This window comes from Gallinula chloropus, assembly GCF_964237585.1.
Source record: "Gallinula chloropus genome assembly, chromosome: 6".
NCBI lineage: Eukaryota > Metazoa > Chordata > Aves > Gruiformes > Rallidae > Gallinula > Gallinula chloropus.
Window position 1 is genome coordinate 4,887,116 of NC_140091.1, and position 143,310 is coordinate 5,030,425.

The 143,310-nt window shown below is 46.7% G+C and overlaps 1 protein-coding gene across 2 annotated transcripts; it reads left to right on the forward strand.

Moving 5' to 3' along the window:
* The first annotated feature begins 26,688 nt into the window (after positions 1–26,688).
* On the forward strand, positions 26,689–79,863 carry PLPP3 (phospholipid phosphatase 3). Of its 2 annotated transcripts, none has more exons than XM_084266478.1 (7): positions 26,689–26,802; positions 33,203–33,944; positions 58,091–58,248; positions 62,932–63,215; positions 63,975–64,032; positions 71,747–71,923; positions 77,949–79,863. In XM_084266478.1, exons 2-7 carry the CDS (start codon positions 33,806–33,808, stop codon positions 78,072–78,074), a joined length of 942 nt encoding a protein of 313 aa, XP_084122604.1. In that variant the 5' UTR covers positions 26,689–26,802; positions 33,203–33,805; the 3' UTR covers positions 78,075–79,863. The 2 variants fall into 2 exon arrangements, with proteins under 2 accessions (XP_084122604.1, XP_084122605.1); XM_084266479.1 differs by having other exon boundaries at positions 26,796–26,802; positions 33,619–33,944.
* Positions 79,864–143,310: the final 63,447 nt, after the last annotated feature.

The following is a 143,310-nucleotide window of genomic DNA, read 5'->3' on the forward strand; positions in this document are numbered from 1 at the left end:
CACTCAAGTCAATAAACCAGAGTGAGTTACAGGAGGCCATACCCAAAGCTAATTTGCAAGGATTTATAGCATGTAAAAGCTAGATCAATCAGAAACAGATATATTTAAATGGTAGAGAATCTCCCCTGTAACGCACGGGTTGAGTAAATCTCCAATAAACCCAGTCTTAAAACCAGACCGTCACACTTCTTTTTAAAAATGATACAGGGATTTTCCCTGCCTAAAATAGGACCGAGGGATTTGCATTACTAAAATGAATTTCTATTTATACTTTCTCAACCATGCCTCTTGGTTGATGACAAGCTGCAGGAACAGTGCTGTACTGCGAGGGCAAATTCTGGTTTTACAAAAGAGACAGATTTCAGTACTGGGGTTTATAACACGCCTTTGGTACGTTGAGATGCTGATTCTTATCTCCTGGGTATAAGGACAAACAATATCCACAAGCTGGGAGTAGCACCTCTGTCACAAATGGGATTGCACTGACAACAACAACACATGATGAATTCAGCATTTAATCCATTTGTTATCAATAAACAGACTAGAAAAGGGAAAAGGGGAAAAAAAAGCTCCTTGGAAAGAAGATTTACACTGAAGTTAAAAGCAGAAACTACTTGAAAACTGTCTGGTGGGTGTTTCTATCTAACAGGGTTGTCCAGCCATGAGCTACCCCTTCTCAGCATTTGCTAAAGTGATATGAAAAATGGTGACACAAGGGTGGTTTTCCACCGACTGCAGAGAAAACCTGCTTACAGTAAATATTTGTGCTCTCTAATTAGGCAAGTTACCCTTCCAGTAATAACACAGAGTGCAAGGAGTTAATAATTATGAGCAAACCTTGTTATTACATTATTAAGACTCTGTAATTTTGAAGGCTTTAATGAGCTGATCAGAAGCAAACGGTGTAAGCAGACAGCATGAGCAGGGCAGGGCGGCAGCGCCGGCACCACTCAGGGCACGCGAGGTCACTATTATTAGCCACCAGATAAGACCTGCCAGAGATTCTTTCCTCAATAAGAACATCCTAAAAATAAAACACTTTACTGCCCTTGGAAATTAAAGCACCGCTTTGCATGTCCATTTTATTCCTCGCAATACTTAAAACTACTACATGCAATGAAAATAAACCGGGCTTTGCAGTATAGATGCAATTTAGGGATTAGCTGAGGGCTGGAGGAGGCAGATAAATCCTCGTGTGCAGCACAAGGAGAGTGCTGTAAATAGTCCAAGAAAGCATTTTCCCTGGTGTGTCCTTGGGGACAGGAGAGCAGGGCAGCATCAGGCATGTCCTGCTCTGGGGAGGCTTTGCTGGAGCAAGGCTGCAAGGCAGCACGCGCGAAAGGGGTGCAGAAGTGGGGTTTGGGCTTTGCTGGGCTTGCAGGGAGGTTGGGGTACAGCCTCTTTGGCCACTGCAAGAAATCCTCCCCAAGGAGGACTATCTCATTTTATTGCCCATAGTTGTCTCATAAAGAGCACCGATCTCCCTTTGCCAAGGTGGTCATGGCAGACACGTGGCTTACTTCACACAGAGGAGGCTGGGGAAGGCACGACAGACAGGTGGGAACACACGTCAGCCAATGTCTTTGAGATCGAGTGTTTTTACCAGCAGCTCTAGGTTGGGTTGCCTATAGAACTAAAATACCTCTGTTCCCTCATTCCCTGCCCCTGTGAGCAAAAGAAGCTGCACGTTGACAGGTGCCCCTGATTCATTCAGGGCCATTAAAGAACTGTAACATGAAGGCATTAGGTGGGAAACTGAGGAACAGCAAAGCAAAGCAGTTTATCACTGAACTAGGAAGAAAAGCCCAATTTCTGTCATCCTTTGTTTCAAGACAACCCCTCCAGGCCTTTTCCCAGTGTATGCTTTGAAAAATCTTTATAACACACTTGGAAAAAACAAATGGCCATGGCTGGAATGAAATATTATTGGTTTGAATACTGCTGCTGAATAGTTCATTTCCTTTCCATCCATGACAAAAAAAAAAACCCCAAGAACACTGAGAAGGTTTGCTAGCTCAAACACATTAATAATTAAAAATAAACAGCCTATTTTGTAATCCATCTTTTGCTTACAGTAAGCATTAGACACAGAGACATTATTGTTTCAGTCCCTGATGGCTTGTTAAGCCTACTCAAACACCTTGAGAGATGGAGACAGAGAACATCATTTGCTATGTAGTAGGAGACTTTTAAGTCTTTCAGGTCTCTCTAGCTGCAGCCTGTAGACACAGGGCAGTAAGGACAACCCTCCCTCTGCTCACAAAGGTGCCATCTCTGACTCCATGGCCTGGAGAATGTAGGTGGAATGATCTAGGATGAGTAGTGGTGTAGATGCCATGCCTCCAGCAAGCATGGGAGGGGATGCTCATGCAGATTGTCTCTATTAGAGCTGCCCTCTCTCACCCCAAGGATGGGCAGTGATGGGTTTGGGTGGGGGTGAGGAAGCCTTCTCCTTCCCTCTTGCTACCTCCATGGATTAAAAGCCAAAGGGGAGGAGGAAAGGCTGAGTGGCAGCATTAGAAAGGAGATTTGAGCATATGTCTTGCCTTTTACTGACAGGCACTTAGGTAAGTTCCACCGCAGCTTAAACCCAGCATCCAGGGCTCTGCTGGGGCAAGCAGAGGCGTTGGATTCAGCACTGGGATGAGAGAGCACTGCACACTCTGCTGCTAAAGATCACGAGCCCTAAGGGTTAGGCAGCAGTGCTGAGGCCAAACTCCAAAACGTGGCAGCAAATGGGACACAGTGTGAGCATCCTTAGGTACTGTGCCAACTGCTTGCATGTGTGACTGCCTGGGCACAAGAATGCTTCAGCAGGAGATGCTACTAAGGAAAGAAGGGGAGATGTAATAGAAGGGTCCTCGTACAGAAACTAATTCTAATTTAGATATTTTTTCTATGAGAAAAAAGAAAAAAAGAGGAGAATAGCACTACAGAGATAGTTACAACCCCTGACAGCAGAGTTTTCACAGCAGGTACCAATGAAGCACCTCTGGGTGCGTGTCCAATGCCGTTCAAGGAGCACAAGCAGTTAAGGCTTTTGAAAATGCTTCAGGGGAGTGTAAATGTTTAGGGAGGAGTCACAAACCTCCTTTCCTATTGGCTGCAGTAGCCCTTATCATAGCACAAAGTTAAAAATGAAATCAATCCAAAACATATATTTAGAAACACCGCATTAATTCTGCCCCAGTGCCACTTGCTTGTATGTTATATCACCCTTCCTCTCCCTTTCCTTCACCTGTCCCATCCCCTTCAGTTTATCTTGCCTCCAATGCAAGGTTTGTCCTTCAGCAGCAACACCACAGTGCCTGGGAAAATGAGACCTGACCCTGACTTGAGCCCTGTGAGGAGGTGACACGAACATGACCCAAGCACTGCTGGTCCTCGAGGGACCACAAATTGATCACTTTGGTGGCCAAGTAGTGTGGGTAAGAAACCACCAAGTGGCCACTGGGGACTTTGTGCATGGCACCACATGGAAAAATATTTGCCTTACTCCGCTGGGTTTTGATGGAAGCTCTCATGTCAGGGCTGTGGTCACAGGAGAGCTCGTCAGGACCTCCATGGTGGGACATGCCCAGGAAAAACACAGCAGCAATGTGTCTAATCTGTTCTTACTGACCATCAGCAGAGGAGATGCCACCTCCTTCCTTCATTGCTTCACTAAAAACCCGAGATAATTTCCTTATAGCCACCTCAATTCTATTTTCTGCAAATTAATCTTGTCGTTGGCCTGGAAGAGAGGGAAAACATCACCGTCCCTCCCTGTACTTGGCAAATCCTGTGTAGCAACACTGACCCTTGGCATGAGACCTCCTATCCATCCCTCTACATTCACATCCATCACATTAACTTCTGCCACCTTATGTCTCCTGTTAAAAAAAGAAATGCTGCATTTTAATCACCACTTCCAGCTAGAAGTTCAGTATTATCACCAAAATCCTGCTCTCAGCTGCCAACCTATTTGCTCCTCATCGTGCCTTATACAGTCTTCCTGTAAACAAGGTCAAGGAACCAAACTGGCTTAAAACTACCCACCTCTTGCAGCATTTAGCTAGTTTTTAAGTCAGCCAGTTCACCAATGACCCAGGCAATGCTGAGCCAGAACAAACATCCCAACGGGGTGGTATCTCTGTGTTTCTGATGGCTCAAAGTGACTGTTCAGCTCCAGCCACAAATCCAAGCTCTAGTTAGTTCCCCATCATCATTAAATCCTTTCCTTTCATTGTCCTTTTTTTTTATATCCTTAATAATTTTAATCCTTAAAAATTATAATTTATTATTTCTTTGAGGAGTAAGGCAGGAAAATGTGCACCTTGCATAGCCTTGTGCAGGAAGAGTTTGAAGAAAACACATCAGCAACAAGAAGTGTCACTGGTGGCACCAACCTTCTTAATGGAAAACTAATTATTATACACAATATATACAAAGCTTGAGCCAAACAGGCAAAAACATCTTTGCTTTTCTCATGTTTCTTGCTGAACAGGGTGAATACAGGGTTTTTTTTTTTTCTAAAGCTCATTTGATTAAAACGTTACAATTCTTTAAAAATAGGAGATCTCATTTCTTCATCTCAGTTTCCAATCTCAAGTCCAAATTTCACTTGTCAACTACAGTCAAAATACTGAGGAGGAAAAAAAAAAAATATATATATAGGGTATTACTTACACATAAAGGATTTTGAGGTAGGAAATCTCTTTTATGTTATTTCAAATAACTCTTTGGAAACTGTCAGGTTTTACGAAAGTGGGGTCACATGGGGGATGGGGGTGTTTGGGCTAGCTACTCCTGAAAGGTACTTAAAGCAAAAAAGGCTATTGTTGGCAGACTTAATTCGGTCTGCAAGGAAAAAAAAGAAAAAAGAAATGGTCTTTGGAGTACTTTTTGAGGTCTGCTGGTATATGTGAGTGATTTAAATGGTCCTTACTGTTAGAAGTATTTATTCTGATAATTCAGTCAGTAAATTTGTGGTTTGGGATTAAACACAGCAATATATTTTTAGGGGGCTGATTAATGGCCACAGGTGGATTTAGCTCCAGTGGTTGTGGTGGCTTTTTTTTTTTTAACTTCTTCCCTTGCTCTCAGTTTTGGTTTATTTTAAAACTCCAGGCACTGAGCATGGGCACATCACCCCTTCGACCAGCCACAGCACTGGGGGTAACCTCCTGTGCGGGCAGGGGGACACCGAGCGGGGCAGCTGCTCCGCTGGCTTGGAGCTAAAGCCATTTCCAACCAGGAATCACAGCTATCCACTCTGCTTAGACAACAAATTTTGTTGGTCTGTGGTTGGGGTTGGGGTTTTTTTTAGCATCTTGACCCAAAGACAAAATTTGCAGGTAACAGCAGAATCCACAGGAAGAAGAAACACAAACATTTAGAAACCTTACACCCAAGTAAAGCAAAACCGGTCTCTTGAAAACACGAATTGACCACTCTGCCATGAAGGGCAGAGGAATCCATCCCTGTGAACAGCCCAAGCCTGACCCGACCCCTCCATCCCTGCCTGCTGCAGGTCTCTGCCCCGCGGGAGCCGCTTCCCAGGAGGCCAGGAAGGCTGCTCTGCTCCCAGGGTGATGCACACAGGGGCAGCACCTGAAACACCTTTTGCTCCCGGTTCCTCCCGCTCCGAAGCGCTTTGCCATCCCTTTGGAAAGGAAGAGGCAGCAGGGACCACAGCCTCGGCGCTGAGCGGGGAGGATGCCCGGCGGCCTTGCGGTCCAACCTTCCCATCACCTCCCGCCTAGTTCGGGACCAAAGTTTTGGTGGGTCCTGCTCGGAGCACCGGGGGCTGCGGCAGGTAACGGCAGCACGCCGCCCCGCTACCGAAGGGCGAGGTCTACATCTTCCACCGGCTGCCCGCGATCCCACTCATCCCTTCCCCCCTCTACCCCCCGCCCCAACCCGAGAAAGGGGCGTCTCCCACCCCCTGCCCACCGGGAAGGCGCCGGCGGAACAGCACCGGACTCCGCCAGCCGAGCACCGCCCGACCCCGCGGCCCCCCGCCGCCCCCCGGGGATGCTGCGCGGCCGTGCCGCGGCGGGAGAGCCGCCGAGGGGAGGCGATGCCCGGCGCGGAGGCCCGCGTTAGCGGGGAGGAGGCTGCGGAGAAGGGGGGGGATAGAGAGGTGGCGGAGGCGCAGCCCAGCGAACCCGGCCCCACCCGCGGCCGCGGTACTCAGCTCTTGACTTTGCCGAAGGTGCCGACCCCCAGCGTGTCTCCCAGCACGTAGTGGCCGATCTTCACCCGCCCGTCGTGCTTCTGCTTCTCGGCCATGTTCGCCCCCCGCCGACGGACCACAATGCACAGGGCCGGCCCGGCTCGGCTCGGCTCGGCGGGCGGGAGCGGCGGCGGGGCGTGCGCGGCGGGGAGCGGCGGGCCGGGCCGGGAGCGCGGGAGGCGGCTGCCGCGGGGGCGGGGAGGGACGCGCCCGCTCGCGGATGCCGGGTGGGGAGGGTGTCGAGGGGAAACCTCCTCAGGGTGCACCTGTCTGGGAGTGACGCTTCTTTAGGCGGCATCTGGCCGGGGGTGACACCCTCCCCGGGGCGTGCCCTTCTGCTGGTGCGCCCTGGGGAAGGAGGAGGGGGTGCGGGGGTGTTTGAACGCTCCTTGGGGTGCACCCGGCTTTGGTGACGCAGTGCTCGGGGTACACCCTCCCTGCAGTGACACCCTCCTTGGGGTGACACCACCCTTAGGGTACGCTCTCTTTGGACAGCACCATCTGATGGAGGTGCTGGGGTGCATCCTCCTTATGGCGTACCTGGCTTGGGGTGGCACCTGTCAGAGAGCACATCTGTCAGCTAGTGGCACCCCCTTTGGAGTAACAATTGTGGGAGGGGTGGGAATCAGCCTAAGAATGACATTCTGACACTCAGGATGCGACCTGCTTGGGTTGAAGCCCCCTCATAGCACACCCTCCTTGGCATCCACTGCTTGGAGGTGGTACCCTCCTTGGAAAGCATGTGCCTGAGAGTAACACCCTCCTCAGAATGACATCCACCTGAGGGTGACACTGTTCTTGGGGTGGACCTTCTTTATGGGAAGGCACTCTGGGATGTGCCTAGCAGGGGCAGGGATCAAACCTGCCTAAAGGCTGACCCATCAGAGTGTGACACTGTGCTTTTGATGCACCTCCCTTGGGTTGGTCCATTCTTTTGGTGATGCTTCGCTTGAGGTAGCACCACCAGTTGCATTAGGTCCATAGAACACATCTCCACAGGTGGGATGCACCCTGTGAGGCCCAGCTGTACCTTGGGCTTGGAGATGAGGTGGGTGGGTAGAAAGGGTTGTTGGTAATTAAGTAATGAGTGGGTGGGGAGTAGTGTTAGAGTGGTTGGGTGAGTGATGTGTCTTAGGGTTTGTCTCCTGTGTGTTGAGGAAGGGAGGTGGTACTCATGGGTGTCACCTTGCTATTCTTCACCCTGAGTTGGAGGCTGGGAGAAGTGGAGACCTGCTGCATCAGTGAGTTCATGTGTGTGGCTGGGAAGGTCTGAATTTGGGATGATGGTAGTGCTACACACTGCTAGCAGCTGCTGGGTGGTGGCATGTTGGAGTGGGATGGTGGGTGAGCAGCTCTCCTTGGCACAGCAGCTACAGGAGCCTTCTTGAGGGTCAGTAGCTGTGTTAATATAAAGGAGCAAAGCAGATGTATGTGGAAGGAAATGTTGCTATGTCAGCAATCAGTGCAGCTAGTCAAGACCATCCCCATATCTTGGCAGTGCTGCCAGCTGCTATTAGTCATAAGCTAACACCTCATCCTAGTGCTCGCTTTATCCATGCCTTAGCAGTTCAGCTTTGGAGCAGCCTGTAGTCTGGTATGGTGATGTTGTATATTAAATAATAACATAGCTGCCTTTAGCTGTCTACTTCTTGCTAGAACTTCTCCTTAGAAAGGTACTTTGGGGGGAGGAAAGCCCTCTCCTGAAGGAAGCACTCATTTAGAGATTCCCACCTGTTTTCTGTGATAAAAATTTCCCTTTTTATTCATTAAGAAAACTAGACCACCACCATCCCCACACACACCCCAAAAAAGAAGCAAGCCCTTGCTGTGCTACACAGTAACCAATGCTGCAAGCAACTGATGTATCTTTACTCTAAGGTGAAGGGCTCCCGGCATTGTGGTCCTGTGGCCTCAGCTGCCTCTTGCCTGGGTGATGGGACCCCTGTGAATGCTGCCCTGGGACCTCTGCATCTGTGTCATGGAGCTCAGTCAAAGCAGGACCTGCTCTTCAGATCAGAGAGCTGTGCTGGGGAAGGGGCTTGTTGTTTGTGTGGAGGCTCAGACCTGTTTCTCTTCCAAGCAGACATCCTGATGGACAATTCAGCTGAAAGCCTAAAAAATTTCTTAGGGAAAGCAGGGTGTTCTTTCCCCATCCCCTAAACAGAATGTGAACTTTGGACCACATTAACAGTTCACATTAAAGCATGCATGCTCATCCCAAGTAAAGTGGTGTGGTTGAACACTGAAGTTGGTCAAACGTATTTGAAGAGTAGCTCTGCAGTGCTCCAGTAGTGTTAATTCTGACCTCTCTGTTTCTCATTCAGCCCCAGGAAGTAGCAGGAGGTGTTCATGAATGCAGTCAATGCTCTAAAGTGGTAAAAAGCTATTTGGGAAGCTGGAAGAGGAGGGTGTGTAAATAAAAGGTACCTGATTAAAATAATGGCCAGACTATGCAACTGGACTCTCATAAATAAAAAAAAAAGAATTTTAAAAAGACAATTCAACAAATACAATAATATAAAAATAACAAGCTTGGGGTACGAACAGCAAGGTTGCTGTAGGACAAAAGCATACGTGGTATAATGAAGCTGTACCTGTTCAATCAGAACAGTACATGTACATGAAGGTGTAAGAGAAATGGTATTTACAAATAATGACGTTGTTATCTTAAGTTTACTATCTCCTGGAAAGCCTGAGAACTTGGTCTTCTTCAGGCAGCTGCAAAAGCATCAGTCCATGCAAGTCTTTACCTTGGCAAGCTCTCGGCAGCTCTCCTGTCTCTGCACACAAGAGCACGTGGGGTTTGTTTGATCTCTGCTTCCAGTCTTGGCAAGCTCTGAATCTGCCTGAATGAAGCACCACAACAAATAGGTGAGATCTCAAATGGGATTATGTTTTTTTAATGGTTAAACAAAGGGGTTTAGCAAGAGCTGCTGTACGTAGATGTGCCGCCTTGCTTGTTCCTAAAAGTTGGTATCTAAATCTCAGAGCAAACTGATGCGTCAGGAGAGTTTCTGCAGCCTGTTGTACACAAAGAAGCTGTTTACTAGAAATACTGAATCAATACAAATTGGGTTTCTAATTCACAGGCTATATTTGGGGGGCTTAAGGCTTACAGGGGACTCACAGAAAGCCCCCTTACCAGCATGTCTCCAGGTGGGTAAGCACCTTCCACCTGCACCAGTGAGAACTCTGCAGAGCCTGGAGTGCTCCTGGGAAGCGATGCTGGGGCTCAGGCTTGTGGGAATTCACTGTGCTTTCTCTCTGGCTTTTAAATAAACACATGTATGTGTGCATGCTTGTCTACATGTGTATCTATACATCTCGTTTGGGTGCACTGGGGAAGGGAGCTGTGCTCGTTGGCAGGAGCTGGATGCCTTGAGTAAGCTGGGGTGGGCAGGTGTTGCTAGGAGATGGAGACTCCCGTGCCTGGCAAAGTGGCATTTTTATTTTTGGTGTAGATCACATGAAATAGTATTTGACTGCAAAGCAGGGTAGAAATCTCTTCCTTCTGCTTACATTCATTTCTGAATGATCTGTCTGCCCCTAGCTGTGCTGCAGCTTATTTAAAACAGACATCAAATGTAGACTGGGTGCTGTTCACTCCTGCTGAGTGGTTTGCAATCCCCAGGCTTTTTCTTTGCCTTCCCCCCCACCCCCTACTCATTGAGAAATCCCTTGTTTGAGCAGCAGGATCTATGTCTCTGTTTAGGGGCAGGCATCCTTGCGTGCCTTTGGTTCCTTTGTGGCCAGTTGTGGGGATTTTTTTTCCCAAACACTTTGTGTTAGCAGTTGTTTTTACTGGGTTTGGGCTTATTAAATATGTGCTGCTGGGGCTTGTTCTCTCTTGCTTCACTGCTTGTGCCCCTTGTTGCACCCAGCTGCGGAATCGGCCTCCCCCATCCAAGCTGGCTGCAACTTTGCCACAGCCAGGCACTATGCGACGGCGCAGGGAAAGCTGCCATGGGGTGCCTGTCCCTTTTGCTTGGGGCTGGATTTATAATAGAAACTATATCTGAATGCTACACTGAGGGTTTTTGTATCCCATATGGGGTTCCAGAGTCCTGGGCAGAACCACGGGATCCCTCGGAGCTCTCATGGAGGCTCACACCATGCACTTGCATCTTGCTGAGGCCCATCTTGGGCACCAAGCTCCCTTTGCTCACAATGCGAAGGGTGTTTTTGGTAACATGGGGCTAAACAGAAGGATGCTGAGAGGACAGGGGGAACCTGGGCAAACCTGAGTGTTGCCTGTGCAGTGTTGACTTCAGTCCCTACTGCAAACCTGCAGAAAGGCTCGTAGCTGAACATCTCCAGCTGTGTCTGACCTGTCAGAAGACTTCAGCTCAGCACCCTGAACCTCTTGGCCTGTTTGGGAAGAGGCTAGGATGCTGTATTTATTTCAGTTCAATGTGACCAGAATGACCAGGAATAGTCTGAATCTGTTTATAAAGAAGCTCAGGCTCTGGAGCATGCCATCCAACCTTTGTAAGTGCCCTAAATCTGTGGATTTTCAGTAGGATTTTCTTTCCTGGTCTGTTTTTGGAGAGGAGTTCATTAATGAGATAATGCAGCAGTGGGTAAACTGTGAAATGGGTTGGGTTTTTTTCTTAATGTTAGAGAAAATACATGCATCAGAGTTTTATGCACATTAGATTTGAAACCAAGTTATTCCCACTTATATTATGTAACTGATGCCATTTATCAAACCCCATGTACTGCCCAAGAGCAGATGTTGAACTGTCATGCTACAACATTGGAAATTAACTTGGGGGGGGGGGTGTTATTTAAAAAGCAATCTTGTGATTAACTCCATATAATGTAACAACAAGGAATATGGAAGTATTATTCCAAAAAATGTAGTGTGTGTAGGTCCAAAGTCTATTATGTTCTCTTTATGGGAGTAAGTGAAAATCTGGGTTGTATGGCAAGGTATGATGCTCAGGTGGGAACGTGTGCTGAAAACCCTCCCTGAGTCGGAGCAGGGAAGGAATGTGATATTTCTTACATTGAGGATAAAGCATTTTAAGCATGCAGCATGATAAACATTCACTTACTGAAGAAGCTGCCCAAAAAGAGACTGGTTGTATACGCAAGCACCCTGTGTGTACGTACTCTAACCAGCAGTTAGAGAAGGGCACATTATCCGAGTGGTTTATTCCTTCTCCATAAGTGAGACTTCTGGATAAGGTGGTGATTTGAGGTGAGCTATATGGGAAGGTGGGGGGCATTTTTTGTTTCCATGCAGCCTTACCATCCTTTTATTTACAAGTTGTGGGCAATCCCAATTCCTACAGAAAACTTGTAGCCTGGAGCTCAGCAGCAAATCCTGAAAGATAACTCCTACCAACTCGTGGAGGGAAAAGCAGTGACCGTGTGAGCTGCTTACAGCATTTTTTTTTCAGAGGTTTGCCAAGTATGTTTTCTTTTAGGCATAATCTACAAGAGCTGGCAGACTTTCCCTTGGTTTTCCCTAATTAACTCCGCTGGGAAAGCGCTTGCTGCTGAGGAGTTTGAAGTGTATCCTCACCCTTCGATTTGGACACATGAACATCCAGTCCAGGGACGGACCAAGGAAGAATTTGGGATTTGGGCTTCTACCTGTACAGCAGATATAGCAATCCAGTCTTCTTTGACCTTGATATGGAATGGCATTTAAAGAACCATGACCTTGCAGAATTGGTTTGCTCTTTCCTTACCTCATCTGTATTGCTGCTCTGATACAGAGCATGGCTGCAGTCAGGGTGGAACAGCATGTTCTTCATGTCCACTATGACCATGACAAGAATAGGGCTAAAATTAAACCACACAGATGGTAGGAAATGAAGAAATACTTAGTGAGGGTTGTTGAAGCATCAGAATCTGTTATTTGGAAGGGACTGCAGAGTGCTGATGTTCCTGCCTGGGGCAGAGGGATGCTGTGAGGGCACGTCGAGTGCCTGGTTCATGTCCACACCAGGACCTCAGGATTTGGGTTCAGCCTCTGTGGGATGCTGGGCAAGCTGTCAAGGACTATGCACAGTGATGTGTTGAAGTGCCCAAAGTGGGAGAGGTGGAGCTGAGCTGAAGTTTAACAATCCCCATCCAAAACTTCTGCTTGGCATCTGCCAAGCCCCAATGTTTAGGTGGCTTTTTATTTTATTTTCTCTTAAAGTGCCCCACCTGGGAATCTGCCAAGAGTCAGACCTCTCTTATCAACCCAAACTGCTCCATTCTTAACAGTGCTGTGAAATCACTATGCCCAACACAACCCAAGGTACAGGTACCCCTGTGCCTTAGCAGCTACATCTTAGGAGTACCACATACTATATGCAGTTCAGGGTAAAGCTTGCCTTGGGGGGAATCACAGGTTCTAGTTCCTTTTTGCTGTTGTGTCTATGTATCATCTTCAAACCCCAATTTAAAAGTAAATCTGGATTTGATTTGATTTAGCCCTCAGTCTTTCTATATATAGTTCCTTATCCTTGTAGCTCACTCCTCCTCCCTGGCTGTGTCCAGGTGGGCATTTTAGATTGGAAACACTCAGCCCTGTCCTGAAAAACGTGTGTTATTTATGGCAGGACATGACACTTTGTCCCTGCTGTTGTCAGTACTGGGTCTGTATGTCCCTCAGCCAGGCTGTAACACATAGTCCTGTTTGTGTGTGTGTTTTTAATAAGCCTGTTGTTTCAACTGCAATGCCTCTCCCTAGGGCCGGTGCTCCCCAAGAATCACTCTCACCCCCTCTCACCTCGGTGGCAAACTGAGAAAGGTTTCCTTTAGTCAGCTGGAGGAGAGGGGGGGAGGATTTATGAATTGGAGAAATGCATTCCTGATGTGGAATAGGCACATTCCACTTTTTTTTTTTATTTTCTCCCCTCCCCCTCAATAAAAGCACCAGTTGCATGGCAAATAGCCAAGGGGTTTATGAATACAGCTCTTACTTTCTCCAGCTGCTAGAAACCTTTCTCAAATATGAATTAAAATAAAAAGCCTTGCTAGACACTTCTAGCACTCATAATTCTGCTATTTTTGGTCTGTGGTGTGGAGTTCTTGCATCAGAAATCTTGGTTTGAGAGGCTTGAGTGGCTTCTTTCAAACATTATTAAAAAAATCTGAAAGCTGGATGATTTTAAGTAATCTCCTGCTCTATAAGGATCATCTGGAGGTCGATGTGCTAACGTCCCTAGATTTGATGCTTCCCTGGTTGTTGTGGCTGTAAAATCCTCTCTCTGATATCTTTATAGGTCTTCCTTTGAAAACCATCAGGGTGTGTTCTTGAGGAATGGGCACACTTGGGATTAGGTATTTTTAATATATCAGCTACTGGAGAGGAAAAGATCGTGACTGGCAACCCATGCATAGGAATCTCTTACAGGTTTTAAGGAAAAGCATTTTTGGTTACATCATGGGAATGAGCTTCAGTGAGAGACCTGGGAAACCATGGTAACGTTAGGAAGATGCTTGAACTGTGAGTTTGCAGTTTGCATAGCAGAGTGTGTGTGTGAGAGAGAGCAGGGATTTGTCAGGAAGGTGGGAGAGGGCAGGGAGATGCCCTCACTTGGGGTATCACAGAAGGATGGGAGTGGGTTTTTTCCCAGGGGGGATGAATTTGGACAGTTTGCAGTTGTTGGTGATTTTCTGTATCAGTCCTCTATTACCTGTGTGTTTCTGTGGGGTTTTGGATGCTTCTCCATTCAGCAGGAGTCATGCCTTGTTCTGAGTCCCTGGGGAGGAGGGGGGATCCCGAGTAGGGAGCAAAGGGTGGTACCACTGCAGCAACAGCTCCTGTAGGGAATGGAGCGTCTTTTCCCTGTGGTGTTTGTAATCCAGCTGTTCCCATAACAAATCCAATCTACCTTTGTGAAAGGCAGTTGGGAAAACAGGGAGCTTGGAAGCAAGCAGGCTGCTTGACTTGTTCCAGGTACCTAGATGGAGTGCTTAAAAGAAAAATAAAATATCCAGCTCTCACAGAGCATGAATTTATGCTTCTGGATTGGGGTTGTTGGTTTTGTTCTGGGTTTTTTTAGGTGTTATGAGTTTTCTCTTTCCCCTGCAATTGCAGACATCATTTTGAGAGAGCAGCTGGAATCCTTTTGGATATTCAGAGTCCGCTGTGGATTGCTCTGTGGGATGAAGGGGCTCATTTGGTGCTGTGTGGCCATGGGTACATCAGGACCCTCACACCCATATCATGCATTTGTATTTGAGTGATGTAACAGCCAGCAGTGAGAGGGAAAGGTCAGGACAAATGTAAAATTTCACCTGTTCAGATTACCTTGAAGGCAAATCAAGAAAATGTGTCTAGAGGGGAGAAAAAAAAATTATCTAGTTTATATCTAGGCTGTGGAGCCATTAAGATGGAATGGAGGTGACAGCCATTCCTTGAGTTATCTCTCAGATCTTCCTAGACTGACACACAGCAAGGAGAGGTGAAATTGAGAGCGAATCTCACCTTCTAAATTTGCATGGCACAGCAACAGGATGGTTCGATTTATTTGCAAAAGCAGTAGAGCTTTTTCACATCTGTTGTGTTAGCCTGAATCCCACCCAGATCAGGGAGAAATAAGAGTCTCCTAGAAATGGAAAACTAGCCCAAGGGCTGCCAATGCCTTTGCATCTGGATCTACACTCAGAAATTCACATTTATGCTGGCTGGTAGAAAAAAGTGTTTCCCCCGTGGTGCACATCAGTCCCATTTGGATCATCTTTGAGAATGAAAAGTTCAGTGTCTGTAATGGTTGTGTTAAAGCTGCCACAAAACGGATGCTCAGGGATAATTACACGATTGGCATTTTCGTGTGTCTGTGAGATGAAGGCTTGTCTGAGGCTGCCTCAGCAGCCTTCATGTAGGTCACCAAGCTGAACAAGGCAGCAGTGGGAAACATGCGTGAACTGTTGCACTCGTTTGGAGAGAGGATTTAATTATCTAAGGGCTTTGATGAGAAATAATTGCTAAAGGGTTTAATACAAGTTGCTGTTGTCAAAGAAGTTGTTGTCCCTCGGCTGCTCTGCAGGAATGTCACGTGCCCAGGTTCACCGTGGTGTCTATGGAGCGAGCTGCCTGGAGTTACCTTGCTTCCTAAGACATCTTAGGTGGGCATCAGCCAAAGTGGGGTAATGCTTCACGGTGCAGTCACCTGGTTGTGTGTCAAAGCCCTTAAACCCCCCGTGTAAACTCTGGCTTGCAGTGCTTGTATGTTGTATTCAGGCTGAGAATTCAGGTATGTTGTATTTAGGCTGAAAGAGTTGGGCTTCTTCAGCTTGGAGAAGATAAGGCTCAAGGGGGACCTTATAGCCACCTTCCAGTCCCTGAAAGGTGGCTATGAGAAAGCTGGGGAAGAACTGTTCCTGAGGGCATGGAGCAACAGGACAAGGGGTGATGGTTTAAAACTAGAAAAGGGGAGATTTAGGTTGGATATTAGGAAAAAGTTCTTCAGTATGAAGGTGGTAGATCACTGGAGCAGGTTGCCCAGAGTGGAGGCCCCATCCATGGAGATATTCAAGGACAGGCTTGATGGGGCTGTGAGTGATCTGATCTGCTGAAGATATCTCTGCTCACTGCAGGGGGGTTGGACTAGATGGCCCTTAAAGACCCCTTCCAACCTTACACATTCTATGATTCCTCCCCAACCTGCGTGTCTCACTGCCACGCAAAAGATCTTAATGACTCAGGGCCTCACCAGAGGGATGGTACTCATATTTTCCTGATCAGGAGATAAACCACGAATCACACATAATAGAGAGTGTTTTCCCAGATTCACAGGCTTCACACAATGCTTTCTGTAACAACTCAGCAGCGTATTGCAAGCATAAACCCAAATTTGACAATCCACGTCCAAAACCAACCTCAAAGCTTTGTCATAACAATCTTCTGCCTCTATTTTGTGTACCTGAGTGGCTGCCCCATAACGTGCTAATCTTGCCCATTAGAGGTTTGCAGCAGCATTACTAGATAGCTAGGAAATACCATGTTTTTTTCTTAGGCTGTATTGACTTTTAGTGCATCGATTTCACTTTACAGCCTGCTTGATATGACTGCTTTTATAAGCAGGGATATCATTTTACTTGTTTCTGACTGCAAGCTTGCACATTAGTATAATTTTCCATATTTTTTTCCCAACACATACTGAAAGCAGTTGGCTTTTTCCCTTGGATTTCAGCACACTTCTTATCAGGGATTTACTGATTAATTTGAGAAACGATATATTGCAATACCCCTGTGAATGTTTTCTGGTCGGCTCGTGACACAGGACATGGTTCTGCAGTAGCGATTTTGGCCCGTCCTTGTGTGTTGTGTAAATGAAAGGGATTTTTCACAGCTGGTCTTCCCATCAGTTCTGCTTGCTGCCCAGAGATTAGATCCTCCTAATCTGGTTTTATCATTTCTGTGAATCAGCTGTACTGATTTAAATCACTCTGCTTTACTAAGGCCGTGGAGCGCTTCCATCCTGAGGGTGCCCTCTCAGATGTGAGCCTTGGGGCTGGCCTGACCGTGGGAGCTGCGCTCTGCATCCTCTGCAGAAGTCTTTGGAGACCCGCTCTCAATGAGAACATGAAGTTTTTCACAGCCTGCTTAAGTTGAAATCAGAATGTTTTTGCCAAGATTGCTGGGCCGGGAGGAAAAATCTGGAATACACTGATGTAGGTGGAATCTCATGAGCTTCCCTGGAGAGCTCTACGCCAGCATGTATCGCTGCCCGACCCAGGGATTGCAGTGGCAAAGCTTAATCGGCAGCAAAGTGAGTCCTTGATAAGTCTGCTGTTGGCTGTGGCTGGGCTGGGTGCTCTGACACGTAGGGAACAACAAATGGCTTTGGATCTGGTAAGTCAGTGTGTGGAAACGAAACCCTGCTGCGTTTCACAACCATCTGAGTCACATATGTTCAGCGAAGGTGCTTGTGATTTGGCTGTTATCTCTGTGTGGGGGGAAAAGTTAGGAGATAAATCTGAAAGTTTCTCCAGACAAAAGGAACTTACGGAGTAATACTGAAAACAGACAGTGCAGAGCCAAGCTTGGATTTGGCCATTATTTTGAGTCAAGTAGAAAGAAACTGTGGCCAAGGACCGGCTGGAAAACCATTTAACCCTCTGAGATTGAACAGCAGCTCTGCTGAGAGAGTCTAATGTGGAATACAAGCATGAGAAAAAATAAGTAATGGTTTATACAGTGATTGACAGCATGTCACACCGGGCAACCTGCACACTCACCTCCTGAAGGTCATACCATGTATGATCATGTACTCTGATGAGGTGGAGCTATAAAATATGAGAGGTTATAGAGGGGAAAATGCTGCTTCTGATCCTTTTCATCTTCTCTGATGTGCCTTTCCCCTACCCTGCATGTGTCTTAAATTCATCTCAGACACCAACTCCGTTAGGGTAAGTGAAAGTAGAGGGATTAGCTCAACAAATTCAAGCATCCTAATATTAAGAGCCTTTTTTTAATTTGTTCAACTCCTTGTTTGTTGCATCTTGGTTCTGTGACCTCCAGTTCATGTTCTGTTCGTTTCCCCATTGCTCCCTTGCTTTTGCTTTCCTCTTCCCCCTTCCCTTCTTCTGGAGAGCAGAAAGGGATTTGAGGGTGCTGGTCGACAGCAGCTCAGTGACAGTCAACAGTGTGCCCTGAGAGACAAGAAGGTAAACCCCATCCTAGGGTGCATCAAACACAACATCACCACCTGGTCAAAAGAGATGATTACCCTGATGTACTCAGCACTGATGCCTCACCTACAGTGCTGTGTGCAGTTCTGGGACATGTAATTGAAAAAAGGATGTGAAGGTCCTTAAATGCATCAAGGGGAGGGCAACAAAGCTGGTGATGGCACTGGAAAGAGCGTCTTCTGAGTGGTTAAGGACTTTGGGGTGAAGGGCAACCTTGTTGTTATCTACAGCTTCCTGAGGAGGGGAAGTGGGGAGGGAGGTGCTGATATCTTCTTACTGGTATCCAGGGATAGGACACATGAGAATGGCTCAAAGCTGTATCAGGGCAGGAAACCCAAGTCCTTGCTGCTCCTTGTTCATTTGAAGGCCAATGCTAGTTTTCCTATTTTTATGAAGGATGAGGCTGGTGCCTGTAGCTTTGCTACAGGGTTGTTATGGTACTCCTGTGAAAAGTCACACAAGAACCAACCTTAAATCCTGTTCTACTCCAGCTACAAAGCATAGGTTCTTGGGCTGCCCTATTTGACATAAACTCTGAGCTGTGTCTATTCAGACAGCTATCCAAAATAAAAACCCTACCAAAACAAGGAACAGGCTCTTTCCAGCAGCAAGCTCATCACTTAACGCATAATTGGAAGGCATTTCAGTATTCAAGATATGCAAACCTGTGGGACATGTACTTATAATTGCTTGATACTTCCCAGTTATTTTTAACTGATGCATCATCTGATGCACATCTCTTTATAAAATGCAGCAGAGCTCCAAGAATAGAGCTCCTCACGTCTTGATTCTGGCAGCATCTTATCAACCTTTGGAATTCAGTAGGAACAAAGGAGAAAGTTGAAGATCTGTTAAAAAGAAACTGGAGATGCAAGCATCTCTTGGGTTGTGTTTGCATCCTATAGGGAGTTTGCATATTTGTTATAGCAGCTCTTGTCTTTGCATAGCATCTAATGGAGAGGGGGTTTGAGCCATTGCTCGGAAGCTCTCAGCACTACTGTGCAGCAATTAGTTAATATGGAGATATTATTTCCTGTTATTTATTACTATTATTTCAGATACTTTGTTAAAGTTCTTTAATCTCTCCTCCCTCTGCATTCTTAATTATCAACGTTTGAAACTCAGAAATTATGAAAGATCAGGTAAGGAGCATCCAGCATGGAGAAGGTCTTTGCTCCAAGGGGCTTTGCAGGGGGCTGCTGTATTGATTTGTTAAACCAGTGCCAGTGTTTTGTCAGCAGCACGTACATCAAACGACTCTGTGCACACCAAGTGTTCTCACAGCTGTAAATGGGAAAGGAGACCCCGTTCAGCGAGGTGCTTCTGCCAGACGTGAAAACACAAAGAGTCTTTTTTTTCCTCCTTTTTCTTTTTTTTTTTTAAGGGAAATGATGGAGTAGGTCTGTGAGGAAAAGCTTCAACTCATTTCAAACTCAAGGGAAGCCGGTTTGCTCCTGATTTGCAGTGATTCATGAGCTGTCACACGTCAGAGATGGATCCAGCCCAGCTCTGACAAAGCTCACGACCTGAGCAGTCTTCCAACACAGCAGTGCCACGAGGCAGGGTGATGCAGGAGGTACCAGGTAAGGACAGCCTGTTGCATCACAGTGTGGCAGCACAGTGTTTGCCTCAAAACTCAAGTGAACAAACAGCTGAGGCCTTTGGCATGGGCGTTATTCCATGCTTGATCCAGTGTGGCCTCAACCCACACCCAAGGGACATGGGGCATCACCTGGAGCTCTGCAGGATGCTCCCATGTTCAAAGGGGAGCATCTGGGGAGAGCTAAGGCTGGAGAGTGCTAGAGCAACCTTAAGCTATTCTCCAGTGCCTTCAGGCTGAGGATTTCATCCATGCCCTAAAGAAGCCACGTTTACATCCAGGTGTAACTGGTGAGACTGGCTCTGCCATTGCCCTTCTGCTTTCCTGGCCAGCATGGTTGTGTAGACCCACTGCTCCAAGTACAAAGGACAGCAACCTGTGAAGTTTCTTTCTGACAGGTTTTGCTTCATGTTGTTATAAAACATCACCTAATCAATTTGAGCCAAGCTTTACTATGACAGGTCTAAACCTAAATAAAGTCTCCCTGCCCTTCTGTACAGGTTCACCTTATGCTAAACTTCAGCAGTTGTCCCAAGTGCAGGCTCTCTTCTTCCTGACATGTTGAGTGATGTTGGGCAACATGTACCAGCATCTCCAGCTGGGCAGGACCTCTCTTCTCCCTCAGGCCTATGTCTAGCCATGCATTTTGAGCCCATAACATTTAACTTCTTTCTGTCCTGTGGAATAGCAGTGTTGAATGGGGGAGGAAGGGGTATGTGTGGGACTACTTGTAGTGTGTTGAAGAAACCAGGTAGACTGTAAATAGAATCTTTGATCAACTTTTGAGCTGAGTTTGTTCAGGAAACCCAAGACAAACACCTTGGGTGAAAGAATGCCTCAGCCCCCTACCTTGCATCCCACTGGCTGTTCGTCCGTGCAGTCATGCAGCATGTTCTCTAGCTACTCTTTCTCATCTCAGGCCAGGGGTAATTGCAGTTATTTCACAGGCAGTACCATCCCATGGGTTTTCTTAAATACATGGCAGGGATGGGCCTGATCTGACTACGATCAGTTGAGCAGGTATGTTCTTCCCACATTAAAGCCAATTAAGTTTGGATGGGTATGAGCGAGAGCAAAATTTACCCCAGTTTGTCTTCTCTGTGCATCGGATCGTGTTGGCTGAGATGAGTCTCACGTCTTTCCTTGAGGCTCCTGTACACATGAAGGCCAGGACTTCTATGCAGCCATTAGAGCAGGGGAAGGGCTTTGATCTCAAAATTGCACCATTTGAAATTGCAGATGAAAAAAAAAAACAGCTAAATTAAAACAACAGCAAACCTGCAAGAAAATCATTTTAACTTCTCCTAGAGCATGCTTGGTCCCAGTGTCTTGAAATGGGAGTGTGACTCTGGCAGGAGCCTTGTGTGATCCCAGGGGTACTGAGAGGCAATGCTCCCCATGGTCTTGTTGCAGCAAGAGCAAGGATGCGCCACTTTTAGGAGGGAGAGATGCCAGCAGAGGCAAGAAGGATTAGCTGTGGATGGGAGTGCAGCATGGCTCTCTGAGAGCAGTGACGATGAGGAGCTGAAAGCCAGAGCAGGAGGCTTTGGAGGAGCAGGTCTGCCCAGCCTCCTACACCTTTGCCCCGAGCTGGATGTGTGCTGTAGAGCCATTTCAGTGTGGCGTGGTGCCCAGGCAAATTCGGCTCGCTTTGCACCGTAACGCCGCTCTGCAGCTTCCAAACCAGACCTGACTTGCACCCTGCCAGCTCCCAGCAGGAGCAGAGCAGCCTGAGCCTGGTGAATAGACGTGCCCTGAGGATATGTCTACATTGCAGTGCAGAGGTGAGAACTGGGCTTGGCCAGCCAGACCCGAGCTAGCTCATGGGAGCCGTGGGGCTGCAATGCACTGGGGCACAGGGTGTGTCCCCCTGGGCTCTGAGGGAGGGATGGAGGAGGGAGGTTTCTCATCTCTGTGAACCTCATGATGCTTTTGGAGATGGAGGATGGGTGATGGAAAGACCTTATGACTGCCATGTGCTGTGCTCACTGGTGGCATGGCCATCTAGAGATCACACAGGGAAATCATGGCCAGCAGCACTGGGAAGTGGATAAAATGTTAGTTCTGGAGCTTGGGTAAAATACATTGTCCTGCTCCTTATGATCCGTGAACCTTGGGGTTTGACTGAGCATCCTCAGCCTTGTACCCTGGCACTGGGACAAGACCTCCAACCCTTCAGTCAAGTGGTTTACCTCCTGGAGAGCAAAAAACTCTGCAGGGTGTGAGAGGAGACAAGAGGCGCAGCACTGACTGGGCATCCAGCTGTGGGATGGGCATGCATGGACATGTGTGATGGGCCAATTTATCCACCTGTGGACATATAGCAAGAAAAGACTAAAAATAGTAGAAACAAGTTAAACTAGCTTCTGTTGAGAAGAATAGAGAGACCTTGATTGAAACAAGTTTTAATGCATATGAAATTTTAGGATTATTTTTTCTTCTGCATTCCTTATATTCTGGTTGTAAGTCATATTTCTGTATTTTCCAGGTTATCTTCTACCTGTTTTCCCTCTTCCTGCCTTGTACCTCGTGTAATCCATGAAGAAAGTTCTTACGTTTGAGTTTTCACTGGGTTGGCTCATGAAAATCTACCCAAGCTTTCCCTCAAAAGCAGGAGTACAAATCTGCATGAGATCCATGCTGCCCTCTGAAGATGTGGCTGTATCCATATGAGCCATTTGATTCAATTTACAGTCAGATGAAGAGAAACAGGCACTTCCCACCCTATGGCAGTCCCCTCTTATAAATCTGGTAGACAGCAAGGAAACAGTGTCTTTCTGCTGACTGGAAAAAGTTTTTTAGATGGTTCCAGCAGATGTCACTTTCTGAAGGAGTCCCACCTCCCGAGTGAGTCTGCACTGCTGTCTGGCTGCTTATTTCTGAAATTATACAGTATTACAAAGAGAAGAAGGTAGAAAAGAGAAGAATGCAGAAAAGGAAATGGTTTGAAGAAGCTTGATCAACCCAAATGACAGGAGATTATCAGCAAGATCTTGGGAAATAAGGTCTGGCGTGAGCAAGCAGCTTAAAGCCAGAAGGGTGGTTGCAGGCCCTGGAAGAGGAGAAATCTTCCCAGCTCCTGAAAGGTTCCTCCACTCTCAGCACTGAGCACTAGATGGCATCCAAGGGGGAAACTTGGGCTTCCAAGTCCTGGGGTCTGGAATGATAACTGCAGCTGGATCTACAAATGGGGACCCCAAGTGGATGGGGAAAACCGAAAGAGCTGAGGAGGTGGACTTTTTCCAGCTACTTCTGCCATCCCTTTGGGGTGCAGCTCACTCCAAAGTCTGCTCAGGGATCTCAGCTGAGTGCTGGGAAACTCTGCAAGGGGATGAGTGGCAAAGGTGTTGCTCAGTCAAGGTACATTAAGCCTGTGTGGCTGCATTTGCCCACATCCTCTTTATCCTCGGCGTGCTGCCAGCCTCCTGGGTCCTCAAATGCACAGCACGCTGCACACGTTGCTGTCTGCTTGGGTGCTGTCCCTCAGTGTGCTGCCTGGGGACAACTGCAGGTGACTGGAAATGCAGCTGCTCTGAGCTGGAGAACACTTCCTAATGAGGGAATTACCTTTGCTTCATCCACCTTGTTTTCTAAATAAGCCAAGTTGTCCCTAGGCCACTAATGGGCTTTGGGAGAAAGCAGAAGTACCACAAGAGATGGCTCCTGGCCAGGTGATTTATTTTTTTTTTTTCCCCTCCTCTTTACCTTGGGGGAATCTTTCTGCTGGCATGGGATGGGGACATTCAGCATCTCTCCCTGACCCATGTCTCTGTTCCCTCCTGGGAGGGAGCGTTGAACTTCACTCCAGGCAGGATTAGACCTCCAGTGAGGGTATCAAAATATTTGCTTTTATCATCTCTCAAATGAGCAGCAGCTGTGAACAAGCTCCTTGGGAGAAGCAGCCATACTTGGCCCCGTGGCTCAGCCCTGGTTTGGTACGTGGGGCCCAGAGCCAGCACCCATGCTGGGGCTCGAAGGTGCTGATGTGTGTGGTACAGAGGTGCAAGCGAAGGTGAGAGGAGCGAGATGATGCTGAAATGAGTAAGTGGCTGTGGGTGGCTGCCTGGGGGCACAGGAGCCCTGGGAGGGACAGACACTCCCTCCCTACCTTGTTTTTGTGCTGCAGGTGACCTTGAGTTTAACAACTTAATGAGCACTGTGCAATTACCAGCATCATTTGCATCTCTCTCTCAGTCCCTGGTTAGGGAGATAAGGAGTTATATGCATGCATGGAGGTGAGTCGCCCAATACTTTTCCCTCTCTCTCTAGATGACCAAAGGGGTCTCAGGGCTTCAGAATCCCACCCAGCACTGTGTGGGCTGTCTGCAGAGCCCCCCTGCCCTGCCTGCTCAGGCAGCAGCCAGGCAAACCGCAGCAGGCAAGAGCTGCCCTGACCTTATCAGAGAGCAAGTATCAGCAGTCTGTAGCACCCCGCCTCATCACCCTCACAGCCTTGCAAGGGGGGAAAAGAAGGGGACAGGCACTCAATTTCCCCACTCACTTAATCACAGGCGTTCGCTTCTGGGTGTAAATTTGTCTTTGCAATTCTCCTGACAGGCAGGGAAGGAGATGTTGGGGTTCGACAGTTGCTCCACGGCCTGTAGGTCCAGCACCCAAAAGGGGCTATGTCTCATCACCACCCAGAACCTGTTTTCCCTCTGAAACACCTTTGTGATCATGCTTTTTTTTTCTTCCCCCTTTTTTTTCCCCCCTTCCCTTTCTTTTCCCCCCCTTCCCTTGTGCTTTTCTGGTGTGGATAGCGCTCTGGGCAGGGATGCAGAAGGGCTTTATCGAGGTTGGTTTGGAAGCTGAAATAGTTTTCTTCCCAAAAGTATATGTACCTACGAGAAATAGCTTCAACCCAAGCCCTGCGTAGCCCAGAGTTACTACAGACTACTGCTTGTGTGCCCATTTCTTCTACCTGCAATTATGGGGAAATTGCCATCGTGTAAGCAGTGGGCTGTATGAATAGCTTTATTATTTGTTATTATTAGCCCGACATGTGTGTTTTTCTTGAGATCATATCTGCACAAGAAGGCTCAGTAATAATAGCCCTTTGGACCGGCCAGGTTTAATTTCTATGGGCTGTGAAACTTTTGAAGCAGGGTGCTGTTTATTCCTTTCTCTTAAAATCGATGCTATTAAGCAGATAGTCACAGCAGAGAGACCTCAGTGTTGTCCAGGATGAGTTCTTGTGAGGGCAGGCAGTCATGTTGTGCTCGCTCTCCTTGGCTGGCATCGGCAATAAAGGTCTCTTGTTACAGCCTGCTGCCAAGCTATTTTAGGAAGCAAGATTCCCCTTTTATGGAATTATTTTTCATGTGAGCTTAAGTAATGTGCTCATTTGCACTTCTGTCTCTCTTTTTTTTGGGTCTGTTCTACCACTCGCCTTCAGGTAGGGTGTGTAATACAGAAAGCAACAGCTTCTCAGCTTCCAATGGCAAGGTGCTATCTGAGCATGGGAAACATGACCAAGAACAAGTCAAGAAATAGGAAAAGATTTTTTCTCTTCAAGGATCACTATCAGGAGCTTTTCATCAGAGTCTGTGAGCAAAGAGTAAAATCAGGACTGGGTTCTTTTATGTCAATCGGCCACCAGAATTTTTCAGGCTGATTATGAGGTGTTTGTGCCCATGTGGGTGTGGAGCCGCCCCAGGTTGGCACCTCTGAAAAGATGAAAACCAAGCTGAATTTGCTGAAATGGGCTGCCCAGAGAGGTGGGGGATGCCCCGTCCCTGGGGGTGTTCAAGGCCAGGTTGGATGGGGCCCTGGGCAACCTTGTGTAGATCCAGGCCTGGAGGTTGGTGGCCCTGCCTGTGGCAGGGGGGTTGGAACTCTGTGATCCTTGGAGTCCCTTCCAAGCCAGACTATTCTGTGATTCTTTGATTCTATGAATTGAAATGGCGCCTTGTCAGACCTGTGTAATTTGTGCTCTTGGCATTGGGTTTGTTACCTCAAAAGTCAACCTGTGGTCAGTATTCTGGGGGTAGGAATCTTCGCTAAGAGCAGAAGGGCTGTAAACATGAGCACATGGCTGGAGAAAGGTGGGCAGCTGAGGACAGTTAAAATGAGGACTACAAACGTATCTTTCTGCAGGGTCGTTTTCTTTCATTCTTGACTCTTGGTATTTCAAAACAACCTCGGGGTTTTGAAACAGAAGGGTTTGATATTTACTGTTTGGGATTGGCAGTACTGGATAAAGGAGATAAAGGGGCTCGTGACGGAGCACACGAACTGTTTGTGAGCTATTGTGCAACGAGTGTCAGTGAACCTGTGTCTTTGTGTGTTTAAAGTGTATTTCCTGACATTTATTGGCAATTTTAAAGGGATTTATTCCTTGCTGTTCCATAATCCCTGGTTCAGAGCAAATTTGCAGATTCTGAAGATCAGAAAGGACCATTAATGCCATAGTCTGAGTCTCTGGATAGCTTGAGCCACCTAACTTCATCCTCTCCTGTACTGAGCCCAATACTTTGTGTTCAGCTACAGCATGTCTTCGACAAAGATAGAATATGATACGAAGGTGGAAAGATCAACCACTAACCCAACATTTTGTTCCAAGATCCGATCATTATCACTATTTAAAACAAAATGGGTAATATACTTCTCATTTTTCTTTGTTTGCCTTTGGCTACAAGAATAATTTATGCCCAAACTTTTATATCGAAGTAATTATTTTTTTAGCCCTTTCAAAATAAAGTAAAAGATATTGCAGTGAATCTCCATGGCTTTACAGAGAAAAATAGCATCCTTCTAGTGGTTTGATGCTGTGGTCTGCAAAGCAGCTCAAATGCATTTTTAAGGTCAGTTGAACTGTATTAAGGTCAATATCCTAACCTGATCATTATTTTTAGTGGCTTTTCTTCTTTAGAGACATTTCTTCAGCCTTTTGAAATCCTGTGTCCCAAGGAAAATTAAACTGGTGCAGAAAACTGAAGTGGGAAAGGAGGGTTGTGTACTTAAGGGGGGGGGGAAGGCATTGAACTGGAAATGTGTGTAGCAAATGGGAATGGGCCTGGCTTGGCCCCTTTGGGCTATTGCAAGATAATTTGGGAAAATATTGCAGCTAGAATGAGGATCTGAACCAAATGGTTTGTACTAAGTAACTTGAGTGTTGTGGGTTTTTAACGTGCTACTAACCCAAACAGTGGATCCTACCTCTATTGAGGCTCTGGGCCTGGCTCTTATCGCAGTATCAAACATTCAGAACACAAACCAGGGAGAAAATCCTTTTCAGAGCTATAAAACCATCTTCTGTTGTAAGGAGCTTGATGGGTTTTGGCAAGACTTTCAAAGAAAACTGTTGAGATCGTCTCGATGAATAGGAACATTAATATATCAGGTATGTATTATGTAAATCCGAACTTCGGCGGTGTGCTAGATAAGATAAATGGGAGCAAAGAGCAGGCTTTGAAGGGTGTTGGTGAGACTTTTGTGTGTGTGCTTGTGCACCTTGAACGCTCAGCACAGGACTCGGGAGCCCATGGGGAGCCATTGAGGTCCCGCAGTCCCCTGTGCTGCTTGTGGGGAGGCTGCAGTGTGATCATCCACATTTTGTCAGCCTTTGGCACAACCTCACTGGGGCCACAGCACTGCGGTGTTATCCTTGAAACCCCTTTTTTTTTTTCCTTTCTTTTCCTCCCTGTTTTGTTCTGAGGGGTTTGTTCCCGGTTTCAGTGCAGGTGGAGGAAGGCTGCTTCATGGCAGGACCAGGCTGTGCAACCCCTTTACACACCCCGGGACGCCTGAGCCATGGATGGGCAGGGTTACAGCAAACCCAATCTGTGTGCTGAAGCAAATATTTGGGGAGGGTCCGGCTTGGCCCCTGCAAACACATTCAACTACTTGAGGACCACTGACAATGAATTATCGAGATAGAGACTTGAGAGCAGATAAGCCCAGGGCACTTGTGCATTGTATACAAATGGACGGCCTGACCCTCGCATCTCACGTGAGGTGGCAACAAGAGGGATGCTGGAGCTATTTCCTGGCACACCTCTGGTTTCGTGCTCCGTAGTTGAGCAAGAGAGGACTGATACGGGGACCCCCACACAGAGAGACCACGTGCTTCACCTTTTCTTGCCTTGCTTCATCTCTCGACGCGCCCCACCGTTACTCCATAGGTATTTTGCTTAACATGTCTTTCAAAAGCCTCTCCCTGCTTCGCCAGTTCCACACACTGACTTCTCCAGTACCAGCCCAGCAGAGCAGTGTCTTGGCTGGTGCTCACAAGATGCAAGCCCATGCATGCCACCTTCACGCCTGCTCCTCTGTTTAGCATCACCTTTCCTGCTGCCCCACGGTGCCGGTAGCCAGCCAAGCACCTGCCCCATCAGCACCCGTGTTCATCATCAAGGGCTCAACCCTTTGAACATGATGCCAAAAGCTATCAGGTGGCCCATAAAACAATTTAGTCTAGACGTGGAAAAAAGGCTAATTTTATATATTTTTTTCTTTCGCTTTCCATTTGGATGTGGGGCATTTTCGAGCCAGGTTATTGAGACAGTTTGTGACCAGAAATCAATCCAGGCTGAAAAAAATGTAGGTGTACCTGTTTACATTATAAACCACAAAATGTTTGTATCCTGCAACAAACATCTGGGAAGTTGTCCAGACTAGACATTACAAATGTGTTAACTACCCTGAGTTAACCGGTAATCAATTCGGGCCTAAAAACTCGAGCGTAGGCCTTTCCTCTGAGACTCTTGTTTATAACGGGGCTTTCATTTAGAACCTGACCTAGAAACCGTAATTAAACTGTGGCACATTCTTGACTTTCAAACAAACTTCTGGGAGCTTGCCAGCACAGAGTGCAGACCTGGGTTTTACCAGGCTTGCATCGAGCGGTGATGTACCACCTCCTTCACTGACTGCTCTCGATGGCGGAAATGCCTGCCTGGTAGAAATCGTGGATCATACCAGCAGCCCTTTGAGGCTCTGCTAATAAACACATGAAGGGATTTGAGGGAACTGTATGAAAATACTGGTCTTTTTAATGCCACCGGTTGGGGAGAAGGTGTATTATCCAGGGTAGGAATTTCTACTAATTAATGTGCATCTTTTGGGTTTAAACGCTGCTTTCAGGTTTTGCAGTCCAGGTTGGCTCCGGTTTCTCCATCAATACTAGGCAGTATCACCAGGCAGTGGAAAACCATAGCCATGAACTGCTGGAGTAGCTTTGATGGAACGAAGGGTTTGGCTTCTCCAAGCAAATGCTAAGGAAGGGCAGTAGATGGTGCTGTTATTCTCTTTTTTGAAGACAGGGATGGCCGGCTGAAGGCAGAGGCACAACTAGGAAGATTCACAAGGTGTTCCTAGTCCCCAAATCGTAAATCGGGCTACTTCAAATCGTGGGATCTGTCCTTCAGAGGATCTTCAGATTAAATTAAAAGGGGTCCTTTTCTACAGATAGAGCATTTTGATCTTTCAGATGAGATTCGGAGGTCACATTTTCAGACTTTTTTGTCGTAAATTTGAAATTTATCATCTTTATTTTTCCCTCTTTAATAATGTGAAGTGGAATCTTCTCACCATTTTAGTACCCAGCATGATTTAGGGGAACTAAATTAAATTAACGAGAAACCCCAGGATTGTGAAACTTGGCAGTAGTAGAAGCAGCTGGTTTCAAAACACACTGAACTTCAGGCTGTTGGCAAATCAAACGCATCTGACCCCATGCGAACTGGGATGCCAGGAACGGGTCTGCGACCACAGGGCCTCCTACCCCATGGGTCATCAAAGCACGTGCTGGAGGGATGACCTTCCTGGCCTGCATCAATTTGGACACAGCAGTTTCCTGAACAGCAGCAAACTCTGTATCAGGATGACATTTATCAGTTGGTGGGGTTTTTTATTTCTTAACCTAAAGATTTATGAGGTTTGATTCTTCACAGCGACATTGGAGAGGGCAGAATTGGGGGCCCCTTTGGATTTCACTTTTATTTGCCTTTCTCTGCAAGGACAGGACAAAGTCCAGGCTTGGCAAACACACCGTGACAGGGCAGCAGTGATCGGTGCAGGTCAGACAGACCATTGCCTGCGGCCAGCATGTGAAAGCAGGCAGGGGAACGTGGCAGCTCTCCTGCCCTTAACCTTCTCCTGCAATACCCCAGCTGCCCCCCCACCCCGGCCCCGACTCGCAGCCCCTCTTGTGATGTTTTCTCCAGCAGCAGCTGTTGGTGCTAAAAATAGTCTTGAACAGGGTAGTGGTGCTTCAGCTTTGGACTTTCCAGAAGTTTACTGGTGTTCTGGTCTCGTGACTCCAGTTCAGGCCACCTGATGTGCAGCACTTAACTTTGCTCCAATTTCCCGGTTCAGTGGGGAAGGATCTCAACTAAGGCACGGATAACAATCAGCCACCCAGCACAGCTCACTTTCTTATTTTAGGTTTCCTAGAGCCATGGCCATTAGTAGCTCCAAGAAATACAATAGGCAGGGCCTTGTCCTTCCCTGCTGCATGTCCCCTCTCCAGAAGAGCTGCTGCCAAATCTTCCCCGTGATGGAAAAGCAGAGTTGTTCCTTTATAAAACCCCCACTATAGATTTGAGGTTCTCCACACTTGCAAGCAGAGCAGCCTGGAGCACCGGGGTGCATCTGGCATGGTGGAGGAGCATCACTGGGAACTCAGGGTCCCTGCTGCGTGATGGGCTATTGCTGCAGTAACACTGGGCTTATGAGATATGTCGTAGGGGCTAATTAAAGTTGTGGTGGGCCAAGGAGAATGGGATGGGGTAAGCAGTGTAAGCACAGGCTACAGATCCACTCATGTCTCAAAAAAATAATTGTTTTGCATTAAGTAATGCATGGGATAAACGATTTCTATGAGCCTGGGAGCAGAAAACAGAGCTACTTCCCTTCCCTTGTCTCTCCCAAACCCACCCTATGTACTAGGGGGAAATGTGACCTCTCCACAGCCTTCTCTTTCCCCAGTCCTGACCTCTGTCTCCCCTCAGACACGGTCTTCTATGAACAACAGAGAAAAGAGGAACTTTTAATTTTTTTCTTTTTGCCCTTTTACCCGCATTGTGATGAGTGGTCACTCATGTGGTGGCTGAATGAGGAAGAGCTTCTCTCCATTTTAAATTATTGCCACGTAATTAGCAGGTTTCCACATAGTCATGTCCAATAGATACAAAGGTGTGATGGGCAGCATCCAGCTCCTGCCCCTTTTCCTGTTACAGGAGTAGTTTTAAAGACCATATTCTCCTACACCAACGCGGCTCAATGAACAACACACATTTTCCCTTTAAATACTTAATTGAGTTTTGAGTATTTTTTGAGTTAATGTTTAAATCTGGGCAAGAACAAGTGTGAATATTTTATCTTCCCATAGATTATCAGTGCTCCATCCTTTGTCCACCAAGTGTCCAGTCCAACTTAGATGGGAAGATGGTAAAAACATTGCGAGATCAGTTGGTGTCCAAAAATGCAGGGCAAAAATTCACTGACACCCTGAATGTAATTGGGTCCATTAATTTATATGAGGAAAAAAACCACCCTTCAGTCTAGAGTGGGAATTTAGAGCCTGACTAAAAGAAAAAGCTGAGCCCCAAAAGGATAGCTGTTGCGTGGCATATTCAATAATTGCATTTATGAATAAACAATTAATTATTGCCAATTAATCTTGTGCATATTTCTGACAAAGGCACAGAAGCTGCATTTTGGCGCTGCTTTGTCAAGCGTGAGCTGAGCAATTGTAGTGGCTTCTCCCTCAAGAAACTGTCCAAGATTCAGACTGTTTGTGTGCCCATGCTTGCATCAATTAACAGTACAATCTTTTTTGTTATGAAAATGCAAACATTAGTTGCCTGAGGGGTCTTATAAATGCAAATATAAAACTGTACTTTCAATTCCCCTCTAAGTACAAAAAAGGCTCTTTTTTTTGTTTGTTTGCTGTTACAGTGACAAGTCTCTCTAATATTATTATTTTTTGAATTTCCTCGCTTTAAAAGCAAAATTGAATTTAACCCAGGGAATTTTAGCAGGGATCATTTTCAGTCAGCAGATCTGGGGATGCAGGGAGGCTGAAGCCAGCTGCCGAAAGCCGTGGGCTCCTCTCCCAAGGGCCAGGCTCTGAAGGGTGCAGGGATGGCAGGGGTGAACACTTGGCCCCACAGCAGAGGTGGTGAGTGGGGCTGGGCAGCGTGCCCACAGCTGGCGTGGGGCTGGCCCCCTCGGTGGGGGAGAATTCCCACGTGAGGATTCTTTCCACTTGCTGCAGGCATCTGAGGAGCCTAAATTAGGCACCCGCACCTCTGCTACGGTCAGGAGAAAGAGAGAGAGACCTTGAGATGTGTCCTCCAAAGGCTGGAGAGGAGGGGTGGTGGTTTGACTGTCGCCACAGGGCACGACTTTGGGCCAAAGCTGATGTGTTTGTGCTCGGTGCCGTGGGGCGACACCGACAAGAGAGAGGTGTCTCCTCAAAAGTAAGGTGGGAGATGGCACCTGAGCACGTCACTGAGGTGTAATGAAAGAACTGGAGGAAAGCCCAAGGTCTGTTTTCCCCTTTCTGTTTTACACCGCACATATAAAAGTAAAATATGAAAACAACCACTTTCCTTTCTTCCTCCCAGGCTGGCCCTGATATGCCCGGGTATGTGCCTAAACAAATTCCTGGAAAACCTGCCCTTGCCAAGGCACAATCTCTAGCGCTCGGGTTATAGTCTACAGCACCACAAAAAGCAGCAGGGAAGCGTGTCCTTGCTGGGGTGAGGGGTCCCACCTGCCCTCCCTGCCTGCCTCACCAGGGACGCAGCAGGATATGTGTCTCGGCACAGGATTTGGCCCAGCAGCGGTTTGCCAGCACACAGACGGAAGGCTGAGGTCAGATACATGGCTGAAAAAAAGAAGGAAAGTGGTTAGATACTGTCCTGAGCAGTTTCCTTTGGTAGCACACACTCTTCCCACCGCAACGCACCACTGGCTTTCCTGCTCAAAGCTGCTAGCATCGCCATCCCACCAGCCCAGATTTCTGGGAAACCCTTCATTTAATTCCTTGATGATTTTTAATTAGCCCAAAGGAGCGATTAACCAACATCATAATCCCTCACTCAACTCCAAAAGCTCTCTTAACACTTATTTTAGGAAAGCAGCGTGGCTGGTGCGGGAGGGCAAAGCTGTTATCGTTTGTTCCATGGTGGTACCTGCTGGGCAGGTGGCATGGCCAAACCCATCCTGAGCAGGCAGGGCAGGATCCGGCCCTGCTGGGGCAGCCTGGTTGGGGTCTGCCAGGCTTTGGGGTCTGCTAAGCTCTGGGGTCTGCCAGGCTCTGGGATCTGTGGGTGCAACACATGCTGCATCCCCTCGAAACGGGTCTGTCCCGCCACATGGAGCAGAGCTGGACGGCGAGAAGAAAAAACGGGGAGAAGAATCTTTCGGGTTATTTGTTACTACTTTCCCCCCACCTCGCACTGTTCCCACCTTTCAGGAGTCCTCCAGGCTTGGATGGGCTGGCTGTTTCCTTTCTCCCCCCCTTCTCCCGCTGCGCTCCTCTCTGGATCCGAACGCTAGAGGCTCCCTCCTTCTGGCCTACGAAAAAAACTTTAGTTCCTGACTTTTTTTTTTTTTTTTTAAACTTCCCTCAGGAAAAAAATGTGGAGTTAATTATATGTAAAATGTCAGATGCAGGAAAGGGGCTGTGCTTACTTGGATATCCCATCCGAGGCGAAGTCACTGATTTCTTTTCCCCCCTTCTTTTTTTTTTTTTTTCTCCTTCTTCTTCTTTTTTTTTTTTTTTTCCTGAGGGGTGGAAAAGGACCTCGCGAAATAAAAGTGCAGAAACAAGCCGGTGGCTCCCAGAGCGGCCGGGGCGGGCGCGGCGGGAGCCCCCACGTAACGCAACGCAACGCAGCGCAGCGCGGAACGGAGCAGAGACACCGAACCCAGCGCGGAGCCCACCTGCCCGCGGGAGTTAGCATCGCCCGGCTCCTCGCTCCGCACCTTTTTTTTCTTTCCCCCCGCGTACTGAGATCTTAATACAGATATATATATATATATTATTTTTATCCCTCCCCCCCGGCTTTTCCTCCAGGACTTTTCCAGCGCCTTGGGACACCCGCAAACTTCTCCCTCGCTCCCCCTTCCCTCCCGCCCCTCCTTTGCTGGTGGTTTTGTGCTTGTTTTGTTTTTGTTTTCCTTTTTTTTTTTTTTTTTTGGGAAGACCCGCCTGCGTTTCTCCTCCCGTGCCCCACCGGAGAGGCCGGGAGCGGCTCCGGCAACGCGGGCAGCACCTCCCCGGCGCACCGCGTGTGAGCCCGGCGGCTCGGCGCGGCTCGGCTCGGCCCGGCTCTGCGCGGCCCGGCTCCGCTCGGCTCGGCACGGCACGGCTCGGGCGCTCGCCCCCGATAATGCAGAGCTACAAGTACGATAAGGCGATCCCGCCGGAGAGCAAGAATGGGGGCAGCCCGGCGCTGAACAACAACCCGGCCAAGAGCAGCAGCAAGAAAGCCCTGCTCATCTGCCTCGACTTCCTCTGCCTCGTCATGGGTGAGCAGCCGCGGGGTTCCGCGCCCCTTCCCTCCGCTCCTCTCCCCTCCACGCACTCATATCCCCCCGCAACACATACACGCACACCCCCGGACCCCCAGATCCCCGCTTTGGGAAAGTTTCGCGGCGGGAGGGCGGGCAGAGCTCGGCCGTGCCCCGGCCGCGCCGCTTCCCAAACAAAAGCGGAGCGGGGCGCGGAGCGGGGACGCTGGCCCAGGCGAACCGGGGAGCGGGCCGGGCTGGCGAGCACGGGGGCCGGGCGGCGGGGAGCGCGTCCCGCCGGGGTCACGGCGGGGCTGGCGGTGGGGGGGAAAGGGGGGAACGGAGCAGCCGGTTGTTCGCGCAGAGAGGTGTGCACGGCGCGCATACACACACACACCCCAATGCTCTGATTACTATTACTACTCTTTACTTATCGCTTTCCCCCGCTGCCATGTCCTGACCCGGCGCTAGGGAGGGGGACAGGAGTGCGGGAGGCTTGGGGGGGGGGCGGGGGGCAGCCCGGCTGCCGGCTGTACGCAGGGGGCACTGTGGGCTTGGGGATGCGCCCCCGGAGGCGCCCCCCGGGCTGTGCCCCGCACCCCGCCCGGGCAGCGGCGCGGCGGGAGGCGCCGGGGCCAGCTCCAGGTGGAGGTAGCGCTCCGCGGCCAGCACGGCGGGTCGGGGCTGCCGGCGCTTCTCGCAGTAACTGGGGCGGGGGGAGAAGGAAAAACAGACACTCTTGCCGCTCCGGTTACTTTGTGCTGCTCGGATACCGGGTTTACCCGCGGTTCTGACCCCTTTTCCCTCTCCCCCTCTCGCACCAGGGGCAGGCATCTCGCTAAACTCATTTTCTTTCAATGATGGCTTTGAAGTGCTCTCAAGCATCTCGTAGTCTCGTAGCTCGGCAGCTCCTTTTTAGTTTGCTGGCCTTGCCTGCCTTTTGGAGGTGGTGCTGCTTGTGAGGAGACTGTCAGCAGCAGCCTGCCTCGAAAAGATTTCGCGTGGCAAAACATCCCCCGTCCCGTGGTGGCTGCAGCGCTGGATGTTTAATTGACAGGCGCAGGCAGGGGAAATCAACTGCCTTCCAACAAAGAGATTAATAACACAACAGCACGTGAGTTTAATACTCCAGACACCACGGTCTTTAAAACAATTGTTTCTGCTTAGAGCCCGGGTTTTTTTTTTTTTATTATTTTTTTTTAAAAAGACTGTCAGTTTGATTTAATTTTTTGTGTAGTTTATTGATCATCTGGTGTATATTACAAGGCACTAATGCATTAAGAAAAGAGGCATGGTTTTCTCTTTATATTCCCACAAGAATAGAGACCAGCGCAGAAAACTTCCATCTTCTTGTATCTGGAAAAAATAAAAATACTTGATATCCCATATACGGAGCTAATATAAGTAGAAACATAACTTACCTCACTTGTTTAAACAGAAGGTTGGATTCCTAGTAAAACAACTTCGAGGAGTCAGAACTTTAAAACTTTTATTTAAGCAAGTTCTCTTAACTTCATGCATTTCTAGTGTAAGTGCTGTTTGGATGGGTAAAGGGGTTTTCTTTTCCCCCTTCTCTAGGCTAAGGGTCCTAAATGTTAAAAAAACCCTCAGTTAGTTGAACATGTGTTATTCTACTTGTGATGGTTCGGGTAAACAGAAGTTATCAAGCATCACTGGAAGGTATTGTTTACTGGGAATAATGTGAAGCTGTGAAAACTGCGATTGTTTTGCGTTACTACAGGTGGAAATTGGAAAGTAAACACAAGAGTTGGTTTGGAGTTTGTTGGGTTTTGTTTTGTTTTAAAGTGTGAGGAGCATTTAGAAGTAAGAGTAGGAATTCAACAGCTGAAGGAAAGTTTAAATCTGGCTAATTCCCTGCAGGTGAAGAGCAGGGGAGTAATAGTAAGGGTGATGATTACGTAGCCCATGATGTGTGGTTGGGGATGTGCTTTTCAAATGCACCCAGACCAGTATCATGGGATGTGGTGGTGGATGACTGGACATGAGTTGCTGTGAAAGCTGGCTGCCCCCCTTGCAGAAGGCTTGGCTTACTCTTCTCTCTTCCCTTTTGCTAGGGGCAACTAAGAGCTCGTAGTTTCCAAGCACTTGATTCCCATTTTGTTCTTTCCTGAGCTTGCAAAATTAACCCAACCCCCCCCCCCCCCCCCCCCAAAAAGCAAAAAACCAAAAGTAAACCACTTTGAACATGGAATAAAGGTGCTCTAGCTGAAGTCTGTGAGAGAAAGCTGGACAGATACAAATGGATGGGTATTTGAGTTAAGTTTAAAAAAAAAAAGTCCTATGTATGATAATGAGAAGCAGTATTGGGCAAAAAGACTCATTTTAAGGTGGAGGTACTCAGTAGAGGTCTTCTGCTGGTGCATGTAGGCACATGGCCAATGGCCTCCAGTGCAGTTAAACTGAGTTACGCCTCTTGAGCAGCTGCCCAAAGACATTCAGAGTAGCAAGGAAACAGAAGGCTTTTTCTCATTTGAGGACCACTTTAGGAAATATTAAAACCGGTCATTTGATTTGCAGAGGTCTGTGACGCTGCCTTGGCTTCTGCTGCAGTCACTGCTGTAATTTGGACCTGAATTGGTTTTCTATGAGGGGGAAAATGAAGAAAAAAACCCCCCATAAGCTATGGCTGAAATGACACACTTTAGCTCTCCGTGAAGTGATAGATGTGTACAAACCCTTCTTTGTTTACATACAAATTTAAACAAATTACTCAGAAGACGATTATCATAAACATCTAAGAATAAGTAAAGCAGAGTTATCAGGAGCTTCCTTCAGCTTTAATTTGGTGTGAGCTGTTAGAAAGATCCACTTTTCTCTTTCATTGTTAAGTACAACAGTTATCTTGATATTAAATGCATGAGAGGGAGATTTGTATCTTCGTTCTTGAGTAGTAAAGTTGTGGAGCCATTGGCAGAAGCGTGTTGCTGGTGGAGTAGGTCGGATCTGAAGATCTCTGAACCAAACCCCCTATTTCTTCTCTGTTTTCAACTTGCTTTGGGTTGGCAGGGAGCTGAATATTTTGGAATACCCCACTCCTCTAACGAATGCACTTGGCACTGACAAATCCCTGGTTTCTTGCGTGAGCAAGGGGTTTCATCACTGACACTATGAACTTCTCAGGAATTTCGTGTCGGTGCTTAACTCGGTAAAAGAGGCAGAAAAGAACTGAGTGTGCATTTATTAAAGCAGGTCATCCAAAGGGGGAAAATAACTTTCTCCATCTGCTTCCTCCTCTCTGGAGGGCTCTGTTTAGAGAATTAGAAGATGCTTCCTGAAATTGTTAGGGCTGTGGGTGAGTTTGTTGGTTTGGAAGAGTCCCCGCTGCCCTGTCGCTCTCTTGCTGGTCACTGCGACACATCTGAAAATGTGATTGAGAAGCTCAGCTGGGGGTTGGGGTGTGACTGGAGTCACTACTGCTAAGCTGGGCCGTGTCTTCGTGTTGTAGAGCTGTAAGGAACTCTCTGAGCAGCAAAATAAGTGTGATAGGAGGACCTTCTACTCTACCTTTATCTGAGCATCCTCAGATTGCAGGCCCATCCCTTTACTAGGAGGTTATTCATAGAATGGTCTGGGTTGGAAGGGACCCCAAGGGTCATAGAGTTCCAGCCTCCCTGCCACAGGCAGGGCCACCAACCTCCAGGCCTGGATCTACACAAGGTTGCCCAGGGCCCCATCCAACCTGGCCTTGAACACCTCCAGGGACGGGGCACCCACCACCTCTCTGGGCAGCCCGTTCCAGCACCTCACCACTCTCTCTGTAAAGAACTTGCCCCTAATATCTAATCTAACCCTTCCCTCCTTCAGCTTTAGTTCATTTCCCCTTGTCGTGCCATTATCTACCCTTTTAAAAAGTTGATTCCCCTGCATCTTATTGCACCTCCTACCCAGAGTAGGCCATGGCAAGTCCCAGAGGGCAGCCTTCCCCAGTGCCAGGGGGTTTTTGGTACCCAGATACAGCACTGCATGGAACTGCTGCAACCAGCTACCACCTTTCTGCAGGAGACATGGGCCAGATGAGGAAAAAGCCTCCAGCCCAGAGGTGGGCTATTTGAGACTGGCTTAAATTTAGCCCTAGATGTAGCATCTAGGGTTAAATTTACTCCTCTTTCTTAGACCTGCTGTTTTTCCCCTTGGCAGGGACTCCCCATGTTCAGAAAACACTGCGTGGCCACCTGTGCTCTGCTGACGGGCACTAAATTGAGCGTTTAATCTCGGAAGAGGGGAAGGCTGTGTCAGCAAGGCCAAAAGAGCAGATGTAGGTCTTCAGTAGCTCGTATTTGTGCAGCTTGCACAGGTAGAACAGCTTCCAAAACCCTTCTGTTTGCTCTATAAAATAGGGGGCTTTCGTCCGGCCTACCTGCTTCCTAGGCTGGTGGAAGCTGGGTTTATGGGAGCATGTGTTTGAGGCTGGTGATATGTAAACTGCACATAATTTACTACCCTTCTTACTTTCTGTCTCTAATTTAATTTTCTCTCTTCTGTCAGTCCCTGTGCAACACAAGTTTTGCTGCCTTTGGGAGGTTCTGAGGCAGCAGATGGATTGGCTTCTTCTGACCTTAATATCTCACCAGCTTTCTCACAAGTTTGGCGTCTTCTCTTGTCTAGTGAGTTTGATGCTAAAATCAACTTTGAAAGTAAATATTTACACTAGCAGGACCTTGACATGTTTATGTAAGTGGGGTATAATCTTATAATTTGGGCTAACAGTTTAGATTACTCTTGACTTTCCTCTTCTGGGTAGAAAATCTTGTTGTCATCCAGCTTTCAGAAGCAAAAAGGGCCTGAGCTCTGCTGGGGCCCCTGTTGCTCCGTCACCAAAATTGGTGCATACAGGCCTGGGATTGTCATTTAGGTGTAAGGAGTGGGAGGAATTAAAGATGAGGTTAGAGTTATTTGGATGCTCTGAAGTTGAATTTGATGAGCTAAGCAACTTTGCTTTGTTTAGGTTGGGGGTTTTTCTTATTATTTTTAAGACTACCCTGCCATGCAGGGCTCGCTTGTCGTGTAGGTAACCTCTTTCTATAACACTCCCAAGGAAACTGCTGACCCAGCATTTTCTGATACTCAGCAAGGGACAATGAGATCTGACTATACTAAACCACCTGGGCAGTCCCAATGCCTTGGCAGTGCCTTCTCCGTGTTGGGAAGGACCAAGTCCATACCAGACACAAGAAGCTGTGTGGGTGGGGAGTCATCACTGTGTTTTGAGCCTCCCTAGATGGGGTTTGGTTGTTAATGTTTATGTAGTGCTTCTTTTAATGCCTGTAGGATCTCTCGGCGGCAGCAGGGTCTGTTGAAGGGATGGGATGGGCTGGAAGTGCTTGGGCAAAGGCAGGCTTACAGAAGTGGCATCTTGGTGTGGGGCTGTGTGGTTGTATCCCACCGTCACTTGGGAGTAAAAGGGGTTTTTTGGGGCCTTGAAAAGATTCTTATTAAACTAACAGGAAGTATCTAAGCATGATACCCATCCTTAGTTTTGCCCCTCTCTTTAAAGACAAAAGGAGCCAAAGATGAGTGAAGGAAAGATGAGAGAGAAATACTCTGGAGGTGTTTAAAATACTTTTTCACTGACTTTATAAAAACAAAACAAAAAAAAAAATCAAGAGCAGATTATTAGTGACAATTATCCTGGAGGTGTTAATTGTAGAACAAGGAAATGCTGTACCTATAGCATTAGGTAGATCGAGTCCTCAGGGGTATAAATCTGCTGGTTTCCTGAGTCGGTGGAATTTGGCCAGCCTGGAGATGTCTCCAGGAAAGCAGAATTAAGTGCAACTGCTTCATGGCCAGAAGTGCTTTGATTCTTGTGTACCTGCTGCTGAGACAGGCAGGAGATGGGATCACAAGTACAGTAGATGACACTTATTATTTTTTTTAATTGTCTGTTTGTAGTGAGCACATAAAATAATATAAACATCGCTCCCAGATCAAACAGATTATTTTTATACCCTTGCAATCTCAGTTTAATATGCATGCCTTTCTTAGGCTGTTTTGGTCTGGCTTTGTTTGTCTAGGTACGGGCTGAGGGTATATCCTCCAGATGCGGTGCCTCCGTGTACCGCCCAAAGATGGTTTGCATACCACAGCCGGGGAACCCGCGCTGCACGGGCACAGCCTTGCACACCAGGGCTCCTCTTTAATGCCTGCATCCAAGATAGGAAGGGTGTTTGCATGCCTCCATCTCTATCTGAAATGACTTTAAAAGAGGTGGTAGGGGAAAGCCCCAGTCCTGCTTTGTGTAGCTTGCTGCAGCGGAGCAGACTCCATCCTCTCCGTTTCATTTGTACAATGCTCCTGCTTCATCCATGGTAATCCAGAAGGGACCGTTGTGGTTGCCTGGTCTGCCTGTGACTCGAACAAGGGCATGCCTGTTAAAGGCAGCAGCCTTCAAACCCTCCTGTTCCAGCATCAACACAGCCGGTGCTGAGAACGGCCGCTTCCCCTGGTCCAGCGCATCCCTGGGGGGCCACGGCCCGGGAAGGGGGGCGGCAGGGAAGCCCCCTCCCTGGATGCAGCTTTCCCTCCTTGCAACAAGATGCCAACTGGGGATTTGGTATGAACATTGTCACCTTTTTTCCCTTTTATTTTTGTTGTTAGGGCCCTGGCTTCTGCAGTTGTGGTGGCTTGGGTTTGGGTTTTAATAGGTCCGGGTTTGTATTTAAAAAAAAAAAAAAAAGAAAATACTTGAAAATGAGAACCAAGTGAATTATAAAGCCTCAGAAAAAGATGTAAATTACTCGGTCTTCTGAATACACTTAATGATTAATTTAATTTTTTTATTATCACTTTTGTTCACTGGCTGGTGTGGCAGAGCTGTGTGAACCCCTGGTACACCAGCGGCTAAAGCAGCCCTCTGGGCTTCCTCCCTTGGGAACACTGTTCTGCAGGCTTTGCACATCGCTTGGCTGGGGATGGGGTCTCACCAAAGGCTGTTAAGAGGATGCCTTGTCCATCACATCTTGTGGATCAGCAGGACACTTTTTTCAGAAGGGTGTCATTAGCCCTTTCAAAGCCACCCTGGTTTGCTCTCTCCCACGACATCTACCTCAGAGAAGCACTATCTGCTCTGCAATTTTAGCAGGTGAAAAGCTCCTAGGAGCAGATCATGTGTCCATGCACGGGGTTAGGATGGGGCAGCTGTTGGGAAAGTTATGCTGGAGAATCATTTTGTGCCCATCAGCTGCATGCACTGCCTTAGCTGTAGCAGTGGGATCATTATCAGCAGAAGCTGCTCCTCAAGTTGGACCTGAGGAGGCAGAACATCTCCAAAAAAGATGAATTTCAAGTGTCTTTATGTAGCTTTTTGATGCAGACCATTGGAAAAACTTGCCTTTAGCATGTTTGTTACCAAGACAATGTATTACAAGTTTGAAAGTTAGGTTTGTCCTGGTGGGTTTTGAAGTACCAGAAATTCCTATAAACTCTGTCCTTCCAAGTTGGTCACGTAAGTGGGCTTGTTTTTCACATGCGTCGGATGTTTTGAAGGCAGAGGGTTGAAAACCGACTCTCAGCATCAAGTAAATACTAGAAGCAGAACATGTAATTTAACTCCAGAGCTTCTGATGCTCTGAAAATGCCTGTGCTCTTTATGCTGTGTGTTCTTGTTCCAGCGTTGACTGTAGCTCGCACCCATATATGAGCTTGTCTTATCTGAGCACATGGTGCTCTCAGTCAGGAGCTACAGGGCTAGGCTGGGGCTGCCAGCCAAAGCCCAAGTGAAGCAGCAGTTAGTCTGATGATGCTGGTGATGGCTGAATCAGTGGAGGGTGTTCATAATCCTCTAGGACTTTCCCATAGTTTTTCATCCCTTGCCCAAAAAGACATGAAAGCTGTGTTACCCATAGTACACAGAAGCTTGGGAGATGCCTCCAGCATTTCTGATAAAACATACCAGCGAGTTTAGCCTAGGGTGCTTGAGAGGCACAGCAAAATGAGCCTGGATTGGCACTGCTGGGCTAACCCAGACTTTGCCCTGAGCACCAAAGGTAGCTGTGGTATGGAGGCATCTTTTGCTGCTGTTGGACTTTGTGGGTGACAGGATGTCTCTCTTGGAACCTCTTCACCTTTGCTGGTTGGAGGAGCTGAGAACAGTGTGGTTCTTCCTTCCACGGGGTTAAAAGGAAAAAGTGAAAGTTACTGGTTAGTGGTTTTGGGCAGCCATCCCTCTTGACACAAATGATGGTTCATCTGAGAGCTGGCTTCTCCCAGCAGCCCCGGGGTTGTAGCATGCTGCCGTGAGAGGTTAGTGACCATGGCATCCTGCAGTTAGATTTCACCTGGTTTTACTGTCAGTTAGCAACAATGACAGCTGGTTTTGAAAGATTCAACAGCAGTATCCCCTTGTCTCATCGTGTGCTTACTGGAGACGGGCGCTGCACATGTATATTAATAGCATTGCTGTTAATTCAGCACGTGCTTATGCAAAGCTGAGACACAATCCTATGCCCCAAAATGTCCAGCCCCTGACTTTGAAAGCCAGCGTGCCAGATGGGGTCTGGGCCTGTGTCTCCTTGATGCTTGGCAAGTTATTTATGACCTGAGGTGAGGTGATGTGTCTTACCCTAAGCCTGGCTGCAAGGCTGAGCTTGAGGCTGGCCAGAGCGAGCAGCCAGCCCAGCCCTGGTTATCGTTCCCACCGACGCGGACAGCGAGGTCTCTGCTCTGCTCTTTGTAGCAGCGCAGCATCCATGGCAACCGGTCCTTCACCCCAAGCGTTTTGAGGCCTTCCAAGGCTTTTCTGCAAACCCACCGCTCTTTAAAGTGTTAGTTTCCAAAAGGAGAGTCAAAAATAGTGTGGCAAAACACTGATAAGCAAGTCTGGTCAGGGAACACTTGGGTGCCTTTATGTTCTGAGTGATGCTCGTGGAGTGATTCTGGATGGACGGTAAGCTGACAGCAGGCAGCAAAATGCCTTTGAAGTTGATAGCTGTGAATCATTTTGGTGTTAGCAGGTTTCTGAAGCTGCTCTTTGATCACTGATCAGATGGCCTCGCTTCTGGGGAGCTGCTTCTCCCTTGGATTTCTGGGTTTCTGCCCAGCTAAAGCCGCGGAAGAGTCCCATGCCAGGATTTGGGCCCTGTTGTCCCTGGTACTGCCCAGGCACATCCCGGAGGAGTTTTGTGCCTCTGGGAATTTCTAAGCTAAGGAGACAGAGAGCATAAAGGAGCATCACCTCCGTGTGTGGGCAGGGAGCTGGAGCCTGCATAGGCTTTGAAGGCACTATTTCCAGTGCAGATGCCCAGTGGGGCTTCCAGAGCTACTGAAGTACCTCTGAGTCCTGATGATTTCAGTGAAGCTGCGGACTTTGATGCTTCTGCCAGTCCTGCCAGACCATCACCAGCCTCCCAAGGTATCTTTTTGAAATCAGATCCTAAACAATGCGTGACCACAGAGGAAAAGCCTGTGGCTGCCAAGGCTGGGGCTGAAGCATGTCCCTAGGACGAGTGTACACCTGTCCCAGAGCTTTCCACCTCAGTTCCTGCAAAAGCTTCCCTGGATGGCTCCATTCCCATACTTCTTCGCTCTGCAGAAAAGGGAAATGACCTCAGATCACCCATTGCAGCAGGATCTGGCTTGTCTGCTCTCAAAGTAAGAGCTGAATGTTCTCTGGTTAAGAATACGGAGGAAAAGGTGCACCAAGATACCTGCCAGCTGGTAATACGTAACAGAAATGGCTAACTCGTGGTGGAAGGGCTTGGAGGGGTCTTTAGCCTACTCATATTTGCCAAGATAAGAAAAAAATTCCCTTTGCTGCCTAACCACAGAGGCTGTGTTATCAGGAAAGGCCTCAGGGGGGTTTGTTGCCTTTTCTTTATTTATTTATACGTTTTTATCAAAGTTTGTGGCATCAGAGACTGTTCCATGAAATCATTCCATATTTTTTCCCCCACAATCTGAGATGGCTATCTCTTTTCCATCCAACGCTCCTGCTTTCTTGATCATCCCTGCAGCTTTAGCATGCAGCTGTCATTCTGCTGCAGCTCCCACAAAGCCGGCGAAAACCAAGGTAACAGCAACATTTTGAGTGAAGGGGATGAAATGTGGGATAGGTTCAGCGTATTTCTTTGTCATTGTTGGAGTCCTATTCAGTCTGGAGCTGAATAGGAGGCTGATTAGCATGTGGAAGCATTTCTAAAGCTTTGGGCTGGGAGGATTGGGTGGTTTGTGTTGTTTTTTGGTTGGGATTTTTTTTCTTAAAGAAGAAGTTTTGTGGCATTTTATTTTTCTGTCTGAGCTGGCGTGAGTCTTTGTCAAATGCAAAACCCATGGAAAAGTCAAATAGTGTTTTGAAGAAAGCCTGGTTTGATAAATCACTGTGTGCATCAGGCACAAAGAAGTTTTCCAGTGCCTGAAGCTGTAAGAGTCTAAGGATGCAGCATGTTTAAAACAGCCGGATGAGTGGGGATAGAGTTTGGGATGCATCTGGATTGTGGGACTTGGCTTTTGCTCTTGCTGAAGTTGCCTGCAAAACTAGACATTGCTTTACGAACACAGGATCGGGTCCACACTCTGAAAATCCACCTGCTTGAATGCTCAGCATTTTGCTTTCACAGAGAAGGACATAACGCTGAGGCCGATTAAAAAGCAAACTAAAGTGGAAAAACAACTTTTCCCAAGTGAAATTGCTTCAAGTCCAGGGCCTAGGGCCTGTTTTGGAGAAGAGGCTGGATTTTTTTTCTTGCTTATTTTTATTTCTTTCCCCTCTGGTGTCAGGGTGAGGTGCAGGACTGACATTCCAGCTAGTCCCTTGCTGCAAGGTCTGCTGTATTTTGCTTAGAGTGGTAACTGGAGTTGCTGTGGATCTGTGCTAGACCAGAGGGCCTGCTGTGGGGGTACCATATCTCCTGCCCATTGTGGGATTATGGGGTTTTGAGGGTGCTTGGAAGTCCCCAAGGGAGACAGTGGGGACCCCGTTGCATGCCATGGGGTGTATGGATGTAGCACACTTGTGCAGCCTGAGCAGGCACTGCAGGAAAAGCATTTAACTTCTGGGTGTAGTGACTGATGGACTTGAAGCTGCATGGAAAGTTGGAAATTGAACCCTCTTGGTGGTACATATATGGACCAAACTCCATGCTTGGGTTTCTCCAAGGAGCAGTGATGCTTTGTCTAGTTTTCTTTCAACGATTCCAGTTAAAGGTGGGGGCAGGGGGGAGAGAAGTGCCTCTCCAGCTCAGTGGTGTGCCTTAATGCAGGCTATTGAGGGCTGATTAAAGCTATTGTTTAATTAAGGAGAACTTAGCTCCTCTGGTCGTGATTCACGATTAAAGGACTGATTGAAATAATTCTGCAGTAATTTCTTTCTTCCCTCCCCTCCACAACCTCTTTATTTACCATGAAGAGAGTTCCTCACACGCTGTATGTGCCCCAGCACTGAGGTTTCTGAACGCTGTTACGGGACCGCAAACCTGCTGGCAAATCTGGCCACTGCCAAAGGCATCTGAACATTAAAAAGCCCTGCAGAGGGGTGGGAGGGAGTTCAATCTCGGGATACGCTGATTTGGAAAGGGAATCCAAACAAAGAGGCTTTTCAGCAGAGGCTGAGGCTTGGCTTCTCTCAAGGGCAGTTTGGGCTTGGGGAAGCATCCGGGAGGCGGCGAGCGGAGCAGGAGTACATGAGCTGGATGCCGCGTGGTGTAAGGTTTCCCAGCACAGCGCGGTTTTGTGTTACAGGCTGGGGAACTGGCTGTGAGTGCTCCTCTCTCTTCTTTTCTTTCTTTTTTTTTTTTTTTCTCCTCCTTTTATTCCTGTTGGAAACAAAGGAGAGGTTTTAGGAAAAATAAAGGTTCCCATCCCCTGCCCCACCACCCCTGCAGGTTTGGCTTGCCTCTTGCTGGTGATACTGGAAGGGACCCGTCGGTGTGTCTGACCTGAAGAAACTCTTTGCTGGATCCCACGCTGGCCTCAGAAGAGCATTTTGTATTGCTTAGAAGGCCTCATCTGCTCACAGGCTCGCTAAGGGCAGGCTGACATGAGCCCTGGGATGCTGGGGACCAGGCACTTCCTAAAGGCATGTCTGGCTTAGCTAAGGAGAAGTGAGGTGGATGCTGGAGCACCTCTACAGCAAGAGGGAGGCAAAGTGTGTGTGGGGTCTACTGGGACCCCCTGCTCCCATGGCAGCTCTGTCTCTTGCAGTAGTACCTCCAAGTGCCACCACACTCTCTAGAAGTGCCAGGAAGAGCTGAGTGGGGAGGAGGTGCTCCCAACCATCCCAACCAACCAGTTGGGGTTTTTTTTTTATAGGCACCAGATGGTTTTAATAGAGGAAAGCTGAACTTCTTATGACCCTTCCCCACAGACGTTGTTTGTTGTTTTGTAATTGTGGCCAGGACAAAACCATGTCCCAGAACCTGCAGTAAGTGTGAGAGCTTGGTGCCTGGTGCTGCCTTCTCCCACCCCACCGGGACACCCCCACACCCCCCATGCTTCTCTGCTTGCCCTGCCTCTGAATTATCTGGGGGAGAAGCTGCTGGGCATGAAAGACTCTATTAGCAAGAGTACAAATTGGAGAAAACTGAAACATCTAAAAGCAGAGCGCAAGGAAGCCATAAAATGTCAGGCTATGTTTTCCCTGCAAGTTGATTAAAAATTCTTCTGATAAGCAAGGAAGCTTTCGTGGCTGGGAGGGACCTGTATTGTGTCAAATGCTCTGAAAGGTTTATTAGAAGGATAACGTGGTGTGAGCGTTGGGTTGTGCTCACAGCCCTTCTGGTGCGGAGTTATCCAGCAAGGCTGGAGGCATTTTGCAATGGGATGGGAGTGAGAAGTGTGATGGAGAAACCACTTCTGCTGTGGAGAAAGGAAAATGAATGGAAATAGGGGTGTCTGGAGGGTAGAGGGGGAGACACGGGTGTCTGAGCAACTGTCAGAAAAATTAACACAGGCACTGGCTGGCAAGGAAAGCTGTATGATAAAGGCAAAGGAAGAGCAAAAACTATTAAATTACAGTTAATGAGGGTCACTGGGTGTTAAATGTATAATCCATAATGAATTACATGTACATCCCATGAGTTTTGAACACATGGTTGTGATATGGCTGGTACCTTTGGGAGCAGTGTTACAGCAAGGCTGACTGTTTCCAGAAATTCCTTCTTGTGGCCACTTGTTTCATGGTGGCTCTGGGGACACTGAGGCCCTGCAGACTTGAGGGAGAACTTCTCAGCTTGGCTTTTGGAAAGTCAAGTAGAAGATGGAAATGAGGGCTAGGTCTCCTGCTCTCCATGGGAAAACCCACAGTGGTGGCAAACCAGTGTGCCTAGAGATCTGCTCAAAGTCGGTGCCAAGATGCTCCACTGGGCCCATGGTTTTGCCTTAGCTTGAGAAATCTGTTTGGGGATCAAACAGGAGACAAGAATGGAAAAGCAGGAAAACAAAAGGTTCGCTTCCGTGCTGTTGTATCTGACTTCCCAAGGTTTTAATTGCCAAGGGCTGTATCTGGAGCCAGCTGGCTGCAAAGAGATGCAGATCTCAAGGAAGAGAAGGGCTCTTTATTTTTTTTTTTTTTTTTATCTAGTAACTCGTGTTTTCCTGCAGGAGATAGAGCTTTGTATACTTCCCACACACACCCCCAAAAAAAGTGCATTATCATTTCTAGGTACAGGTGCACTCAGCTTTTCTAGGTACTGTTAAAGCTCCTGCTGCTCCTGTACAAGCAGCAGGGGACAGCAACTAAGGTGTCCAAACCATACCTCGATTTTAGAGTTTTCCTCCTTGGAGCAGTAGTGTGTGCTTTATCCAAAGGGAAAATACAGCCAGCAGTTCAACTTGCAAACCCTTGGCCCATGTGCCGAGGGATTCCTGTGTCCCTGCATATGCTGGTGCACAGTGATGGTGGGATCAGACCCACCGGTGTGTGGCCTGGGAACACACTGGACAATCCCAATTTTTCTGTTAAACTTACTTGTCCAATATCTCAAAAAGAAGGAGGAAAACCAAAAGAAAAGCACCAGCTTTAAAAAAAAAAAAGTAATAATAATAATAAAGCACAGGGTATTTGGCATGCTGGTTGTATAAATCTCAGCATTAGCTACCTGTGAATCATCCACAGCACGTTAATTGGTACCCCTCGGTAGATGAGATTTGGCATCAGGTCTGCATGTAATTACAAGCCACACACAGAAGGACACAGGCAGCTAATGAACTCCTGCCAAACTCCAGCTCCGCTTCTGCGGCTTTTGAAGTTCGCTGGTCTTTCAGCATTTTGTATAGTAAGCACTGAAAGGCATCAAATCACTCCTTTGACAGCCTTCAGAAAGGGTCGGTTTGTTGAATAACCGAGTCTCTCCAAACTCCCATCTGAGAACTAGAGCATCTATAGGCGCCTTTCTCAACGGAGCAGTAAATAGGCTGGAAATAGAGGATACCCCCTACGAGCCGCTGAGCTCCTGCCTCGCTGACTGGAGCCAGTGGGCTCTGGTTGCCATGATGGGCTGCAAGAAAAGAAACTATTTCCATTTAAAACCCCTTCAGAACAGCCCCACCGATAGTACAGGCTTTTTTCCCAAGCATCAAAGGGCTTAAAATGGAGGATGACCAGAGAGGGTTGCAACGCATTGCATAGGCCTGTAGTTGCATCAGTGTTAGAAGGGAGGTGGTAAAAGGGTTTTTGGAAGTTTTCTGCCCTGTTGGGAAGGCAGGTTTTCTTGTCATACTGTATTTGGAGGGTCACGATGCTTTTTTTGAGGCTCTTTTTTTGTCACTGGGCTCAGATTTGAGCCCAAGCCCTTTTCCTCCTCTTTTCTTGTCTGGGGTGACAAAAGGAGTTGTTGTGAGATAAAAACAATTTCTATGAAAACCTCTGATTTTTTTTTTTTTTTTTTCAGGCAAACATACCAGTCAGGTTTTGTGGAAGTACCATGGTGAAGAGTAATAATGATAATGCAACTTGGCACAAAGCCCTTCCCCAAAAAAACAAAAACAAAAAAATAAAATGGGAGGGGGGCAGGGAACAGAAGAGCCTTTGTCAAAATTAACTGCAATAAAGAAAAAGGGACTGCCATTCCCTTGGGCTTCTTTAACCTTTTTTTTTTCCCCAATTTATTCACACTTTCCTGACAGCAGGGCACAGCATTGTTACAGAGGGATTGGAAAGGGAAATTGGGAGTTATCCGTTTTTGGCTTTAAAGAACACAGTACATGTTGTGTCCCTCGAGTCGGTGTGAATAGCAGCTTGGCTGTTGCCTGTGCTGTTTGGATCCAGCCCGGTTTATACTGGTCCCCTAAGGAAATGGGGCTATGAAATGTCACCTGGCCACAAAACGCAGCCATCGCAGCGAGGTCCAGGCTGTGCGTGGGAAAGGGGGTGTCATGACACAGGGTGTGACGAGGTGGATGTGTTCGCAGTGGCTGGCCCAGCATTTGTAGGAGAGGGTAGTAAAATTTTAGGTGTTGATGTGATACCACCACGTTAGGTGGGTTTGCAGTTTTTTAGGGGGATAAAAAATGCCTAGAGGCCTGAAATGATGTGTAGCATGGAACCAGGCTGCCCCCCTATTTTAATTAGAATCAGGATTTAATTTTTTAAAATATTTTTCTGGGTACCAGTGTGATCTCAGCTATATCATATATTATCATACATTAGGGTGCAGCTCCTCATGCATTAACTGTGGTCAAAAATACAGAGGAGGGAGAAAAGAACTAACCTTACACCTCTTTAACCCCTTGGGGAACAAGCAAAGCCTTACTCAGCTCTGCTCTGGGGACCACTGAGATTAAGCCCCCATCGCTTCAAGGGCCTTGGGGTCATTTCCACTAATGCTTAGGGCTTTTTTTTTTCACCCCACCTTTCTTTCAGCACTGTGTCACTGTGTACCATGCCTTATAGCCTGGAAACTCTACCAAATCTCGACTACCGAGCGGGAAAAGTTTCATTTCCAGTTAATCAAGGGAGTTGTGTAATATCATTTTCTCCTGGGGAACTTCCAGGAAAAAAGAAAGGAGGAGAAGGGAAGGGGGGGGGACGAGAGGGGGGTATTATATACAGCAAGTATATTAAGAGGAAATAAATTATGAATTAAAAGTGATTAGTGAACTTTTAAGGAAGAGGTCAGAAGTGCCTTTTGGACTACAAACTTTTTAAGCTTTCAGTGCTTGTATTTGGTTACAGAGTTATAACCCGGCCTTATTTGTGCAGGTGGCTGCTGCTTCAAATCCGAAGAAGGATTTTGCATTCACAATAGGTACATTGACAGAACTGGGTCAGAAAGCTACTCGCAGCAGGCTTCAGTGCTGCAGACACAGGCTTTGCCTCCTTCTATACTGAGGCAGTTGCTCCCAAAAAACGTGCGTAATTACAAGTGCAGCACCTTGCTGGGATGCTCTGGGAATGGGGAAAGGAAGCTTGGGAAGTTCAGATGATTTTTTTTTTTTTTAAGGAACTTGATGTTGGCCAGATGTACTGGCTTTTTTTTTTTTGCTTCAAAAGCTTTGCACCTCTATTTTAAAACAATTGAGAGAAATTTGACTTTGTTGTGTTAGCTGTGGTTCTATATTTCCACTCACTGGTTGGGGTTCACCATGGCTGTGCAAAGAGAAGGAGCTGGAGTTTATACTTGGTGGTGTTTGGGGGCACTAAGCTGAGATAAGGAGTCTCTGCTTGATATTTTATCCGTTAAAACAATGCCTGCAGCCCACAAAGCTTTCTTCTGGAATAGAGGGTGATGGAGTGGAGCAGATTTGTTGTTCTACGGCGAAATATCATGGCTCACCCAGCCAATGTGTGTCAGTGGGGTGGTGTGGATGAAGGGAGCAGCAGCTCTGCACACCCTCACGCTGGTTTGGAAGGCAGCTCCCAGTCTTTCCCCCAGAGACACGGGGTGGCTTGCCCCCATCCCGCAGTGTGAGCGTTGCTGGGGCTGGGCAGTGGTCCGAGCCCTTCCTCGAAGGCAGAGCCCGGAGGAGCCGCGGTGAGGCAGGGCTCGTTCCAAACCCGCTGACCGGCAGAGTAAACCGTGTTCGCTTCGTTTGTAATTGAAAACATAATAGTAGCCACAGCGTGTTTTTCACACGATCCCTTTGCCCTTGGTATTGCAGAGTTCACAGGCACTTTTATGATTTTCTTCTTCGTTTTTTTTCCCCCACTCTCTTTTCAAGCTAGGTCAGCCTAGGTCAGGCTTGTCATATCTCCAAGACCTTCCAAAACACTTGGATGGGGAGAGGTGACCTCGAAAGATGCCGCCGCTTTGGGGTTTTCACAGCATATCACGTTTTATTCCTTGCTGTAGACAATGTAAAATGATGGCTTTGTTTCCCTTGTCTTTGACTGGAGCTGGCTCTGGATTCCTGTTGATAATGTCTTCTGTGTTCACCACGTCCAACTTTGGCTGGTTGACCAATCTCACTTCAATCTGTTTTACCCGACAAATGCAGAATTTCATATGCATCTAGGTATTGTGGCTTGGAAAAGACCTTTTGTTCTTATTAATGCATTTTTTTTAGATATTAAAAATATACGTGTGCTTTTATATAAAGCTTTTTTAATACATCAACTCATGCCAAACTCCCAGGAAGAACAATTTAACGCGCTCCTTAGAATTCCCATCTTCTCTTTCTTCCTTTGCATGTGGTGGGTGTTTACCTCTGGAAATAAGCAGCAGGTACTCTCTAAAAGCAGTATTTCTCCTAGCAAAAGCAATGGTAGCATTCCTGTTCACGTGGAGGCCTCAGCCTGGGGCTGGCACGTTGTGCTCCAGCTGTGTGAAGAAGTGTTTTCACTGAGGTTTCGTGTCTGAAGGAATTTGCAGCACATGAGAATAATTGGACATTTGGTTTAAAGCATCTTGATCAATAATATTTTCCCAGCATGGTTGGGTCAGTAAGTGTGCTGTAGGTTGCACTGGACCATATTTGCTGCAAAGGATGGATATGTGTCTGGATGATGGGTTTAGGCAGTTGGCAGATACCTGTCATTCCTGCCACTGCTACTGGTTCCTTTTAGAGGCACTTCTCAAACACCTCCACAGCCTGGGGTCATCACTGTTACAGCATTGTCCATACAGAAAATTCATATTCTCTGCATTCTTCTTGTTTGCTGTGGCACGAGAAGGTGTTTGGCCTGGTGTTCCTGAATAACCGGTTCTTATTAAAAAATAAACAACAAAACCAACCCAAGAAGGAAGAACCCAGAGAATATCACCATCTGGGTCAAAATGAAAAAGAACCTCTGTCTGCCTGCTAGGATGTCTCTTGGACTCTGCAGCATCTGGTGGACCTAAAAACGGTGAGGCTGACATTGATGTTCCCATGATTTGGCTGAGAGATAATAAAGGGGATTGAAATGCCAGTCTTTATAAGGAGCGTACCAGATAGATCAACATAGGTAGGTGCCGAGGTTAATGAGAGTGACATGGGAGAACCTACAGCAAGTAGAAAATTAACTAATATCTTGGTTTTTTGTGGAAATCCACCCCTTGTGGCATGGGGCCTTTCCAAACAAGTCAAATCGGAGAAATTCAATACATCCTGATCCTTATTTACAGGTTCTGTGGTACTCTAAAGCAGGTACCTGTTCTACAGTAAAGTCTAGGGTTTGTTTGCTTGTTTAGAGAACTGTCTTTCCTTGAGTGTCTCTGTAGCTAAGAGCAGTGGGACTGCAGTAGGGTTGAATGAGAACCTGTTTTGCCAACACAGATATTAGATGTGTTTCCAAAATACAGGCAGATGCACAGAGCAGTCTTCTGGACTGTTGGAACCAAGCTGAAGAATAATTAAGAGTGAGCAGGTAATAAAATACAGACTTGAAGGTACTCTGTATTTCTGATGTTAGCTTAGCTGTCTCTTGGGAATATATGGACGTCGAGTATCCAGATTCAGTCCAAAAACACTGGGAAGGAGGCACATCACTGACACTTTAAAGACCTTTGCAAATCCCAACACAGTGGCCCAATCCAGACTGCAGTGGGATTCTTTTTGGGCTACTGCTGGGCTATGGATCAGGTCCCTTTGGATTATTTTTTTGGTTGACCAAGTTCCTGTCCCTCCTTCCCCCACCTGTCTTGCTTTGATTTTGTTGTTGTTGTTGTGCCTGATTGCGATTGTCAGCATATGCATGATATGATGGGAACATGGAAATACTTCTTGTTATAGAACTTAATCTATTTATAAGGTCAACTGGCTTCAGGAGTTTTTCACTCTTGCAGCAGCTGCTGAGGCTGGTCTGCAGTGCTGCAATTCTCAAAAATTCGGGAAGCCTACTGGTTACCCAGCCTTTAAAGCCCAAATAAAAGCCTACCAGAGGCTAATCTAGTTGTTAGGCATTTCTAAAATATGTACAAATGTTGTAAACTAAATAAGGTTTGTGTGTACCCAAGATCAGTTTCTAAGTACTTCAGACAGAAAGCCCATGGCTTGTAGGTACCCAAATATTTACAGAGTGTGTCTTGAATGAGGAATTAGATAGCCCACTTGGTCCTGCCAAATTATTTTGTGATCTTTTTCACTTATTAAGATAGACATCTAATCAACTGAAATCTTAAAGACCCTCCCAGGGCCTGGACACTGGCAGCCAAACACATGGCAGAGTCCTTGTTTGGCATTATCATTGCTTTGTTGAGATAGCCCGTAATATCACATTGACCTGCAGGGTTGAAAGAAGGAGGATTTAGTGAAAGAAACCCCAACCTCTATCAAAACCAAACTGAAAACCCAAGGTGGTGTTTAATTTAGTTGAAAGGTGAGGGTTGGGCTGGGAAGATGAGGGTGGGTCAGTGCAGAAAAGCCTCTTCCCCTCCCATTCCCTCCACAGGTTTTCCAATGGGTGGCCAACAAAAGCTTATCCCCTCTTTTAATTCCCTCCTCCCTTAAATCCTCCAAGCAGCAACTCCTCAAAGACTCTGAGATTCAAAGCACTGTACCCAGCACAGAGCCCTTTTTCCTTCTGCCTTTGATTTTATGCACATTTCAAGCTAGTTGGGGAATACATGGGGGTTCTGTGAGGGTTTAGTGATGGATTTTAGCTTTCATCTGCCAGCTTTCCCAAGATTATTGCCTCTTAATTGCCTCTTAATAAAGGTGCTGACCAAGGAAAGGAATAATTTTTTCCCCTTGGTGCTAGATTTCCAAACTTGGCTGGCTTCATTACACAGGATGACAAATTTAAGCCCTGCACTGAGGTATCTTAGTGTAGGACACCAGTGGTTAGTGGTCACCTCATCATTTGGGCTTCCTCCCTACAAAAGCAACATCACTTTTCAGCCTCCAACGCTGCATCCTGCAGTGTCTTGCACAATTCATTAGTGTCCATACCTGTTCTGTGTTGCTCAAAGCAGAGCTGAGCCCCTTTTGGATGGAACAGGAGCAGTCCCTGACAGCTTTCTGTTCACATTCGTGTGTTGGAGCCATTTGATTAGTAGTTTACTATAGGTAATAGCATGTGGTTGGGATTGCAACGAATCCTCTTTATATAAGGAAAAAACCCCTTTCCTTCAACCTTGGGAAGGATGTTACAATTCAGAAGGTAATCTTGGCTCTGGTTACCTTTTTTGCATGGGAATGGGCAAATCCCTTTGTCCTGTACTTTAGTTTCCTCTGAGATGGGGATAACAGTGCTCCTCTGGTTACCCAGTCTTACCCTTAGGGTATGAGTCACAGGCTACCCTTGTCTTAGCAGGGAGACACCAGTATTAAGGAGGATGCAAGTCCCTTCTGCGGTGTTACCAAAGGTTTTGCAGTAGGTCTGTGTATGTAGGTACATTGTAGCCACAGATGGAGGGGCTGAGGAGGACCATTCTCTAGAGATGAGTAGCCATCCCAAAATCTGTGTATTTGTTTTGCCTGCCTCATACATGTATCACTCACTTCACTGTAGGATGCTATTTGTTACAGTTTTCTTATGTCTACCTCTTGTATCCTCAACAGTTCTGTAGGGTGGGGAGGGATGGGAAGTGGTGGAGGTTGAAATCCTCTTACCTTTATGCGGTTCCACTGTTGAATTTGTGAATGTGGATCACTGCAGCCAGGGATGCATAATCTGAATTTCCTATGAATACTCTGAATTGGGGAGGTAGACTGGGACAGAAGGGAGGAGGCCAGATGTACCATGAAGATGGTACAACCCTAGGCTCCTTGCCTCCTACTTCCAAGGGTGTTTGAGCTGTAGCCTAACTTCTGGATGCTCACCTTTGCCTCTGGCTGATCTTCCAGTGTGAATAATGTCTCTGTTGTGTTTTGCTGAGGGATCTCAAAAGCATTCCTCTCTGCCTTTAACTTACTGTCTTCTTCCAGACTTTCCCCTGTACTGCTTTTCTGTAAAACCCATTCTCTAGTTGCCTTCTGGCACTGCTGCAGGCTTCTCTGTGCTGGAGCCCCTTTGTCATAAAATATGTGGGTGGTGACCTAGTCACTTAGACAACCCATCCTCCAAGAAATAACCTCGTGGAAGAAGAATTATCTTGAACACAATTTACTTTTTGGGATGGGCTGGGGTCTTCTCCTCCTTGGGTTGAAAGAGCAGCCTCTCACTCGGCCCTCAAAATCAAGGGTGTGTTATGTCTTCTAAATCATATCCGTTCAGCTATGGAGAGTATGTTTATGTTCCTCATCTGTGGTGTTTTGGGTTTTTTTTATATATATAAAAAAAAGAGGAGGAAGGAGGGGGAAAAAGGGAATCTGAGGTTACTGTTTTGCTGGAAAAATGTCAAGACTTGATTGGCAATATCCCACTAAACCGCAAGTTTGTAGGAGAGAAAACAAAACCATTGGATTTTCTAAACTATTCCTATGCATGCTTTAAGAAAATATATACCATATAGGTCAGTTATGCTCCTATTATAGCTGTGGCAAGCGTACATATAATTGAAACGAGGAAATACTACCCCATGCTGTTCAATGAACGAAGGGAAAACAAATCTTTATTATTCCTGGGTTCACATAATATATAGGAGCGCTATTGTCTTTTTTTTCTTTCTTTCTTTCTTTTTTTCCCTTCTCTTTTTTTAAAGCCAGTTTTAGCTTTCAGATGTATTTTATTGTCTGTGGGAACATGTGTTTTACAGACCTGTCATGTGAAAGCTATTAACAAGAGGAACTGGAGAAATAACAATAAGCCACGTAACTGTGGCATGTCTACTCCCCGAGTTCAACTGTTACGCCGCTGCTTCAAGTGCATGTGAAATTGGATCGTGCCAAGCGACATTAGCTCTTCTCCTGCAATTTTTCATTGGGAAACTAAGGATTTTTTAAGTGGCCTATTAATATCAGATTGCTGGCATCAGAGGCGTGCTTTGGGGCCAAGCTGGCGGGGCATCAAAACAGTTAAATAGTGGAATGAAGATCAACTGGATTCACACGAGATGTCCGATTTTATTTACCAAATCTGAGCTGGGCAGGCGGTTCTGAAACCTTTCCTTGCTGATTCACACGTGTGGTGGAAACCATCCTGCTCTGCCAAGTGCCGCGGGGCCCCGCGCTTGCAATTAGCCTGTTTCTAGAGGGTTGGGTTTTTTTAGAGAGGATCTAAAAGGGGTCTAGAGCAGTCACCCTGCTTGCTCTTGGGTACCTGAGAGGTTTCAGGTCTCTGTGTGTGTGGTTGCTTACAAATGATGGAGATTTTCCTTTTTCTTAAGTCTAACAACCCCCTAATAATCCTGGATTAGGCAAACCTGTTAACATACAGCAGAAGGAGCCAAAATGGATTGCACAAAGTGAAGTACAGAAAGTGGTTCATGTGGAGATGGGAAGCATAATTTTGATGCCACCTTCTAACAACCTGGATGGTACCCTTGCTAATCACATCTAGTCAATTGTGGTCACTACAAGTGTACCATGGACAAACTTAGGTCAAACCCAACAGCACTTTGTTTTTTATTTATTATTTTTTATTAATTATAGAAGAAAAAAAAACAACCTTCTGATGTCTTAGACTTCTAGCTGTGTAAACAAACTCACAGATACTTAGGCAAGTTAGTGGTTCTCAAATATTCCCTAGTGCTTTCTGTAGGGTCTGGGCATGAGACCTGCTGTCTTGGCCCAAGGACAGCTCCAACTGCTGAGCATTTGTTTTCCCCTTACCTGGGTTTCGCTCTGCAAGTGGGAGGAGGGTTTACTGTACCTTATGGCTTGGGATTTACTCTGAACATGAGTTTCAGGGAATCTGGGGCTTGTTTTAGAAGGGATGTACCGCTCCTCTTGGTGACACACTTAATAGCAAAGATGGATGGGGATGCGCTGCTCAGGATAACATCGTGGCTGGGAAATACCTCGGGGCTCTCCTTCCATCTTTGAGGCAATGCTGTACTTCTCTGAAAGGCTTAGAAGAATGTGGAGTTACAGATGTGCAGCAACTTTGAGGTGTCCCTTCCATAGCATGTGTCCAACCCTATCACCCCATGTTTTTGAGGAGATCTCTTCCATGCCTGGTGTTTAGCCAAGCTGTGCAGATGCAGGCCTGCTGCGTGGAGGGTTCACAAGCAACATTTAAGAACTGATTCTGTGTGGCTTTAATGTGATAGAAGGTGAACAGGCTCTGATGGGAGTTCAGCAGCATTCATGGATGGGCTGCTTGAGTGTGTGTTCAGCTTCCCCTCACATGGATGGGCTAAGGATGGGTGTCCCGCAGCTGCTCAAAGCACATAGCCTTCCAGCATTAGTAGGTACAAACACACATGTAGCCTGTAAATACAGAGAGAAGGGAGCCAAAGAAGGCTTTGAAGGCAGAAAAGTGATGGTGATGGAGTGTAGCTGGGCTGACCAGGTAGGAGAAGCAGTGCTGATACTTGATCCTGCCGTGTTTGTTTGCACAGCTCTGGGCTGCCCTGCCATGGGGCGCTCTGCAGAGCATTGGGCCCTCCCCAGAGAGAAGGGCCAGATTCGTTTTCATGGCTTTTTGCAGAGGGATTGCTGTAGGGGTCCATTGCTGTAAGTTAATATTTGCAATGCAGAAGGCTTAACTGAAACCAGGCAGCGCAGACATCTGATAACCATAACAGAGGAGATGCTTTTTCCCTGCAAGAGCGACTTGGAAAAACAAATCCCAATGCTATTCCCTTTGGAAAGATAGCAATATGGAAAGAAAAGCATCAGGAATGGTGCTGTGTGGTTTACAAGGGCTTTTCTAGTTGGGTCTGTCTTTTTTTTTTTTTTTTTTGGCAAGCAGCTTGTGTTTGCCTGTCTTGCTGATGGGTTTGGGTTTTGTCTCCCTTTCTTTCTAGCTGGGTTGCCGTTCCTCATCATTGAAACGAGCACAATCCAGCCCTACCAGCGGGGCTTCTACTGCGATGATGACAGCATCCGGTACCCGCTGAAGTCGATGGAGACTATTAATGACGCAGTGCTGTGTGCTGCGGGCATCCTCATTGCCATCCTTGCTGTAAGTACCACCTCTGAAACCTCCTCTCCTGTCCCTTGGGCCATCCCTGATGGCTTTTTGGCTGGTGGCACCAACATGGAGTAAGCATCTGGGGTTTAATGAGGTCTTACTGGTGAGTCCATGCCATCTACTGAGATGCACATAGGTTCCACGGGAGCACAGAGTAGTAAACATTTGCAAATGAAAGCTTGTAATGGGAGGAATGAGATTACTCTTGAAGCCAGTAAACAGGCCCAAAGCTGTTTGGGCAAGTCAGTGAGCTCCGCAAGAGCTTTTTCACCCTCCGGTAGGAGTTCAGAGTAGAACCAAAAAGACTTGAGTGTCAGTAAGGACTTGGCATGGTTTGTCCCTATTCAAATAGCTCTTGGTATTTGCCTATTTTATAAGTTAAAAAAAAAGAAAGTCTTCTCAGTTAACCAGTGCCTGGAAAAGTCTCAGAGGTTAGCGTTAGCTTTTTAAGAGACTGTATATCGCAGTCATATTAAAAAGACAATTAAAACCTTCCGTGGGGAGCTTATTCCCAGAGTCCTCACTGTAAAAGGTAGTTAATGCACCACCTTCCTTCCCGCTGCTGCCTCAGTTCTCTCTTTCCTGCCAGGTTTCCTAGGGGTGTGCTAGGAAGCGATCACATGGCAAGAGCTTTATATGTCAGCCAAAAGGCTGAATTCAGCCCGTGGAGCTGAGTTTCCTCACACCAGCACGGTGCTGGGGCAGAAGGCAAGAGCTGTCTCCTGATTATTGGTTAAATGTTTCTGGCTGAAGATGAAATTCCCCTAAGAAAAGTACCTACGTTTTCCTTCTCACCTGCTGCCAGCAGAGCTCAGGTGCTTTCCCAGAGGTGCCACCTTCTTCCTGGTCCTTCAGCTGGGGAGGGATGGAGATGGAGAGGTCAGGAGCACTTGTTTCATCTTTCCTTGTAGGAGCAATGTCACGGGCAATAAGTATTTTGGCATGGCACGGTGCCTGCTTTAGTAATACCCATTCCCTGCCTTGCTGCTTCATGCCGTGAATATCTCCATCGTTTCCTGATCTCTCCATCGTTTCCTGACCACATACACTCACTTAGCAAACTAGGTCCCCAAAACTGCCTTGCTCTTACGTTCCCTCCTCAAAAGAAGCCCAAAAGGTGCCAGAACCCCCAGTTCTATAAACACAGCAGAATTTTACCCTGCAGGTGAATTACCCCTGAGTGTGGAAAAGCCATAAAAACAAAATGAAAAAGCCTCTCATTTTCACATTACTGCCGGTGCTATCGGCGTGCAGGCTCCACACAGAGTGTGCTTCTGACCAGTAATGAGGCAGTGGCAAATACAGGAGTTGGAACAGAAACTGGAAACATAATCAGCTGCCTATGCAATCCATCAGCTTTCTACCACGAAATAGCAGGTCAATTAAAAGAGAAAGAAAATCCCCAAAGAATTAGATGTTTCTGCCCTGGGTTTGCTGTGCCCACAACAAATGTAACTTAATAAGGTAAATGCAAAAGCTGGGTTATTTGCTGTTGAGTGATACAAACAGCTAACGAGGAACTGAAGCAGCAGATTTCTTTGCCATGGCAGCATGCATGGAAAATTCAAGTCAGCTTGACCTCTTTTTTTTTCTTCTCCTTCGGATGTAACCCAGATACCAGCATTACTGTAGCATAATAGGAATTCCTTCCAAATCCACAGAGCACTGACTCCGCTCCTTTCGCTCACAGCCTTTGCCTTCAGAAGGCAGGACAGTGATTATGAGGACTTCCAGGGACCTGGAGTTTTGGATGGCGTGGCCAAAATTTCATGCCCTTGCTTTACGTGGCGGCATGGGCAGGCTAACCTGGTGTAGAAGGTCCAGGTTGTGTTTTAAATGGCTTGAGGACACCCAGAGTAAATGCAGAGGCAAAGGCTTTAGCTTCGGTCAGGATGTAAGAGGTTATGCATTTGGTTTTAATACCTATATATTTATTGACTTCAGGCAAATTCCCACACAGATGACCCTGGCTTGTGCACTCTGACTCTCCTGGCTGCTCTCCTTGCTTGGGAGACAGTTAATTTGATCATCTTGGGCACAGGAGTGTGTTGACAGTCCCTGGGATGGGGAGGGCAAGGTGGTGTTTTCCTCTTCCTGAGCCTCGAGCGGGTACTGCTGCTGAGCCACCCTGTGTCCCCATGCCTGAGAAGTCTGAAAGCCTGTGCAAAACACCTAGGAAAATTAATTTGCCAAACGATCTAAGTTACGTAGCCAGATTAGCTGATTGTTTTACAGCAGAAGGTCATACGCTTCAATGTGATTAGGCACAGAGAATGTTACACCAGAGACCTGAGTGATTAGAAAAAGCTCTAAAAGTAATTACAGGCTAATTGGATTGCTGGTGATACCTTATAAGAACAGTGATAAAATGGGCACAACAATCAAAAGTCTGCAAAAAGGTGTTCACAGACAGAAAAGTTTGATACTGGATTGTCTGTAGTGACCCTCTCTCTCAAATGTCTGTGACAGTCCCCTGGGAGCTGTGCCCATCACATAGGTCCAGCGTTTGTCCCATGCAGGTGGTTCGCCAGAAGCACAAGGCATAAGAAGAGTTTAATATCTTTTAAGACTTGCTTAGTTTTCAGGATGCCCTTTCAGTTTGTGCACATCTGTGTTGCGTTAGTTTTTCACCATCCTGCTTTATCTGGGACGGTGCTGCCAAAAAACCAAGTTTACCCCATTTCTGGCTTCTCATTAAGGTTGGGCCACAGCATTAACTGAGTGGGGTGGGTTCATGGCTGCCCAGCAGTGTGTTAGTGAAGGAACGAAGTCTCCAGTTTACAATCTGCTACATGTGTGCAATTACCCAGACCACCAGCGGTGAGAGAAAAATATTAATCCCCAGACTTTTGTTGGTCCCTGTTTAAAACAGTCACATGCCTTTCCCAGGCCAGGAGCCTCAGGTTTATGGGGATCTGTTTGTAGAGTTTAGAGAAATGGCATATCTGCCACTATCAGGTGTCATCCTTAATTAGTCTCATCTCCCCTCTGTGAAAGTTTGTGAGCCTTGGGGCTCCCCACCTTGTGAATTCAGGCTTTCAGGAGACTTCAGTGTGGTGGCCAGGAGCATCCATGTCCATCCAAGACACCCTGGAGTTGCCTCCTGCCAGAGGAGCAGGAAAGCCTCCAACGTCCCTCTGTGGTTCTCATACCAGTACATGTCCTGGCTGCTGGCTTGTCCTGGCAGGTCATCCCAAATGGAGATAAACCATGGTCCTTGGAGCCTGCGGGGATTAAAACGATACCAGAGCTGGTTAGCTGCAGCTCCCCAGAGAACCCCTGGCCACAACCAGATTGCAAAGAGTGAATCTGAGCGATCACATGTAAACCCCAGGTAACGGTGCAACCACCTGAGGTATTTCTGTGCATGGTTAGCAGAGAGCCATCATTTTTTATTATTCCAGTTGTATCTCTCTTTGATAAAGCCTCCTTAGCTGCAATTTCAGCTGCCATAGGTCAACCTTTTATTTCTCCAAGCCATGGTACGAGTGAGTTCAAACAATGATACAGCTTCATCTCTTCATAGTCTAATTGCCATGCTTTTCCAGTTTATTAGTTTCCAAAGGTTATGCCAAGCTTTTAAAAAAGGTAGGCAGGGGAGCCTCGTCTCCTGCGTGCTGCTGGCAGGCTGCCATGCCGGGAGGAATATTGCTGGCTGCTTCAGAAAGAGATTAACATGAAGGAATTTTTTTCTGACAGTTAATTCCACGTATCGTAGTCCTTGTGACTAGAGAGGGTCAGGGATGAGGGGGCAACTGGAAAAAAAACCCCAAAACCCACCTTAATTTATTACCCGAGTATAAAAGCATTTAAAGTAATGAATAAAATCCTAAAGCTGTAAATCTGGAGCTCAAAAGCTAGGTGTGTAATGTGACAGAGAGCAATTTAAGCCTTTGCCTCTTTGGAAGAGGTGAGACATTTGGACTTCATTTCACAGCCTGATTTACATTAACCCACCTTTTAGGAGCAGGGATTATGAGAAGTCAGGGCCTCTGCTCCCAGACTGTGATTTATGGTGGTATTGTCAAACACCAGCATCCCTGTCACAGGAAATATGTTATTTGCTGCCATGCAATGGCAAAACCCCTCAAAATGACCAGAAACACCAGAAATAGCTGGTGTTTATAGAGGCTTTGAGCAGCCTGAATTGGGTCTGGTGATGGCAAAGTTTGGGCCAGAATTGGGAAAGTTTCTGAGTCTGCATTTGTGGTGTTCAGAGAGGGTGATAAGCAGGTCATTCGTTTGTTTTTGTCTAAAATCAGTTTGGTAAGAGGGTAGTGGATCTGCTCTTGCTTTCCCAAATACACACTGATTTCTTTATCTGGTTTTTGTTTTGGTTTTTTTCCCTGCTGTGCTGGTATAGATCAGGGATGCTTTTGCACTTCTGTAAAGATACACCAACATGCTAACCCACAATCTAGCTGCTTTTTCCCCTTTCTTCTTGTTTATCAAATCCTAAACAACATTTTGAGCACTGCAGTCTCTAATGGAAAGGGGAAGAGAGAGGATGGAGAGGTGCTGGCTGACAGGCTCTGTTTCCTCTCTGGAAGCAGATTGCTGGTTCGAGATGCTCGGAGCACACCGAGCTCTCTCCGCCCTCCGTTTGCCACCCACCCCTGACCTCACACAACATCTTTCCTGCTCTCTAACCTCCCTGCTGCGTTTCACCCACAGATTATAACGGGAGAGCTGTACCGCATCCACTACCTGAAGGAGAAGTCACGATCTTTTATCCAGAACCCCTACGTGGCTGCTCTCTACAAGCAGGTGGGCTGCTTCGTTTTCGGCTGTGCCATCAGCCAGTCCTTCACAGACATTGCCAAAGTGTCCGTCGGGCGCTTGCGGCCGCATTTCCTGGAGGTTTGTGATTTGGATTTCTCCACCATCAACTGCGCGAAGGGAGTTTACATCCAAAACTACACATGCAGGGGAAGCGACAGCAAGGTCCAGGAAGCCAGGTGAGAACCTTGTGGTATCAAAGCCATGGGTCACTGCCACCGACATGGTCTTTCATTCTAAATATGTCTTAAGATTTTGCCTGCCAGGAATAGCTGATTCAAGTGCTGACTTCTCCATGGGGGCTGTAACTGTCTGCCGGCAACAGGCAGTTTCCCTCGGGAATTGCTGAATAGTATATCTTTCCCTTTCCCTTTACTCCTACACTATTGTTTCCCCAAGCAGTTGCTTAATGTGGGAATTCACGGTATGAGCTGAGCTCATGGTGAGCAGCTCGAGCTGCCTCATGCGAAGGAGCAGAGGGCTTCCCCTCCACGGAGGCTCCACACAGGCAGGGCTGCCAGCACCTCCCCCTCGAGCTCTATCGAATCCATCAGATGCCCAGTTCTGACATTTCCAAGGACCTGTTTCACATGCTGCAATTAAGCAACCGGAGAAGTTGCTTGCTGCTTATTTCTTTATGGTTTCCTGGTTATTTGAGGCGAGACGATGAGTTGTCAGGCTATCCTGGAAATAACTCCTGTCCCATGAGTAGACCAGGAAGGGACGAACAATGCGAGCATCCTGCCCATCCGTTCGCTTTCTGCCTCACAAGCCAGTGGGATGTATAAAAGGGGGTTTGTAACCCAAAAGATGGGGGTTCTGGGTTCCTCTGGTTTGGCCCCATCTTGGTAGCAGCAGGCAAGTCACCATGCTAGCTGTAAAACTGTAAAACCAAAGATTATAGTGTCTGGTTTCTTAGTACCTACTTTGTTTTGCAGGAAATCCTTCTTCTCCGGGCACGCATCCTTCTCCCTCTACACCATGCTGTATTTGGTGGTAAGTAACCTTAGCCTTGCTCGAGATTGACCTGATTTTATCCCCCGCTCCCCTTTCCTGAGGCATTTACCCGCATTCAGTAGGTATGTGGGTAAAGTATAAGTAACGACGTGATGAGCATCGGAAATAGGGGGGTCGGTTGAGAAAAGGAACAAGTTGGTGATAGAAAGATCGGTTCTCAGCCCCTGTGGTGGTGTTTGGGATGGAGACCCCTGGGGGATAGCTGAGCTGTGCAGCTTTGGGATGCAGCCAAGGCTGCAATTAAAACCAAATCCTACTAAACCTGTAGATGACTTGGGCAATTTTGTTCACCCAATGTGGTCTCCAATGTTTGGGGTGAGCTGAAATACTACACTGATGGAGAGGGAAGATGCGCCATTGCAGCTCTGTCATGGAGTGAGGGCTGGTTCCGAAATGTGCCGGCAGAGCAGGTGGAACAGCCTCTGCCTGTCCGGATCCGGATTAGAGGGCTGGGGCTTGTTTTTCTTTGTCAATGAGAAATGGCTCTACCCTTCCTGTGCTGGGGCTGGGGCCGGGGCAGCTGCCAAGGTGCTTCCTGCCGGGGCTGCGGGAGGCGCGCTGCCTGTGCCCTCTGAGGGGCTGGACCCGCACACAGCTTTTTGGGAGGATCTGGGTTGTGATTTGTGTTTCTTTGGTTTGGTTTGGAGCTTTAAATTATTAAGAAAGTAGCAGGAGAAAGTTTTCAGATTCCTCAAAGGATTTGTGTCCCCCATCTCTTGTAAGCTCAGGCTAACAGGCAAAGAAAGAGCATGACACTGATAAAAACATGAAATGTGAACTTTTATCTGTCCCTTTACCCTCTGAAAAGGTAAGTTGTCACAGCTCAGTCCTGCCTTTTCAGCCCTGGATCCCCCCCCTCCCTGTGAGCAATTTCTGTGATTTAATTACTGAGCTTTCCAAAGTGCTGGGGATGCTGTATTATCTCCCTATCCCCCTTTTTTTTTTTCCTTTCTTTTTCTTTCTTTTTTTTTTTTTTTACAATTCTTGGAGAACTTTAATGTCTTCAGTAAACACTCAGGCCGTTTCCTCCCAGCCGTGTTACAATGCGCAGCCTCCAGCGACGCTTTGCGGGAGGCTCAGCCTTCCGCTGCTGCCTTCACAAAACTTTCCAAGCTGTGTTTGGAAACCATCACTCGCACTGACACTTATTTATTTCCAAGGAGATCTTCTCAGCAGGTCAGCCCAGAGATGCTTTTGAGCCTGGCATCCGGAAATAGTGAGGACTGCCAGTCCTTAAGTTGTTGGTGGTTTCTCTCCAAATGCTCAGTAAGATTCAGGTCATCCTCCCAGGTGTTTTTTTTTAGGAGATGCTGTTCCCAAGCCTTTTTGGAAGCCAAGCCTGATGTTTTACCATTTGCACAGGTTTCTGCCCTGCAGCATCCTTCAGGGTAGGGGACAAGCTCGGGGCGCTGTGCCCAGTCAGGCAAGTGCTCACCCCCTCCCCATGTTTCCACCCCGCTGACTTCCACAGTGGCTGCCCAACGTTGTCAGGGCTTGACCCTGTTTCTGCAGGGCACTGCACAGATTATGTGGCTTTGCCAGTTTTTTTCTGGAAAATCCAGCAGTTACGGAGCAGGTGAGAAATAATGGGGAATGCCAGAGACCCCAAAACTGCAGCTTGCATGGAACATTCCCATGGGATGTATGGAAAACCTGCACAGCTCACTTTCTTCGCACCAATGTCTGGTGCTTGACTTTCTTTTAAACCTTGCAGCAGGCTTCAGAAACAGTGTTTAGTTCCTGCATCACACTTTGAAGCAGAAAGCTGCCTGTGATGTCTCTTCCCCATCCTCATATTGGAAGCACTGGGGCTATCAGCAGCCTCTGCCCTGTTCCCTGCCTGATCCGGGACAACAGGCTGCTCCACTTACCTCCCCCTCTGCAGAGGGTTTTTGACCCACAATCCCATAAGAATGGGGGTTTTTTTTGTCCCAAAACTGGGATAAGATTGGTAGCAGGCTCTATCTGACCAGCTGCTGTGTCTTAAGGCCAGGGAAGAATTACACCAAGTGTTTTGGACATAAATTGAAGGGGAAAAAGAGTAACTTGAGACAAGGCTGTGTGACATGGTGCATAGCAGAGGCGAGGAAATGATGATCTTAAGTCTTTTCCAACCTAAATAATTCTATGATTCTAACTTGTCTTGCAGCACCTTGGTCTCCATCATTCCAGCTTCCTGGCCACTGCCAGAGCCTCAATGAGAAGTCTCATGGAAAAAGGGAGGCAAAAAATCTGTCATGCTTGGGAGGCTGATAATAATCTAAAAGTTATAATAATCCAGAGGGATTTTGTTTAATATAAAATGAACCCCTCTGTCTCACCCAGCTCAATGAATGAGTAGAGTTTGGAAGCGTGGTTAGAAATCTGGCATCCACCATGCCAACACCTGCAGGAGGTGGGTTTGATGGATTTAATCATCAAATCATCTCAATCAAAACAAAACAGTTGATCTCCAGTTCCTGGGAAGTGAGGGCTGTGCTGTGGCAGGTTTTTGCCGGCACTTTGGGCACTGGGAGTTTGGCAGGAGCCTTTGCAGAGTGGGGATGTTTGTGGGGCTGCAGAGGCTTGGCTGATAAGCTGCATCCCGCATGCAGTGTCTACGTTCCCTATTGAACAATACCTCATATTTCAAGGATAAGTCACTTCCCGTCTTTCCTGGCATTCCCTGGCTTCACTGTTAGAGCCCGTTCTGAATTAGTATGTTCTTAACTTTGCCTCACCTGATGGAGACAGGTGCCAGAAAGCTTTACTTGTTCTATGAAAAGATGCCCAAATTCTCACGCATCCCTTGGCCTTTCCCTGCACTGGGGGACTGGATTTGCCCAGGTGTTTGGTGGGTGGTAGATGAGTGACCACAACTTCCCAGAGCCCTGTGGTGTATCCATCAAGGAGAAGCAATTTGGCTCCAGGTTCCTGGTAGACAGATGCAGATAGATGCCAAGTCCTGGAGGACTCTGGGGGAAAAGTCCCAGGGAAAGGCACTCGCAACATGGTACAATCTCCTGGGATGTAGTTCTAAACGCTGAGACTTCAGGGCTGAGTTTCTTGCAGCCTTCTTGTCACCAGGAATACCCAATTAATATCAGGCCTCTGTATAAAAAAAATTTCAAAGGGGAAATTACGCTTGGCTAATCTTCTTTGTCTTAATTTTCCTTGCTTTGTTACTCCTTGGCTGACTGAGCCCATACTGAATATTTATAGCAGGCTGAGGAAGGTATGGAACAGCTTATTCCATGCAACCCTCTGGACCTGTCCCACAGCTCTGGGCTTTTTTAGCTGGATGTGGGGAGTCTTTGCAGAGAGCCTTGGGGAGTTTTCACACCCCTGGAGCACATGGGACCATAATGCAGACTGATTTTTTTTTTAATGGTACAAAGTTGCCTGACACCAGAGGATGCAGAAGAAAGAAAACAATATTGGAAAAGCAATATTGGCTGATTCTGGATAAAAGAAGATTAAAACAGGGCAGTTTGAGTGTTTAACGTGCATTGGTGGGTGAGATTGAAGACTTCACATCAGAACAGAGTTTTGTGTGGTGTCACTTGTATGAAGAAATTAGGTACATTGCTGGGTTTGGGTATCTGGGTGAGCATGGGACTTTGCAGTGGGGCTTCTTGCTGAAGGGTGGAAAAGGTCCCAGTACTCTTGTTCTGCAGAGCGATGATGTACCTGTGTGCAAGAAAATCTGTGGTGGTTATGGACTTGGAGTCAAGTTTAGTGGTGATCTAAGTGAATAAGCTGGAATCACGTCAGAGACCAGAGCTGAGGTGTGAACTGCATGGCTGAGCTGACAGGGGTATTCCCCCTGGCATGGGAGGGTGCTGTACCCTCAGCAAAGGCAGGGAAAAGAAGGACAACACATCTCTCTGGCTCTGGGAGGTCTTTGCCTCTCCTGTCCTTGTCCCTTGGCCAACTTGGTGCTAAAAGCTGAATTCTGTAGTTCCCCTTCCTGTGGCTGGCTTTGCCCAGCCAGGGCAGCACATTACACCAGGCTGAGTTTGGGTTGGAGGGGTTTTGGCCCCGTGTTGCTTTGGGTACCACTCCATTTGCAGATGGGGCTGGAGATAGGGGTAACATCAGGCCAGACGGACATAAAGGCAGCTGTTTCCCAGCAGGAAACCTTCACTGTGACTAAGGGACGTGATTGATGTTCAGCCTTGCAGTGGGGAGAGCGTGAACAGGGTGGGATTTCTGGGTGACAGAAAAGCCCTGGGAGACTGGAGATGATGCTTTTAGCCCATGTTCCCTGCCAACTGCTCCTTGAGGGGTTTGCTTGGGGCTTGCGCGTGGCTGAGGGCTGTCCCCACCACCACTGTGGAAGTCCCCTGGCAAAGGAGCAGTGATGTGATATCCTTCAAGCCATCTGCTTTGTGGTAACTCAGCCTCTGCCAGGAGACAGTGGATGGGAGCTCCAAATAACTGCTGCTGTGTGTAATCTCATTTCATCCATGCTTGTTCCTGTTGATGCTCCTCCTGATTTTTGCTGCCCTGTGATGGTCTGTGGTAGACATAACCCCAGTTGTGGTCAGGTTCCTCCATCCCCTCCCAGGAAGGGCTCCATCCAGCCTCATGTTCCCATCCAAATCAGCTGTCCTTAGCAGGCAGCACTTCAGGTTTGTTCCCAGGCTACCAAAAAAAAACCACCCCAACTTTCAAAAGCAGGTTTTCAGACAAATATCCAGGAAATTCCCATTTTTTAGTTTTAGCACTAACTCACTTTATAGGGAAATTCTGATCCTTTCAGCCCCCATGCTCCCCTTTCACTTTTTGACCTTCACTTATTAATGACATTTTTCTTTCATAACTAGGGCAGAGACAGAGTTTGGAGCACCCTGAGGCTCACCTTTAAATGCTGGTGGGATCTCAGCACTCTGGTGTTCCAGTGTGGTCCACCTGTGGAGTGAGAAAAGTGCTGTTATCCTCTTGTTTTGGTTTGGTTTTTCCTTATGAATGGGAAAACAATCAACAACTTTTCCAAGAGTTTTATTGCGGCAGTAAAAGCAGCCCAGTCAAGATCCTCACCCTGATAAGTGAGGTTTTCTGTTACCTCCTCCAAGATGTGCAGGTGTGGGTGTGAGTTGGGTGCTGAGGACCTGGGTGGCCCCCAGTCCACCCTGTTTGGTGCCACGCTGCCTTTGCACGGCTCTTCCAGGGCTCGAGTGTGCAGATTCAACTTGCAGTTCAGGCCTGTGCTTTGGAAGGAGAGAGTCAGTGTACAAACATACCTATTTTTAAAGCATTTCAGTCCCCAAAAGTGCCTGTTTTATTGTCTTTTTGAGCTCTTAAGGTTTTTATTCCTAATTTTCAGTTGCTACTTTGCTTCCACGCCTGTAGATGCCCTGAGAAGTTCAAGCTCATGGAATGGGATGGTTTGGGGGAACGTCAAGGCTGTGCAAAAGGGTCAAATGCCAGATTATCCAGCACGTCATGTTTGACATGACAGAGCCTCAAGAATGAAGTAAGACATTAGGGTTTGAGTCTTGCTGGTAGAACCAAAGCTAGTAGTTTAGAAGATACAATGCTTGGAGCTAATTTTGCTCTGCAATGACCTATTTGAACCTAGGTTTTGCACTCACCTAAGTTGGGCTCTGAGCCTCTTGAACGTGGAAATAATCCTGAGCCTAAACTACAGCAATAGAAGTGTATTTCTGTGCTCTTTATAAATGCTACTCTCCACAAATGCTGCCTTTTCAAGGGCCATTGTCTCTACACTGAGAAGCTGTATTTAAATGTAGGGGGGGGGGGGGGGGGGGGCTGCTCTCCCTCTTCCCAGGAGTATCCTGCCTACACTGTTTGTGCTCAGTGCCAGATCACTGGGTCTGCGAGTACCATGGCAATGAAAATTCAGCCAGCCTGAGCACTGCAAACTGAAAATGCAGTTCCCTGCTAATGAACCGCGCAGATATTTGCTTGCAGGATGAAGTGCCTGCTGTTAAATCACTGCAAGTGACTCTGCAGGATGGGGTTGGGCTATTTTACAGCTCCAGCTTTCCGGCTCAGTGGTAGCTGCATTTCACCTGGAGGGAAAGCATGTCTTCATCCACACTCTTTGATTACATTGGGTGTGGGTTTTTTAGACCCTCCTGGGCAGAATATGCCTCCTAATTTTGATACCTTGATTATTGACTCCTCCATCTCCCAAGCATATGGAAAATGTCACCACAAACTAGAGAAGCAGCCCGGCAGTCTGTTCACTGGGCTATCCCAGTGTGGGGTTGCCATGGGAATTGAGGGGGCTGTAACTCGTCCCATAGCAACGTGGCACAGGTTTTCATGGTGTAGGGTGTGCACCGTGGTGCTGTGGCTCCGTTCCCCTGCTTGGTTGTAGATATATTCCCCAGAATAATAACGTGCATTAGCCATTGCTGAACTGTTTGGGTACTGCTCCTTTCCATGGTAATTGGCTTACAATTTGGGTAATTTGGAGCATCTGCTCCATTCAGATGATGTTTCGTTTCCTCTAAAAAGGCTTTTCCAAAAAGGGGTAAATATGTGTACACAACAGCCAAACATACTAAATTGGCCAAAATGATGCTTTCCCCTTATCAGCTTTCCAGTTAATTCTGCTTTTATAGGTGAATGATGTCATTAAGTTATTTGTGGTTTCAGGGAACCCAGGGAGAACTTCATTCTGTTTTATACCAAGGCAGTGTAAACCGCTCTGGGTGTGTAAAAGGCATTGTAAATGGGTATTAAACCTCTTCCCAGCTTTCTGACATCACATGCTGGGTCTGACTTCATTTGGGTACAGGCAGAGAACACCCACTGTAGCTGCGGGTGCCGAGCTGCAGGGCTCGAGCAGCATTTTTCCAGGTACTTTTACACTCCTCAAGCCATCAAGAGCCCCTGTGCTCCCCAGGCTTGCTGCAGCGTCCCTCCCTTCCCAGCCCCACTCCTCTGGGCAGCGGGTTGCTGTTTTCCTGTCCTCTCTTCCCGCCTGGCTTCCCGGTTCCCACAGGAACTGGCCCTGCCTTGACAGTTGAAATGGAAACAGGCCCCAGATAGTCACAGGGAGAGGGGGGCAAAGTCCCATTTGACGTCACATCAGGTTTATCTTCTTAGGTCGAGCCAGGACCTTGCTATTCCGTTGCTGGGTAGGAGTGACTTCCCGTGGCGTGTGGTGGGGCAGCTGTGCCCTGTATCCCTGCACACCCCAGGGCTTGGGCTGGGAATCGTGACAGCAGTGTTAGAGGGTTGTGTTTTGCATCCACAGTGGTGTGTCGGAAATCCCTTGGGCTGGCTCTGGAGGTGTGGCAGGCTGCACTCGTTCCTGCTCTTCCTCTGAGAGATGCTGTGGGTCCTGTGTGGCTGAAATCTGGGATCTTTGCTTCTGTTACGCACTAGATAGTGGTGGGGAGGGGTTTCCAGGGTGTTGTGTGTGACTTGATGGACTTGGAGGCTGAAGCAGGGCTGGGAGGTGAGCTGGGATTCAGGGAGCTCTGTGGTCCTGACCCAGGCTCACCATGGGGAGGACTGTCCCCACTCACCTCTGCCCACCTCTGTGGGTTAAAATCCCTTAAAGGCCATGTGTTTGCGAAGAACATCCTTCTTTGACACCTCCCCACTCCTAGAGTCACGGTGGAGCAGGTGCCCCACAGCGCTGTTGCTGCTGCGCGTGTGTGTTTTGGGCAGAGCTTCTTCTTTGCTGCCCTCAAAATTAATGCAACTTTTTGTTTTCCCCTCTTGCCCACAGTTTTATCTGCAGGCCAGATTCACGTGGAAAGGAGCCCGCCTGCTCCGTCCCCTCCTCCAGTTCACACTCATCATGATGGCGTTTTATACCGGCCTGTCCCGCGTGTCGGACCACAAGCATCACCCCACCGACGTGCTGGCGGGCTTTGCCCAGGGAGCCCTGGTGGCTTACTGCGTGGTGAGTATGGCACACCCTGCAAGGAACAGGGGTCATTGAATCCCAGAATGTGTTGGGTTGGAAAGCACCTTTAAAGGCTATCTATATTTAGTCCAACCCTCTGCAGAGACACCTTTAGATCAGATTGCTCAGAGCTTTGTGATGCTTGACCTTGAATATCCCCAGGGGTGGGGCCTCATGCCAGTGTCTCACCACCCTCAAAGTGAAAAGCTGCTTCCTAATCTAGTCTAAACCTCCTCTGCTCTAGTTTAAAGCCATTGCCCCTCGTCTTACTGCTATGTACCTTTACAAACAGTCCCTCCCCAGATTTCCTGTAGGTCCCTTAAGGTACTGGAAGAGGCTCTAAGGTCTCCCGAGAGCCTTCTCTTCTCCAGGTTGAACAAGCCCAACTCTCTCAGCCTGTCTTTGTAGGAGAGGTGCTCCAGACCACTGATCATCCTTGTGGCCTTCTATGGACTCACTCCATGAGGTCCATGTCCTGCTTATGTTGGAGCTCTGGAACTGTAGGGGCATCTCACCAGGGCAGAGTAGAGGAGGAGAATCACCTCTTGATCTGCTGGCTGCACTTCTTGTGATGCAGCCCAGGATGCCATCGGCCTTCTAGACTGCAAGTGCACGTTGTTGGCTCATTCCCAGCTTGCCCTCCATCAGTACTCCTAAGTCCTTTTCCATAGGGCTGCTCACTATCGCGTTGCCCCCCAGCCTGTATTGGTAACATGGATTCTCCCAACCTCTGTGCAGGACCTTGTTGATCTTGAAGTTTGTGCAGGCCTAGGTCCTTCTGGTCTTGCAGGAATAATGGGCACCAGCCAGCCCATGCTGCTGCAAGCTCATGTAACCCTTTGTTACAGCTGGGGACATGGCAGGAGGCAGTGAGCTCAGGGGGTTTGCTCTGGTATCACAGAGTGACTAGGTTGGAAAAGACCTTTAAGATCACTGAGTCCAACCATACTTGTCCTCTACTAAACCATATCCCTGAGCACCTCATCTATCTGTCTGTTAAATACACCCACAGCCAGTGACTCAACCCCCTCCCTGAGCAGTGTGTTGCAGTGCCCTATAACTCTTTCAGTGAAGAATTTTTTCCTAGTATCTAATCTGACCCTGCCCTGGCACAGCTTGAGCCCATTCCCCCTTGTTCTGTCACCTGTCATTTGGGTGAAGAGACCAACCCCCAACTCTCTACATCTTCCTTTCAGGCAATTTTAGGCAGTGATAAGGTCTCCCCTCAGCCTCCTCTTCTCCAGGCTGCACACCCCCAGCTCCCTCAGCCGCTCCTTGTAGGATTTGCTCTCCAGACCCTTCCCCAGCCTGGTTGTCCCTCTCTGAACACACTCCAGGACCTCCACGTCTCTCTTGTAGTGAGGGGCCCAAAACTGAACACACTGAGGTGCAGCCTCAACTGTCACACCCCCTTCATCTTGTCTCCCATCAAACAAACAGCATATTCAGAAAATAAACCCCTATATTATGGGCTTTTCCCCAAATCACCCTAGAGCTCCAGAAGCCTTCTGGGCAGAGGGCCCCTTTACCCAGATACTTGGGGAACTGGAAAGGAATCAAACAAGGGAGAATATTCCCCTTTCAGCCAGCAGTGTTTGCTTCTCCAGCCACCCTCTGCAACGAGCACCAGCTCGTTTGCAAGGCTTTCCACTGAGACCCAAATGGGGGGGTCTAGGGTGGTTGGGATATTGGTTCTTCCTGGTGCAATCCTTCCAGAAGTTGTCCCCTGGGAGCTGGAGCTGGTGTCTGCTGGGCCAGGGGTACTTGGCTGGTGGTGGGCTTTTGATGTAGTGAAAGGGCTTGTGAGAAAATGGCAAACAAAAGCCATGCCCACTTGCCCACGGCTGTTGGGCTTCTTCACATGTGATTTACTTTTCAAAGAGCTACCTGATTGCACCGTGCTGTAACTCAAGGTGACACATGTAAATGGTTAAAGTAGGCAGGCTGTGGGGGTTTGGGGTTGGGTGGCTGCCTTGCCTTGAAGCAAACGGGTGGGGGGTTATGGTCGTTCCTCTGGCTGGACCAACTCCCAAAAGCAAGGTTTTAATAGTTTATCGCTTTCTTGGGGTTTGTTTTGGGAGGGGGGGGTGTTTGGTGGGGTTTCTTTTTGACTGATCTAAAAGTAAAGCAGCCCTGGAGGCAAGGAATTAAGCTTGCTAACGTTATATTTTGCAAGGAGAGAAAATAGGTTATTTATGTACTTTCCACTCATTGATAATATTCCAGAGCCAAGACAACACTCTCATTGTCGGGCAAGTTTTTATGAAGTATTATTAACTCTCTGAGCTGTAGCTGTTGGGTTTTCCTTGTGCCAATGTCCCAGGCCAGCAAACCCAGAGAGGGAAATGAGACACGTGTGTGCGTAGTTGTGTGCCTTCACAGAACCTGTGCCTGTCATGCTGGTGCTGCCAAGGGTGTTCCTCCAAATCCATGAAGTCTTTTTCTATCCCAGCAGTGGCTGTAGCACCGTGATGGCAGTGCTGGCAGCCCTGGGGAGAAAAGGTCCTGGGCAAGGCAAGGAGCAATGCAGCAGCTTGTCTCAGTCCAGAAGCCCAAATTGGTGGTGTGTGGGCACCCCAAGTGCACCTCAGCAGGCAGTTTTACAAGGGGGTGTTTATCTCTCCAAGTGCTTTTCTTTTCTGGAAGTGGTGTAACAGCAGTATATAGGGAGGAGTAGGGACTGGGAGATGGATCCCTGGATCCTGGCAGCGGTTTCAGAAAGACAATAGCTCTCCGGATGCTCAGGACAGGCGACCGGATGCTTCCTGGCTGGGACAAGCAGCAGGGCCAGCCATCACCTCCCAGCCCTCCAGCAGCTGGGAGCTGTGCTGGGAAGGGGAGGCTGCAGCAGCACTGGGCTGGTTTTCCTGTGTCGAGGTAAGCTGACATAGGAAGCAGCTGCCTGAAGCTTTGGGTTTGCCGGCAACTTGCACTGCTCTTCCCAGCAGGCTGGTGGATGCAGCAGGCATCTTCAGACCCTTTGTAGGCTGGGGACATCTCTGGCAGCAGCCTGGGACACGGGCAGGGTTTAAACCCAATGCTTGTCCCATTCATCAGCTTGAGAAGAAGCATCAAGGCATTCTAGTCCTCCCAAACACTGCTTTGTTGCCCAGGAGGGGCCGGCAGACTTTGCTCCTTGCTGGGAGGTGGCAGCGAGGGACAGGGAAGAATTGCCCCAGTGCTCCTTGGAGCTTGCATGAAATGTAGAGTTCAGCAGCTTTTTGCTAAAACTACTGGCATATAAGAGCAATTACTGATATATCCTGGGCATCCTTGCCCAGGGATCCAGCTCTCATGCACGGGATGCTTGGAAGTAGAGGGAGGGACCTGAAGGCTTACCCCTTCCAGCTCGTCCTGGGTGCTCCCAAACACCACTTCCCCCAGAGCAGCATTCAGGAGTCCACCCTGATGACAGTCAAGGGCCACTAAAATACCCTAGTTATTAGGCTGTTGTTTCCAGTAGAAACCAGTTGTGAGTTTCATCTCTGAGGGCTGCCAGGGCTTAAATCCAGGTTGTGCTGCAGCAGACACGTTGATCCTCCGGTGCCTGAAATAACAAGCAGAAGACATCAGTGTCAAGCACTTCCAGCTGATGAAACATTCGACTGGGATCCAGGGTGAAATATGATGAGGATTTCTTAAATGGAAATAGCTTTTTTTGCTGTGTGTTGTAGGCAGCCTGCTATGTGTCATGTAGTTTACCTCTCTTGTGATGGGGAGAGAGAAAAGCGGAGGCGTCAGAAGGATGTGCTCCTTCTGCTGTTGCTCTGGTCAGCTCAGATGAGTTGTTTTAACCTCTCCTGTATGTGATTATGGGTTTATTCAATGGGTTGAAAAGGAATAGGAATTGTTAAGTGGCAATATAAGATACTGGCTTACTTTGCATAGTATGCACTCAGCCTTCTGCCATCAAGTTTTCTTTATGGGTGGAGAGCACCTTCTACAGGAAATGGAGCTAATCCAGCTGAAAAACTTTGCACGTTTATTACTCCTTTTTTTGTGTTAAACAGTTGAAGCATTAGGAGGATTTAACACACTGTTTTAACCCCCTGAAGATCACGTTTCATGATTCCTCTAAGTGTTTATATAACCTCCAGCCACGTTAAAGTGAAGCACGGTTTAAAGAGAAATGAAACCTCTCACCCAGTCTCTGAGTTAAACCCTGAAAAGCACCGAGCGGCACAGTAGGAGCTGCAATACTCAGGATGACACCCAGCCATAACTCATTCCTGTCCAAAATAAGGACCAGACTCAGTGTAATCCCCATATGCTTCTTGTGCTCAGCAATCTCCTCCTATAAATTGATTTGTCATGGCTACCTTGGTGCAGAAATCGGACATCTTTTTGATTGAATCCAGCTCTCCAAGGTGAGCAGGCGAGCGAGATGGCATCAGAAATGCTCCAGGCCAGACGAACAGGGGGGGTTTAAACTTATTACCAACCCAAAAGAAAACCAGAGTGTTTCAGTGTGCTTCTACACTGTGATGCTGCTGCAGCAAGAGGCCAGGCTCCAGCGTGTGGTCCTCGGAGGGTTCAGCTGGATCCTGTTATTTAACCAAAGGCACAAACGCTGCCTCTTGGATGCCTGTAAACAACTTTATCAGCTCTGTTGCACAACTAGGCAGCCAAACATACCAGGACAGACACTGAGAAAGGGAGCTGGTTTATACATTGGCTCCTTTCCTGCTTTTCCACGAAGCAATAAAAGCCAAGCGACAACAGCTCAGCTTCCTGCATCCTTGGTTATAATTGTAGGAGTAAATTGCCACTTACAACAGGTTCACTGTTCAGCTCAGTTCCTTATCTGCCTGCTCTGATAGGGGCTTGCAGAAGTTGTTTCCAAGGACGACCGGACCTGCACAGGGCTCTGGGTAGCTAGAAAATGTTGCTATGCAGATGGGAAAACCTTTGCTCCCTCCCTTTGTTGACCAGCCTGCGTGTGCTAATGGGATTTTTCCTTTGAGCACATTGGATGTCTCCTCCCTGCAGTGTTACTTGTTCCTGAAGTATTGTGTCTGAGTAGCGTGGGAGAAAACTCAAATGTGCTCATAATTCCTACAACCTTGTGGTGGTCCTCCAGGGCTTCGGCTCAGCAAACCCACAGCTCAGTCCAAATTCTGAGTCCTTAAGGATGCCTGAGATGAACCAGCAGGCTTGGGCTGGCGGAGGCAGTCAGCAGCAGGACCCAAGTTTGGGGCCTTGGTGCCAGCTAGCAAAACGATGAGTCCTCACCACCTTTTGCCCTGTCCAGAGGATCTGCGCTGTCTGACTCTCTTCCCTTCTGGCGCAGGATTGAGGTTTGGCAAGGGAGAAAGTGCCCCTGTCCTGGAGGACCGATAAGCTTTGCTCAGCAGCTGCCAAGGGAGGATGTGGAAGTTTCCTCCCAGTGCTTTGTTTCTTATTGTGTTTCAACCTCCCGAAATTGCCAAGCGCTGGCTTTTTCACATCCGGGAGAGGGGTTACATCACGGGATATTTAGGAAGAGTCAGGAATAGCTCCTCCTCTCCTTAGGCTTTGGCTTCAGGACCGGACCCTGGCTCTGTACCAGTGCCTTGGTGGGGCATGGGGAAAGCATCACTCGCCATTGACTCATTGCTGAAAACTTTAAATGCGACTCTGATTTGGAAGCTTTTAACGATGTCTGGTTGAACAAATTGTTTCTCGTCAGCTCCACCGTCCCTAAGCTCGCTCACCGTGAGTCAGGCTAGCCCTTTGGAGACCTTTGTTATTTTATTGGAGCATGAGCCATGTATCTGTTTCCTGGTTTGTGCAATGAGAGAAGAAACTGTTCTGTAATGTTTTCACTCTGTTTTGTGAGGTCTGAGCCTTTTTCCATACTGTACAGAAAGGTGGGAGCAGGCCTTTGGCATTTCACAGCTATTGGTGTCACAGGAAGGCATCCAGTAGCATGAAAAATGCTATTTTTACAGTTTAAAGGCATGTATGAATCCTGTAAATCAAGGTTTTTGAACAGAGCATCACCCAGCCTGGCTAAGTTTGGCTTTTTCACTTGTTCCTACAGGTGTTTTACGTCTCAGATCTCTTCAAGCCCAAGACAAAGACTTGCCTGCCTCCACCACCTATCCGGAAGGAGATCCTTTCACCTGTGGACATCATTGAGCGAAATAACCATCACAACATGGTGTAGACCTTTGAGAAATGGGATGGGTGTTGAATTTTATTATTTTGTTTAATTTTTTTAATTTTTTTTTTTTTTTTTTGCAAAAAATGACTGCTGACAGCAACTACCTGCTGCTCTCAAATCTCATCAGACAGTAGAATGTAGGGAGAGACTTTCTTGCCCGACCAGTAAAGTCTTACTCTGTGGTCTTTTCAACTTGTGACATTTGGATGAGAGGGGTGGTGGTCAACTAAGTCAAAAGCGACAGTGAGAAAGAAAGAAAGAAAGAAAGAAAGAACAAAAACCAACACAAAAACAAAATTCAAAAGCCGAACAAACAAAGAGAGGTGCCGGAGTTCTGGATGTGCAATTGGTTTGAGTGTTCATGTTGTAGTGAACGCCAAATTTGTTCATAGCCTGATGAAAACTAAGGGATTTTTGGAAAGCTGGCCATTTTAGGATATTATCTTTTTTTTTTTTATTATAACTATGAAGATTTCCAATGCCTGCGAGGAAAAAAGAACAACTCACAACTAAATTGTATAGCACTATATCCGAGAAACAGCACTGAGTCAAGATCTGGGATTGGTTTGTAAGAGTTGCTTTTTTTCCTCTGTTTGATACTAGTTTATTTTTGCCTCCTCTATTCCATACTGTGACTTAGTTTAGAAGAAGCTTGCCCGGTCAAAGATCTCCAAAGGGTCTCTGTTCACACTTACACGCCTTTAACGAGCAGCCCTGAGAGGCGCAGTGAGGCTGAATAACTCCATCCTCTGTGCAGGGGAGCCACGTTTCTTCCTCCCCGCTCGTTCCCTGGCAAGGGTTATCCCAGCCAGAGCCCCAGGCACCTGCAAATGGCCCTTCATGAAAAGAGCATCTTTCCCTGACCAGCCAGCCCCCTTAAAACTAAAGACGTTGCAGCAGGTTGTCTGCGCGCCCGTGGGAGCTGGCGGTTAGCAGGTGGGTAGCAGTGGCTCTGCCGAAGACGCCTTCGCACTAGAACCTCGGGGCTGAGTCCCGGGGGACACTTTTATTCTGCAGTTTCAGGACGGGCTGCTGGGCGGCTCGTCCCAGCCTGGGTGTCACTTGGTTTGTGCATCCCCCCCCCCATCATCCCTCCCCTCCTTCTCTCCCTTTGGGCACCCCCGGGGCATGCCGCGGCAGGTACCAGGTCCCGTGCTCTGCTCGGTGACACCGGTGGTACAGCAGTTGTGCCTATGTGGAGTGTGATTTATTATTTTTTACATTTTTATGAGGTTTTTTTTGCCCGGAAACCCCAGGTTCTTGGTTTGCAGCCCTTTCACAAAGCCCGTGTTTGCAAAGGGATCCCGCAAAGCATGCAGAACGGCCATTTGCACATCCTTCTTACAGAATCCGTCCTATCATTTCAACTATAGCAAGCTATGATTTTTTTTTTATATATAAATATTATATAAATAATGTATAAAAACCTTAAAAATTAACTATGTAAAATATTATTTCCGAAACAATTTTAGATATATCCACTATGACTATAAACTGTGTCCTGACCTGTGTTATTTACATTTTGCTGCTTAAAAAAGCATTGAATTAATTTTTTTATAGTCGACTAAAATATTGTAGTTCTGTGGTAGTAATATTTTAATGAAAATAACTACAATTAGAGACATTTGTATAAAAAAAAATCATATTAAATTGTCTGTATTTTTGTAATGTTCCATTTTGTAAAGAGATGAATATTCAAAGACTTTTGTAGAATACAAAACTGAAGTTTGTATCTGCGAAATTATTGCTGTATAAATGTGCTTTTTAAATAAAAGCTCATAACACAACTAAACATCCTGGCATGAGTTGTGTGTTCTGCGTTGGGGTTGACTCTCTTCTGCCAAGGAATCACAGAATGGTAGGGGTTGGAAGGGACCTCCAGAGATCATGGGGTCCAACTCCACTGCCAAAGCAGGTTCCTTAGGACGTGTTGCAGTGTCCAGATGGGTCTTGAATATCTCCAGAGAAGGAGACTCCACACCCTCTGGGCAGCCTGTCCCAGGGCTCTGTCACCCTCACTGTGTAAAAGTTCTTCCACAGATCGGTGCAGAACTCCCTGTGCTCCAGCTTGAGCCCCTTGTCCTGTCTCCACAGACCATTGAAAAGAGGCTGACTATTTCCCCTTGTGTCCCACACTTGAGATATTTATCAAGGAAATAAGGCCCCTGCCCAATGGGATGAACTGGGGTGAGTGATCCTTTGGGCTTTGGTGATGGTGAGGGTAAAAAGGATCTAGATAAAAAGGGCTTCAGATGTCACTTCAGATGGGTGTACAAGAAGGTCCCACCAGCTCCTGTCTGGGAAGGGGGTGATGGAGATGCTTGGGGGTTTGCTTCTGGCTATGCCCAGTCTTTGAGCAAAAGTCCCTTTTTCTCCAGGGCATCTTTTTTTTTCTTTAGTAATGTTACAAGCTTTAAAAAAAATATTATTTAATTTTTAAAAAAAAGTCTGAAGAGCCACAGCCCAGCTACTGGGTGTGCTGGACAAGGGCTCACAGCTACACTCAGTATCAACACCTTTTCCATGCAAAACATACGCTTTTCATCTGAACAGAAACCTTGCAGCTTGACGGGTTGTGAAGATGTGGGTGGAAGGCAGGGAGGAAAACCCAAAAAACAAAAGAACACACTCCTCCTCCCCCCAAAACAGCATGTGCTCCTACACAGACATGTGCACAGTGTATGGTTACAAGGCCACCTTGTTTTTTTTAATCTATATGTACTTCTGTTCTTCCTCCTGTAGAAGAAAATCAACTTCTCGGCAGTGACACACGGTCAGAGCTGCGTTTCGGCCACTCCTCAGGTGAACCACATCAGCAAGATAACATGGCACTGGGATAATTCACAAGAGCACATAGACAGGCAGCCAATACCACATCAAACTGCAAATAACTAGCAGGTGGAAATTAAGCAGGCAGAACTCGGTGAGCACTTGCTATTATTATCCTAATTAGTAGCAATATTCTATTTCGTGTGGAAAAACTTCATGAGCCCTCATCAGTCCTCAGTGCAAAGGGAGTTGTCATGGTGCCACATGTGATTAGACAGCCTTTGGGAGTTGAGTGTGTTGTAGAGGTGAGACTTTAGTTTCAGGGCTGTGAGGATAGACTCCTTATACTCAGTTTATCTCCAGAAAATGCTGCCTGGGTCTACGTAACCCGGGCAGAAGGAGGAAAGGAGCTCAGCCCCGTGGAGCCCTTCACATGCAGGGCTGGTTTGGGTGCAGTGAGCACCGGGCTGAGAAGTGTTTGCTTTGCACCTTAACCCCCAGCTACTCAGAAGAAAACAGGAATACAGATGTCTGGGTGAAAGAGGAGGGCTTGGAGAAGTGTCGGAGGGGAAGCGGCACAGAGGCTGATAAGAGTTGGGGCAGAGCCGGGTGGCTGCGGGGCCAGCGGAGTCGTGGGACCTCACTCAGGATGCGTGGGTCAAGTGGGGGAGAGGGGGGAAAGGCCATGGATAAATTTGTGGAAGGCGACAGGCTTGAACTTTATAGTGTAGAGCTGAGCATCAGCAACGCCAAGTCCTATTGCTGGCTGAGCAATAGCTTTAGCGCTGTTGTTTCCTCCTGCACTTCCCGTCTGCCTCCCTAGTGCTGTCCGGTCCCATACGCACCCTGGGGCTGGGCAGTAGGGCAGCTTGACATGGTAGCCTGTGCCTGGGGGGTGCAGCTGTGCTGGGGCTCACTCTGGACTGCTTGGGAAATAATTAAAGGCAGGTGATAATTGCTGGAGGTACGGGTGGGAGAAGGGTGTCTGTGGTGGCATGGTCTGCAGGGACCTTCCTGGGTGAGCAGAGCTTAGGGTAAAGGTTTAGGTGCTGCAGGAGGAGGGAACTTTAATGTTAAGTAAGCATGTCTATGAAACTCTGTAGAGAAGTGAAAGCATCTTGGTGGGCTGGCCAAAGGAGTGAAAGTGTGGGTACCGCAAGCCGCTTATCTCTTACTATCACCATCACTTCCTGTGGAACAAGAAGAAAGTGAAAAAGAAGTGGGTGCAAAAAATAACCCAAAGCCAAACCCAAACCCATGAGAGCACTAGGATGCCATGGCAACGACATCCTCAAGCAGCATCACTGCCTGCAGCTGGATTTTGCATGTTGTACAGCTGTGACGTCTGGTCCTTCACGGGAAAGCACGTCAGCAGGGATGCTGAAGAGCCAGGAGACTTCAGGGCTGGTGGTTTGCATGCTGCTTCGCACGTTGCAGCTCTCTGCAGCTATCTGGGAGAGGGAGATGGATGAAGAAACTCAAGGTGCGTTCATGCAAACGAGGTGTATTGCTGGAGCCCGAGGCTGGGTGCTGGTTGTGGGCTTTAGTGCTGCAAAATCTGGGCTCTGCTCACGCCGATGCTAATCGGAGGCTGTGGAGCACCCAGTGCAGCATCTGCCTTTGATACTCAGGCCGGGCTGGCAGATCCTTTCAGCATAAGGGGTTGTTCTGGTCAAACCTGTCTTTTTTTTTGCACAGGGACCGGTTCAGCGTGTTTTCAGGGCCAGGATTCATGCGTGCACCTGACTGCCATGGGAGCAGGTCTTTTGTTCCTGGGTAAGAAAGGTTTACGCAAGCCTCAGGTTTGGCCGTGTTTTGGTGTACCTAAACAGCTTCACTCAGCAAGTATGCTTGGCAGCCTTCAGAGGCTGAAGCTGTTGTACTTCTGCTCAATGATTTTCAGATATGAAGTTCTCAATCAAGGGAGGGGGAGGGAGGAGATTTGTCCTGCAAGCAGAGACCTGTTTTTCTCATGCTCAGAGACTTACCTTGCTTCGGGTGTCCGAAGTTTTTACCCGGGTGTTTGTAAAGTTAAAACCAGCATTCAGATGTGGAGCTGGAGAGGACTCCTCAAGCTGAGGTCCCGCAGCGCTGGAGGGCTGATGTCAAGCCCACATCCATGGTTGGGGTGCAGCATGGCCATCCCCATAGCCTGCATCCCACATCAGCTACAATTCTCCCTCCCATCTCCCCTTTCTCTTGGCACACCGTCTGCTGTCACACATCACTCTCGTCCCAAAAGGCAAGTGATTCCTCCCTTGTGTTTATCGTTACCTCTGGAGAGCAGATCAGAAGCTCAGATTTTATGAATGAAGTGAATCACTTGCCTTCTGGCTTCTGTAAACATGGTCCATGCACATACCCACAGACATAAGCTTACTACCCAGCTCCTCCACCCTTGTTCCCTGGGTGCCAGGCGATGGTCCTGGCACAGCCCCATTGGCCAACCGCTCGTCTTACCAGGCTACATCAAGGCTGAACAGTAGCTGTTGCCTTCCCCGAAGGAAGCAGGAGGTAGAAAACAACCTCCTGTTGACTCAGCGGTGAAGGGGGGGGTGTGGAGAAACACGCAAACAAACCCCAAAACCCAACAACTTTCAATTATCATCTTTACACACCACCCCCACTGGCACCAGCCGGCACGGGGAGTGCCTGCGTTAGCTTGTCTTGAGTTACGATTTCCTCGGGGCACAGACTACACCTATGTATGTGTTTGGGTAGCAGTGATCAGACTGGTTGGGATGAATCCCTGCCCCAGTCCTATCTGTAGCTAGAAGGGAGCGAAGGAACCAGGAAAATCTCCTGGGGTTTCCTTCGAAAGTCTCGTTCTGCAAGTTCCTGCCCTGCTCCAGAGCCGCCGATTGCCACCGCGGCGGTAGCTCGCGGGCAACGCTGCTTTTAATATATAGTGGCACAGCCCCACTGAGCACTGAAGTTTTGTTTTTAACCCAGAAAATAACCCTCTTGGCCTTTCTCTTTTATTTTTTTCCTTCTTTTATCTCTCATCAGGTGACTGTGTTTCAGGACACGTGAGGTGTGAAGCTGCCAGCTAACCCACTGGGATGGGAGAAATGGGAATTGAAGGGAGCTGAGCCAGCTCCCGAAATCTTTGAAGTGATTAAAATTACACAAAAAAAACCCCTTGAAATAATGTGACTTCTCTTTTTCCCTCCTTGAAAAAGGGATAAAATAAAGGAGGCCATTGCTTTTCACCACCGTGAAAACTGGCTTTCCAGCCACGCTTTGACATCTCCATTTCCAGGGGTGCAGTGTGAGTGCACGATAACCAAGGTCAGCCTGAGATAGAAATTAAATAAAGGGGTGTTGAATCAGTGCTGGGATGATCTTTCCCCTGGAGAACCACTGGGAATGGAGCAGGAAGAACTGTGCTGTTATACCAAGGAATTTGGAATTAAAATAAAAAATTAAATTAAATTGAAATAAAATAAAATAAAATAAAACAAAATAAAATAAAATAAAATAAAATAAAATAAAATAAAATAAAATAAAATAAAATAAAATAAAATAAAATAAAATAAAATAAAATAAAATAAAATAAAATAAAATAAAATAATAAAATAAAATAAAATAAAATTAAGAAAAGACAAGAAACACCCTTTTTTTTGAAGGGGGAGGGAGCCAGACCTCCCCATAGCACCATCATTTCACAGGGACCTGCCTTCTGCACAAGTGCATAATTTGCTTATTTTCAAAGAAATTTTAGTGATGTTGAAGGCAAATGAATAACATTGCTCCAGCCTCCCAGGGCTTGTCTGAACAAGAAAAAATCGTTAATGTTTAATATGAGGTAAAATTTTAATCCATTTCATTAAACTGTGTAGATATTCTTAGTTCGGTTTTAAGCAGGATTAGTCCTGTTTACCTTAGGTCAAGTAAGCACAAGTATAACTTCAGCTGGTATAAGACTTGCTTAAATTAGAGGAAGAATAGCTACCAAGGCTTAGGGGAGGGAAAAAAAGACTGACATTTTTCTTTAAAAGAAAAATTGGGGCTGGGTTTGATTTTTTTTTTCTTTACAAAGTATTTCTTTCCCTGGGAAAATAATAAAAACTAGAAGAAGACTATGAAAGTTTTGCTTGTAGATGATGAGATGGTTGCAGCTGAGAAAACACTACTTAATTCAAGAGAGGTGATTCTTCTCAGCAGAGCCAGCCTAAGCATCCCCCTGAATGGTCACAGAGCAAGGCTGGGGCAGTTAAACCCAGCACTTGAGTGGCACTTTCAAGTCACCCATTTCTGAGTGTCACCAACCCCGACCATAAGCACGAATGAATGCCAAGGGCAGCAGGATGCTCCAGCTCAGAAATGGTCCGTCAACCCTTGTGTATCATCTTGTAGACTGTAGGCCATGGCTAAAGTACTGTGTGTCCTTTAGAAAGACACCCAGGCTAGATGTAAAGGTGCCAAATTAGAATGGATTTACCACATCCCATGGCCAGCTGTCCCACTGGCTCCTTGGCCTCACTGTTAAAAATGTATTGTTAATACTTCCCTTGTTTTCTATTCCTGACTGCCTCTGTGTTCCCATGCCCCATATCCCTTTAATTTTATAATAATAATAATAAAAAAGTCACTCCTATTAAGCTATGCCATTTTCCCCCAGATGAAGCCCCTGATTAACTTTTCATGGGATTTCTTCATAAAATAATGCTTATAAATTTAAAGCTTGCTCACTTTTTGCTCAGGTTTTTTCCTTCCCCAACAAGACCATAAAAAAGGCAGCGACTTAACACAAAATCAGTGGGGAAGGGACTAGCTGGGGAACAGTTTTCTTTTTACAAGAAATAAGATAGGGGCACCTTCTGCTTGTAGGTCAGATTTAATCTGATGCTCTCCAAGAGGTGCAATTCCTTATCAGGTCTTAACCCCTTTGCCTTCCAGGCCACAGGAGAATCGTGGCTGGGTAACATTTGCCCTCCCTCATGCTTTCTTCAGTCAGGGACCTTATCTGTGAGACCTCAGGGTACTTCAGAAAAACAGGTAACTCTCTCGTGGGGCTGTCTGAAGCTGCAGAAGAGGCCTCTTCTCAAGAGGAACGTTAATGACTTCCATGCCAACATGTAAGATGCATTTCTTCAAGAAATCAAGGAATGACTAGGTTGGACAAGACCTTTGAGATCATCAAGTCCAACCATACCTGTCCTATGCTAAACCATATCCCTGAGCACCTCATCTACCTGTCTTTTAAACACATCCAGGGAGGGTGGCTCAACCCTCTTCCTGGGCAGCCTGTTCTAGGCCCTGGCAACTCTTTCAACGAAGAATTTTTTCCTAACATATAATCTGAACCTGCCCTAGTGCAGCTTGAGGCCATTTCCCCTTGTCCATGATAAGACACCTGGTTGAAGAGACCATTGCCCACCTCTCATTGTAGGCAGTGATAAGGTTCCCCCTCAGCCTCCTCTTCTCCAGGCTGAACACCCCCAGCTCCCTCAGCTGCTCCGCATAAGATTTGCCCTCCAGCCCCTTTCCCAGCCTGGTTGCCCTTCTCTGGACACACTCCAGAACCTCAGTGTCCTTCTTGTAGTGAGAACCCCAGAACTGGATGTAGTATTCACCAATGCCAAGTACAATCACCTCCCTGGACCTACTGGCCACACTAGTTCTTAACAAGCCAGGAAGGTTGATGGGTAGGCAGCATTTCTGAGCTTGGAAGGTAAGTCACTTCTTACACACTTTATACTTGGGAGAACTCAGGTGTGCTGCTGTTAGGCATGTGAACTGGGCCACCATGAGATAAGCATATCACAAAAGTCTTAGAAATTTTAGAAGACTCCTTTGGGCAACATGAAGCTGGGGGGGTTAAGAAGTCCTGGAAAGATGTTTTTATCATAGATGAACACATACCTTAAAATTCCTACAGCAGAAATATCTAGAATCATTTCAGGTTTTCAAAGCAGCTACAAAGGAACTAGAAGTCACCTCTACACTAAATTCTTCCGTGGCAGCTGACATACCAGTAGAGCCAGAGCAAAGCTGAATGCAGATTTGACCTTGCTGAAAGCAAACAGCAGCACGCTGGGTTGATAACAGATAAGGGCACAGACACCAGTGAAGGTGAGCTGCACAAAAGGCTGCAGAAGACTTTCCACCCACTGCATTTTAATAGGCTGGAGGGGCAAGGGGAAGGATGCTAAGCAGAGGGTTACATCTTCGGTCTTATTTATTAAGGAGAACATATTCAAATAACTGTACGCCTGCTCCTTGTCTGAACTGGCACCAAAAGTAGGAAGGCAATTGAATTTCCAAGCCCTTCCAGGAAGATCTGAATAAAGGAGGCAAGCTTACTCCAGGCATTAAGCCATGCATGTCTTATCTTGCAAGGATGGGAGCAGTTGCCCACAGAAGTGGGCCAGGCTAGGCATGAGCAGGTGGATTAACTGTTCAGAGGAAAGAGCATGGAAAGCAGCTTTCTTGCAGAGCAGGTCTCCATACAAGTAAGTCTAAGGCAGCAGGGATTTGTGCTTAAGCTAATGAACCACCCGTCAGACCTCTCTGAGAGAAGATATTAGCACATAGCGGTGCAGCCTTCGACAGGCTGGCACCTCTGCAAGGAGCCAGAGGGTTCAGTAGAGAACAGGCTGCCTGTAGCCAACCTCCCAAAACAGGCATTGTGCTTTAATGGAAACCTAACACAAACATTTCCAGCACGGGACCCGTAATGAGCTTCCAGTTTGCCTCAGGACGTTTTCTCCCCATTCAGTTATATTTATGAGCAGCTATTTTTGCTTAAGTAGAGAAGGGGGGAAAAAAAAAAACCCTTGCATAGATTGAGCTCCACATGCCCCTTCACCCACTGCTGCAATGGGGAAGGGTGAGACCTTTCAGGGGGGTTCACGAACATGCATCAGCTGCTGTGCTTTATTTTTTGTTGTGGGGGAAAATATATACATTTTGGCAGGTAAAAGCCAGGCAGTGAAGGGATTTATTAAACAGAAAATGAGCTTGGGAACACAGAGAGGCAAAACCAGTTGTATGGTGCCAAGGTGGACAGGAGTGGGAGGAGGTTGGGGCATGGAGATGGGTTTGGATCTAAAGTAGTCATCTTTCTCTGCCTATGGAAAGCCTCTCATTGGTCTTTCATGGTTGGGTTCAGGTACTCCAGAAAACCTGGGTGGGCCCAGAAAACCAAGGTGGGTGTCAGGAGTCAGAGAGAAGTGTGTCATCAAGGGACATCCGTATGGTATTTTCCCCAATCTACACTATCAGCCAGAGTGGGTCACCTTACCCAGAGGAAGCCGATCTGCTGGTATTTCTAGTTACCAAAAACTTGGGATTCTCTCCTAGCCACTCCTTGTTTAATTAAGGCACCTCTGAGTTTGGGATTTCCCCTGAGAACTTCCAATATTTTATTGTGTGTTTTCCTTCTTAACTGAGACATAATATCGAATTTGTTTTGTTATTTTCCCCATGGAATGGGTAATTCCAAACAATCCCCCTTAGGAAATGTTAAATATTTTGTCAAACAGATTGTGCCAATCTGTTTGCCCACCTACAGCACAGCCCCACATCGTTGCAGGCACTAAGCACAAGAGAAGTGTCCTTGACTCCAACAGCACTTATAATCACAAAGAATTTAGGGAGTATATTTCTCTTTTTTGGGGGGACTTCAAGACACAGCACAAGCAGCAAAAGAAACTTCATTGTTTTTAAGCAAATGCAGTAGCAAGGTTTGCTCTTGGCCAGCCCACCAGCTGGGGTGGAAGGAGAAGCATGGTGAGCTGACCTCAGGTTCTCCCAGGCAGCATCTGCACTACCACATTTGCTTAGGAACCTGTGAGATACTGCCTGGAGTCTTGCTCCTGGGCTCAGCAAAGCTTGGTCCTCCTGGCATAGCTGGGGGGTTCCTTAGCAGAGGTTACCTGTCTCCTTTCCCCTGAGCTGTGTGCAGGCACCCTGAGCTAATCGCTCCTCCAGGCTTAGCAGATGCTGGAAATGATGCAGCCATCACTTCACTAAAACTTCCAGGAGGGTGGTATTTGTTGTAACGACCCATTTCCTCTCCCTCGGGCAATGCAGGGAGGTAAAGTGGGAGTTAACATGCCAAAGACAATGAAGTGATGGGGATTAAAATGACTCCAGCGATACCAGTTGCCCAGCTTTGTTTTCCCCCATGCGCAGTTTGCTGTGGGACTCCTCCCAAGCACCTAAAGGTCTCTGCAGATCTTGGCGTTGCTCAGGAGGGAGGTTATGTAGGTGCTCTGCTCTTGCAGATTTCAACAGGAGCTGGTGCTAATTGGGAACAAATAACCTTTTATGTCAGGACCCCAAATCCTGAGCAGGGGCCCCGCATGCTGCACCCCACACTCTGCTACCCACACAGCGTGCCTGCCCTAAGTAGTGTTAAGTCCTACAATGCTTCATCTGCATAAGCACATCATCATTAGATAAAAGTCAAGGGAAACATCCTTCACATTCTGCATATAGCTCAGGCCAGAGTCAAAACAAGTGCCAGCAGATAAAGTGTGTTCTGACAGCACCGGGATTTCCAGGAACGCTGCTTTCCTAGCTGAAAAATCTCTGTTGTCCGAATGCACTCGGCATTGGAGCAAACAGGGGCTAAGCTGAAGTGAGAACTAACTGCCGGGGCCCAGCAGCACATGTTTCACATTAAGGAGCTGTTTGAGGGGCCTATGTGGCTTAGTGGATAAATCATCAGGTTTGTCCCCTTGCAGCTTACAAGTCCAGAATAGCCTGAGGTCCTAAAGGGGAAAAAAACTCAGCCCAAGTTCAAGAGTTTCCATCGCTGAGGTTGTGTTCTGGTGTGAAACCGTTGGTGAACGGGCCAGGTCTGAGGGCTGGACCTGTGGGAAAACCCAGCCCCAACCTTACATGGGACCCTGGGAGCAGTTGCAGGATGAGACAGCCCCAGTCCTGCCATGCACAGCCCATGCATGGGTGTCCTCTACCCACAGCCTCGGGACCAAGCACCGTCTATGGCTGAAACGTGGGAAAAGCGATGAAAACAGTGATGAAACACAAGCCTGAGAGGTTCCAGCACACAAATAGCAAAGGAAGGAGAGATAAATACTGCGATAGCCTTTAAATATCCATGGAGGACACCAGCCAGGAGCCAGTTTGGCTACAGGGGGCTGGACTGGAAGCTAATGACAGATGATCCCCACATTAACGAGTGGCTAAGTAGATTGCTAACCACCATTTTCACAAAAAAAAGCTGAATGTCACATCCTAGAGATCGGGTTCATTTCCTTGGGAGGAAAAGGACTGCTAAAAGCCTTTAATAGCTCCCATTGAGGCAATCGTGATTATAAGGAGATGGGAGGAAGCTGGGCCTGATGTATGAGATGCCAAGACTTGAATGCGGTAAACAAGGGTAGGGGAATATTTGTTTGGAGAGCACGCTCGGTACACAGGAAACATCAAGCAATAAGAGGGACGACTCTGCACAGGAGTTCCCAGTCCTATATTTAAGAGCAAATCAAATTAAGGGAGGACCCTGCAAATTATAGACGTCTACAAATAACCCCAGACCTTTTGTCTCAGCTGTGGGAAGATCCTGAGGACACCGATAACAGAGCCTGCGTTGCACAACGCTGGGAAGCAGGAGGTCTGGTGGTGTGTCCACTCTGCCCAGGATCTTGGCTCTAATTCGGGCTACGAGCTGCAGGGGAAGGTGGAGAGAGCCCAGGAGAGGATAATTATGGAACAACCTGTCGATGGAGGAAGTGGCTTCCCAACCTCTCTTTACTTAGAGCCTGCGCTCTGCTCAGAAGCAGGAAGATTTATAGCCCTCCCCATGGTTGTGTTGTTTTCTCCTTCTGGCCAGATTAGTTTAATAAATGAGAGGCAGGGAAAAAACTGCTGAAAAGCAAAGCCCCTACAGCGATGCTGTGTCACATCATTAACTAAGGGGACTTTTTACTTAAGAGGAGTTGTTTAAGCCATAATTGCAGCTGAACTCCCATTTGGAAAATGGCTTTCAGTCTATTGGGGCTTCTCCTGTAATTTTAACAGGATGCAGCATTCGAATCCTCACCCTCTATTTTCGAGGGCAGCATAAAGGGATTATATAATATCGAACAGCAGCTGGTTTTCAGGCTGGATTTTCAGGTGATTCTGCCATACACAAAGGCTCTTTCTGAAATTAAATACTCTCTGCAAATGTCAAATAGTATTTGGTTCTCATTCCTGCGGTCTGCACGCCATTCCTTGTAACAAAACATAGGCTGAAAACTAACCTGACTTGTATGAGAGAAGGAGTATCGACTGGGAATTTCCAAATCCCAGCATCACTGGGGCAGTCGGAGCTCAGATTATCAAAGGTGAAGATATCACTGTGTCCTGAAACACAGGTTAACCATGCCTGCAATATTTACTGTCCCCCAAGACTGGATTTGGTATACTGAGAACACGCTGGCAAGTTTAAACATGTTGCCTCATTGCTGTTTCAATCTAAACCAATTATGGATCTATAAACCAGCTCTGAGGTCACCACACAGCTTCTTTGGTGATAATAATAATTACATTCCTTGCATTTACACTGCATTTTTCATTTGTAGATCACAGGAGACTTCATCAAAGCAGGCAGCAATCATCACTTCCCATTATTACTAGCAGAGACAATAACGTATTGGAAAGGTAAACACCTTGTTTGTCTCAAACTAGGGGTCAGATAGAGGGGGGTGGGTGGCAGGAATTAGGAGCCCTGTGGGACCTTAATCAAAGGAGGAGCCATAGCTACTGACCTACTCTCCCAATGGAATAGTATGAAATTGCCCAAATCCTAATAGTGAAGAGATGGTTGGGAAGTTTTGGATGCACTACTTCTGCTTTATTCTTTATCTTTTCTTTGTTTTCTTCAAAATTTCTGATGGAAACCAGCTCTTTCTAACAAAGCTCTCCTGAAGAAAGGTTTCTTGACATCGTAAGGTACTTTGCAATCCAAAAACGTGTTTATTTAGCCACAAAGACCCTTGGCAGAGATGTGGGAGCCCCAGACTTATGTCAGACTTCACAGCCAAATCCCCCTCATTCCAGATGAGCTGGCTGCAGTCTTACCAACGTGGTGCAGCTGGTCCAGGCCACTCACAAACACATGGTTCATCCAGCCAAAATACATAGCAGCTAGTCATCTTGTCTGCCAGAAGACTCCTACTTTAACCATTTCTCCAAAACCAATTTAATCATAGAATCAAAGAATGATTCGGGTTGAAAGGGATCTTAAAGACCATTAAGTTTCAACCCCCTGCTTCTATCCCCTAATGTCTTATATCCCCTGATGTCCCACCAGTTGTGGGACAAGGCATGAGCTATCTTCCTATCTGAAAGCTTTGAAAGGTGTTGGTCTCACATCCACTTCCTGGAGACCAGGGCCAAGTTTTGATATCTCAGCAAATTCTTCCACCTATCCTTGTGTGGGAACTTTCCTGCCCATACTTAAGCCTCGCACAAGCCTGTTCTGCTGTCGCTCTAACTAGACAGTTGCAAAAAAGAAAGACAGTAAAACCAGAAAAGATGAGCCTGTAAAAATGTCCTCTTCTTAAGAAAGACACTAATACTGCGTTATGCAACCACACATTTTTGGTTCAGATCATTTTTAATCAGACTTCATCCATTCCAAAATTGAAGTCTGGGAAAAATAGCGGGTTTTTTTATAATAAGAAGAAATGGTGCCTTCGTGGAAAACAACAGCAAAACAACTCTTCTTCCCTCTTTTGGAGTGAAGACTGGATCTGGAGCCTGTTCCAATGACACAGTCATTTGCATTTTGCATTCAGCAATGTTTTGGGCTTTTGCCTGTAGCTTCAGCAAAAATAACCCAGTGAGAGCTATTTCTGGGTTTGATTCACGTTTTGGTGTCAGAAAGGGACTGAGATCTCAAAGATGGAAAGAAGTTGTTTCTCTTAATTCTGCAAGGCTACACTTCGTTTAATAGTTCTCAGAATCAACCCCGTGAAAGCTTTTATTGCTGTTGTTGTCCTGGCTTCCTTCACTAGAGCCAGCGTAATCCCTAAAAAACCGAGGAGCTGGCAAATTAGGGACAAAAGGAAGACTGGAATCCCAGGTTCTTTTGAATATGAAGGTGGGCTTTGCAACTTTAATGTCTTTAGGTTGGATTCTATTCATTCCATTTAGCACATGAAGAGGGGCAGGTTCATAACAAAAAGCCAGCCTAACAGCTCTGGTGACCTCTGAACTGAGCTGTGGGATGGCAGGACAAGGATTTGGGTTCCTCCCCCCCCAAAACAGCTAGTTTATTGCTGTGGATTCACAAACTCAAGCCTAAAAACCCCGACCTGGAGGCTAAAACCCCTCGTGTCCTGCAGAAGCAACAGAGCGTTTTATTGCCAGGCGTAACAGCGATTATTTGGGGGGCCGGGGCTGCTCTTGCTGGCAGCTCCCAGGGCAGATTTGTGTCTCCACTGAGTTTTTGTGCAAGACTCGCCAAGTTTCGTGTCCCTGGTGAACCTAAAATGTGTGTTGCTTTCTGTTTTACACAGCTCCCAAGGGCTGAGAGAGAGGAATTAAATCCCATCCCTCCTTCACCCTGGGTGAAGGAGGATTCGGCATGGAGGTGCTAATGTGCCTCATAAAACCATCACGGCGGGAAAGTGTCGGGAGTCTCTTTTCCGATGGAGCCCATCGAAATACCAGCCCTCCATGGCAGCACATGCTTAAGCTGTAAAAACTAGCAAAGGAAAGGATTTTTGCCATGACTTCACTTCCCAAATCAATATTCCCCATGGCCGACCCCGGGGGTGGGAGCATCAGCAGCCCAGGTATCCAGTGCTGGTGCTGGGGGAGAGCCCATTGTTATGCCAAGCAACCACCGTGCACGTTAGGATCTGTTATGGAGACAGAAAATGAAAGAGGAGCCAGATTCCCTTGGGAGACAGGCCCTACAGAGGGCAGGGGAAATCTATCTGGCCTGGCAGGTGATTTCCATCCCAAGGGGATGCGGCAGAGTGAAGCCCCCCCCTCCCCTCAAATAGCTGCCTGCTGTGGAGCAGCACTGGAAACCCTCCTCTGCTTCCAAGGAGATAAAACCAGTCTGCGGACGTCGTACGTTCAAGCTGATTTAGATACAGCTGGCGTGCTGGGAGCCGAAGGTAATTTATTTCTCTTGGCTGATGATCTGCTCCCTTTGAGGGCTGAGTTTTCCAAGCTCTTTCTGCTTGGCCGCAACATTTGTACCTCTGACAATTATTGTTGTTTTAATATTAAGCTAAGAGCTAATGTATTAGGTTAATATATTAAGCTGGTAGCCTGTCGACTCTTTAGCCGGTCTGTTTTGGTGACACACGAAGGAGATTTTCTAGATAGGCTGTTCAAACCCAGCTCAACCCTAGTCTGGCATTTCACTGCGGCTTGCAGAATATAATGGCTGAATGAGTTTAGCCCATGCCCACAATAACTCTCTTTGACTGCAAAAGAAGTCCCAATAAACATGTCATTCAGATGCGAATGTATTCCAGCAAAAATTAGCGAGCTGATGCTATGAATAACCTGCAGAGCTATAGTGCAGTTTCAATTGCCCTCTCATCAGATGGGACCGAGATGATTAACACCAGATCAGCCACGGTATTTGTATCGCTCGGATCATGGTGTGTCATAAGCAAATGCAAAATTGCATACTGTATTGTAACAGCAGGGATGGGAAGAGCCACGTAATGAGCTGGTTTTATAGTGAGAAACAAATGGGATTGTAACGCAACCCTGGAAACAAGGGAGCGCTTCCAAGCGGGGCGAGGGAACAGGACAGCGGCGTGTGAGAATGACTCTTGGGTTAAATCAAGTCACTTATATAAACGGAGATGTTGGGAGGGTTTTTTTGGTTGTTGTTTTATTTCTCCTTGCAGCAGCTCATACGATACCACATGCATTCGAATAAATGCCGTGAACAGCGTAACCCCCAGATCCATCCAGCCTGGGAGGGCACTTTATAAAGTTAATTATTTTTCTTCGCTTCTGCTAAAATTAACCACTGGAAGTTTCTCTATTACCTTCTCTCCATCCCCCCCCCGCCCCCAACTTTGTTAATAATGGGGTTCCCTCCTGTGAATCTGCCCCTCCAACAAGAGGGTCCCTCCCCCACCTGCGGCCCCTCTCCACCCAGCGCTATTTTGTAAGATCTCTTGTCACCAGGGCTCTGCGAAGGCTTCGGCGTGTAATGGGAAACATGTGTCTTTCCCTGGCGCTTGCAATCTTACCCAGAGGAGCTCCAGCGAGGGCTGGGATGGGAGTGCTCTCGGTGGAGACGGGGAGCTGATGAGGGGGGGAAACTCGGAGCTGGCGACTTGGGTGTTTCTCAGTTTGCTCTCAGAAGTGCAGGACCTCGCACAGTCACTAGAGCAGCAAATGGCAGTTTCTGCTCCAGAGGTGAGGAGGAGGCAGGGGGGGGAGATGGACACATTGGGAAATAGCATTTGTGACAAGCAGCTTAGACAAAAGGTGAAATAAATGGCTTTTTTTAGAAGATGGCAAAAGCAACGTGATGGGAAAGCACACCCCACCCCATCCCTAGACAGGAGCCTCAGCCTGCCACAGTTGTGTACATTTTCCTGAGCAAAATGGAGAGGAAGAAGCTGAAGAAGATGCAGAGAACTTGGGGAATCATTGGGGGTTTAAAATGATTTCTTGGTGAATATCATCACCATCAGAAAGTACTCATGGATGCATGACATGTATGATACATACCATATACAATACATATGGGATAATAGGCCTCATTCCATACTGTTATTCTTTCTGGATGTTTTAATCTGTGTCTTCTCGACAAAGAAGATCCTGTAAAGAAATCAGTGCGATGCACAAGGACACCAGGCTCAGACTATAGGTGAGGTTCACGCCAGCCATAAAACCTGCTCCTCCCCTTAGGCATCCCCTTACATTTTCTGGGTTGTCAGAGCTTCTAGAGCTGCTGGCCAGCCAGAAATATAGTCTGGAGCAATGAGGACCCAGACCTGATTGCCATGTCTAAAATCTGAGTGTGACTTGGCCTCCTCTGGGATTTAAACATTGGAATAACAAAGCATGCACGATCTGGCCAGCGCCTGACAGCCAGTGCTTCTGTCTTTCCAACAGCCAACTTCATTCTGAGAATAAAAAAAATAAAATACAATCTAAACCATCAGTCTAAGGCTGAGGCACGTTGTTGTTTCCTTGTGAGTTCACTTGCAAAGGTCACTGCTCCTCTCCCCCTCCCCACCTCCCGCCCCAGTCTCTCTCTCTCTCTCTCTCTCTTTCTCTCTCTGCAACTCCTTTGTTTGTGCAAGACTTCAGGAATTAAAACCTCATTTCAAGGGTTATGAGTAGACCACATTGCACTGATTACCAGCAGCAGGCGAGCTTTTCCCCATCAGCTCTGTAGCCACAAGATCTATCTGGCTTACACTGATTTTTCCTGCCCCTAGATTTTATTTTCTTTTCCTAGCTAACAGGGACACCATTGCATTAGTGGAACAGACTTATGATAAATGACATAGGATTATATTGTTACAGGGAATTGCCATCACCTCAGCAGTAATAGAAATAAAAGGGGGAAAAAAACCCCACAGAGATAAATAACTGGAGAATGGTATGGAGTGTGGTGAGAAGAGTAATGGCTTTGGTAGGAAAGCAGTTAGATGTCTTCCTCAGGTGAAAAGATTCATTTTTGGAGACATCTTTGTATGAAAGAGCCAAGCTATAGGAAAATAGTTGTCTTTATGGAAATGGTGGCTTCCTAGGGGCTTATGTTTCCTAGATCTGGAGTTCATTTGTCAGAGCAGTGGAGGGAACAGTATTTTCGGAAGTGAACAGCAATTTTCAGTGGCCTAATTTCTGGGTGGATAGATGGAGAAACCTTGGAAGATGCCAGAAGCAGCTGGTACATCTCCTGGGCAAGTCAGGCGTATTGCAATGGGACCCCAGGAAGCTGAGGGAGCCCCATATCCCTCAGTGCTTTTGCAAACAGGCTCATCATTGATTAAAGGCCTGGTAGGAGTGTTATCTTTCCTGGCTTCTTGCTTAACAGAAGATAGCTAATTAAATTCTATAATCTTTGCATCAAGCCTGTAATTCCCTGATTACATTAGCGTATGTCTTTGAGGAAAAGCCCCATCCTAAATGCTCCGAGAAGCCTCTTGCCTCCCTGAGCAGTCTTTACAGTTGCCCATTAGAAAGGGCCATGACTAGAAAGACTTCAACATTTCCACCTCCCATTTGGCCTGATCTTATCTGGGTTGAGCTTCCAGTCCTGGCATCATTTCTACTAGCTTAGCCAAAGATTGGTTTGCCATCAGAAACCTTCTCCTGCTGTGGTGACCATCCAGTGCCATCAGAAACCTTCCCCTGCTGTGGTGACCATCCAGCTGTGATGGAGCCACCTCCTGCCCTTCCCTCTTGGTGAGCTCAACGGGTCAAACTTCTGAGATGCTCACCCCAGCCGAGTTTTCAGATGTCATTTTCCAGGTTTGCTTTCCTAAACCCTCAATAAGTCACCAGCATCCTCTCCAAAATCCAGCCTCCACGCCAAGCCTGAGCCAGCCACATTCCCAGCAGCGCTACACACAGTAGCAGCAACACTCGCCTGCTTGTAACACCAGCCTCTGCCTCTTCTATTTCTCTCTATCATTATGTTGATGTAATAAATATGCAGAGGAGCTCCAGGCACCATCCATTTCCTTTGTTTGAAACGCTCTACCACGTTCTCCCAACTGGATATTATGGTATGATTATATACATGCCGGAGAAATAGCTCCCGATGTCAGTGCTGCTTTTATACTGCATCTCTGCTTCCCTGCCGTCCCCTTCGCCTTTCCCAGCCCACATTCACACGCTCCCATTACACAGCTAGCCTATACTTTACTCCTTCTGTTCTTGCTGCAGCTCCTCTCAGAGAGGGAAGTCTTGATTATACGTTGAGGCCAGATGACTTAAATCACAGAAAAAAAAAAACCCAACCCTGAACATGGAGGAACATTGCCTTGAGGTCAAAATGAAGTCAGAGCCCTCTGGTCGGGAGGCAGGTCCTTGCTGATAGGCAACAGGCACCTCCTCTTGTTCTGCCAAATCTCTGCGCATCTGTAAGGACCTACCCTCCACTCATGGAAACTCCAACCCCTCCAAGCCAACCCATGGTGAAGTGGGTACAGGAGAAAATCTTACACACAGGCTGCAAACTTGAGGCATTGGGAAGATTCCTGCCTGTTTCCAGCAGTGGGAAAATGGTCTCAGCTGGGAAGTCATATTTATATAAGTCAAGGAAAACACTGTTTCCTTCTTTGTCAGGAAACAAGTTATTCTCAGAGCTTCAGCAAAAGAACATGAAATTAAATAAAGCATTGGCAGCCTAAACTTGTTTTATTCCTGTGGTTTTACAATCTCTGAGTCAAAATAAACACATTTGCAATCTCAGGAGAATTATTAGGGTAATAATAGAGGAGGGGGGGAAGTTATTTACAGGCTCCAATGGAATCGTTCAATGAATCATATGAACTGAAACGACAGATCCAGGGCAAGAAAATTCACATCTATGTGACCGTCTGGTTTGGTTCTTCTGTTACTGGGAGCTCTGATGCTGTGGGAGAAGGTTGGGGAAAGCTTTGGGTGCTCCCAGCAGTCGTTTTCCCTGAGAGAAGGGTGATGATCAATACTTAAACACCAGATTTCTTTCAGTTAAGAGTTTAAATGGATTTTAACGGTGGTGTCTCTCCTTAAGCCTGGGGTGGACTCTCACGGGTGGGTACCAAAGCAGAGCTCCTGGGTGAGAGCTTCCATCCCAGGCCTAGCACAGAGTTAATGCAAATGAAAAATTTAAATACTCATACCTCAATGTGCTAAGCATCTCAGTTCTGAAACACTAATCCCATTCAACACTGATTTTCCTCAGAACAAGAGGCCAACAGCCCACACCTAATTACAGTCCTCCAACTTCTTTTCAGACTGGAACAGTTGTGTTTGCCCACAACATTATAAGGGCATCCCTATGGGCAGCGCTTTACATAGCTCCTTGCCCACCTCTTCTAATTTATGCCTTTCCTGTGAAATTCAACAATATTGCAAAGGCAGTTCTTTTCCAGTTGAATTCCTGTCTGCCCCTATGCATGTCTACATTTACACAGTGTAAATGAATGGCAGGGTTAGGTGTTCATCTAATACATAGGTTAGGTGTTCATCTAAGACATATATGTCTCACTGCATGTGCATTAGAGCCTATCCCAGCCTTAGGGAGGGATGCTACCATTAAAATCCATATATCTATATATACACACATATGTATCAAGTGTATATATATACATATATATATATGTATATATACATACCTAACCCTTCCACTGCATGTTTTAGGTATTTACACTGCATGTTTTAGGCATTTAGGCACATACATATATTTATCATCAGCATCATACTGCTCTTGGGAGCTGGGTCTACAGCCAGCAAGAGCTGCAGGTACACGGGCAACCGAATGTAATTACAAGTAACTACAAGCAGTAGTTACAAGGGTAAGTTCAAGAAGCAGTTACCAGAAATTGCTACAAGAGGTAGTTACAAGGGAAACTACAAGGGTAAGTACCAGAAGTAGGTACAAGGCTCTCGGCGCTGGGAGTGTGAAGAGCACAGGGCAGGAAGAAGAGCCAGAATGTGGATGCCAGGATGGTAATGATGCAATCACAGTGAAGCTCTTTGCAAAGTGCTTGCCTGTCTCCGGGATGGCAGGAGACAAAAGCAGAGAGCAGATAGGTGAGAAATCTTCAGTTGCTTACTCCTTCAAACCCAAACTGGGCTGGAGGAACACTGCCCTGCACAAAGCAGTTCCTAGGCTCAGGCTGCTGTTTAAAGGGTAGAGGTTAAACTCGGAAGCAAGCCTGTAATTCCCGCTCTTACTTCCCTTCTGGCAATGTATATATGGAAACCCACGTACACATGAATGAGACACGCACGAGACGTCCACGAAGTCTCGTTATCTTCGCTTTTGTTCTGCTTTCCCGGTGCTTTTTTAATCTCCCTGTACTGGTATTGCCTTGGGATTGACTCCCTTTTCCAGGATCAGCTTTTCACAGGGCTGAAGGGCTCTTTGTTCTCGCCCCACCGCCCCTCAGTGTTGTTTGTTGTGTGGTCCCTGGGGTGTGCTTCTGCTTTTCCAGGGGGGGCAGCGGCGGAGAGGAAGAGGCAGAGGATGTGAACTCCCATGTTTGAACACAAAGAGGGAGAGAAGAGGACCTGTTTACCCTTCTGGTAAATGCTCCCCAGCAGACAGATTTCCACGTGTGCAGGAGTAAAACACTAAAAAAAAGGGGGGTAGGGGAGAGGGGATGTAGGCTGATGGGGTGCCGTGGCACTGGGTTTCTCCCCTCTGAGCAGCACGGTGGCAATGTTTGCAGACCTTGCTGCTGCTCTCAGCACCTCTGTGCTTAGGTGAATTCTTCAGATTCATGTGGGAGTCGCTTATGGGACTTCCAGGTATAAAAGTTGTTGGCGCCAGTGAACTGTTTCACATACCATGGCAAGGAACGTAAATACAGCAGTGCTGATGGTGCTTGGGAGAGAGCCACAGCCATTCCCAGGCACGTAGGGATGGAAGGGACCACCTACGTCACGGGCCTCAGTCACCAGCTCCTCACAAACACCTTCCACAAGCTGGTCAAGCACTGGCTACCCAGTTACTTCCAGGTTAGTCGTGCAGCTGCTACCCCTCACTTATTAAAAGCTTGGTATAAATATTGGAGTCATTCACTTTACCTCAGCATTTTTTTCAACTAAAGGCGCCTTTTTGAGGAGGACCCAGAGTCTACCTTATGCACATGCCCCCACGTTTCCCTTCCTTCCAGTATAAAAATACAGCTAAGATGCACTTGTACCATTTTCTCAACCTGCTATTTGATTCTCCTTTTTGCCTGCACTCTTGAGAACATATAGGTAGAGAGGATTTCATGTTCAGTTGTCCAGCAAGGGGAGGAAAGCTGGCAATCATTTCACAGCACTTTTTTCTTTGTTTTATGGCCCTGGTGGTCCACAGCTGAAGTCTGAGGACCACTGGGTCAGCGGTTAGTGAGACCAGCCAAGGGCTCTTGACTTCTGAGTTGTCCCCAGTGGGTTGTCATGAATGATTGAATCATTAATGTGAATAATTTGCTGTAATACAAGATCAGCTTAAATGCCTTCTGCATCTTTGCAATGGCTTTGCCTCCACCATACCCCTTGCCCAAGTTACACAGCCGAGGTGTGAGCCAGATCTTGGAGATGACCTGAGTAGTAAAAATATTATTAGGAGAAAAAAGAAATAATTTCAATGAGAATAATTTCCTCACAGCCCAACATGCAGCTGTAAAGAACAGGTAGGTCCTTGGCAGTGGGAAAAGGCAAGAAGGGTTTTTTTATTTGCTTCTTTTTGCAAGTAGAGCCACCATTCTTTAAAAATAGGTATTTCAGAGGCATTTTGTGAGGCTCATGTGGTTTTAGGGTTGGGCTGGAGGTGTTCTACATTGTGGGAGGCCTGCCCTAGTGATGGTCCTAGGGTAACAGCAAAGAGACTTGGGGGTCCTCATGACTCAATGAAACTGGAGTGAATTAACTTGCATTTGTTGTGGATTAAAGGGAGGACATGGACAATTGCTGCAGAGTAGCCACTGCTCAAGCAGTTTGTGCTGTCCCAGCCTGGTGGGAACCTGCTCGAGAGGCTGTACCCATAGAGAGAGTGGATGGTGGTTATCTTAAGGTCACGTGTGCAGGAAGAAAACAGGACAACGTGTATATTGTGTGAGTGGGAGGTGCTGGTGTGGCTATCAGCGCTTCCCAGGTCAGGCAGGACATGCAGGGAGTCACCCAGCTCCAGAACGAAGCAGGAAGAAATGAAGATGGTGCCAAAGTTCCTTTAGAGAAAGTTCAAAGTCTGGCCAGAGCAACCAACCCTTGTCAACAGGAGACCCCAGCTGCAGCAGTGCCCATCTGGAGTTCACACTTGCACAAAGCCTAAAACCCCACTGCTTCCCCATAGGAGTACACACAGGCTCACCCCACCTACCCCTACACCCCTCCTATACCTTCAGCTGACAAGGTTAGAATTAACTTTACTTTCTCATGTGAAAAAGCCCACATGTTCCCCTATGGGGACATCTGTCCTGGTTCTGGCCAGACCAGGGTTAACCTCCCCAGTCAGCCAACACAGGTGAGCTGAGTCAGCCCAGATGAGCTGAGTTAGCCGGGGCTGTTTTCCACACCACCTGACACCACTTCCCCATAAAAGCAGCTGCCTGGGGAAGGGTAGGGGCTTGTTGCCTCTAGGACAGTTGGAGTATGGCTGGGATGTCAGGTCAGTCAGTTGGTCAGTCCTTGCTGTCGGGCAGTCCTCTGTAATTGTTGGGTCACTAAGGTACTCTGTGGTAGCACTGGGTGTGAGCATAACTGACTGTTATTTTCTCTATTCATAGTGATTTTTGGCAGTAAACTGTCCTTATCCCAATCCACAGAGGCTCTGCCTGTTTCTCCTCCAGGAGTGGCAAAGTGGCTTTGGTGGGCATTTGGCCTCTAGTCGCCTGTGGCAATGGAGCTGGGACTAGGTGATCTTTAAGGCCCCTTCCAACCCAAATCAATTTATCACCCTGCGATTCTGATATAACTAATGGTCTACAGGCCTCTTTATTTTTTTGCCAAAATTTTGCATGGGTGTCCCTGCCTTGTAGAACCTGCCCTGCTGAGGCTGAAATTACAAAAGCCTTTGGTGTCTTTTTGCTAGAGGTTTATGTATTTCTTCATCTGAGAGCATCCTGGTCCATGGAAGACCTCAAAAGCAAATGAGAGCAACTGTAATAAAATCACCACCAGCATCTGGATATTCTTGAGAGTGAAAACAAATGATGATGTGGCTGTACAGCCATAAAATCAACAGCAGCTTTCTAACAAAAGCCAGAGGACAGTGTCTTTGCTGGAGCATGAGCCATCAGAAACATCTTTAAGGGTTAAAGTAGCAAGCTGACAAAAGCCTTAATGTTTTTACAGCACGCAGACATGTAACATATAATACAGGACAATTTGTTCTATTGATGTCTAAAAATGCTTAATGGAGAAACAGGCTGTTAAAATACAGGATACTTTATAGGTTAGCTCTTCTCCATGCTTCATCTTCAGGTATTTGCCAAGTTAGCAGAGCATCAGACTTCAAGACACATTTAAGCTTCTTTAGAGCAATTTTTCCACTAAAAGCTTGACTAAAAGACATGCATATTAATGAAAAGGAGTCAGTCATTCTTGTCACACGTTTTGTCCTCAACAAAATTGGTTGCAAAAGCTGCATCTTTTTCTTTTTGCTTTTCTATAGTTACACAGTTGTCCACAGCCTTTCCCAAGGATGGAAAAATGGCCTGAAAATGGGAAGCAGGTGAGTTTTCTCCACATGAAGTTCCTCCTTCTGCACAAGGGCAAATAGTCTATATCCTTGTTTTCTGTTTAAAAAGTACTCAGTGTGTCTTCTAGAAGAGTCCTGCAATCTGGACATCTGTTGGAAGTGGGTTTTGGTCCCTGTACTAGTTGTATGTGTCTACAGGTTCTTCTAACTTGATTGACAAAACTTTCCTATGTTTGTACGATACCACAGCAACCTTGACATCCCACCATTCCTTTCCATTTCTGCTAACTTGGGAAGTTCTGCAGATTTCTTTGATCTTGCTGTTGGCTCAGAAGCGTCAAAGCTGGAGAAGAAAAAAAAAAACAAACCAGAGGACATCTTCAGAGATGTTGATGGGGAGGAGGGAGAAGTGGGGTTTGTTGTTTGCTTAAATGAGACACCTGAAAAGAGGGAGAGGAGAAATGCTCAGCAGAATAATTGCTGGTGCAGGAGTCTGGGTCTAAAGCTCTCTTGGATTTCACTGAGGATTTGCTTCGTTACTTCTGAATGTCTTCATTAGCTCAGAAGCCTCCTTGGCAGGAATATAGCTGGCAGAAGTGGACCCAACTCTGGCATGTACTTTCTTCCATCCAGGTGGATGCCAGCCAAGCACACAGTCACACCATTATTTCAGACATGGGTTATCAGCAACATGCTCAAAAATGCAGGGTTAGTGGAGCAGCTTTCAGAAGAAACGCTGCTGATAAACCTGGAAATACTCTCAGACCTCCCGTGGTAGAAGAACAGCCAGGAATAGTTAAGTGAGTGCCAAAGCAAAACCCTTGACCTGAACAACTGCAAACTTCAGGGACATTTAAAACAAAATCTCAGACTGACCTCAAAGGCATGAGAACAAGATAGAAAATGAGGCTGATATTAATGAAGTACCAAATCAGTCTGAGTTTAGTTTGGGGTCAAATTTTGGGACCTTCTTGGCTTTTCTGGATATTTTTGAAATTTTGGGGGAGCATGTGGGAGGTTTGAACTGCTCTAACTCAGAACTCGGTGGACACCTTCAGCTTGTTCTCCACTTGGCAGCACAGCATCCCTCCCAGATAAACCAGTCTGCACCACCTTTATTTACCATGTCAGCTAATGGAGGGATAAAAGCATACGGGACTGCTCCATTTTCCTGCTTTTCCTCCCACCTTTCTGCTTCAGGACCCTGTCACCGATTCCCTTTCCTTCCCCCCTCCCCACCTTCCTCCTCCCTATTAAAACAAAACATCTGCCACCCATTTTAAGATGCTGGTTGCTTTTGCAGGCTGTTACTAGCAAAGATAGGGCTTGGCAGGGAGGGGAGCTGAGCTAGAGCCACAGCAGGTGAAAGGTTTTAATTCCTCCGTTACTGTAATCAGCTGCCACAACCACAGAGAGGTCTGGGAGAGGCAACAGTAATGATTTCCAAACCTAAAAGAGAGCTCTGGCAGGCTGGAGAGGGGCTTGGCCCCCATCCGTCAGGGCTCTGCAGAGCTCAGCTGGTGACTAGTCGCTGCGTCACTCCTTTCTGATTAAACTCCCATTAAGCTTAAAATAATAAAACCTCCTTAGTGGAATAAGAAACTCTGGAAGAAGATAGAGAAAAAAAAAGCCTTTGTGGGGTTTTTTTGGCCAGCTAAAGGCCAACTAAAGGCCAGCCCTGAAGAAGCATATGAGAAAACTGTCTCTAGGACCATGGTTTTCTTCTGTTAAAGTGTGGGGCTTGTCCTTTTGTTTGCTATGACCACAAAACCCCACTTCACCAGTGAACTAAGACCCTTTATGCTGTTACACGATGAAAAATGCTGGACAAAGTGTATAAATTATTACGTGTGAACTATAAGGTACAGAAGCACCCAAATCTTTCAGCAGACAATTTCTCACAGGGGGTTGATCAGAACAACCTGAGCATTTGTGTCTGAGATATCTGGTCTGATATTTACTTCTCCCAACTACCTGACCCTCTTCTTTCCATCATCTGTCTTGCCTGGTTGCTGCCCTGTGTGGGAGCCAACCAGACTGAGCAAAAGGGGCCACAAGGTATTTTGGCATCCCCAGTCAAACCAGCCCTGAAGGAAAAGAGAAATAGGTCTGTGCTGTTGGACCTCAGGCCAGGGAGGTACCACCACCTTTACCACCAGTATTTGCCCGTACACCTGAGGACCAGTAGTTACTAAGGCAGCAACACTAATAATTATACTAATAATACATCTTCTTATCTTATATTTCTGGGGAGGGAATACTGGTATGTGCCCAGACCAATGATCATATCTTGTTTTAGCACTGAAATGGAGGAAGTGATGCTATAAACTCTTGATAGTGGATCAATCTGAAACTTTTGGCTTAATGTGATCAATTCTTTTACTTCATCTTTGGGCTATATATTCTTTTTGGATAACCTTTTCCTTTGGTCAGAGTTAATTTTTGAAACTGAAGCTCTATGAAAAGTAGACCTGAAACATGTAAACATTCAGAAAAAAACAAAATAAAGCGGTGCAGCGTCTAATCTTTAATCTTTGCATTTAAGAAACACAGATGAAAAAGTAGGGATATTTTCAAGGGCCAGCATTCCCTCTTTTCACAGAAGCTATTCACTAGGTTTGACTCCATTCACAGTCTTTCTCTTCCCACGCATCCAAAGTCCCATTTGGAGGCATGAATTTAGGGTAGAAATACCCCCTCCCACACATGCCTCTGTAGTTATCACTGCCCCAGACAGGATGTGTGACCAAGCCACTTGGGTCTGCCATACTTCTCCTCCATGAACCAACATCCCACCCAGACTTCCCAAATTTTTGTGGTGAGTTGCCATGTGCAAGTACATCATAGTCCTGAGGGAAAGTGGAGGAACTGCCCTTAGTACAGATGTCTTGAATAGTAACAAGATACCCAGCTAATAACACCGGGCTACCTGATGCTGGGGTCCAAGGTTGTCTAAATTGGTAGTGGAAGTGTGAGGACTTTGGCAAATGCCCACTTTTGCTTGTGTTTGCTCGTGCAGCTTCCCTACTCAAAGCTAATTCACATCAAAGTCAGGTTTCCTGGGAAAAGAATAAGAAAAAGCAAAAGAAGAGGCTGTAAATCAGGTTGAATTCCTCAGGACCACAAGGTTGGGGCCAAAGACAGGAATGCAGCGTGTAATGGCCTTGCTTGTCACTCTGGTGCTGTATCCTGGAGTTATTAATGGGCTCAGGCGTGCAGTGACAGTAACACCAGCTTGAGGAACAGCCTAATAAAAAGAGAGTCCCAGCCACAGCCAGAGCAGCCAGGTCACTTGTAGGCATCACACCCCCGTTCCTGCCTCCCAAAGACATGGTGCTGGTCATCTGCTGTTTCCACCATCTGTTTCCTACATCAACATCTCTAGAAGGACACTAATGGCTCCCATGATGATTTGGCTCAGATTATTAAGGTATTAGAGAGTAAAATAAAGCTCTTCAAAGTCCTGGGAAGCTACCTGGCACACACTGAGGGACTGATAACACTGTGCTCTGCAACACACTGGCAGGGGGTAGAAGGAGCCAAACTATTAATCTTTTGTAATCTAGCTGGAATTAAGTGACAGTGATGAATTACTTTGTAATGGACTTCCTGAATCCTCATACAAATGGAGGAAGTGACCACCCTTGACCAGATTTCTGCTCATGTTGCCTGTTTCCCTGCATGCATTACAGATTTTTCCCTTTTGCAATCAGCTCCGACCCCGAATTAATACCCAGCCCGCCCATGAGAACTGCATGGAAGGGCCAGGGGCTCCCTGGGGAGTGGTTTACAGGTTATCATCAAGAAGAAAGCCTCAGGGCAAAAAGCTCTCTGAAGGGAAGACTTTGGAGCAGCCAGCACCAAGTGCCCATTGCCTCAGGAAATCTGGTGATGCTCCAAAGCACTCAGCTTTCCTGGGCTCACAAAGAAACGCTGTTCTTGGACAATTGCTAGGACATGGAGAATGTCTGGCCTTCCTGGTAGTTTTGGTCCCTCCTCAGCAGCAGAGACACGTTGTTCAGCAGAGCTGTACAGGAGGTACTTGAGCCTTTCAAGTCTTGAATCCTCCAGGCCATGCTGGGGAGACAGTGGCTTTATTTTTGGAAGGCACCAGTTGATCTTTATTGTCCTGGCATATCCGTATTACAAAACCATGCTGGGGACCCATCCCTGCCTCATGATGGGCTTGTGCAACCCTTCAGCAGCACTGGTGTTGAAAAGGGACTATGACCCTCCCTTTGTGGAGCAGCTTTGCATTGCCAGCCAGGAGCTCTGGCAGACAAGCCCCAGCAAGCTTATGAACTCCCTGTCTCCCACCCAATGAGCTGGCCATGAACATATCCCGAAGGCTCATGTTGAAGAGTCAGTGTGAAACAAAAAAGAGACCACAGATTACGGCCCATGGGAGCTTCAAACCACGCCAAAGGCAAGAACCAATGGACACTGTAGCCATAGAAGGGCATAGTCAGAGTCAGTTCCCAGCGTCCCGACCTTGGTTTCAAGCTCTGGCTTTGGAAACGCAGTCTGGGAGTCTGTGTGGGCTCTGCCTCTGGCATCGGGGCTGGCAGGAGGAGGGAAAGAAAAGCAGCTCAGAGAAATCCCTTTGCTAAGCTGGCCCTGGGAGTCTCGCAAGAGCAGGGACAATGCCCTGGGCTTCAATGAGATGGCTGCAGAGAGGGAGCAGAAGTGACCTCATGAGGACATCAAGCAGCATAGTGAGATGTCTCCCCAGCCAGCCCAGCCCTCAATAATATCACTGAAAAGAACAAGAGCTGGCCCATCACATCCAGCTAAAGTGTGGGCTTTGACTTTTCCATCTTTTCCCACATCAAATTCCCAGGCACTCTGAATAGCAGGGAATGTGAGAGGGCTACACCCCTTGACACCAGCTCTGGATTTGACCACTTGGCCCTGACATCTTTGAAAACAAAAATCCTGCTACCACTGGTCTTTTGTCCCCCCTCCCATATCCTGGAGCCCATCACTCAGCAAAGAGCCACCTCTGATCTCCACAAATGTGGATTCGCTCACACCACAGGGGAGGGTCAAAACCAGGCACTTAGGCTTGTGCTACCTGATAGTCCTTTGCTATCTGTTTCTCTTTTTCATCTTCTTTTGGTCTTTCCCTTGCCCAGTTAAACCCCTGCTTGCTTGCTGCCTGAATCAGGAAGGTCTAAAAGCTCAGTAACGAGTCCAGGCTGCAGCCCAGTGTTTTTTTGTCACTTACTTGTCTAAATAAGGCAGGAAAAGCTCCTGCATTTCAGGCCAGGCTCTCCATGAAATGTGTAGAACAGGAGAGGTGCGAATGGAAACCTTGGTGGCATTAGGTGTTGTTTTTCCAAACATTCCCCATCAGTAAGCAGGCAGTCTCTCAGCGCCGCACGGTCCCACCGAGATCTTTAAATGGTATTTCTAGGATTTCTTTAAAACAGGGGCCTCAAGCTTTTAAACACAAAGGAGGGAGCTGGGGAATGGTTTCTTTAGCAAGAGATTTGAGCAAATCAGTGCTTTTTGTCTCACTCTTTTTTCTTTTTTTTCCCTCCCTGCTCCCCACCCCCATCCCCCTCTCTTTTTTTCATGGACATCTGCTGGGGTTTGTATTTTTTGAGTCATGGGGGTGAAGGGGGTTGAGGGGCAAAGAGAGGTTTGCAGACAGGGTGAGCACAACATCCACTGGAAAAAATCCCGGATGCTATAAATGGGAGCCCCCTAACAGTGCAGCTCATCTGAAGCAAAATGAAAATATCAGGCATCCAAGAAACATATGTGCAGATGGCTTAGAGCCCAGGCTCCTTACTAGGGCTCTGCATTAAATAAAATGCACCGGGTCATGTTGCTACAGATATAAGAGATTACTAGGTGCAATGTGCTCTTCTCTGTGAAACTGCAGGTTTTTAAACAATTGGAAATACAGACCTTGTTTATGGATCAAGCAAATGGCTTCAGTCAAGCAGAACAGCCTTTTTTGGGGTGGGTTGTGAGTTTTTTTTGTTGGGACTGGGGTCAGGAGGCTCGTAATCCGTTTGTGAGATCTTGCTGCAGACACTGCTCAGGAGGAGAGCGGTCTCAGCACCGACCTGAGAAGCAGCGTCCAAGAGGGCTATTGACTATGACCTGTATTTTTGAAGGATGAGATGAATCAATCCAGAGCCTTGGCAAGACCTCGCGGTTGGGGCTTGTGCTTTCAGCCAATGTCAATTATGTCATTACTGAGCCTGCAGAAGCTATTACTAATGTTACTTTTACAGTTCACTGCCGACCAGAGAAAAGAGTTTTTCACACTGTTGTCGTTTTGTTGGAGCAGGACTATACGAATCACAGATGGCTTCCTTGCCAGATGCGGCCTCGCAGGACGGCAGTTTGGGGTTTACCAGAGGTTTAATGAAAACTTGGCCTTTCCCCAACTTTTTGGCAAATACTCTTGGGCTGTCAACTCACGCAAGCAAGTCGAGACCCTCAAAAAAAAATGGCTAATGACTTGTTCTCACCGAACAAGGAGGTGAAAAGTTTTACCTGAGAAACAAAACCCAAATGAGCAAGCCAATACTCTATCACGCTGGGCCTGAGCTCATGATCACCAGAGTTAGTGAAAGCTCTCGCTGCACGCTGGATCAGTTCCCAAGCCTTTGCTATTGCTCTTGAGGGGTCCGATGTATTTCTGCTGACATGGAACATTGATGGTGAATAGAGGGGAAAAGTGACATCCAGGTGTGTCAAAAATCACATCATCCTTACTTTCAGGCCTGCTGCTCTTTTTTTATTTGTTCAGTTATGACTTTGCTGCTTTGTCCTGGGCTGGCAGTTCAGTTGCCAGCCTTCCTGCTTGGTTTGTTCCTTCCTCGATGACACGAGCAGTTCATTAAATTTGTGCTAAAGGAAATTCTGAGATATGTTACACCTTCTTCTGTACTCAACACCATGCCCAAATGGTGCAGAACTAACCAGCATTTTCAGCTGCAAACTGGAAATTCTTCATGTTATTTGAGTTTTCAGGTATATTATTTCCTTCTCTCTGTTCAGGAATATTTGTTTTCAGTGAGACTTGGCATAGTATGATGTCATTTTAAGCATAACTTTTCTTACTTTACTTCTTCATCAGTCTCCAAATTTTACATTCCCACCAACCTGGCCTGATGTTCATCCTGGTCTAAACTGTCAAATGGAGTCAGCTGCAGTGATTTGGCAGTGAGGTTTCCTTGTTTACAATTTGGATGAGAAATGAGTTCCTAGGTCTCAGAAGTCTCCAAACACTGCCTCATAGGTGCACTGCATGCACCAGTGAGATGGAGCCCAACAGTGCCTGTACGTATACAAAACCAGGCATCTGAATCATTCAAAAAAATGAGTTCTAACAGACACTGAAAGTTATTCACACCATGTGTCAAGGCAATGAGCCTGTCTCATCTGTGGACCTTTAGCAGTCTCCCATAACCAACTGCCTTTCCCTCAGCTTGTCTGCCTGGCTTTAAATATCTTCGTCCTGAGCCTAACTTGAATGGTACATTTTTGATCACCGTTGGTGCACAAAACAGATGATTGAATTCTCCAGAGGAAGGAGGAAGTAGCATTTTACATCCATGTGGCAAAGGGATTAACAAAACGGATGGAGAAATGTAATCACGGCGATTTCATCCTTTTTCTACTGACTGAGGTTTGGATGTAAACCTAGTATCTAATGCTCCTTAGCACTCCTGCAGATCCATCTTCTTCAGAATCACTCTTAAACAGGGTTACTCTGACATTTTTTTTTTTTGGTGTGAGGTGCTCAGAGACTTTGCAGAAATGAAGCTCGTTTACCAAGCTACAGATTGAATTGACATCCTTGAGAAAAAAGTGCACCAAGCACCAGGGGTGTGGTGCTTTTCACTTTGGTGAGTGGATGATGGAGTTGCAATTCATGTTAAGGAAGCTGTAGCAGACTGTAAATCTTCCTCTCTCTGCTCTCAAAAACAAAAGCTGTAAGTGTCAGGCTTTCTTAAATGAAGAGGTTTTTTTTTTAAATAATCTTCAGTTTTATAGAAGGACTTTGGATTGGCTCAGAAGAAATCAAGAGGTTTGTGGTGAGTTGTCTCTACAAAGTGCCACATGTCTTCATAAAACACTGGCTTGCTGGCCTGGGAGGGTTATTGCTAATGAAGGACTGAAAAACTGCATAATACTCCCTACTTTACGCAACAGAAGAGACTTATCTTAGTACAGCAGTAGCCCTAATAATATTCATCCCTAAAATATGTTCAGCTTGAAATTATCTTTTCTCAGATAGCTGTTTTTTTCCTCCAGTGAAATCCTGAGCACCCTTATTCCCATGATGTGTAACACCTTAATCTCTGTTCTGCAAATGTTCCCCTGTAAATGGACCAGAGATCTGGACTTCACTGAGTTTTGGGCAGGGCTGAGCTCACAGGCAGCCTCTGGGACTCAAAAGAAATGACCATGAAGTTCAGAGGTGTGGGATAGGAAGATTTAATTCTTTTTATTTTTACCCCATAAACATTTGATGTGAGCCCTTAGCTAAGGCAGCTAGGGAAGATTTCATCTCACTACACTCGAACTACACATGTACTCAGTGAAGAGAGGGAAGAAGTATCCAGAGTGTGTTGTGGACATCTACCATCTGCACCTGGGAGGTGCCAGTAGCTCTTAATTGACTGAAATGGGAGCTAGCTGATACAGGTAGGTGAGGTTAACTCCTGTCCCTATGATAAATAGTGATTTTTTTCCCTTCCTTCCATAAAATGGATGTATCTCCACCTGACCAAGCTGCTGCAAGGACCCAGACCTTACAGAGAGGGAAGTGCTTATAAATGAGCCAGCAAGGCGGTCATGGTAAATACCTACATTCAAGAGTGCATGGTTGGTAATGTATAACATTCCCTAGTAAAATCACAGCATTATTAATTTTGCTGCCTTATATATACCTCTGGAATGGCAAAGGCAAGGGGAGAAATCTGGCCCAGTGATCCATCATCCGAGGCTTTGAAATAGAGCCAGCTTCAGTGAAATCTGAGAGAGCCCTCAGAAACACAAGGAGGGCTAAAGCAACAAGTGCATTTTGCTGAGCTATGATATCATCCTCTCTTCGTTCCTAGAGGCAGAGCTGGTTATCGGATGTGTAGGAGAAAAGGAAGAAGCAGAAAAGCACACACATATATTTAAATATCCAAAGCTGCCCCAGGAAAGAACTTAAAATCTGAGGTCATTTCCTTGATGAGCTTAAAGCATTATTTGTCATCCACACTGAACCAGAGAAGGGAAATAAAAGAAGGGCAGGTTGTTCCCTTGCCATTTGTGGTTTGAAAGGGAAGGTGCTTAGTTACAACAGCTGGCAGTCAGCGAGCCAGCCTGCAAGGGTGCCACTTCCCTCTGCTCCTGGCTGGCTCTGAGCACCAAAGCAGCAAAATTGGTGGAAGGGACTGGGGGAGGCTTGGCAAAACTCTGGTACCACCTGGGACTCTTCTACATTTCCTTGCTGTCACAGCACCGAGGCATTTGTCAGAGCCCTCAGCCAAGTGGTCTTGGAGGAATGAACTTTTCTCTACCCCATCTAGGCTGTGTATGTTGAGAGAAGTATTAAATTAACCCCTGAGAAGGTAAAAAGGTCCAACCAAGACCTCCAGGAGACTGCCTAAGCAGCTCTATTAAGTGTTATCTTACTGGGGTTTGGTCTTGATTGAATAGATTCCCTTGCACCTCACTGCAAGGTAGATGCAGTGAAGTGTCATTCTATACTGCAAATGAGTGGAAAATGCAGAAGGGCCCTTTGCAGTTGTGGTCATCATCCCAGGGTTGATCAGGAAGGGCACAGCCTGTGGAGCTCAGGAGCCAAAGCTGGGACAATTCAGGGAGAAGCAGCACTCAGAGCAGTGCTCAAGACTAATAGCACTGGCTGAGTAACTGGAAAACTGTGTAGTAATTGACCAGAACTGTGTAAATACTTCGGGGACCATGAGCTGCCTGATGGCAGCATCCCTTCATGTCCCAAGTATGCTTGCATGGATGCAGCTGAGAAGATGTCCTGGAGATGCCAAATGTCACCTTCCTCTGAGCATCCTTCCATCCTCTCTAGAGTGGCTCCCAGGAAGCTTTTTGCTCCCATTTGAGCTGGTCCTTGAACAAGACAAGGAGACGTGCTCTGCAATGAGCTTGTGGTCTGCCTAGAAGCACTGAACAGCTGCTGTTGAGCCTCTGGATTGTGCAGCTCCAAACATATCATCGGTCCCCTGTTATCAAGGGTGCTGATTCAGAGCTCAGGAAAACATTGCCATTCCAGGCTGTGGGAGCTGTACATTTTTTTTCCCCCCAGCAAATATGACTTGCACCACACCAGTCTCATAAAAAAATAGTGTATCTAAGAAAGAACCAGCCTGACAATGTTAGTATATTTGCCTCTTAAAAAAGAGCTGCACTTCTTGTGACTTGGCTGAGGGAAGCTCTGACGTTTGTTTTCCCTCTGTAAGAGAAAATTATAGTGATGACAATAACCAGCACATGAGGTATTTCCCTTTGCTGAAACTTGGACCAAGGACCACAAGATGCTGCACACAAGCTGATGAAGCAGTGTTAGCACTTGCAAGCAGCAGCAAATGCCATCTTTCTCCTGCTGCTGCAGCTGGAGAGCCCAATACATGCTGTTGCCCTGCAGTCAATAGAACAGTCCCTCATCAGCACTGCTCTGAACGAGTTCACCACAGCCTGGTGTTAGGTGACAAAGGGCTTTAGTGGGAGTCTTGTGGCAGCCTGACCATATCCTGAGCAAGAGATGCCCTGCCAGGGAAGCATTCAGACAGTTCAAGCATTGCCTGTGCTGCACAAATGAGGGGGGGTGGTCCTTGCTAACATAGAGCAGAGGTGGTTTTGAGCGGGTCTGCATCCCCTCCACACCATGGGAACAGCAATAGAGCCCTCAGCCCTTGCTGAGAGTGGGCAGCTTCTGTTTGTCTGACCTGTATGAGCAGCAGACAGGAAAACAGTGGGCAAGCACTGGCCAGCAAGGCAGCAAGTGGGCTATAGTGCATTGACACCAGGAAGTCTATAGACATTGCTGTAAATGGATAAATACTGCCAGTTTAATACTGGCAGTGAGATGAACTGGCCTCACAAAACCATAGGGGAGTGAATCCTCCCCAGGTATTCCTAGAGATCATTTCAGCTCACTGCAGCTTTCTCTAATATGCCAAAAAATAAAAAAAGAAGGAAATTATTTTTAAAAAGGGTTATGAATCCATTTTAGGGCCAGAAAGAACTTCTGTGACCCTCCAGCACAGCCACCTGCCTTACATGGACCATCCAGCTTCACTCAGCAGCGTCAGCATCACGCCTGAAGCTGCTGGTAGAGCAAGTGTCTCAGTTAAATGTGGGAAAGATTGGCTTCTTCCCTGCTCTAACAGATCATGCTGACTTTTATTTTCCTGTAGGCATTACAATTTTAAAATAACAAAGTGGAATCACTCAGCAGGGCAAACTTCAGCCCTAACCACAAACACAGGCCTGGCTGCAGGAACCAGCAAGCTGGGAGGCATTACCAGGTTGTTAGTCTTAAAAGCAAGAAAATCTGAGGAAAATCTAATTCCCCAGTGCCTCCCAGTGTGCTGGTCTCTGGTCAGCATTCCCAGGCTGCTCCTTCCATCCACAGCAGCGTGAAAATCGGCAACACCCAGCCAGCCATTTCAGTATCAAGAGATAAGGATGGGGCATGGGGGGGAGGGGGGGGAATTTTCCACAGCTCATCGCTGGTCCTGATTGCATCGCCATAATCAAAACCTGCTGAGCCATCTATCGATGTTCAAAGCCAAATGAAGATTGATTGAGGCAGACGTGGTGGGGTCATGGAGGAGGCTCGTCACGACAGGCGAGCGTATGTTTGTGCGTCGGGACGGTACGTTCCCCTTCGCACGCAGCTTCGCAGCGCCATGAGGAGGGTGTTAGAGTCACTCGGGGTGTGACATGCTGCAGAAAATCCCTGTGTTGGATCCCACGACACTTCTAAAGGACACAAGGACTCAGCTCACACAAGTCTTGCCCGTCTCTGTGGCAAGATGCTTGCCACATGAGCATCCATGGAGAAGCAATGCTCCAAAGATGACAAAGGTCACCCAGTAACTTCCACTTAACATTTCCATTTGCCTCCCTTTCATAGAATCATTAAGGTCAGAAGAGACCTGCGAGATCATCTAGTCCAACTGTCGCCCTACAACCTACATTACTAAACCCTGTCCCTAAGTACCTCATCCAACCTTTCCTTAAGCACCCTGAGGGACAATGACTCCACCACATCCCTGGGCAACCCATTCCAATGCACAACCACTCTTTCTGAGAAGAAATTTATCCTGATTTCTAACTTCAACCTTCCCTGGCACAACTTGCAGCCATTCCTTCCATCGATAGTCATCTGCAAGAAGAGGTTGACCTCCAGCCCACCACAACTTCCTTTCAGGTAGTTGTAGAGAGCAATAAGGTCTCCCTTGAGCCTCCTCCTCTCCAAACAGTCCCAGTTCCATCAGCTGCTCCTCGTAAGACTTGTGTTCCAGACCCTTCACCATCATGATTGCCCTTCTCTGGACATGCTCCAGGACCTTGATGTCTTTCTTGTAGTGAGGGACCCAAACCTCAACATGAGGTGGGGGTCTTTATTACAGACACCATGTTGTTATTTTTTCTTTCTTGGTTACCTCTTTGTTTCTTCAAAAGGGAGACAGGCTCCATCAGCTGTTACCCTCGCAGCCTTTCACTCAAAGTAAGTGGCATCCTCTGCGAAATGTCTCACCCTCCTGCCTTGGAGGTGAGTGGGTTTGTCACAATCCAGAGAAAGCAATTTTAGCTGCTTTCTTAAATTAAGACTCGCAGCCCTGGTAAACAGAAGGTGTGAGCTGCATGGCTTTCTCCATCACCTAGAGCGCAGAGCCCAGGGGAAGAAACAGAACCTGCAAGAAGCTGATGTCTGCCTCCAGATTTCCCCTGTGCCTCCTCTTTCTCTCTTTTCTCCCTTACCTCCCTTTCTTGCCAGATGTAACACCTAGCACCACACAGACATATGCTTTCCTAACAGTTTTAGCAAGGCAAAGCTTTTGCAGGCAGGGTTTTTTTTTCTCTGTTTATTGTTTCTGAAACCTGGAGGCAAACTCAATTTTTAAAGCTAATTTTCGGTTTTGCTCTTCTTCCTTGATTACCCTCCACCAGGCCTGCCCACTGCCAGCCCACAGCCACCAACGTCCTTTGTGGCACCACGAGGCCATGCCCCTTCTCCTCTCACCCAGACTCAGACCCCTCGTGCAACACTGTCCATGCTTTGGTTTGACTTTTCTGTCAGTATCCTTTCCAGTCTGGTTCTGGGATTTATTGGAAGAAGGAGGTTTTCTTCATGTCCAGCTTAATACTATGCTTGGACCATTTACAATCCATCTCAGCCTTAGATTTCCTGCACTTTGAGACATCCACATGGCCTCAAGTGAAATTAGATTTAACGGTTGCATGGGCAGAAATGTAATGGGAAAGGGGTGGAAAATGTCAAAAGTCAATTTAAACAATAAAAGCAGCTGCTTTGAACCGGAACAGGACTTGTCTATACCCTAACACAAAGCTCTTCCAGGTTAGGTGTGGTGGAGGATGGAGCACTGTGCTCTTCCTCAGCTTATCAGCAGGGAAGGTTTTTTATACATTCTTCTGACAGTCACTGCTCCCAAGGGGAGAGACTCTCCGGACTATGTCAGATTTCAGACAAACTCAACGACTGTGTCTTCCAGATACGGATATTTTAGAAATGCTAGTGCACTTCTCAAGGCAGAAGGCAGCAGCCTGGAGTTCAGTTACCTTGTCGGGGTGATTAATGTGTTGTTTAGGCAGCAGACAGAAGCAAGGAGCCTGAGAGAGGTCTCCTCCTCTCTGTGCCTGCCTTCTAGTGCTGAAAAAAAAGGGAAAAAAAAAAAAAAAGACTGAATTTATCTTATGTGGATGCTATGTGCTCTCTGACTATCTAAGGAGCATTTGAGGTGCATCACGTGCACAATGGGAATGACCCAGTGACTTGTGCATGCTGAAGAGAAACACTTATGTTTAACTGCTTCATGGACAGAGCTTACCAGTGTGACCAGTCCAACAATCACCAAAAGAACCATGCAAACAAAAATCCTGAAGAACCCAAAGAAAATGGGGTGTGTCTGGTTTGTCCTTATAGATGTGTGAGGAGCAGGGTCCAAACCGGTGCAGGTTTGGTACTGCAGACACTGAATCTTTCCCTATCTCCTCCCCTTTGTATAAAAGAAAGGAATTTATCCCAAAGATGAGCATACTTTGATGGCAGAGACCCTGCATAGCTGCTCAGTTTGGGGGTCACAAAGGAGAGCCTTGTGCAGTCCATCCATGGGAGCCCCAGGTATGGGTGGCAGGTGCAGAAGGGAGCTTGGTGGTTCATGTCCACATCCAGCACCAGGGAGGAGAAGATCACATGAGTGTCTGCAACCTGATTTCTGCCTGGGTACCAGCAGTAAGAGCCTCAGTATGCACTGAGCCTCAGTACTGTCAGCTTCTGATTCTGTAGCAGGACTGAAGGACTCTCTGGGTGTCCTACGGGAGATTTTCCCACTGGAAATCAGTACCCAGGTCTCAGATGTGCAGCCTTAGCATGTGTGTTTTAAGGAGTGTGGTTTTCATTACACGGTTCCCCTTTACTCCTTCCACCCCTTTCCCCCCATGTAATAGAGCACAGTGCACACATTTGGCATATGCTGAAATGTATAAATAAACCAGCATTTTGCTGGGTCAGCCCTCCATTGGCAAACTTCTTGTACTTTGTCACTGGAGGCCACAACTCCACTTAAAGTGACCATTTTGTCTTGGCAGGACCAGGGTCGCTTATTCAGTCACTCCTCAGCTCTGCTGTTTGGTGCCAAAGCACAACAAGAGCAACTCCTCAATTGCCCTTGGCTGCTCCTCTTCAAATGAGTGCTGAGATGTGGGGAAAGTCCATGCCATAGAAAAGGGAAAGGGAAAAAATTCCTGCTTGCCAGCATCCAAGTAAAGAGAGGAGATGTACAGTCAGGTCCTGTTCAGCCACAGCCCATAGGAAGAACTGCAGGGGGTCCTTATAGCTCCACCACTGGCATCCACATAGAATCTCAGATTACTTTGGGTTGGAAGGGACCTCAAAGATCATCTAGTTCCAACCCTCCTTCCATGTGCAGGGACACCCTTCACTAGATCAGGTTGCCACTAGATCATGGGCTTTAAGATATTTACACAGTAATAGGGATAAATATCTGTTGGTCCTGAAGAAGGGGGGCATCTCATGTGACAGCCATGGCTGCTCACGTTTCCCAAACAAATGAAATTCCTTTTCTTTGTGCCCAGAAACTGAATGGGCTGATTCCTGTTCCTGAAGTAGAATTGCTTTTCCCCATCCTAACTTTACACTGGGTTTATGGATTTTACCTTTTTCACTACTGCATTGTTTTTATATTTCAAAGTGTCTACAAAATGGAGAAGAAAAGAAGTCATGGGTCTATCTATGTAGAGGGCTGCCTCCCAGATGAGGGTGACAGGCTACTAGAAGGATCCTCCTGTAGGCACAGGCTCAACATCCACACACAGGAGATCTCTGTGTTTGAAGAGGCTAAAATTTGGGAAATAGAAGTCTCATTCTCCAAGGAAAGTGCTCTCAAAAAATTATTCTGATGCCAGGTTGGACACTGCTCTGGAAAGCACGACATGTCCAAAACATTTGTATTCTGTAAACAGGAAGTCACATTGTCTGGAGAGGATATTTCCCCCCCCCCCCCTTAAATAGCTGCCTGCAGCCTTTTTACATAACCCCCTCGTAGAGTATTTCGGGACTGAAAAGTTCATTTCCCTCTCATAAGCACATAGTAGAAGGCAGCTGCCACCCAGACATCCTTTAAATGGGACCACATGTAAGCCACTTAGTCTCCAAAAATGAAAGCAAAACACAGTGCTGTCATCACTGCACGGCACCGTCAATCAGAGCGCCGTGCATAGCACGCCGCACCATGTACATCTCATGCCACGCTCATTATAAGCTTAGGCTAAGGCACAGTAATAAAGCAGAATATTACTAATGTATACACTGGATTAATAAATGAGGGATAAGGTTCAAATCATCTCTTGTCTGTCCGTGGGGGATGGATGATGTGCACAAATTCCTCTTCATGCTTAAGTGAGGTGGTTTCCCCAGCTTCACCCCGACCTCGATCATGTTGTGTGCAGCCTCTTGAAAAGGAACTCGTGGGCATTTTTGCTCAGGGTCTGTGTTACTTCACTCAGCAATCACAATCAAATTTTACCCCCTGGTTCAACAAAATGCATTTGCCAGGGTATGCCCCCCCCATGGTGTGGATGGGAGACACCAAAGCAGGTCATGCCCAGCTACTTTCATCTACCCCCTTGCCCTGTTGGTCCCACCATATGATCCAGGAACGTCACAATGGGATGTGCTCTGAGGCCAGGTGATGCCTGTCACACTGAGGATGAAGCAGACTGGGCATGTTCACAGACAGACCTGAGGCTTCAGGTTGCTTCTGGGATTGCCAGAAAAAGAAACATGAGGAAAACATGTCCTGTGCAGAATATTAGGTCCAGGACAAATCCTCAGCTCATATAACTGCTGCAAGTTGCAAAGGCAAAGTAGTCTGTACAGCAGACTGAAGAAGAGAGCATGGTGTCAAGACTTCCCTTGGTCACAGGCATGAAAGCTCCTGCAGACCACAGGAGAAAGAGGAGGAGATGAGCCCAACTAAATGCTTGGTGCAGTGGAAAAAAGTATTCAAAGAAGGAGAAAAACCCTCAGAAAACCCCACTTCAGCTCACATTAATGGCAGATTAATTTGAAGTATAATTTAAAAACACAATAAAATTATGAGAGTATATTTGGTCATCTGTGTAAAGCCCTTTCAGCATTTTTGCATCATCTGTAGAGGCTTAAAGGAGAGGAGAGAGTTCATTAAGGAACTAGGTTAGGGTAAGAGGGGCTGAGGGTCTCCACTAGGGACTGGTGGGTGGGTTGGCTTCATCGTGGAAAGGCGTTTCCACCCCATTCAACATGCCCTGGGTGTAAAAGTAGTTAGTCTTAAACAAACTACCTGGCACAGGCTTAAAATGTTGTTGTTATTCATATGCATCCAAGTATAAAACAAGGACTGTACAGGCTGAGTAAATAAACAGGCTCACTAGTCTCTGGTGAGGAGGTCTGTGTCGTTTTATTCACACTTGTTGCCATATACTCTGGGGTCATTTGCCAGACTGGGAATAAATGGCATCTGGTTCTTTAACCCAGGCTTGATCTCCTCTTATAAATATGCTTCCCTCCTGGCTTCTGGGGTACAAAACCCAGGAGAAATGAGAGGAAAATCTAGCCATAAAATGCTCTAAAAGTATCCAGAAACTTTGTGGCTGTGTTTATTCCCTTTGTCTCCCACCATGCCAGGGCAGAGGATCTGACTTTCTGGGTTTCATCTGCATTCAACAAGAGAAGTACTGAGCTATTTGTCACAAATTTGCTGAATCTCAGTAGCACTAATTTAAATAACTCAGCTGCTTTTAAACATGCAAAAATGTCTATTAGCAATTTTGGTGGGAGGATTTACTGACAATGACTTTAGAGAAGGAGAAAAAAAATCCCTTTTGCGGGAAGAAGAAACCCACCCTTTCCAAAAGTCACTCTGCTTGACAGTTGTACAGGATTCATACCAATTTAGCACAATTTGGCTTCACTCAGGGTCAATGCCACTGAGAAAGGCAAGTTGGCCCTAACGAGTTCCCTTCATGGAGATTGTTGGGCTCTGTTCTTTCAACAAACACATTTTGTTATTCCATGGTGGTGTTTCAAATGAAAGAACAATTGGGATCTTGCTGCAGTCATGCAACCCCTCCGTTGCCTCCAGTGGAAGACCAGGATTATGAAATGAGTGGTTTTGCTCATTAAACTCAGTCCTGTAAATATTTATGAACAATGGGGGGGGAAAAACCAACCCCTAAGTGAAGACTGTAGACTGGTATACCAGGGTGTCAGGTCACAGCAAGATGGTTTGGATTTGGGACTGGCTCCTGCCTGAAGACCATGGTCAGGGCTTTGACCATCTTCCCTTGCTGCCACCTGAAGGCAGCCAGATTCCTCAAAAAGTCTAATTAGGAGAAGTAAGAGAGAGATGGGTGAGGGCTACTGCTGCATGGTGCTGGATTGCTGCGGTAACTGTGCAGCACTGCTTGGGCAGGAGGGAGAACTTGTGGGCAAGCCAGTCACCCACATGAAAGCAAAGGTGGCAAAGTTTGGGCTTGGGCTGGTTTTGGGTAACATATGAGAGGCACATCGCTGGAAAATGTGGCATGCTTCTGGGTCCATGCAAAACCTTCCCCGTGTTATTAATTCTGGAAACCCCTGATTATACTCTCATTAAATGATCCCTCTCTTAAAACGCCCTTTATGCATTTTTCATGCTGAGGGCTACGCATGGCATGGTGCAGCAGCTCTTGGTGGCACTTCAGGCATGAGTTTTTCAGCCTCCTACAGCTTCTGGCAGGGAAAGGAGAAGAGCAAAACCAGAGATGAAGAAGCTTTAACTCCTTTGCGTGTTGAAGTTCAGGTGAAGGTGGATATTTGTGGCCCAATCCGGCTGTTACTGAAATAAATGGCCGGTTTGCCATCAATGCCTGTGGGAGTAGGCTTAGGCTCAGACTGCAATGCAGGCATGGAATTAGAGCAGTGCCTAACAGCATTAATTAGGGGTTGGTTAGCAGAAAAGCAAATCCCCAGCGGTACAGCAGATTATTTAGTGGTGGAGCAATGTGCCTTCTGTTATTGGAGTGCTCTTGTGCAGTCCAACGCTGTGCTCCTGGCCTCCCAAAAATGCTTACCTACCATGTAAGAAGACATTTCTGATCTATGCATTGTGGCTGGCTTAATACTGCAGCATGAGTGGGTTTTTTTCAAGCGTGGTAAAAGGGAGAAGACTTGTGCACTCCACATATCTTTGAAGAAAGAACATGGGTCATAGCTAGGAATTTAGGGACTGTCATGTGGGAACAGTTTACTGGGCTTTTAGGGCTTCTCTGCTACAGCATTTCATAGGAAGGTAGAGCCTCATCTGCTACCTACCATACACACCTAATTGCACCATAATACATCAAAGGGAGGTGGGTTTTTTTCCCCTTGATCTTGGCTCTTTGCCTTGCATTTCTCTCCTACCTGATATAACTGCAGGTATACTCTCTATTCTTACACATGCTTCCACACATACATGAGTTTTTCACATCACCCTAAAAGCATCTCACCTTGTTGAATCCCAGAGCACACCTTCCCTCTTAGCACATGCATTTTCCTTGGCTTTCTGCTCTGCCACGCTGAGAAGCCCAGGCAGGGCTGAGGACCCAGCACTTGTGCACTGGAGTGGCTCATCAGGGATTTCCCCCCAGCATATGAGTTTCCAAAACTCAGAGCCTCCTTTCTCTTAGCTGTGACATGTCCCAGCAGCATTTATGGGGTCGACAGCACAGGGAGCATCTAGGAAAAGCCCTGGTCCAGAAGGCTGTGCCAGCTGCGCTGGGAGTAGGATTCCCTGAGCTGCACATCAGTTAGCTGCTGAGATCAATGTCCTTTCAGATGTGCACATGGAATTAATTAATTCAATGAAGACTCTTTTTTTCTGTTTTCATTTTTGTTTTCTGGACACAGACATTGCTTTTAGCCCTGGGATATACTATTATTGCACAAAAGGAGGGAAAAAACCTAAATCACAAGGCTGATTTTTCTTTTTTTCCTTCGGGTGGCAAAGACTGAAGCTTTCAAAGGGGATTAGTATGATTTCTGGGCGGTGGGAAACATGAGACTCATCCCAGTCCAGCTAGCAGTTCACTCAGCGTTGCAAACCAGTCAGGCCTGGGTTATGGCTGTACATCAAATACGTGGTAAGTGCTTGTTAAGCTCTGGCCAGTTCTTATACAGAGCCAGGAAAGAAGGACAGTTTGGCTGGAACCTGGTGCTGTTTGGGTTAATAACACACAGCCAATGCTGAGACATATATGCCATGACACGGTGCTGCAAAGACAGAGGATGCAGCTCTGCAAAGCCCAGCTGTAACCCACCGGCTCCAATGATGGCTTTTGTTTTGGAAGAGTTTCTGTCTTTTGAATGCAATATTGTGCAATACGTGTATTTACTCCTCTGTGTACTTATCCCCACAGTGTAGCAGTGATTCACAAGTGTAATATCATAGTATTTCCTTTTTCCCTTACTTCTTTCTCTTAACCAGATGCTGCATTCATGTTGCTACTGCCTGGTGGATGGAGCATGAGGCTGAAATGCCCATTGTGTGCTGGCACTTCACATGATCCCTTCCAAAAACAGATCTAATTTTATTTTAAAAGCAGGTTCAGAAATTATTGCCCTTGATATGAGGCTCTTCTTGACCTTGAACATTGTCCATGGCCTTACTAGACCTCGTGGTTTCAGGAGAGCTAAAGAAATCTGTTGCAGAGCCCCACATGGTTTGAGATCTTCTTTGGGAATGCACATGAGGTGTTTGATTGGGGGTTGGAAACTCTCAGGGGTTTAGGTGTTTTTCGCTGTGCTAGTCAAGGGCTATTGTCTTTCTGTGTACTCAAGGGGTATCTTTGTCCCAGTGGTGGAGGAGTCTTCCTTCATTCTGATGCTTCTGGAGGGAGAATGGGGCCCTACTGCAACAGCCCTAAGTCCTCACGGTTAGTCCAGGCTTGAAATAAGACTCATTTTCCTATCATCAGGATTAATCACTCAGAGAGCACAGCACCACAATTGTTTTTAAAGATCTCATTCTCCAAACACTCCCTGCTTGTGTTGCTAATGTCATAGTTGGCTCTATTTTCTTTCTCCTGAAAACTCTCCTGCTCTCCCTCTCTGCTCCAAATTCATCACAAACCCTGCAAGACAGCTTTGAAGGGCTGGGCTGTGTAGAGGTACCCATGCTGTGGCATTCAGCAATAGCCCAAGTCATGAAGTTTAGCATTTCATCTGAGCTAAAATATCATTTCTTATACCTAAACAGCCCCGATACTTGAGATAGCTCCAAAAGCAGTGGAGAAAACCTTTAGGCTTGTCCAGGTCCATTCTGCTGTTGTTTAAATTAAAACTGAAGATATCTATGCAAGCACAACAATTAATTTTAGGGTTTATCCTGGGTTTACCCTACACCAGTATTAAGCTCAGCTCAATGGAGCACTTAAATAGCAACAAACAAACAGATTTGGATAAAAGAAAAACTAGTCTGGAGTTGTCTCCCAATTAATGTGTCCAAAACTTTCCAGAGCGTGTAAAAGTTGGGAAAGAAAGTGGAAATAATGAACTGCTATAAATAAAACCAAGTGTTTCCATCAGAAGAAGCCAAAGCCTGGAGGTGTTGGATAAGTTTTGAGAAAAATCTCCTCCTGTCACTGGTATGTTGACATTCAGCACTCAGGGTGGTTTGAAAAAACAGGAGGTGTTTGGGGTTTCTCTTCTTTGGCTCCTTAAAAAAAAAAGATCGTAACAACAAACCAAAATCCAACAATGGTGCTCAGGTGCTGACAAGGTAAGAGGGTGGTGTAGGCCCTTTGGTGGACAAGACTAGTCCCCCAAATGATCTGGAGAAAGCAAGGCTCCACGTGAAAAGAATTGGATGCAATTTAGTGTGGAAAAAGGCAAAACCTGGCACTTCCCCAGGACAGGTGGGGAGAGCAGACAAAGAACTGGGGGCGTGCAGCAGGAAAGGGGCTACAGACTGGGGTGACTGTCCCAGAAATGTCCCAGACACAGTCCAATATGCCAAACAACTACTGTGAAAAGCAGAAAGCACTCTCAGAGTGTAAATCAGAGTGTCATATGCCATAAATTTGTCTATCTGTCGGCCACAGATTCCTATCCCTTGTGCTCTGCTTGGGGTTGGCAAAGCCTCAGCGGCAGCAAACGATCCAGCTTTTACAATCCAGACTTCAAGGAGACTCTGGAGAGAGCTCAGCTAAGAACAATGAGAGGTCTAGAAAATGTGATTTCTGCAGGAAGATGGCAAGGGCAGAGCTCGTGCTGTCCTGAGCAGGGAGGATGGACAGGGGAAGACATGATATTATAACTCAAATATTTAAATAGAGAGGAAACAAGCAAACTGGTTTTCTGCCCACTAAGGAATGAGGAAAGAAACCACAGGCAAAGTCTGGAGCAGGAGAGATTTACGTTAATGGTAGGGATGCTGTGGTGTGGATCTTTGGGGCAGGCTGTGGATTTCCCACTGCTGCTTGGTGCAAAGGTGGTGTACGGGGCACCTCCACCTCATGGCGCTGGTTCAGAGAGCTTCTGGCACCCGGTCACACCGTGTGACCTCGTGAGCTCCCTTCCAGCTCCATTTGCTGTGATTTCAAAATAATGGCAAAATTACACACTGACAACATAAGAGCTGGGATTATTTGTTTTAGGATTAATATAATTAGGCTAAGTATGAATCAGATGTTTTAGCTATTTGCCATTAAAGCACACAGGAGAGATGTGATGCTGTCTGTGTGGAAGGGAAAAACTGAGAAAGCAAGTGCTGACAGACACCTTCCTTTCACCCCAACCCAGACACGGGACGTAGGAGTACATGAAGGATTAGGCATCATGCCTTTTAAGCCTGTTGGATAGTGCCAGCCTGAGTTTTGCTTGTATAACCGTAGTGTTTCCACAGTCAAGACATTTGGTGTCTTAATTAACAGCAATAAATGTTAACACTTGCTGGATTTACTGGGAAGATTTGAGTGCCAGCTTAATTCAAAGCTGACGTATCAACACATGAACTCTGTGATCTGCTCCCTCCCAGAGCTGTCTATTTTAAGATCATGAGGGACTGTTCTTCACTGCCCATATCTCCTGCAGTGCTGCACGGAGCCCACATGCAGGATTGTAATGATGCTCTGGGAGTGACACCCCATCTTGTTTGGAAATCTTCAAGTGATGAAGACCAACCACTTCTCTTGGGAGAGCCCCAAAGGATACTTGTGCTCAGGGTTCAAAAGATGTCTGGTTTCTGGCTGGAAGTGTTATAACTCCAGCTGCTGGATACACCTGGGTTTCCCTTTATCTGACAGATGACAGTATCAGCTAGCAGGTCAGAAAAGAAGCTGCTTCCTCGCTGTGGGTGAGCATGGTACACAGTTATCAAGCCAGGTTATTTCAGATGGGCAGTTATCTGTCACAAGGATGACTCCAGCCTGTTTATCACAGACCAACTGTGGAGAATTTTCCTGTTTTCCCCAGTTTTCCTCCTGGTAGCAAGCTGTTTGCTGATACAGGCTGACACTGGCACAGTTTAGCACATGCTAAAAATCTCCTTGCCAAGCAGTGGTCCAGCATGAGCAAGGAAACACCTGACTGCTGCTCAGGGTTTTTTGGTTCTGTGCCAGAATCCAACGTGAACTGGCAGCACGCTGCCAAGTGTTGGGAGAGATGCTTGTGCTCTCTAACTGCAGTGCAGTGGTGCTGGTGGGACCCGAAGTTGGTTAAGCCCCAGAAATGCATCTGTTTGGCTATCAGCATCACCTGTGACATGGTGGATATGTGAGGTCACCCAACAATATAGGCTCAGGAGAGGAGAAGATCAACTCCATGTCATAGATGTATTTCAAAGGCAGCTTGCCCTCTCCATCCCCCAACCCAAGCAACAGATAACAATAAACTGATCTTTCTTCCCTTGAAACTCAGCACTAAAATTTCAGGGGGTTCAATCAATTTTATTCCAAACCTGGGACAATACCCTCTCAGGAGGGGATGCCATCCTGCAGACACCACCCCCTCTCCCCCCCCAGTAACAATTACCAGAGCAGGTATTTCACAGATGATATTTGAATGTGCCAATCCACAGCTCAGCAGCATCACTGGTTTACTGGGGAACTGTCCCAACATCACTCAAACTTTGATCAGTGTCTGCTTTAAACAGAGATGTGGACACATGAATTGCTCTTACAAATGCTTCATTTCTTTAAAGAAGAAGAGCCTGCAGCAGTTTGGAAATCAGGCTGGATTCTGGAAGTCCCTAAAGTGAAAAAAAATTTAAAATAAATAGCCAAGCTTTGCTCCCAACATCAAACTCCTCTGACAATCCCCACTGGAGACACGGACATGTGATCCCAACATCCAGGTTGCTGTTCACAGAGCAATTTAGCAGCATGCCCGCTCGACCCCAGGCTTCAGTGGTATCATCTGTGGTCTATTATGGGGGATTTCATACCAGCTGAGCAACAGGAGCTCGCCTGAAACCCACCCCAGCTCAGGAGCTGATGAGCTATTTAGCTACTGCTTGTATTTGTCTTATAAAAGTAATAATACCGTGTTCTGTTACCGTTAAGGTCTGACATTAAGTGCATTAATTTCCTAATAGACCTAAAGCAAGGGCTGGAAAGGCCTTTTATTTTTAATGAACTGAAGACTGTTGTGATCTCATTCATCCACCCATGAAATCCACTGACTGACAAGGTCCCATTTCTGGGCAGCGGGGTTAAATGTGCTTCAGACAAAAGCCAGATTTTCCTTTCTTCTGCATGCCATGGACAGGATCAAAGGAGTGGGGAAATGGACATTAAAGCCCTTGTAATCAGGGACACAGACTTCGACCCAGCATGGGCCAGCCCCCTTGCAGGCTTATGGAAGTGCCGCTGTGCATTATTGCATGGGAAGTCTGGGGAGCAAACTGGGCAAGAAAATAAGGCTTGGGGGGCAAGTGATGCATGGACCAGTCGCATCTGCCATCACCTTCTCCTTGGAGAATACCCCTCATACCTTTGGTGTTTCCTCCCTCAGTTTAGGATGTTCTTCACAAGGCTGTGGTATCTCTGGGGCTCACCAGATGGTGCCAGTATAGACAACCCTAAAACCAGTATGGCTGAACCCAGGGGCAAGCAGGTCTTGGGGCAAAGGGGAAAGCAAGGATACCACTTTGATTATGTTTCTGTACAGATATGGTGGTAACACACATCAGGAAAGTTTTTCTCATTAATCACATTCCTCTACAACTGGAGCAACACTGGGAATCCACATAATGTGTGGGACAGAGACCCAGGTTGCTGGCAAGGTTGTCTCCCTTGGCTTGCTATGGAAACCACAGGTTTGGAGGTGAGGATGTAGGTTGCCTTCAGAGAAGCTGGTGACACATTTCCCTTCCTGCATTTTAATTTGTTATTAAGTTTTAAAATACTTTGTTCAGGCACCCCTCTCAAACAGCCTTGAAAGGAATGGGGGAAAAAAAACTGCTGATGTCTCCCAAAAGACAGTAAAACTGGGAATAGTTTGTTTCCTAAGCACATATGACTTAATTTTCTTTTCAAAATTTGCATTTATTTTTAACTGGATTAACATCCAGCTAATGTGCATGTCAACCAGTTGGAATGCAATTTGGGGAATTATGGAGGAATGTAGCACTGCTGATATAAACCAAATGTGATGGAGTTGGAAAGCATATGATATTTATCTACATGGGCTGGGTGTCATCAGTATGCTCTGTCTTTCTCCTAGGTTAACTCTTAAGCAATTCAAATGGAAAGAAATACTTCTACTATAGCTCCCACATGACTGATATGATAGTGTGTTACTTGGCTTGGGGTTTAAAGGAAGTAATAGGGAGTTTATTACCCAGACCTGCCTTCTAATGGGAACAGCTAATGACACTAGATGTACAAGGTGGGTTTTGACTTGGTATGCTATTTTGGTTTGTTTGTCACTGTTTGAATTACAAAGGTTGTTGTAGCACCTAATGTTTGGTGAGCACATACAGGCTAACATAAGGATACTGTCCTTATTCTGCATCTATTTGAAGATATTCAGTATAGTTATTATGGTATGTGCTGAGACTATGGCCATAAGTCAGGAAATTATTTAAACAGCATTTAAATGCCTGCTTTATACCTTGCTTTCAGGGTGTCTTCCTGAACTCAGGCCACAGAGATGAAGCATCATCCCTTTAAATGGACTGGATCCAATGGCCTTGTCAGTGCTGAAGTCCTGCCTCCAGGAAACATGGACAGGGAAGCATCAAAGCAGAGAGGACAAGTTGTTCTTTAATCAGAGTATTGTGAAATGTGGTTCTGCCAATGGTTTACTGTTCGTGTTTTGTAGATATGTAGGATGACTGGGAAGCTTCAAAGAAAGATGTCAACCAAATGTTTTTCAGAATCACGTGCAAGGCAGAAGGAAATGTGCTTCCTAAAGGTCCTACTGTCAGATGAGTATCTTTCTGCAATCACTAAAGTTGTAAAGTCATCCTTCCCCACCTCCCTCCCCCCACACAGCTGAAAGATGATGGGAGTTGCATGCCAGCCAAACCCAGATTTGGGAATCAGACATTTCCCTTCGAAGAAGCAGCATGCTGATCTTGCAGCAGATACGCTGGGGAAAAGCACAGCATGGAGCCACTCATGCTGAGCAGCTCCTTTTCTCTGCCATTATGCTTCTGTGCCCCAACACTGGCTGGTGTCTGTGCAGGGACCCCACCACAGTGGCAGGGCTACCCCTGGGAACCAAATCATTGCCCATGGCCATTGCTCATGTTTTGCTGCCTCTTCCCACACACATAGTAGAAAATAAACAGAAGAGAGGTTTGGTAGCAGCTGTCTTCAGAGATCTGCATTTACTGTGCAGAACTACAGTTCCTGGTCTGTCCCTCCTGCACAGAGGGCTCTTTCTACCACAGTAGCAGTCAGGTTGCAGTATCTCATCTTATAGATCACAGAATCACAGAACTGTAGGGGTTGGAAGGGACTTCAAGAGATCATTGAGTCCAATCCCCTTGCCATAGGAGGAAAGATGCTCCAGAGTACCTGAGCAAAGGAGGACAGGCTGCTAAAGGTGGAAGGAGTACCCTGTGCCAGCATTGCTCACACAGGCTGGCATTGCTCCCTGCTGCTCCTGGAGCACGAACTCTCCCACAGGACAGGATCCTGAATCCCACTGCAGTAAAGACAGCTGCCTGCTTTACCATTCCATCATACACCTATATCCTTCATGGGTGAAAATAATTTGGGATGGCAAAGCTGACTAAGGCTTTACACATCTCTAGTCCCACAGAGATGTATTCTCCTGACTGTATTTTCTCCTCCACAAAAATACCTGGCTTTGCATTGTGGGGAATCCCTTGCATGAGAGTGCAGCAACATGAGTTTGGGTAGTTCCAGCAGTAAGTTAAAGGGATGATAAAATAATAATAATGGTGAGGTTGGAACTCAAAACTCTTACAAGTAAGGTTTATAATAACTGTAGCATGTTTGTAATAACTATATGAGGTTGCTTTACCTGACAAAGTAAGAACAGTGATGAATACAGATTTCAGTATAACTCCTAGTCTCTAAATTCAGGCCAAATTTCAATTCTATTTGATGGTCCTCAGGAATGCAGAAGGATGATCTATGGATGGTGGCATTGGGTAAACAGCTTAGATTCATCATTCTCCCTCTGATAACTTCTTCACTCCTTGAATTTGCAGGAAGCTTGAGTTATTACGGTATTACAACATCTTTAATGTGAGGTTAAATTCAAGGTTACTCTTATTTCATTATTTATGTCTAACAGCCTCCTTGGAATTGCAGACCCTTGGAGAGATATTGTTTCTGCAACATGGACCTGCTGAACTGCGGTGATGGCGATCTCCATGCATAAGATCTGACACGGACTGTTTACTCTTGTCTTGCAATTAACTGAGCCGTCCCTTGTTAAGTCCCATGAATGGCTAGAGGGCATTAAAAAGCCTCTTATCACTGGCTAATTCCATAATTTTTGGAAACAGAAACTCCATGTGTTTTTTCAATAAGCACTTCTCCTCCTGACAGCGCTACATCTTTCACAAACACAGCAAGAATAACCTCTGGACTTTGCCTACAGCAGTGAAGTATGAAATTTTGAATTCCATGGGTCACTGTTTTTGCTGCAGCCAGATGTGGATAAAAGGCAAAGGGTGTTTTATTGTTGTTTTTTCAAGAAACAGAGCAAGGTTTGTACTAAGGTACACCCTCTGTCCTAAAAACAAGTGGCTAACATGTGGCTTGAATATCACCAATTGCCATTTCAAAAGATGAAACTTTAAGAAATAAATATTTTGAATTTAAATATTCTGTCTGAGGCTAGTGAAGCACACTATGACTTTAAATTGGATTTTGGAAAACTTACAGGAGAGCTACAACCTTGATGCTGAGCTGTGCAGTAGCAATGCGACTGTTGGTGTAGTTGTTTGTGTCTTAGTGGCTTCACCGGTGTGGCAGGTATCAATGAGCTGTGGTGGATGTAAAAGGGAAATACTCAACAACTGAGAAAAATACTGCAGTGAGTCCTTCTTTTTGTCCTGAACAGATTGGATTACTCATTGGAAATAAATTAACAGATGAATTCAATCTCTGTTTGCAATGATGGATGAGTCAATGAAAGCATTCATTATTGGTATGCATTTTATGCAAACTCTTTTGGCCACTGAAGCATGTTGAAAAGCTGCTTAGCTTAATTTCACTGAAGTCCCAGTGTGTGTTCAACCCTCTGTTCCTTGCTTGAAGAACTGAATATTGAGTAACTGGGACAGTCATCTTCATGGTAAACTTCAGTGGACCTCATCACTTGGAAACACTGCCAGAGAATAGCTGAAGATATGAAACCATAAGTAACAAACCAAAAACTTCACAGTTTGTTTTTTTTTGGGGGGGAAAAGCCCCATAAAATTATTTTGCATTACTTAATCCAGCCACTGTCTGTTGCAGACACACTGGACAATATTTGGGTTCCCAGCCACTGCCTGTGCAGCCCAGCACTGTGACATGATTTTGGCTTCCAGCAGCTTCCCTACTGTCTCCTTAAATGTCCTGTTGCAAAACCAAAGATAAAAATGGTGATCACAATGAAATGCACAACAGAAATTACTTGATCATCCTCTAGCCTTGATTGTTGCTGTTTTTAGCCTGGAGCTTGACAGCACACTTGCCAGATGCACCAGTAGCCAGGTCATGGCAACCCACAGAGTTTACTGCTTGAGCAGGGATGAGCACACTTTATGGACGATGGACTCTGACTGTCAATAGCTCTGAGTCTAATATAGCCCAGACTTTTTTTCTGTGGCAAGGGAAAATTCTGTAGAAAGTGGAAAAAGGTGTGTCAGAAAAGGGACAGAAAACCACCCAATTGTCCATTTGTATGTGTGGAGAGCACCCACCTCTTCTCCAAATTACCTGATTCCTTTGCTTGTGCCTTCACAAGACTTTCCACCTCCCTGCATTGCATATGGCATGCAGAGCTTCAGGGGCCAGTTTGGCTCACTGATTTAGCAGGAAATAGCTGTTTGGAAAAAGAAGGATCATTTTTTGTCCTCACCTTGGACAAAAATAGCTGATAAAGGGGCAGACAAGCAAGAAAGCAGAGTATGGCCAAGCAGGGCCTAGTGCAAATGGAAGCATGGGAGAGGTGATGAGGAAAAAGGATTGAGAGAGAGGAGCAATGGGGGAAGGAGAATTTCCCCTTTCAATGGCAGTGGGAGAGAGGACCACCACAGCCATCCGTGGGGACAAAGCTGGGCTAGTGTGTGTATGCTCCCAGAAGCAGGTAAAGGAGTCTCATCATTCCTGTCCTTCCTCCTGAGCCATGGGGCCAGAATCTCCTATTTGGACTTACCTCCACTTACCTTCTGCACAGGCTGGTCCTGCTCCAAGCAAAGCCATGGGAGCAGGAACTGTAGCACAAAGGATCACGGAAACTCAGACTCACCTCTGGCACTTTAGATATCTCAATCACTGAAGCACTTTGAGGACCAGATATTTTCATCCCTTTCTAACTTGCAGTTGAGACCTAAGGCAGTTTTTGTTCCTAAAACCTTGGAGTTACTTCAACACTTTAAGCCACAGAACAACTGCTCAGGTTCTTGCTCAAGTCATTTGAAGTCTCTGTGTGAAACAGATGGCCTCTGATGTGCAAGATACCTGCTTCCCACTATTTGGCTTCCAACAGTAAGAAGATGACTTACGGCCATGAACTATCCCTTAATTTAACACATCAAAACCGAGTGAAAATAAACAAAGCAGAGTGAGGAACACATGTAGATCATGAACTCACATTCTGCATCTTGCACTTTTGCCCAGAACACATGTTTTTGCAGCTTATCTCCCTAGGTATCTGCGATGGTGCCTTCCCGTGTGTTTGTTTTCTTTGTGTGGGGATACTTGGCAAGAAACAGTTTCTCTGGGAGAAAAAGCACTTTTTGCTTCTCAGTGGTCATGGACCAAACAAAGACCATGACTGAATGCTTAACCAGAAGCTTGCTGCAAAACCTGTCCTGATCAGTGAAATGGCTTGCACTGATTTCAGTGCCTGGAGGAAGGTTATATCCGGACTGTTTTCAGCTACAATGCCCACCTTCATTTAAATCAGTTTGTATCCATTCGTCCCTCTAATCTTAGCAAGCCCTTCTGCAGTCCCAAAATGCAATACAATGTCAAAGCAGCAACATAGCTTGAGTCCTACCTCTGTGTCTGAGATGGGGGAAAAACCCTTCCACAGGTGAAACCTTTGGCAGTTGGGATTTACCCTGCAGTGTGACATGCAGTGATCTTCATCTCTCTCTGCTGAGTTGAGAATAAAAGGCTAATAAGATGCTTCCCACAAAAAATGATCTATTAATTCTTATTTCTGTCTCCATGGATTGCTTTTTTCCGGCTGCTTTTAAGTGAAGGGTTACTGAGGTCACCATTCACAGGCACTGTATGAAATATGGTGATATGAGCACTTCCCTCTTGGAAAAAATAATGGTGTTGTTTGGCAAGGTATAGCTCAGAAATGCTTTAGACCAGAGATTCCTGTGACAGACTCTGAGTCCCACCCCATCAAGTACCTCCCTGATTTTGCAGTTGGAAAATAGACCTGGTGAAGGTCAGCTTCAAATGAACTACAAGAGCCTGTAACAGCTCAATAAAACACTTTTAACTAATTTCTAAATTTACTTCTTTGTACTGGAATAAGTGGAATTTTAAATGGCTAGTTAAAATATCAGTCCCAATTGATGGCCAGAGAACAAGCTTAGTCCTTCCCATTGATGCTGGGCTTGCATTACACTGGGTGGACATCTGAGTGGCCACATCCCTCACCAGGCACAAGCATCAGAGTCTTCAGCTGGTTTTGCAGAGCCCCAAAACCTGCTCAGAAACTCACTCCTTGCCAGCAGAGAGCTGCCCTCATGGATCTGTGGATATAAAACAATGCACGTAGAGTCAAGAAGGTGTCACAACCAGTATGTTCCCACTGCAGATAATGAGTGAAAATACAGCTTTTTCTGTGTGACTCATGAGAAATGCCGAACGAAAGGGTCAAATCCAAAAGCTAATGGCTGGTCAGAGATTCAGTCTGGCTAGGGTTAAGATCAAGTCTTGCAGAGTCAGGAAAGAGAAAGGCCCCAAGTGTCCTCGAAATTTCCATATGACATTTAGGTATCAATAACGGCATTGTTTGGAGCGAGAGCTCATTTTCTAAGAAAGGCAGCTTGCTCCTGCAGCTGAGGATGCCAGGCTGCTCCCTGGCAAGGAGCTTGTTAGCTCATTTTAAAAATGCCCAAATTAAGCGAGCTATAAATCAATGAGGTATAAATCAACACCTCCCATTAAGACATATCAAATTCAATCCTGCCAAGGACACTGACCTGAAAATATTTTATGATGTCAATATTTCTAGGGAAAATTTGTCTTATGTGGAATTTCCAAAGGCTGTTGGTGCTGTAGTAGTTTATTTTTCTTTTAAAAAACCATTCCCCATCTCTTTTTTTCTTTTTTTTTCTTTTTTTTTTCTTTTTTAAGGATTATCTGTTAATCTTACCCTGTTACAAAATGTATTCATAATCCTCATGGCAGTTACTTAGCAAGTCTTAAACCTGTCATTAAAATACCTCCTCTTGTTACTACAATCAGCAGTCTTAATCCACTGCAAGTCTCTCTCTCTCTTTTTTTTCCCTTTTCTCACTTTGTTCCCAAATGGCTTAAACCAAGGTATGACAGGTAGCGAACAACCCCCCCCCATCTAATTACTTGAAAGAAACAAACAAAGGGAAGGAACATGTTTGTGTGGCAAATTCCTGAGAGTTTGGAAACTAGAGGCCATAGGAATGTGCCCTGGGAAATTTTAAACCCACTCCAAAGCTGTGGGTTTGAACAGCGGTGGATTTAGTCCCTGGAAGGAATCGATGGCGAGAGGTACTGCCAAAAGAGGGGGCGGCTGCGAGCGGCTCCAGACGCACATCCCGGGCGCTGTGATGAGGACAAGGGAACGTGGAGGATGCTTGTGGGCTGGATCCAGCAAAACACGTGTTGAGCTTTACCTGGAAATACTCAGCAGCCTGGTGTGGCTCAGCAGTGCTCGAATCCATCCTGGCACCGAACTCCTTGGGAAAACCCAGATTTTGGGAGCTACGGGTGTGGTTGGACACCAGTGAGTAGGAAGAGGAAGAGCGGGAAGTAGAAAGGACCACATTGCTGGAGAAGTGGGTGTAAGTACCAGGGGAAAAAAAAAAAACAAGCTGGTAGCAGGATGTCTGATTCATGGGAAAAAAGAGCCCGGCTTAGAGATGAGCAGAGGAAATGCAGCTGCTCTGCCCGATGCATTACTGGATGTGGAAGGAATAAGGTGTCATTCGGCTGGTGCTTTAGTGGGATGTGGCACTAAGCAAGGTTAAATGCATCAGACAGCTCCCACTTGTTCAAAGCTCAGAGCCTGTTCCATACCCAACCCCATCCCAAAAGCACAGCCCTGGAAGGGAGTATCTATAACCGCTCCCAGCATGAGCTTTTGGTGATGGTTTTTAGGGGAAAACAAGAGCTCCCTTTTGAACTCCCCCGAGACCCCAGGGTGTCCTGGGAGCTGCTGGTACACACTGCACTGGTTTGAAGTCAGATATTGCCTGTACAAAACTCTTCAGAAGATAATTAGGCTAAACTGGGATTTTTTTTTTAAAGGCATTAAGTCAGTGAACTTTTCAATCTGAAACAATGCCACAATGACCACGTTGGGAATAAGGCATTATGGCCCTTCTTGGAGATAATGTGTTGAAATTGTCTTGTTAGTAGGGAGACCTTAATGTAATAAAAGACAGCATTGTGGCCTGGAACAGCTGGGCTTTTCTAACTGCTTGCCTAAATGCGTGTGATTAATGACCGAAATGCATCCTTGCTGAATGGCATCGAGGGTCTGGAGGTATTTCATGGTATTTTTTTCCCTTTCCCATTTTTTGTAAGAGATTTGTTGCAAACAAAGCTCCATTGATGTAGGTCCATGGCAGATACGCAGGGTGAATACCGTATTACTGCCTATCTGACGGGTGACAATGATGTTACTTTGTTGAAGCGTGTTTAATGCTGCAGGATTCAATGCTTGAAAAACCACTCGGTGCTTTTGGAGACTGGATCCACTCAAACATTTTAATGAGATTTGTTGTCACTGTTGTTGGAAAACGCTGCTCCATCCAAACCAAAATGTCTTGCAGTGAAATAGTCCCATTAATAACATTTCCATGGGAAAGTTTTCAGAGTTTCTGGGGTCAATTTATAAGCAGAGAAGGATCTAAATGAGAACCCTGATCTTCTCAATCTGAAAACAGATGTTTCAACGGCAACAACAACAAAATAACAAATCCGTTTCAGGGAAATGTTTGAAAAGTTTGGTTCTTGTTCCATACTGGAATGAAAACACGTTTCCAGACCTCAGAGACCTTCATGGAAGTGCACTGCTGATCTCTGGCTGCACCAGCCAGAAACTCCATCGCACATCAGAGAAGGCACTGGCACTTGGGTCCTTCACTAGTCCAGCTGCACTGTGGCCATCTACCTCATGCTTGGACTGTGGTGGTTATCTCACCAACCGCCTGCTCTCCTCCGCCTCTTGCCCAGCAGTCTCTGGCAGTGCAGAAGAGCTGCCCAGTGCTTTCATTTGCTTTTCTTCACCTCTTGAAATGCGCAAAGTGGTTCACAAAAAAACTAGGAGCAACCATCCCGGGGAGATGCAGCATTGTGGTAGTATGGGACTGAAATTCTATCGCCAAATAAAAACACAAAGTAGGTTTATAGCACAGTTATCAGGAGTGCATGGGAAAGCTGAAGTCAAAGGCTAGAAGAGTCTCCAGTAAATGTCCTAATCTCCCAGCATCCCCTCTCAACGCCTTTGTTTGTTCAGGTCCTGTTACTGTTCAACACCATCCCACAGCTGCCAGCATGCAGCGTCATGTCTCATCCATCACTGCTCCACAGCAACAACCTGGGGACTCTTGGCTGATAGGCAGTACCTGGACAGGATGGGTGGATGGATCCGTAGCGGGTACACTAGGTCTCTTCATGGTTTTTGCTTTCTGGCACTGCGCACGATTTCAGGCTTGCAGACCATCTGGTGGGAAAGAAAGAACAAAATTCTGATACCATTTCTGCTCGCTGACTCTTCCCTGCCCACTAGCAACACATGTGCATGACAATTTCCTTCACCTAAAGGCATTGCTGTGACCAGGGAAGGTACACCTTGGATTTATCCAACAACCTCATTTACAGGCAATCCTTTTTTTTCTCTCCTCAGCCAACATATTGGCTTTTATCATTCAGCAGGCCATGGGATTGTTTTCCCTAACATCCTCTTAAGAAGGATGTATTTTTCAAAATACTGCCGTTCCCTTCTCTAAAACAGGTTTTGATGTGGCTACTTCAAATCAAAACCATGAGCTTTCCTCTCCTCACGCCCACCGACTTAAAACCTGCCCCCAGTGCCAGTGGTTCAGAACTATCCAAATAAAGCAGTTGCTTTAAGGACTGTTTGCTTTTCCTCTCAGGCTCCTTCTCCCAACGCTATATTGTTTGTGGAAAAAGAGTTCTCTGGGTGGGTCATTGAGCTGTCGTGGTTAAGAAGTTGTATTTGAAGTCTGGTTCTGTGTAGAAGAAAAACACGTCAAACAGCCTTGAAAATACAGTTGGGTTTTTTCCCCTCCGTGTCAGGATGTTACCTTTTTCCCCTCCATGAAACAGCTCTTTCCAATGAAAAACAGCTTCATGAGGACATTTGCTGGGTGGCTCCAAAATGCAGTGAACATAACCCTCTTTTCATACCAGGAAAACAAATTACTCCTCGAAGAAAGCTGTGCCTATGCAGCCCTGCATTTTAACTTCGCTTGAACACTTACTCAGGAATATCTTTATATCAGGGAAACATACTTAATTATTCCTGAGTAATTCTGCCTGCTGGACTGCAATCCCTCAAATTCATGCTATGTGGGATTTTGTTGATGATGTTGGGCTGGGTTTTGGTGGGTTTTTTCTTTTTTTTTTTTTCTTTTTCATTTGAAACGCTGCCAAGGAGCAGGTTTCCCTCTTCCATCTTCCCTCTCTACCTTTTGACTTTAAAGCAGATCCTCTGTGTTCCTTAAATAAACACTCCTCCAAGATACTTTTTACAGAGTGGCATGTACACCACGAGCCAAAAATGGCATTAATGCATTTTTCTTCTGTGGCTTTGGAATGACGTGCCTCTAATGTGGATGCGTGTTGCCTCGGAGAGGGCTCTGTTTTCTATTCTTGCATTTGATTTTCTGCAGCTGGAAAGCCACGTTTCACAGGTGGTTGGTAAGCTTATTAGATTATTCATAACTGGTTTTATTTCTTTTCTTTCCTAATTTTTTTTTTCTTCTTTTAAAGCAATTAAAAACATGTGTCAAAGGAGGCCTGTGATGATTAGAAGCACTGCTGACATCTATTTCCCAGTTACCTTTTGCTGTTTTCACTTGGGTTATGCAGAGCCTGGTGCTGGTACTCTGGTTATGCAGAGCCTGGTGCACATAAACATGGATCCAAGTCCTTGTGGCCAAAGTCTGTGCTATTCCTGTTGGAAAAAATATTATTTTAAAAAAATAAACATGTATTTGTTGATGGTTTTATCAGGGATTGCTGTGTGAAAAACTTCTGTTGCTTTCCTGGGAATGAACAGCAGTCACAGTAATAATTATGTTAATGATGATGATGGATGTTTTGAGGCATTTTTCTGCTGATGATCCCAAAACAGTGACAAACTCTGGGCAAGGAGCAATTAATCGGAAGAGGAACTCCTGATCTAAGGCAGTTTCAAAAGAGACATGTACAGCAAGAAGGAGGAAAAGTATTGGGGGACTCACTGATGGGGAGGAGTTGAGCTGGCAGAAGAGGCCAGCTCCAAACCCCCATTAATGTGAATCCTCAGCTGAAATTCAGTCTGGACTACCAGGCTTTGCAAGCTTCCATCGGGATGGTCCCAGCCATGTGTGAGCCAGATACCAGCTCTGCATCTCCTCCAGAGGAGGACTCTGGTAGCTCTCATGTGGCCTGTTCTGCTGCTGGTTCCCCCAGGAGCCAAGGCTGACTTTGCAGAGGTGTTGAGCTTTGACTGGCTCTGATTCAGGCTGTGCATTACCCCTTGGGAATAGTCACACTCCCAAACAAAAAGCTGAGCTGATTTTCAGAGAGGAACTTCTAGCAGAGGAAATCCATTCAGTGTTGTACATCGCAGGCAGGCTTTTAGAAGTGCTTTTGTTTTTTAAAAAAGCCAAAACCAGAAACTGCTGGATTTTTTTTCATACATGCCACGGAAGTAGGAGGGGTAAATGATCAATATCAGAAATGGTAGTGTTGACAGGTCCTGTGGATAGGCTGCAAAGATACCAGCATTCTGCCAGCTTCAAAACTTCCAAAATCCTGTCTTGAGGGCAGGATTTGCCAGGATCTAGTTCACAAACCCCTGTATGGGGCATGCCCTGTCCATCCTGGTATGGTTGGACTTGATGATCTCAAAGATCTTTTCCAACTTAGTGATTCTGTGATTCTGTCCCAGCCCTACAGACAGACAGGAGAAGCACTGCCAAGGGAGCTGGGAGAGGTGCCCAGCATACACACAGGCTGTGGTGATGGCACCTCTTTCACCTTCATCAGAGGCAGCAACTTGCATGCGTAATCCCCTGAGCCCAAATAGAGCCATCCACCAGCTATTCACCCTGCTCCAGAGCATCCCCCATCCCCAGAGCAGCACACACTGTGTTATGGGCAGAAAGTCTTTGCCTTCCTCACTCTATGTTAAGCAACAGCTACATCTCCCCACCGGCTTCCACAGTGCAGCCGTCTGTTTCCACAACCAGCCAGTAACTCCTCTCCTTTCCCCCAACCCTTCTGCTGCTCAATAATTCAGATGCTGAAAAGCTGCCTTTGAAAATGCCCCTGGCTTATTTGTACCCTTCACGTGGTGCAATTTTCTGCATTGTCTCCTTCTCTGCCTTCAGGTCATTCCTTATACACAGGAAACAAGAACAGGATGGCAAAGTTTGCATGAAATATCTATTCTTGCCTGGGAGAAAACACAGACTGCTGACTCAGGCTACGTTCACAAACAGTCCAAACACTGCAAAATATATAGCCCCACCGCTCCTCCAGCTGTGTGCTTTCCCACTCCAACCCTCTGCCACGACTTGTTTGTGCAATCAGCCTCTTTGGAAATCACCCATCCTGAGGAGCTTTGAAAATATCAAGGGGGAAAAGACTTGAAAAACATTTTGGAAGGTCAACGGGTGTCTGAGGTTGAGTATACTCTTACACCTTAACCTCACCCTAACACAAGTTGGAGTTGGAAATTGTGCTGCCTGCATGGAAAAGGTCGCTGGTAGCAGCCTTTTGGCATGTCTGGTGGGTGCATATGCACCGGTGGAAGCTGCCATGAGCTGTGCTCCTCGGTGACCTTTCCTTCGCAGGCGGAAATGAACTTCTTCTCCTCATCCTGACATCTGTGAGCAATCTGAGGCTGCTCCATACCACACAGCTTGGTTTCCTAGCATTTTGGTGAGGAAAGATCACATGAGATGAACTGAACAACATTTTCCAGTTTGCCCATTGGTCTCACCTCTGGTTCTAATCACGCTGTGGAAACCAACAGCATGTCTATGCTGTATGATCAGAGAAGCCTGATTCACTCAGCTATTCCTCCCCCCCCCCCCCCCCAACAAAGGCTCTTCAAACTTGTCTGAATTCCTACTTTTTGAGTGAGAAACTAGTGGGAGGGCTTCACTGAGTAGTCATGGAAGCACCTAAGGAAAAGAAGCAACCCAACAGCTGATTTACATGGAAGTGAAAGAACCAATCTGGCCTCCATCAAAGGAATCTGGAGTCATTCTGGAATTTTTATTTTGCAAATTCCAGTTGTGTTACCCCAGAAGTCAGGTCCATTCCTACTGAGACATTTCCTGGAGCATGAGGGGACCTGGACTGTGCTCGCAGGGCTGTCTCCAATGCCCCATGAAGCCTGCGAAGGTCACCAGCAATGTCACTCCAAGAACACACTTTGGTGGCTTAATCAAGGCCAGATTCCAAGGGCTGGGATCTAGAACACAGCGATTCCAGCCTGCCTGGCTGCATCCATTCTGCCTGGCTGGGTCTACCCCTGGTAATGATGATCCTACGGATACCAGGGATAAGGAACCAATTAACATCAATGAGATCACGCCTTGTTCATCTCAGAATAGTTCTGGAAATCCCATTTTCCTTATCTTCTTGGTCCATGGGTTCCTCTGGGATGGTATCTCTCCCTTTGCCTGCAGTGGAGGTGGGAACGTCCTACTGCTGTGATCTTGCAGGATCGCTCAACAACACCGGGAGGCACAAATAAACAACAATGCCAAGTTTATCAGAGTTAAGGTTGGGGGCTTAATCAGCAAACATAAAGAGAAATATGCTGGTTTGGGTTGTTGGGGTTTTTTTTTGTGGGTGGCTGGATTCCTGTTAGGAGAAGCGAGAAAAACACCCTCCTGCCAACAGCCTTGAAAGGGCTTATCTCCTTTCCTCCACTTTTTTATTAATTTTTATTAATGTCAGATCCTGCTTGCCAGTGCTGCTCGTGCCTCCCTGCTCCTCTGCACAGATTTGCCTTCACAAAGGGCACGATCCCTCCTTTGGTTGCTCTGCACGTTACCCATTTATCTCAGCGCGTTTCCCAGTCCTCCCAGCAGATTCTCCTGTAGCAAGAAGTCACTCCAAGGTTTTGCTGCAGCACTGGTGGTTAAGTTGGAGCTACAGGGAGCTGCCAGGCAGATGACATCCTTCCCTCACGTTTCACTCCTAGATCACACCTTTTTATGCAACTTGAGCTCTTTATTCTTTTCTTGCCCAGAACCTCCAGCCACCAATGCTCTCTGCACACATCCCAGCTCACTCCTCAGGCTTGGCAAAGCTTCCCTCCCTTCAGGAAGCTGGGAAAAAGATGCGACTCTCCTGTTAAACCTAAGGAGAGCAGCCTGTGGTAGAAACTGCAGGAAAAAAGCTTTGTCTCCCCTCTTCCTCCTCCTTCCATCCTCCCCGTGGGCGCTGCAGCTGTACCCACGTTTTCCCAAGCGTTTTCTCTGCTTGATTTTCATGGAGTCAAGGAAGCAGCTCACTCTTTGGGATTTACATGCCTTTGAGGTAAAGGCAGAGCAGCTTTGAGAGATGAATCCTACTCTCTGCTGCCCGCTTTGTGGCTAGCCTCACAGACCATGGGAGAAGGATTTCACAGCTCGAACCTTGCAGCTTTTCCACGTCACTGTCTGAGCTGACACCTTTCCTTTGAAATGGAGAACGTGGCAAGCATTTCTTTTTTTTTTTGCCCAGCGTCTTGAGCCTTAATCCAACTTTTGCAAGGGATTCAAGATTTTTGCGGGCAGTTGCTGTTTTATTCCTCCCCTGACCCACTTTGCTGCTGTGCTTGGATAAATAATTTCAGCAGGGTAGGAAGTGCAGCCAAAGTAAGTAGCTTAATGTCTTTTCACAGTAAAAAAATCATAAAAATTATCAGTCTCGGATTCACTTTGACACTAAATTAAAACTAGGCTTAGACGTGATGGAAAAATATCCCAAACAAAAACTGAATAAAGAGCCTGGCTCCAGCATGGTTAGTACCTTCCCAAGTTACTTAAGATCATGCAGTAAAATAGTCCATTCAGTTGGAGTATAAAGGCAAAGCTGGTATTAAATCTGCAAGCTGTTTTCACCCAAACTTTGACTGGTGGCCTCATGGGTCTTGTATGATCAATTCACCTGATGCTGTCCTTGTAGAGCTGAAAGGGAAATGAGAATTGCTCATTAATGAAATAGAGGGTTGTAGCTTCGATATCAATATCACACTGTTTCTGAGGGAGGCCTGTAAGAGGAGAGGAAGGGATGGTACTC

Bases quoted from the DNA above. Each gene is read 5' to 3' on its own strand.
- PLPP3 (XM_084266478.1), top strand. From the start codon at position 33,806: ATGCAGAGCTACAAGTACGATAAGGCGATCCCGCCGGAGAGCAAGAAT. The intron at 33,945-58,090 runs GTGAGCAGCCGC...CTTTCTTTCTAG, and splicing joins CTTCCTCTGCCTCGTCATGG to CTGGGTTGCCGTTCCTCATC. The intron at 63,216-63,974 runs GTGAGAACCTTG...TTTGTTTTGCAG, and splicing joins AGCAAGGTCCAGGAAGCCAG to GAAATCCTTCTTCTCCGGGC.